The sequence below is a fragment of the Phyllobates terribilis genome, unplaced genomic scaffold (assembly GCF_046119375.1).
Source record: "Phyllobates terribilis strain yellow unplaced genomic scaffold, ASM4611937v1 Scaffold_5__5_contigs__length_657084704, whole genome shotgun sequence".
Classification (NCBI taxonomy): Eukaryota; Metazoa; Chordata; class Amphibia; order Anura; family Dendrobatidae; genus Phyllobates; species Phyllobates terribilis.
Window position 1 is genome coordinate 31886678 of NW_027362765.1, and position 128867 is coordinate 32015544.

Genomic DNA, 128867 nt, shown 5'->3' on the forward strand with positions numbered 1-128867 from the left:
CACACAGGAGGGAATTATCACCAGTCACCGGACGTCTGCTATATGGCAGCATTAATATATAGATAATACTGAGCTCACCACACTGGAGGGAATTATCACCAGTCACCGGACGTCTGCTATATGGGGCATTAATATATAGATAATACTGAGCTCACCACACAGGAGGGAATTATCACCAGTCACCGGGCGTCTGCTATATGGCGGCATTAATATATAGATAATACTGAGCTCACCACACAGGAGGGAATTATCACCAGTCACCGGACGTCTGCTATATGGGGCATTAATATATAGATAATACTGAGCTCACCACACAGGAGGGAATTATCACCAGTCACCAGACGGCTGCTATATGGGGCATTAATATATAGATAATACTGAGCTCACCACACAGGAGGGAATTATCACCAGTCACCGGACGGCTGCTATATGGGGCATTAATATATAGATAATACTGAGCTCACCACACAGGAGGGAATTATCACCAGTCACCGGACGTCTGCTATATGGCGGCATTAAAATATAAATAATACTGAGCTCACCACACAGGAGGGAATTATCACCAGTCACCGGACGTCTGCTATATGGCAGCATTAATATATAGATAATACTGAGCTCACCACACAGGAGGGAATTATCACCAGTCACCGGACGTCTGCTATATGGCGGCATTAATATATAGATAATACTGAGCTCACCACAGAGGAGGGAATTATCACCAGTCACCGGACGTCTGCTATATGGCGGCATTAATATATAGATAATACTGAGCTCACCACACAGGAGGGAATTATCACCAGTCACCGGACGTCTGCTATATGGCAGCATTAATATATAGATAATACTGAGCTCACCACACAGGAGGGAATCATCACCAGTCACCGGACGTCTGCTATATGGCGGCATTAATATATAGATAATACTGAGCTCACCACACAGGAGGGAATTATCACCAGTCACCGGACGTCTGCTATATGGGGCATTAATATATAGATAATACTGAGCTCACCACACAGGAGGGAATTATCACCAGTCACCGGACGGCTGCTATATGGGGCATTAATATATAGATAATACTGAGCTCACCACACAGGAGGGAATCATCACCAGTCACCGGACGTCTGCTATATGGCAGCATTAATATATAGATAATACTGAGCTCACCACACAGGAGGGAATTATCACCAGTCACCGGACGTCTGCTATATGGCGGCATTAATATATAGATAATACTGAGCTCACCACACAGGAGGGAATTATCACCAGTCACCGGACGGCTGCTATATGGGGCATTAATATATAGATAATACTGAGCTCACCACACAGGAGGGAATTATCACCAGTCACCGGATGTCTGCTATATGGCAGCATTAATATATAGATAATACTGAGCTCACCACACAGGAGGGAATTATCATCAGTCACCGGACGTCTGCTATATGGGGCATTAATATATAGATAATACTGAGCTCACCACACAGGAGGGAATTATCACCAGTCACCGGACGTCTGCTATATGGGGCATTAATATATAGATAATACTGAGCTCACCACACAGGAGGGAATTATCACCAGTCACCGGACAGCTGCTATATGGGGCATTAATATATAGATAATACTGAGCTCACCACACAGGAGGGAATTATCACCAGTCACCGGACAGCTGCTATATGGGGCATTAATATATAGATAATACTGAGCTCACCACACAGGAGGGAATTATCACCAGTCACCGGACGGCTGCTATATGGCAGCATTAATATATAGATAATACTGAGCTCACCACACAGGAGGGAATTATCATCAGTCACCGGACGTCTGCTATATGGGGCATTAATATATAGATAATACTGAGCTCACCACACAGGAGGGAATTATCACCAGTCACCGGACGGCTGCTATATGGGGCATTAATATATAGATAATACTGAGCTCACCACACAGGAGAAAATTATCACCAGTCACCGGACGGCTGCTATATGGGGCATTAATATATAGATAATACTGAGCTCACCACACAGGAGGGAATTATCACCAGTCACCGGACGGCTGCTATATGGCAGCATTAATATATAGATAATACTGAGCTCACCACACAGGAGGGAATTATCACCAGTCACCGGACGGCTGCTATATGGGGCATTAATATATAGATAATACTGAGCTCACCACACAGGAGGGAATTATCACCAGTCACCGGACGGCTGCTATATGGAGCATTAATATATAGATAATACTGAGCTCACCACACAGGAGGGAATTATCACCAGTCACCGGACGGCTGCTATATGGGGCATTAATATATAGATAATACTGAGCTCACCACACAGGAGGGAATTATCACCAGTCACCGGACGTCTGCTATATGGGGCATTAATATATAGATAATACTGAGCTCACCACACAGGAGGGAATTATCACCAGTCACCGGACGGCTGCTATATGGGGCATTAATATATAGATAATACTGAGCTCACCACACAGGAGGGAATTATCACCAGTCACCGGACGTCTGCTATATGGCAGCATTAATATATAGATAATACTGAGCTCACCACACAGGAGGGAATCATCACCAGTCACCGGACGTCTGCTATATGGGGCATTAATATATAGATAATACTGAGCTCACCACACAGGAGGGAATTATCACCAGTCACCGGACGTCTGCTATATGGGGCATTAATATATGGATAATACTGAGCTCACCACACAGGAGGGAATTATCACCAGTCACCGGACGGCTGCTATATGGGGCATTAATATATAGATAATACTGAGCTCACCACACAGGAGGGAATTATCACCAGTCACCGGACGTCTGCTATATGGAGCATTAATATATAGATAATACTGAGCTCACCACACAGGAGGGAATTATCACCAGTCACCGGACGGCTGCTATATGGCGGCATTAGATTTCTGAATGTCCTTTTATTCTTTAGGACATCAGAAGTATTATAGATTAGCCTCAGGTTTCCAATATTGATCTTTCTTTTGTGGAGACAAATTCATTTCTCAAGTGGATTCGAGAGGCCCAAACTTTATCCTTTATCCTGTATGAAACGCTTCAGTTCTGGAACCTGCTGATCATTCACACATGGTGGCCGGTGTGAGGGGACGAAACGGCTCTGCAACGCTGATCTCAACTGTGGAAGTGATCAGGATCAGAATACCCCTTACATGCTTTAGGTCTTTCATTGGAGTAGAGATGTAGTTGTACCTAACATTGTCACGGTCATCGTCCTCCACCACAGAGACGATGTCATATCTTTCAGGAGAATTTTTCAGTTTTCAGTATAACTTTGCAAATCCAGCTCACGACATGTGATGTACCTGTACGTCATGGTCAGTTAGGGGTTTCCGATCGATCATGTATAGGTACGTCATGACAATCGAGTGCTGCGCAGGAGCTGTGCCCTCGTGATTCCCGCCGGGAGCTCAGCTTACATGATACCCAAGCCACGGCTCTCACAACGAGGAGCGCACTCTAACCCCCTAAATGCCACAATCAATATAGTTCACAACATTTCGGAGGCTGAGAGAAGGAGCGGGCTCCCTCTCCTGTTCAATCAGCACCCCCGCGATACCCATAAATACGTATTTTATGTGAAAACAAAAAAAGTACACATATTTGGAATCGCCACATGCGGAACAACCCTACCTATAAAGCTGTCAAATTAAACCCGTAAGTAAACACCATAAAAAAAAAAATCAAATAAAAACAAGGCAAAAAACTATGCTTTTTCATCATACTGCCGAACAAAATGTGCGATCAAAAAGATGAATGTAAATAAAAATGGTACCGCTGAAAACGCCATCTTGTCCCGCAAAAAACAAGCTGCCATACAGCTCCATCAGTGGAAAAATAAATAAGCTATAGCTCTTATTAGATTATAGTGATGCAAAAATAATTATTTTTTTCTATAAAATAGTTTTTATTGTGGAAAAGTGGCAAAACATTAAAAAAAAATTATATAAATGTGGTATCGCTGTAATGGTACTGACCCGAAGAATAAAGCTGACTTATCACTTGTACCACACGGGGAATGGCAAAAAAAGCCCCATAAAAACACTTGCTGGGTTTTGTTAATTCTGCCTCCTAAAAATCAGAATAGAAATCGATCTAAAAATCTTATGTGCCTGAAAATGGTACCAAAACATCAACTCGTCTCACACAAAAAAAGCCCTCACATGACTCTGTTGGCAGAAGTATAGAAAAATTATAGCTCTCAAAATATGGCGATGCAAAAACTTGTTGTTATAAACATCAGCCAAACCTAAAAAAGCTATATAAATCTGGGAATGCTGTAATCGCGCCGACCTGAAGAATAAAGCTGTGTAATCACTTATACCGCACAAGGAACAGTGTGAAAAATAGAACACATTCTTGACGTACTATTGATTTGTTCATTCTGCCTCCCAAAGATCGCAGAAACTCTTGGCGCACATTTATCCTGCACCCTGCGCTGAGCACTTACACCAGGGTTTCCATTGTACTGTAAATCTGTGAAATATGTGATTCTGATAGAGGCACTGTGGACGCCATATGGCCTATGATCCTGCGCTGTCCGTTCTTTTTAAGCGTGCATAAAAGCGCGGTCGACTACAGGTTTGTTCCATTCTGAAAAGGACACTGCTGAACAGAGGCCCGACGAAGTCTAGAGTAACTCTGCTGCCTCATTATAGTGATTGGATCCATGGGGGTTTCTTCTGAATCGCTCCATTCAGAAATTTAGATGGAAACCACGATATACAGTGGCGACCAAAAGTTTTGCATTTTTTTAAAAGTGTGATTACTTCTGTCTGGTTGTTGTGATGCCAGTTCCCTGGTGATGAATTGAAAGTGCATGAAGTTATTATGCAAGACCCTTAATTTTAACCAAAATGCTTTTGAGTATAGGTATGGTCATTTAATTAAAGAAAACTGATTGTCAAAAGTTTTGCGTATACTATTTATTGATCACAACATAGAGAGTAATTCATTGTTTACATTGCCATAACTTTTTTTTGTAGCATAACCTCTTGCTTTAATTACTGCACCACACCAACAGGGCATTGAAGCCACTAGGGTATTCGAGACATCTTGAGGGATCTTGCCCCATTCCATTTGCAAATCTGCAAACAATTCATCTTTATTGCTATGGGTACGGGCCGCAACTTGTTGCCCTAACTCATCCCAAAGGTGCTCTATAGGGTTTAAATCAGTTTGACTAAATTGGATGTGTGCTTAGGATCATTGTCTTGCTGGAATTTCCATCCTCTGCCTACTCTTGTCTTACCATATGGCAGCATTACATTCTCCAGTATGTCCATGTACATTCATATTTCCATCCATTCTATGCAGAGGGCCAATGGCAGATGCAGAAAAGCAGCCCCATATCATGACATTGCCACCACCATGTTTCAGTGTAGGTGTTTGGTACCTTACATCATTACGTTTTCCAATTGGGCGGTATATATAGCACTTGTCATCACTACCAAACAGATTGAATTTGGATTCATCCGACCACAACACCTTAGACCAATTTGTCTCTTTCCATTGGCTGTGTTGTTTGGCAAAACTCAAATTGGACCTTCCGGATCTTTGCACAGCTGAAAGGCTTTTTGACTGGAACTCGTGCAGTCACACACACACCTGATGTATCATGTGACATGTCACATGATCCCCTTTGATAGATCATGTGATAGTTCACGTGAAATAAATTTTGCACAATATTAATATATTATATTTTTTTTACATTAATTGTATGACTTAATATTGAGCACAATTCAGTATGCTGACATCCCCTATATACAGTATGAGACCCTACACACAATATGAGCTGCCACATAATCCTCCTATACACAGCAGGAGGCCGCACGTAGCCATCTATACACAGCGGGAGGCCGCGCGTAGCCATCTATACACAGCGGGAGGCCGCACGTAGCCATCTATACACAGCGGGAGGCCGCACGTAGCCATCTATACACAGCGGGAGGCTGCACGTAGCCATCTATACACAGCGGGAGGCCGCACGTAGCCATCTATACACAGCAGGAGGCCGCACGTAGCCATCTATACACAGCGGGAGGCCGCACGTAGCCATCTATACACAGCGTGAAGCCGCACGTAGCCATCTATACACAGCGGGAGGCCGCACGTAGCCATCTATACACGGCGGGAGGCCGCACGTAGCCATCTATACACAGCAGGGGGCCGCACGTAGCCATCTATACACAGCAGGAGGCCACATGCAGCCATCTATACAGAGCAGGGGGCCGCACGTAGCCATCAATACACAGCAGGGGGCCACACGTAGCCATCTATATACAGCGGGAGGCCGCACATAGCCATCTATATACAGCATGAGGTCGCACGTAGCCATCTAAACACAGCGGAAGGCCGCACGGCGCCCCCCAGATACAGTGGGAGGAGGCCGCATGGCGCCCCCTAGATACAGCCAGAGGAGGCCGCACGGCGCCCCCCAGATACAGCGGGAGGAGTCCGCAAGGCGCCCCCCAGATACAGCGGGAGGAGGCCGCATGACGCCCCCTAGATACAGCCGGAGGAGGCCGCACGGTGCCCCCCAGATATAGCGGGAGGAGTCCGCAAGGCGCCCCACAGATACAGCGGGAGGAGTCCACATGGCGCCCCCCAGATACAGCGGGAGGAGTCCGCACGGCGCCCCCCAGATACAGCGGGAGGAGGCCGCACGCAGTCGCGCACACACACTCAAGCATATACAAACATATACATACACGCATAAACACATTTGAAAGACAAAAATACATATAAACAGACATCACACAATGATATCTGCACACACACACACACTGTGACGCACACGTGTAGAACGAGCTAAAAAGCTTGTAACAGAACTTCAACATGACGTTTCAAGGATGGAGCGAGACTGCCATCTACTGGCCAGAGACAGTCAAGCGGAACCAAAATACACAAAGGAAGTTGCAGGCAGGGGAGATTCAGAGGCTGGACCCGATCAGGTGACTTCCAGGAAGGAGTTCAGAGAGATAAGAGGCCAGCGCGCCAAACCTGAGGGGTCTTTGGCACCAAGCAGCAGAGAGGAGCAGACGTGCTCCCTGCGTCCTGAGAAACCCCGTGTGACAGGCCAAATCCAGAGGCCTGAGAGGTGCTCCAGCCGGGCACCGGTAAAAGAGCTCCGGATCCCTCACAGTTGTGACTCGAGTGCTGTGCCTGCTGAGGATACTAGGAACCTGATCGCTGTGCTGAGTGAGTTCGCGGAACCTGACGTCGCCCGCCGAGAGACTGCCCCCAACAGCCAAGCAGAGAGGAGCTGCATACGTGAGCAGGGCTGTCACTTCCACTGCTCACCCACGGTACCGGGGACAATTGGGTTTAAGTACTCAGGTTGGGAGGGGGACGGTTGGGGCTAAAGTAGCACAACGTGATTTAATTGAATTCATCCGGAAAGAGACTCACGGCCTAGCGGGAATAACCGGTGACCCCCGCTAGGGCCAAATTCACGGTTAAAGAACTTGTGTGGTGCTTCTCATGCTTGAGGGCATCACCTTACTTTAAGAGACTGCGCCTTACTTTAAGAGACTGCGCCTTATTTTAAGAGACTGCGCCTTATTTTGAGAAATTTCGTATTTTTCTGATATTTCAAACCACTGTTCATTACCCTTGTTGCTAATCCCTTGTTTCAGTATACCTGTTGTATAAAACTGTTTACAAACATTTCTGACTGTTCTCGCCTTGTGTCTCTGTGCGTTGCATTCCGGCACCTGCATTACATTTGGCGTAGTCGGCAGGATGCAACATTCAGACGCAGAGATGGCGGATCAGTCTATGGCTGGGTCCGGCCGGAGCCATATACCCCTGGGGGCTATGCTCAGCCATCTTCCCAAGTTTACAGGGGATGGCATGTCACTTTGGGACTGGGCAGAAAGACTGAGAAGTATGCTACGTATGTATCCCCTTGACCCTCTAGCCCAGGCGGAGTTGGCCCTCCTAACCCTTGATGGAGAGGCCCGACAGACTGTGATGTACCGCCCACCTGGGGACCGTGACACCGTGGATAAAGTGATAAAAATTCTAGAGGACATGCACGGTGACACTACAGATTTGGGACACTTGCGCTTACGGTTGTTTCAGCGGGTCCAAGGGGAAAATGAGACAGTAAATCAGTATGTTAATGCATTACAGGAAGTGACGGCCCATATCACTAAGAAAACTCGAGATGGGAACCGAGGACTGGGACCATTGGATGAGGTGTTGCGTGACCAACTGATTGCTGGCTTGAAAGACCCTTCCCTGAGGCAGATCCTGAAGGAGCGGCTGCGACTGAGCCCTGATATGGGCTTCCTGGAGGTAGGGGCTGAAGCTAGAGTCCTGGAGAGAGAAGTTCCTGTTCTCAAAGCCACAGTTAGAAGTCATGAGGCAATTGCTCCTGGATTCACCAACCAAGAGCCTGATTGGGTACGGGAAATACGTCAGGAAATTCGAGACATTCGGGGTGAGCTGAATTCTATTAGGAAGACTCCTACTGCCCCCTTGCCGACGGACCGTACTGCTCAACGCGGACGGAGACCAGAACGAGAAAGACGTTCCTATCCGGCCCCAGCACGACATGTACCCGACCTATTGGCAGAACGAGGACCGGAGTGCTGGACCTGCGGAGGTAGGGGGCATATCTCCAAAGACTGTCCCAACCGAGAAAGGAGGAGGAGGGGACAGCCGTTAAACTAAAATGCCCCACGGTTGTGGAGCATACCGTGGGGTCTCGAGCTTCAGAGAGTAGAAGAGGGAGCTCTGAAGACATTGTCTCCGAGAGGCCCATTATCTGGGCTGAATTCAATGGGCAGCGGATCCGTTGTTTGATGGACACCGGGTCTCAAGTGACCACTATGCCTGAGACGTACTTCCAAAGTCACTTTCCTGAAGTCGCTCGTTCCTGCCGGGAACCCACTGTCAAACTGGTGGCGGCTAATCAACTACCTATCCCAGTAGCGGGAGTAGTATGGATGTCTGTGCGGGCATGTGGAAAGGACCTCGGTCGAAAAGGGATTGTACTGACCACCGGGCCCGGAGGCGATGGGCCCATTGTAACCCTGGGCATGAATGTGCTGAAAGAAGTCGGACAGTTCCTGGCTGAGGGCTGTAGCAAAAACAACTGGACCCGCGCCACTCGAGACCCAGCTAACAAGAGAGTGTTCCAGCACCTCGTGCGGGTCAGTCAGATTCAAAAGTTGCCCACTACCTCCCAGTACCTTGGTAAGGTATCGATACCGCCCGAAGCCACAATAACACTGCCGGTGGGACAGACTGTACTCACTTTGCCGGTGCTGGCACATGTGTCCTTAGAGGGCGTGGACATTCAAGTTGAACCAATGGAGGGAGAAGAAGCGCCCTCTGGACTCCTGATTGCTCGAACTCTGGCCACCGTGCGGCACGGTCGAGTACCCGTGCGCTGCATCAATTTAAGTGGCACCAGTTTACAGTTGTTGCCCCGACAAGAGGTGGCGCGAGTGTGCGTAATGCCGGAGGCCCTTACTAGAGCTGACGCTATAGGGCTGGCACCTGTGGAAGGAAAACCATGGACCCTAGAGGTGTCCCTCAATAGCCAGGAACATGGAAGAGAACCGTTGGCTGGACGCCACCTCCTGGAAGAAATGGAAGCTAACCTGACTGAGTTTTCTGCTGGACAAGTGAGGCAGATCGAACAACTTCTACAGCGATATCAGGGAGTGTTTGCACAGCATGAAGATGATTTCGGGTGCACTCGGGACATTCAGCACGAAATACCCACCGGAAATACTGCTCCCATCCGAGAGAGATATCGGCAGATCCCGCCTCAAATGTACCAGGAGGTGAAAGAGCTATTGGCCCACATGTTGCGGAACGGTGTGATCCGTGAAAGCCAGAGCCCCTGGGCAGCTCCGATCGTGCTGGTCCGAAAGAAGGACGGTACCCTGAGATTCTGCGTAGACTATCGGAAGCTGAATGCCTGTACAGTACGGGACTCCTATCCACTCCCCCGAATCGAAGAGTCTCTATCTGCACTAGGGAGCGCCAAATTCTTCTCCTCCCTCGACCTGGCCAGTGGCTATTGGCAGGTCCCAGTAGCTGAGAAGGATCGTCCGAAGACAGCTTTTGTTCTCCCTATGGGCCTGTTTGAGTTCAATCGAATGCCGTTCGGACTAACAAATGCGCCAGGAACCTTCCAACGGCTGATGGAGAGATGCTTGGGGGACCTCAACTTTGAAGCCACTTTAATATATCTGGACGATATAATTATCTATTCCGCAACGTTTGAGGATCATCTCTGCCAATTGGAACAAGTGTTAGAACGGCTACAAAGGCACGGCCTGAAAATTAAGCCTCGTAAGTGTCGTCTCTTCAAACGAGAAATTGAATATCTGGGGCACACTGTGTCCAGTGCAGGGGTGCACCCCACTGCGGAGAAAGTAGCTGCCGTGCAGAAGTGGCCCACGCCCGCCAATCTAAGGGAACTAAGGGCATTCCTGGGGCTCGCTGGATACTACCGCAGATTCATTAAAGACTTCGCTAAGATTGCGAACCCGCTCAATGAATTGCTGAGAGGAACAGCCGGGGGAGCCAAGCGGCAGCCCATTCAGTGGGGCCCACGACAAGAAGAGGCATTCCGAGCATTGAAAATGGCGCTAACAGATGCCCCGATTCTGGCCTACGCTGACTTTTCGCAGCCGTTCATGTTGTACACTGATGGAAGCTTGCATGGGCTGGGAGCAGTGCTGGCTCAAGTACAAGGAGGGAAAGAGCGAGTGATCGCGTATGCCAGCAGGTCACTCCGAGATACGGAGAAGAATCCGGACAACTACAGTTCGTTTAAGCTGGAGCTACTAGCACAGGTGTGGGCCATGACCGAGAAGTTTGCTGAGTACCTGTCAGGGTCAGAAGTGCAAGTGCGGACAGATAACAACCCTTTGGCCCACTTGGAGAACGCCAAACTGGGCGCGTTAGAACAGCGGTGGGTCGCAAGGATGTCCAAATTCCAGTATAAAATCGCCTATCGGCCCAAGGCCCTGAACACACATGCAGATGCCCTGTCCCGGGTCACTCAGGCGGGGCCGAAGAAGGACAGAGATGAGGAGCTCGAAGGCGACGAGATCCCGGATTTCAGCCAGTTCGCCGCTGCTGTGGTCGACGCCCAAGAGACCAGAGGGGAGCCGAGGCCCACTCAGATTCTGGGACGTTCAAGAGACGAATGGATACATCTGCAGCAATCCGACCCGGAGCTAGCAAAGTTGAGAGAATGGGTCGCCCTTAATCAGAGACCCGACCAGGAAACCAGAGCCGCTTCACTTCCAACTACCCTACAAATCCTAGGCCAGTGGGAGAGGCTCCTCCTGAAGGATGGCTTGCTATGCCGAAGAATCCAGCTGCCTCGAGAGTTTGATGTTACCTGGCAAGTGGTAGTTCCAGGAGCACTAGTAACACAGCTAGCCCAAGAAGCTCATAGAAGAGGTGCTCACTTCGGAGTAGAAAAGACCTTCCGGTGGTTGCAACGGCTGGTGTATTGGCCTCAACTGCGACAAGAAGTCGAGGGGGTCTGCCGAACATGTCGCCAGTGTGAGTTGAACAAGCCCCCGGAGCAAAGAGCTCCCATTCAGACCATCCGAACTTCTGCCCCCTTGGAAGTCTTGATGATTGACTACTTGATGGTAGGAACTTCATACAACGGTTATGGACACTGTTTAGTCATGACTGATCACTTCACCAAGTTTGCAGTAGTGACGCCCACTAAAGATCAGACGGCAGAAGCCGCAGCCAAGGCCATCTGTCAAGATTTCATCCGGATTTATGGGTGCCCGAAGCGAATACATTCTGACCAGGGGGCCTGCTTCCAAGGACGAGTGATGGATGAGCTATACCGCATCTATGGGATCGACCGTTCCCGGACAACGCCCTACCACCCGCAAGGGAACGGGGCTTGCGAGCGCTTTAACCGAACCCTGTTGCAAATGTTGCGAACACTGGAAGCGGACAAAAAGATGAAGTGGCCCGAATTCGTGTCCGAGCTGGTGTGGGTGTATAATAATCGAGTTCATGCAACCACCGGCTACACCCCCTACATGTTGCTGTTTGGAAGAAGTGGCCGAGAAATCACCGAACTGGAGCTAGACTCAGAAGACCCCGGTCCGGGCAGTAGCCCAAGTACCTGGATTCGAGAACACCAGCGTCGACTCCATACCGTGAGAAGACTGGTTGCTCAGAAGTTTCAGGAAGTAGAGCATGCAGTTCGGCCCCCGACCACAGGTGGATCGCTTCAGCCAGGAGACCGAGTGCTGGTGAGGGCTAAACGATTTGGGAGTAAGCTGGACCATCGTTGGGAGGCAATACCATATCGGGTGGTGAAGAAGGTTCACCCAGACAACCCCGTCTACGAGGTTAGGCCCGAAGGGGATGACACCGCGACATCCAGGGTGTTGCACCGTAATATGTTGCGACCTTGCTCCTCTGAAGCAGAAGTCTGTAACAGGGCTGGGCCCTCAGACGTGTTGGCTGAAGTGCCACATACAGGAACCTTGGGGGATGAAGAAGGGTGGGCCACAATGCAGTTGGGCCCGTCAGAACCGTTGGTGCCACTCCCGAGTGGAAGTCAGAATGAGTCAGGAAATGATTTGCAATCCCCAGTAGTTGATTCCTCGGATCTCCCGGAGTCTCCTCCGCAAGAAGAGCCCCGCAGAACTGAGCGGGCTAATGCCGGAATTCCTCCTAACCGGTATGCTCAGGAAGAGTTTATCTGGTCTCGAATCCAACAGAAAACGCAGGAGTGTGCCCAACTCCTGTCTGAGCTTGCACTGCCTGGAAGGAGACATCAATTCTGCGAGGAGTCCACTCGCCCGAGGACTGGCGAGCAAAAAGGAGGGAGGAATGTAGAACGAGCTAAAAAGCTTGTAACAGAACTTCAACATGACGTTTCAAGGATGGAGCGAGACTGCCATCTACTGGCCAGAGACAGTCAAGCGGAACCAAAATACACAAAGGAAGTTGCAGGCAGGGGAGATTCAGAGGCTGGACCCGATCAGGTGACTTCCAGGAAGGAGTTCAGAGAGATAAGAGGCCAGCGCGCCAAACCTGAGGGGTCTTTGGCACCAAGCAGCAGAGAGGAGCAGACGTGCTCCCTGCGTCCTGAGAAACCCCGTGTGACAGGCCAAATCCAGAGGCCTGAGAGGTGCTCCAGCCGGGCACCGGTAAAAGAGCTCCGGATCCCTCACAGTTGTGACTCGAGTGCTGTGCCTGCTGAGGATACTAGGAACCTGATCGCTGTGCTGAGTGAGTTCGCGGAACCTGACGTCGCCCGCCGACAGACGAGGCCTGGACCCCCCTATCCAAGGCTCGAGAGACTGCCCCCAACAGCCAAGCAGAGAGGAGCTGCATACGTGAGCAGGGCCGTCACTTCCACTGCTCACCCACAGTACCGGGGACAATTGGGTTTAAGTACTCAGGTTGGGAGGGGGACGGTTGGGGCTAAAGTAGCACAACGTGATTTAATTGAATTCATCCGGAAAGAGACTCACGGCCTAGCGGGAATAACCGGTGACCCCCGCTAGGGCCAAATTCACGGTTAAACAACTTGTGTGGTGCTTCTCATGCTTGAGGGCATCACCTTACTTTAAGAGACTGCGCCTTATTTTAAGAGACTGCGCCTTACTTTAAGAGACTGCGCCTTATTTTAAGAGACTGCGCCTTATTTTGAGAAATTTCGTATTTTTCTGATATTTCAAACCACTGTTCATTACCCTTGTTGCTAATCCCTTGTTTCAGTATACCTGTTGTATAAAACTGTTTACAAACATTTCTGACTGTTCTCGCCTTGTGTCTCTGTGCATTGCATTCCGGCACCTGCATTACACACGCACGCACGCACACACACACGTCACTCACCATCCAGACGTCGTCTAGCTCCTCTCCGGTGCAGCAGAACAGGGCGCACACTGCGTGACGTCACACTAGCAGACACGGCCACGCACACAGCTGTGACGCGGCCGGGCGAGCACAAGTACACAGGGAAGTTAACAGGTGCAGTGCTGGCCCAGCTGAAGAAGAAGCAGCGTCCCTGCGCCTCTGCTGGGGGAGCGGTCCGGGGAACCCCCCGCGTCTGCCTGCTGGTATGTGCCGCATTGGCGCCGCCGCACATATTATAATGAGGGCAATCCTGCCATGGACCCTCCAGGCCCCGGGCGGTAGCCCCGATTACCCTCCTCATAATCCGCCTATGGCTGTTCCACAACCTTATTTTTCTTTCTTTAATATAAATGACACTTGACTCTGAGAACAGTTGAATTCCATAGCTACCTCTTTTTGGCTTTTGCTTGACTTCACCGTATGAATAATAAGTTTCTCCATATCTGGTGATAAATTTGGTTTTGTCCTTGCCATGTTTTAACCTAGAAACAAAGCATAAAAAAACTGTAGGCAAAATTCGACTACCCATGACAAAATATGCAAAACATTTGGCCAAGCAAATGTTGAATCCTAACACATAAAGGAATAAAATAATATCAAGCACAATTTTCTTCCTTATAGCTGCCAACTATTTGCTTCCAGTTTACTAAAATCACCAAGAAAATGTCATCACAACAACCAGACAGAAGTAAGCACACTTTAAAAAAAATGCAAAACTTTTGGTCGCCACTATAAGTGCTAGGTATAGAGCACAGGATAAATGTGATCCAAAATGTTATGTAAAATAAAAGCTTCAACTCCATCCACAAAAAGCAGGCCCCTCTCAGGTCCGTCATCTGTTAACGTAAATATTGGGGACTTCCAAGTTACTGGTAACACAAAGGCTGTAGAAAAGTGAAATAGCTCCTCGCCCCCCAAAAGAAATTCAGCGAATTCTACACGCCCCAAATCCAAATGTCCTCCTCCCTGCTGAGCCCCAGTGTGCTTAAACCACATTTAGTGTCCACATGTTTTTCTGTAGCGGTGAGAGCCCGCCTAATTTACTGGTGCATGTCTCCAGAAGCATGAGCTGGGCATAATGCACAGGTCACTACAATGTAAATTTGCAATTTTCACTCAGCAACATCTACTGCTGCTTGTTTCCGGAAAAGACCCATGGAGTCAAATCGTCTCTACACCTGTAGATAAACTTTCAAAAGGGTATATTTTCCAAAATGGGGTCGCTTGAGGGGGATTCTGCTTTTCTAGCACATAGGGGCTCTGTATATGGAGTCCGCAAACTATTCTAGGAAAATTTAGCTCCAGGAGTTAAATTGTACTCCTTCCCTCCCGAGTCTCGCCGTGTGGCTAAGCAGGACTGTACATCCACATATGGGGTATTTACAGGTTCATCAGAAATTGTGTGACAAATTTTGGTGCCATTTGTACCCATTTCCTTGTGTAAAAATGTAAAATCTAGGGCTAAAACAATTTTTTGTGGTAAAAATATACTTATTTTTTCTTCACTACCCAATGGTATAAAATTCTGTGACCCACCTGTGGTGTCAATATGATAACTGCAACCTTAGATGAATTCATTGAGCAGTGTCGTTGGGGTCAGTTATGGGGGGTTCTGCTACCTCAGGGGCTCTTCCAGTGTCTCAGGGCACGTTCAAACCATAGCAGTAAAATCTGCAGTTCGCCCCTAGCAATTCGCCCCCGGGTACATTTCGTCCCCAGTATTTGGCCCCCAGGATGTTTTGCCCCCTCACATTTCACCCTCGCACATATCGCCCCCAGTTTGCGAAACGTCCGGGGGCGAAATGTGTGGGGGCGAAATGTACCTGGGGGGCGAATTGATGAGGGTGAACTGCTGGGGGCGAAACTTCCTATAACCAAATAACATTTTTTTCAAAAGTGACGCTGTTGTAAAGTAGACATATGGTAAATGTTATTGATTAACTATTTTGTGTGATATAACTATATGGTTTAAGGGCATAAAAATTAGAAGTTTGAAAATTGCAAATTTTTTGTCAAAATTCTGATATTTTCACAAATAAACGCAAAAAATATCGACCTAAGTCTACCACTACCGTAAGGTACAATGTGTCATGAAAAAAACAGTCTCAGAATCAATGTGATATGTTGAAGCATTCCAGAGATGTTACCTCATAAAGTGACACTGGTCAGAATTGATGCTTTGTTGTTCCATCCAAGTTCGGAAGACAGGGTGTGGAAATGGACGGCATACTGGCCTACAGTCAGACCTCCCTTACGCAGTCTGAGAAGGGAAGATGCAGCAGAAGACCCACGACTTGGCTCATCAAAGATCTTACAGAAGGCCTGCAGATCTGAGATCACATTGTCCCCTCTCGCCCACAAGGGGTTGAGCCATGTTAGGGCCTCGCCTGCTAGGTAACACATTAGGAATCCCACTTTAGCCCAATCAGAGGGAAACGGATGGGCTAATAGTTCATAGTGCAGCATGCACTGGTTTAGAAACTCACGGAACTGCTTAGGATCCCTGTTGTAACGTGGAGGAGCAAACAGATGAGGATTAACAAGCTAAGTAGTCTCGGACGTGGTTGCTGCATCTTGGCCTGGAGTGGATGAAGCAGCCAACGTCAGGGCTTCCAATCAAGTTTTCACTGTCCGCTGATATACAGAATTTTTTCCTGCTGATCTTGCTGATGGAGCATCTCTTGATACAGCTCAGGTTGCCGCCAGGTACCACTCCTTGGCAAGTCCCCGGTACTGCAGCAGCTCAGGATGGCAGTCACAAATGCGGAGTCACCGGCAGGACAGAATTCAGAACCTCTTCAGACAACAGGGATTTTGGGTCACCAGACAGGTCGGACACTGGTCTTGGTTCAGACAGTGCGGAGTGGTTACAGGTTCTGGTACCGCTGGTGCGGTTTCAGGTAGAGGTACCGCCGGTGTGAATTCAGGCTCAAATACCGCCAGAGCGGTTTCAGGTTCAGGTACCACCAGAGCGGTTTCAGGTTCAGATACCGACGGAGCGATTTCAGGTTCAGGTACCACTGGAGCAGCTTCAGGTTCAGGCATTGCCGAAGTGGTCTCAGGTTCAAGTACCACTGAAGTGGTTTTAGGCAACACGGGTAACAGACACAGGTTCTGGTTTAGACAACACAGTTAACAAGAACAGGGACCTGGCAACTGACTAGTTGCACTAACACTAACTAACAAAAGGGAAAGGTTTGCTCAGACATCTCCCTACTGGGGAAGGTGCCTTATACAGTTCATTCCTCCCAGCTATTAGCTGGGGGCATTTCCAAAATGCACGTGCTGCCCTTTTAAGAATCGGGGAGGGTGCATCAGGTGCGCCGCCGGGAAACCTGTGTTCCAAAGACACAGGAACAATAGTAGGGAACAGGGATACCTCCGCGTTGCCGGGGCGGGGATATGTCGACTTCCCAGCTTGGGGGAGGGAGAGGGATCACGCAGGGACGCCGGCGTTACATTCCCTTTAAAAAAAAACGTACTAGAAAATATCTGATTTAAAAAAAAAAAAAGTGGTTAATTTTCCCACCATTTTGTGCCGTCAATTATTACAATTTGGGTACCAAAGAAAAAGCATTTAAAGTAATAGAAAATGTGTTCAAGGAACTTATGTGGTGGTAAAAAGCCTAGGCTGAAGATGCTTTATCTCCAAAAGAAAAAATAACAGAGAAAAGCACTTCATGTGTAGATCAATTACTAGGATGAGATTAGACCGATGTGAACGGTGCTCACCTTAGGTGGTTATGCTGACCATGCACAAAACTGGACAAGGCATAAGAACTTCCCTGGACTGCTGCTGCACCAATCCGCGGACACACAATGCTCAATGCACAGAGCTGGACCATACGAGAAAAGGAAAGGCCGAATCCTACAGGTGCTGCATGGAGGAGACAAGCCGATTTCCAGGTCAAATGCAAAACTTTAATGGACTACGCGTTTCAAGTACAGTCCGTCCCCTTCATCAGATATATACAAACAGGAAGTCACCCTTTACTTTTATAGAAGCAAGTGGTGACATCACAATATATACGTAAAATCAATTAATTACTTACAACTTACCAAATAAAAGCTGTGTATAAAAGCTATACATTATTCACAAACTATTATAAATAAATTATGAATATTTGTTATCTCAGCAATACCTCACCAATACCACATGATTTATAAAATGAGATATTTACATGATATATCCCATGAAAAAAAAGGAAAAGAAAACCAACAAAGAAATCAATAGTAATGGTGAAAAATGGTGAAAAATAAATCAAAAGTTTATTGATCAAGAATTTGGTGTACAAGGGTAGGGAAAACAACCAGGAAAAAAGCAGGGTGCTAATTCAAGTGAAGAGCAAGTATTATGCAATCTGAAATCATGAATAATAAATAGGTATAGAAAAGATTGTTGCTAAGTATCAGAAAAACATTCATATGGTTATACAAAATTCTCCTGTAGTACTGATGATGCCATATATAAAAGAATATTATGGAATATATTTGAGTAAGTACAATGACATGATACATATACTGTATATTGGTGTTAGCCCATATAAAAATATTTACCAGCGTTTAATTGTGTCTGCAAGAGGCCAGTAAAGTGATATAGTGCATAGATACCTAGGACAGAAAGCTCCCAGTATATGAAGTTGTGACAGAAAATAATCATGTAGGTAACTATATATTGATAAGGGTAAGGGTATATCTGTATTGAAGCAAGCAAGGGTTACCACAAGGATGCTCTCACCCCGACGTGCGTTTTGGCGTCTGGCTTCATCAGGGACCTCTCCAACGTACCAGACGGTATGGAATGTGTGCATTTACCCATTCAGGTCAGTTACAACGACGAACTGCAGTCAAATGGAGACCCTGATGAGGATTATGAGCATGCAGATGAGCTTTCCTGAGATGAGTTTGCCCAGAAATTCTTTGGTTATGCAAACCAATTGTTGCTGCAGATGTCCAGGTGGCTGGTCACAGATAATCTTGGAGGTGAACATGATGGATGTAGAGGTCCTGAGCTGCTGTGGCTACACGTGGTCTATGGTTGTGAGGCCAGTTGGATGTACTGCCAAATTCTTTGAAACGCCTTTGGAGATGGCTCATGGTAGAGAAATGAACATTCAATTCATGGGCAACAGCTCTGGTGGACATTCCTGCAATCAGCATCCCAATTGCATGCTCTCTCAAAACTTACCACATCTGTGGCATTGTGCTGTGTGATAAAACTGTACATTTTAGGGTGGCCTATTATTGTGGCCAGCCTAGGCCACACCTGCGCAATGATCATGCTGTCTAATCAGCATCTTGAGATGCCACACCTGTGAGGTGGATAGATTATTTCGGCAAAGGAGAAGTGCTCACTTACACAGATTTGGAACAATTTATGAACAATATTTGAGAGATAAAGGCTTTTGTGTACATAGAAAAGTATTAGTTCTTTGAGTTCAGCTCATGAAAAATGGCAGCAAAAACAAAAGCGTTACATTTATATTTTTGTTCAATGTATATGGGAAAGAGTTTCCTTTTCCCTGGTCGGTGTACTTTATAGTTTACCTCTCCCACCTTTTCTACCACATTAAAGGTAACTTTGGTACCTTGTTCTCCCCTGTGGGCACTAACACAAGTACCCGATCCCCAGGCTTAAATTGTCTCATTCGAGATGACCGATTATACCACTTGTGCCTTGAGGAGTCACTATTTTAACTGTCCCTTCACTGTGTTCTCATGACAAATCATTATGCCTAGACTATCGGCTCCCGGCTCCTGGAGAACCAAATTTACATTTTCTCAGAGTACTTTTTACTGTTAAGTCTCTGAGCTGGGCAGTCCCAAAGTTGTCCTGGGACACCTCCGGGTCAGGGACACTGGCTTTAGGGGATGTTTCCTCATCCTGCTTTCTAGCCAGTACAGTGACATCTTGTGACTTTGTTACCATAGCCAACTCCTGGCGTCATACTAGACTACTAGGTGCTAAAGCTTTAGCCCACAATTCCCAGAACAAAGAAAAATCTCAACCAATATCAATAGCATGCAACACATCCTTGATCACTCCCACTTGGTGGGACACAGATCCACAGTCTGTGCATATGTCGAACCTGGGTCATGGGATAATTCTTGGCATCCCCATGGACACACCTTACCCACCCACTTCCCAGGGACTAGCACATGCAGAAGTGTGGCCCTTGCCAGGGTCACCAAACTCCCCGAGTCTAGAAGACCCATCACTTGGACACCGCTCACAGTCACCTGGCATTCCTGAGGATCAAACAAAACAGCTATCGTCCATAACAACCACTGATACTTGAGGTTCTCTGTACACGATCTGTGCAGTCTCCTCTCAGAGAGGGATTCTGGCTTGTCTCTCTCAAAGACACATCCAGTCTGGTCAGCTTCCCTGAGATGACTGCCTTATATGAACACCCCTAGCCTGTTTATATGCAGAGCTATCCAGCAGCACCTAATCAAAGCCTACAGAGCTAGGATTTAACCCTAGCCTACCTGGCATTGCTACACCCACTAAAATAATTTCTAAAAGGATTATAACAGCCAAGTATCTCCTAAATCAGGGGTATCAAACATGCGAGCCACATGTGGCCCCTAAGGCTCTGTTGTGCATCTCTCAGGCCCCTGAGATTATCGTATCCAGAGAGTTAGGGGCCGCCGATATCAGCACTTGTTTTCAACTAAATGGGCATCCTCAGATGCCAATTCAATTGAAATGTATTGAGGCTAAGAGACCAGATCTCTGCACAGCAATAGCAATACCTGCCGCCGACCAATTAGAGGCCTGCCGCTGACGTCGGTGCCTCCCTTGTGGCTATGACGTCATTGCTAAGTGCCCCGGCGCTGTTCACCAAGGGAGTGAGGAGTGAGTAGAATTTTTTTATCTGTATGTAAAGAGCAGCAGAATAGGGGACATTTTTACAAGAAAGGGACAAGGATGGAGACATTACTCTAAGATGGGACCAGGCTGGGAACATAACTACAGGATAGGGAACCATTATTACTAGTTGAGGGACATTATTACAGAATGAAAGACATTAGTTCCTTCTCCTTCTGGCAGACATAGGTTCCTTACATGATGCAGAAGCTGCTGCCTTTTTAACACCACAGCAGCTGCAGCTCTCGAATCGGTCGCCCCCCTCACACTTACCAAAGCTCGCACAATGAACAGGCAACCCTGACACACCAGCCTAACTAAAGAACTAAGGTGGGTTTCCAGGGTTGTTGAGCGGAGATGGAAAAGATCCCATTCCAACGAACACACTGCAAACAGTCCCTCACCAACTTCAAGTCTACACTCACTGCTGCAAAACAAGCCTACTTCTCATCTCTCATATCCTCCCTGTCTCACAACCCTAAACAGCTATTCAACACTTTCAATTCTCTCCTGCGTCCCCCAGCACTCCCTCCCTCTCCACTCAGCTGAAGACTTTGCTTCACTCTTCAAGCAGAAGATTGACAACATCAGAGAAAGCTTTGGCTTACAATCCCCACAGTCCTCATAACTACTCAGCCCTCTTCCTCCAAAACCAGCTTCTCTGCCATTAGGGAAGATAAACGTTCCTCTCTACTCTCCAGATCACCATCTGTGCAGTTAACCCGATCCCGTCCCACCTCATTCCAAACCTCACCAGTCTTCATCCAAACCCTAACCCATGTCTCAATTTCTTCAACCTATCACTAACAACTGGGTTTTCCTCTCAAGCTTTAAACATGCCTCAATCACACCCATTCTCAAAAAGCCCTCCCTTTTTCCCATCCTCTGTGTCTAGCTATTGCCGAATATCACTTCACCCTATGCCTCAAAACCACTGGAACAGAATGTCCATCTTAAACTGTCCTCTTACCTCTCCTCCAGCTCCTTCTTTGACAGGTTACAATCTGGTTTCCGACCGCATCATTCAACCGAAACTGCCCTAAAGTCACCAATGATCTACTAAACGCCAAAGCTAAGCAATACTACTCTGTCCTCCTCTTGGATCTCTCCTCTGCTTTTGACACAGTGGACCATTCCTTTTTACTTTCAAAACAAGTTTTATTGAACAGTTTTCTTAGCAGTTTAGAATATAAACTTTCTTCAGCAAGTTAGTTTTTTTCCACGCAGGGAAAATATTATTCATATCAGTTTACATTCAGTCAGAAAGCATAGTAAAGCAGAGTAACAACTTATACGAAATTTTAGGTGATAAAAACTAGGGAATAGGGATGGGGTTGGGGGAAGAAGGGAGAAGTTAGGGACAGTCTCAGTTGGGAACTTCCTCTTTAAAATTATAGTCTTATTACTAATTTATGTATCTAACTTAAGGTTTATTCAGACCTGTAATAAAAGATATTAGATGGCTTATACTGTACATATAATGTGATATACAGCATGTCACAACATAAAAAATCTTTATATAAGAGTATCAGACAGAGGTCAATGACCTACTTCTTATTCCTCTCCTTTCTATACCAGACACTCATGGGGATACTCTGGTGGAGCGAGATAGGGATTTGACCTCTTGCCAAAAAGTTATCAATAGGGGGCAGGACCACCAGATATGCTTCATATCTCCTGGGGCATTACATCCTCTGAAGCATCTGTCAGAGACGTTGGGATATATTTTATGTAGTTTTGATGGAACGTAATAGGCTCTTTGTAAGAGTTTCAATGAAGTTTCAGTAAGTGAAGTCTGATGGCTTCCTTTTGATAAAACATCCTAACAACGACTCCATCTCTCATTAAAACCAAGGTCGTTTTCCCACTGCACTACACATTGCAACTTCTTCTCCACTGAGGGGAGATTGAGTATAGAATACAGTAGTGAAATAACTCCTTGACCAAAAGGATTGTAAATGCATTTTTGTTCGAATACTGTAGGTAGAGTAGCTCTTTTATTAGTAGAAATTTTTTTAGCGACGTGTAAGACTTGGTTAATACGAATCATTTCACTTACTGGAGGGTTATATTTCTTTATAAATTCCTGTCTAGAGATGACAGATCTATTGGATGTCCAGAGGTGTCTTAAACTGGTAATTCCTTTTAATTTACACCAATTAAAAGAGTTAGGTTCAAGTCCAGGGGAGAACATAGGATTATTGTGTATCGAAAGTAAGGGGGGAGCTTTGGATTGCAGTTTAAATTGAAATCTGTGTTTTCTCCATAGTGTGAGAGAGTGATGGGTATACGAAGAGACAGCAGGACCATTCCTTTTTACTACAGATTCTCTCATCTCTTGGCATCAGACTTAGCCCTATATTGGAGCTTTTCATACCCAACAGACCGGACATTCAGAGTCTCCTACTCACTCACACGCCACCTCATCTCACCCCCTATCTGTCGATGTCCCCCAAGGTTCAGCTTTAAAACTCCTGATCTTCTCCATCTACACCTTTGGCCTGGGGTAGCTCATAGAGTCCAATGGCTTTCAGTATCATCTCTATGCTGATAACAAACAAATCTACTTCTGTGGACCCGATATCTCTTCCTTACTAACCAAAACCCCACAATGTCTGTCCACTAGTCATCCTCCTTCTCTAGTTGATTTCTAAAACTTAACATAGACAAAAGAGAATTCATAATCTTTCCCCCATCTCACTCAATCGTCCCAATAGACCTATCCATCAAAGTCAATGGCTGATCACTCTCCCCAGTTCCGCAAGGTCGCTGTCTCGGGTTAACCCTTGACTCTGCTCTCTCCTTCAAACGACATATCCAATCTATTTCCACCTCCTGCCGACTTCAACTTAAAAATATTTCTTAACCAAGAATCTTCAAAAAACACTAGTGCATGCCCTCATCATCGCCCACCTTGACTACCGCAACCTCTTGCTCTGTGGCCTCCCTTCTAACACTCTTGCACCCCACCAATCTGTCCTAAACTCTGCTGCCCGACTAATCCATTTGTCCCCCTGCTATTCCCTGGACTCTCATTGGCTCCCCATTGCCCAGAGACTCCAGGTTAAAACCCTAAGCATGACATACAAAGCCATACCGAGAACTAGTTTCCCAGTACTTACCTACACGTAACCTCCGATCCTCACAAGATCACCTACAACCTGCAGTAACCATCGTTCCACTATACCACTGCACAACCAGCTCTATCCCCACCTACTGTATCTTCACACATCCCTTGTAGTCTGTGAGTCTTCTCCCCTCCTGTACCAGTCGGTGACTTATATTGTTCATGATTATTGTACTTGTTTTTAATTATGTATACCCCTTTTCACACGTAAAGCGCCATGGAATAAATGGTGCTATAATAATAAATAGTAATTATTACAGGAAAGGTGATATTAATACAGGATTGGGGACCATTAGTACTGGATGGGGACCATTATTTTAGGTTGAGGGACAATATTACAGGACAAGAACCATTATTACAGGCTGAGTTACCTTATTACAAGACAGGAAATTATTACAGGCTGAGGTACATTATTACAGGACAGGGGACATTACTACAAGCTTGGGGATATTATTACAGGACAGGGGACACTATTACAGGACAAGGGATATTACAGAATTGGGGACATTATTACAGGATTGGGGACTATTACAGGCTTGGGGATAATATTACAGGATTGGGGACATTATTACAGAACAGGGGGCTATGATTACAGGATTGGGGATATTATTACAGGATTGGGAACATTATTACAGGATTGGAGATATTATTACAGGCTGAGGGACATTATTACAGGCTTGGGGACTATAACAGGATTGGGGACATTATTACAGGATGAGGTGCATTATTACAGGACAGGGGACATTATTACAGGATGAAGGACATTAGTACAGGACAGGGGACATTTTTACAGGCTTGGATACATTATTACTGGACAGGCGTCATTATTACAGGATTGGAGACATTATTACAGGATGGGGGCCAGAATTACTATATGGGGCAAATTGTAAAACAATATTAGTGTATGGGGATTAATTAGGGGTCAAAGAAAAATTAAAATAAAGAATGAAAATATAATGGAATAATATTTGACCACTAAAAATGCTGTTTTATGTAAAAATTTAAGTAAAAGAGAAGACCTTTACCATAACCCATATGATAAACGCCGTTAAAAAGTATCAAAAACGTGCCAAAAAAAATTATCAACAAGTCATCTAGAAAAATAATGGTATCACTGAAAAAGTCACCTTCTCCTGCAAAGAACGCGGCCCTTCATATCCAAATTTTCTTAGGTACGGCCCATGTACCCGGCAAAGTTTGAGACTCCTGCCCTAAATAATTATTCCCAGTCTCAATATAGAAGTATGCATTAGCACAATTTTACATCAACGAGTATACTCAATATTTTCTTTAAGACCCTCTGGGCTGAGTGTAGCTAAATTAAAATTCCAACAGGACTCCCAGGATTAGCCTCTGCAATCGGTCAGGAAACCTGTCAGATATACAGTCATGGCCAAAAGTGGTGGCACCCTTGAAATTGTTCCAGAAAATTAAGTATTTCTCCCAGAAAATTATTGCAATTACACATGTTTATTTCCTTTGTATGTATTGGAACAACACAAAAAAAAACGGGAAAAAGAGGCAAATGGAACATAATTTCACAAAAAAAAAAAACAGAACAAAAATGGGCAGGGCAAAATTGTTGGCACCCTCAACTTAATATTTGGTTGCACACACTTTATAATAAAGAACTGCAATCAATCGCTTCCTATAACCATCAGCAAGCTTCTTACACCTCTCAACTGGAATTTTGGACCACTCTTCTTTTGCAAACTGCTCCACGTCTCTCATATTTGAAGGGTGCTTTCTCCCAACAGCAATTTTACGATCTCTCCACAGGTATTCAATGGAATTTAGATCCAGACCCATTGCTGGCCACTTCAAAACTATCCAGCGCTTTGTTTCCATACATTTCTGAGGGCTTCTTGAAGTATGTTTGGGGTCATTGTCCTGCTTGAAGAACCATGAAGACCTAGGACGCAAACCCAGATTTCTTACACTGGGCACTCCATTGCGACCCAAAATCCTTTGGTAATCTTCAAATTTCATGATGCCTTGCAAACAGTCAAGGCACACAGTGCCTGAACCAGCTAAACAACCCTGAAACATTTTTGTTCCTCCACCATATTTGAGTGTAGGTACTGTGTTCTTTTCTTTGTAGGCCTCATTCCAGTTTCGGTAAACAGTAGTATGATGTGCTTTACCTAAAAGCTCTGTCTTGGTCTCAGCTGTTCACAAGATGCTTTTCCAGAAAAATTTTGGCTTACTCACATATATCTTGGCAAACTGCAGTCTAGTTTTTTTTTATATGTTTGTGTCTTCAGTAGGGTCCTCCTGGGTCCTGGGTTTCCTGCCATAGCGTTTCTGTCACAACTCTGTTGTATCCTTGGGCCAGGGGCTCTTACCCTGTCCCTAATGCTAGGGGCGCCCTAGCTGGCCCTGTTCCCCAGATTACTTTTGAAGGTGAAGACGCTGGGACCACGTACCTTGTCTGAGCTCCTCAATTTGCTGTTGGTCTGTTCCCTCCCTCCCCCCCAGGGAAGAGAGGAGTAGTAGTGTATGGCAGTACACAAACCAGACTAACAAGGTAATACAAACAGGGCTAAAGGAAAATACCAATCATACAAACATATGCACACAAACAATGGAGGTTAACAACGGGAAGTGGAGGATGGGAAACAAACCAAAATAGGAAAATAGGATTAACACGCAATAGGATTAACACGCATTATTTGGTGGATAAGATGAAATCCACCAAACGCCTTCTCAAATAACCACTCTCCACCACACTACTAGAACCATGCAGCATAAGCTAGCTCTGGCAATGATAGCCTGCCAAAGCCCAGTATATATAAGAGCGGGAAGTGGCTAACACTGGACAGCTGAGATCCTAAATGAAGTTAAGCTTCCAGGAGCTCACAACTGAGCAGATTAACCCCTGCGCTGCTAAAAGAAACCTGCACCATTTAATATGAAGGCGAAAGGCTTCTAATGAGTGCAGGAGTGGGAGGAATCAGATGCTGCGGTCTTCTGGCTCCTTTCTGTCACGGTAAACCCGTGACAGTTTCATGTTGTTCAAATGTCAATGGATAGATCACGGTGAAACTGATGCACCCTTAGCCTGCAGGATAGGTTGAATTTCTTTGGAACTTGATTGGGGCTGCTTATCCACCATCCGGACTATCCTACTTGCAACCTTTCATCAATTTTCTATGCCATCCACGTCCAGGGAGATTAGCTACAGTGCCATGGGTTATAAACTTCTTGATTATGTTGCTCAACGTGGACAAAGCAACATCAAGATCTCTGAAGATGGACTTGTAACCTTGAGATTGTTGATATTATTCAACTATTTTGGTTCTCAAGTCCTCCGACAGCTCTCTTCTCTTTCTGTTCTCCATGCTTAGTGTGGCATACACAGAAACATTCAAAGATTGAGCCAACTTCTCCCCTTTTGATCTGTTTGCAGGTGTGATTTTCATATTGCCCACACCCTTAACTTGCCACATGTGAGTCTGAACAAGCATCACATGCTTGAAACAAAGTTTTTAACCCACAATTTTGGAAAGGTGCCAATATTTTTGTCCGGCCCATTATTGGGGTTTTGTGTGAAATGATGGCCTTTTTTTCTTTGTTTTTTTTGTGTTGCTCCAAAGTAAATTAACATATGTATAACAAAACATGTTTAATTCCAATAATTTTCTGGGAGAAATACTTCATTTTCTGGAACAACTTGAAGGGTGTAACATTTTCGGCCATGACTGTATGTTCCAATATTATTAGGTGTAAACAGTCTGGATTTTTCTGATGGTCAATAAGAAAATGAATAGAGAGGCCATGGTTTAGTACTCCACCCCTAATCTGTTGCGACCAACATATTGAAGCTTACAGCTGCACTCTAACAAATAAACAACAAACGATGTGTCACAATTTAGAAATTGGCTGATAGGGAAAATCTCCCCAGTGGTCTTAGATTGAAAGCTCTTGCACTCATGTACAGTGCCTTGCGAAAGTATTCACCCCTTGGCATTTTTTGTGTTTTGCTGCTCTCAACCTGGAATTTCACTGTTTTTTTTAGGGTTTGCATCAGTTTATGTAAAGAACATGCCTACAGCTGGAGACATTTGATTTTCTTTTCTTGTGAAGCAAACAACAAATATGACAAAATAACTGAAAACCTCAGTGTGCATAACTCTTCACCCCTCTAAAGTCAGTACATTGTAGAGCCTCCTTTTGCAGCAATTACAGCTGCAAGTGGCTTTGGATAAGTCTCTAAGAGCTTTCCACATCTTGCCACTGGGATTTTTGCCCATTCCTCAAGACAAAACTGTTCCAACTCCTTCTAGTTAGATAGTTTCCTCTGGTGAAGAGCAATTGTCAAGTCTGACCAAAGATTCTCAATTAGATTAAGGTCTAGGCCACTCCAAAACATTTACACCTTTCCCCTTAAATCACTCGAGTGTTGCTTTAGCAGTATGCTGTGGGTCATTGTCTTGTTGGAAGGTGAACCTCCGTCCCAGTCTCAAATCACTGACAAACAGATTTTGCTCAACAATATCCCTGTATTTCGCCTTATCCATCTTCCACTCGACTCGGACCATTTTCCCTATCCCTGCTACCGAAAAACATTACCACAGCATTATGCTGCCACCACTATATTTTACTCTGTGGATGGTGTTCTTGGTGTGATGAGATGTGTTGGTTTGACACCAGACATAGCCTTTACCTTTGTGGCCAAAAAGTTTAATTTTGGCCTCATCTGACCACATTTTCCTCCATACAATTGGGGAGTCTTCCACATGTCTTTTGGCAAACTCAAAAAGAGCCTTACAATTTTTGTGTATAAGTAAAGGCAGTTTCTGCCCACTTTTCCATAAAGACCACTTCTATGGAGTGTGCGGCTTATTGTGGTCGTATGGACAGATAATCCAGTCTCTGCTTGGGAACTCAGCAGCTCTTTCAGGGTTACCTTTGGTCTCTGCGCTGCCTTTCTGATTAACACCCTCATTGCCTGGGCTTAGAGTTTTGGTGGGCGGCCCTCTCTTGGCAGGTTTGTTGCAGTACCATGTTTTTTCCATTTGATGATAATGGATTTGATGGTGCCTTGGGGGGATTATCAGAGATTATGATATTTTTTCATAACCCAACCCTGGCTTGTACTTCTCAACAACTTTGTCAGTGACTTGTTTGGAGATCTCCTTGGTCATCATGGCGTTTTTTGGTTAATGGTGCCTCTTGCATAATGGTGTTGCAGCCTCTGTGGCTTTTCAGAAGAGGTGTGTATATACTGACAGACCATGTGACACTTAGATTGCACCCAGGTGGACTTCCTTTCACTAAGCATGTGATTTATGAAGGTAATTGCATGCACCAGAAATTTTTAGGGGCTTCATAGCAAAAGGTTCAATACATATGCACATGTCAATTTTTAGTTATTTGATGCCATATATTTAATTTCTGCCTATATTTTTCTCACTTCACTTCACAAACTTAGACTATTTAGTGCTAATGCATCACACACAAATCGGAGTACAAAAATATTTAAACACTGGTTGTAATGTAACATAATAGGTAAAAAGCCAAGGGGGTGAATACTTTTGCATGACAGCAACATAATGACTTAGAATCATAGAATCATAGAATGGTAGAGTTGGAAGGGACCTCCTGGGTCATCTGGTCCAACCCCCTGCTCAAAGCAGGATTCACTAGATCATCTCAGACAGATGTCTGTCCAGCCTCTGTTTGAAGACGTCCATTGAAGGGGAACTCACCACCTCTCGTGGCAGCCTGTTCCACTCATTAATCACCCTGTCAAAAAGTTTTTTCTAATATCTAATCTGTGTCTCCTCCCATTTAGTTTCATCCCATTGCTTCTAGTCTTTCCTTGTGCAAATGAGAATAAAGATGATCCTTCTACAATGTGACAGCCCTTGACATATTTGTAGACAGCTATTAAGTCTCCTCTCAGTCTTCTTTTTTGCAAGCTAAACATTCCCAAATCCTGCAACCGTTCCTCATAGGACATGGTTTGCAGACCAGTCACCATTCTGGTCGCTCTTCTCTGAACTTGCTCCAGTTTGTCTGTCTTTTTTAAAATGTGGTGCCCAAAACTGTACACAGTATTCCAGATGAGGTCTGACCAAAGAGGAGTAAAGACCGATAATGACTTCACGTGATCTAGACTGTATGCTTCTGTTAATACATCCCAGAATTGTATTTGCCTTTTTTGCTGCTGCATCACACTGTTGACTCATGTTCAGTCTATGATCTATTAGTATACCTAAGTCTTTTTCACATGTACTGTTGCTTAGCTCTATTCCTCCCATTCTGTATATGCTTTTTTCATTTTTATTGCCCAGATGTAGTACTTTGCATTTTTCCCTGTTAAAAACCATTCTGTTGGTTGCTGCCCACTGCTCCAGTTTATTTAGGTCTTTTTGAATCCTCTCTCTCTCTTCTCTAGTATTAGCTATCCCTCCTAGCTTTGTGTCATCAGCAAATTTAATCAGTTTACCCTCAATTCCTTCATCTAAATCATTGATAAAGATGTTGAACAATACAGGTCCCAGGACGGAGCCCTGTGGTACCCCACTTGAGACATTCATCCAGCTGGATGTGAAGCCATTTACAACCACCCTTTGAGTCCGATCACTAAGCCAGTTATGAATCCACCTAACAGTTGCCTGGTCCATTGCATACTTGGTCATTTTTTCAATAAGGATGGTGTGAGATACTTTGTCAAATGCTTTGCTGAAGTCAAGATATACTATATCTACAGCATTTCCCTGATCCACCCAGTCAGTGATTCTGTCATAGAAGGAAATTAAGTTAGTCTGACATGACTTGTTAGTTACAAACCCATGCTGACTCTGGTTAATCACTTCATTCTTATCCATGTACTTACATACATGTTGTTTAATAATTTGTTCAAAGATCTTTCCTGGTATAGAAGTCAGACTCACCGGCCTATAGTTCCCTGGGTCCACCTTCTTCCCCTTTTTGAAGATAGGAACAACATTTGCTCTTCTCCAGTCTTCTGGGACTTCTCCTGTTCTCCAAGAATTTTCAAAGATTATGGAGAGTGGTTCTAAAATTTCTTCTACGATCTCCTTCAGTACTCTGGGGTGTAATTCATCTGGACCTGGAGACTTGAACTCATTTATGTTAGCTAAATATTCCCTCACAATCTTTCTGTTTACAGATAACTTGGATTCCTCTATTCCTTTAAAAGGACAGTGAAGATCAGTTGATGTTACATTTTCTTTCTGAGAGAAAACAGATGCAAAATAGGAATTAAAAAGTTCGGCCTTCTCAACATCCTCTCTTACCATTTCTCCATTTTCATCCTGTAAAAATCCTATAGCATCTTTGACTTTTCTTTTACTTTTGACATACCCCCAAAATCCTTTTTTATTGCTTTTGACATCTCTTGCAAGCCTTAATTCATTGTCAGCTTTAGCTAACCTGATACGTGCCCTGCAGGATCTGCAGACTGCATTATAATCTTCTTTAGATATGCCTCCCTCTTTCCATTTAATAAACATTTCTTTCTTTCTTTTTAGCATGTGTTTAAGTTCTGTGTTCATCCATCCTGGTTTCCTTAAATGCTTCCCATTCTTCCTACTTTTCGGGATTGTTAACGATTGTGCTTTGAGAATATCATTTTTAAAAATTTCCCATCCTTCCTGGACATTTTTGTCCTTAAGGACATCCAGCCATTGGATCCCTCCTATTCTCTTTCTGAGTCTCTTAAAATCTGCCTTTCTAAAATCTAACCTTGAAGTCTGAGTCTTCACATGTCTTCCTCCTCTAGTTATCCAAAATTCTATAATAGCATGATCGCTGCCTCCTAGGGTCCCAGCCACCTTTACCTCCTCAACCATTTCCTCCCTGTTTATAAGGATTAGATCCAAAGTAGCAGATCCCCTTGTTTTCTCCCCTACCTTTTGGAAGATAAAGTTGTCAGCAAGAGAGGATAAGAATTTGCTTGACCTGTTAGTTTTACTTGAGAGAGATTCCCAACAAATGTCTGGATAGTTGAAATCTCCCATGACCACTACGTCATATTTTTTGGAGAACTTGGTCATTTGATACATAAAGAGTTCATCCATATCTTCAGCTTGCCCAGGTGGCCTGTAGTAAATGCCTACAATGGTGTCCTTTTCGTTGTTCTCTCCTTGTATTCTTACCCAAACAGTTTCCACAGAACTCCCAGTCTCTGAAGCTTCAATCTCTGTGCAGATATACGCTTTTCTAACATACAATGCGACACCTCCTCCTCGTTTATCAAGTCTGTTTCTTGCAAATAAGTTGTATCCTTTTAGCCTTTTATTCCAATCATGTGTATCGTCCCACCAAGTTTCAGTGATTCCAATGACATCATATTCCTTTTCCTGCATTAGTAGTTCCAATTCTCCTTGTTTGTTGCCCATGCTTTGTGCATTTGTATAAAAACATTTTAGTTTGTGATTGGTTTCTCTTCCTCCCATATTTTTATTATTTAAATTGTTTTGTCTTTGTTCTTCCTTTCCACTTCCAGTAGCAGAGATCTCAATAGTATTTGTCAGCTGTATGGCTTTTTCTGGCCTTTTGCTTCCCTTCCCACATTGTTCTAGTTTAAAGCTCTTCTGATGAGTGTAGCAAGGCGACTTCCAAATACATGTTTTCCAGTCTTCGTAAGGTGCACCCCATCTCTAGCAAGTAGTCCATCGTATAGGTAATTCATTCCGTGATCCAGAAATCCAAATCCTTGTTGACGGCACCATCGACGTAGCCAGTTGTTCACCTGTAGAATCTTATTCCACCTCATTGTTCCATGGCCATCCACTGGGAGGATGGATGAGAAGACCACCTGCGCTCCCAATTCTTTCACTTTCTTGCCTAAGTCTTCAAAGTCACTGCAGATGGTTTCCAGGTCCTTTCTTGCGGTGTCATTTGTCCCCACATGTATTAGCAGGAATGGGTAGTGATCTGTAGGTCTGAAGAGTCTTGATATCCTGTCAGACACATCTTTAATTTTTGCTCCTGGAAGACAGCACATTTCTCTTGAGGTTATGTCTGGTCTGCAGATAGCGGCCTCTGTTCCTCTTAACAGGGAATCCCCCATGACCACCACTCTCCGTTTTTTCTTCACAACATTCTTCTTTCTCCATCCAGGAGGATTCTGAGGGCTTACAAGGTTATTCATTGCTGGCAAAGTCTTATTTTGCTGTATTTCTTCATGGTTCTCCTGCGTGAGAGCCTGGTACTGGTTCCTGAGCAGTATGGGTGCTGACTGCCTCTCGATCCTCCTGCTTCTGTGGGTCACATGCTTCCATTCCTCTGTTTCGTCAGGTGCAGTTCGAATTTCTTCTCTTTCTGAATCATGAAGAGATAATTCTGCTCTGTGTAAGAACTCTTCACCTTCCTTAATGATTTTCAAGGTAGTTAACCTCTCTTCTAGATTTCGCAACTTTTCCTCCAACAGGGACACAAGCTTGCATTTCTGGCATGTGAAGTTTGGCTTTTCCACTGGCAAGTCTGTGAACATGTAGCAGGATATGCAGCTCACCAAATGGCTCCTGGACTCTTCCATGTTCTTATTGTTAATGTTCTGAAAACAGTGAAAAAAGCTTAAAAAAAAAGCTTCAAAATGCGCGCGCCGGCCGGCGCGCGGTTTACCGATGTCCTCTTTTCAGCTCCAACAGCCAAAATCCAGTGTTCTTTGAGCTCGCGGAGACTCTTCACTTACCCCAAAATGCAGTGGGAATATGCAAATTATCTCCTCAGGACTCCTCCCCTGGTTTACCGATGTCCTCTTTTCAGTTCCAACAGCCAAAATCCAGTGTTCTTTGAGCTCGCGGAGACTCTTCACTTACCCCAAAATGCAGTGGGAATATGCAAATTATCTCCTCAGGACTCCTCCCCTGGTTTACCGATGTCCTCTTTTCAGTTCCAACAGCCAAAATCCAGTGTTCTTTGAGCTCGCGGAGACTCTTCACTTACCCCAAAATGCAGTGGGAATATGCAAATTATCTCCTCAGGACTCCTCCCCTGGTTTACCGATGTCCTCTTTTCAGCTCCAACAGCCAAAATCCAGTGTTCTTTGAGCTCGCGGAGACTCTTCACTTACCCCAAAATGCAGTGGAAATATGCAAATTATCTCCTCAGGACTCCTCCCCTGGTTTTTTTGGGGCCACCACAACGATAAACCCCTCCTAATTCTGGAAACAAGGAGGGGTGACTGGATTCTGCCAAACAGCAGAAATAAATATTTTTAGTTGGTTTGGATGGCAATGAATTTGTGCGCAAATTGTCTCTCAATAAACACTTTATTTTCAAAGATAAAAAGGCTGCTATAGGTGGTCACCCTGGGAAGGATAAGGATGGAACTCCCACGAGTGGATTGTGTACTGATCACAATCTAGAAAATGGTTTTAGACATATTGACGTGAAGAGACAGTTGAATTTGTACCCCATACATCATCGGGGCAGTCACCTAGATACCTTCTACCATCTTCTGTTAAAGGAACTTAGATCTTTCCCCTATGATAAAAAAACAGGATAATCTAACCCCGGCACTGCTACAGGCCCTAAAGTCCTTGAGATCCACTAATCAGATAGTGAGATTTGTGATGTCTAAGAAGGTGCCATTTCTGGATAAAACATTTCCCACATTCTGAACATGAAAATGGCTTCTCGCCTGTGTGAAGTCTCTGGTGCTTAACAAGAATCGATTTCTGGTTAAAATTTCTCCCACATTCTGAACAGGAAAATGGCTTCTCCCCTGTGTGAATTCTCTGGTGTTTAACAAGGTGCGATTTCCGGACAAAATATTTCCCACATTCTGAACAGAAAAAAGGCTTCTCCCCTGTGTGAATTCTCTGATGCTTAACAAGATGCGATTTCTGGTTAAAATATTTCCCACATTCTGAACATAAATATTGTTTTTCCCCTGTGTGATATCTCTGATGTGAGATAAGATTTGATTTCTGTGTAAAACTTCTCCCGCATTCTGAACAGGAAAAAGGCTTCTCCCCTGTGTGACTTCTCTGGTGTATAACAAGATGCGATTTCCGGATAAAATATTTCCCACATTCTGAACAGGAAAGAGGCTTCTCTTCTGTGTGAATTCTCAGGTGTTTAACAAGATACGATTTCCGGATAAAATATTTCCCACAATCTGAACAGGAAAAAGGCTTCTCCCCTGTGTGAATTCTCTGGTGCTTAACAAGAGTCGATTTCCGGTTAAAATATTTCCCACATTCTGAACATAAATATAGTTTCTCCCCTGTGTGAGTATTCTGATGTGCGATAAGATTTGATTTCTGTGTAAAACTTTTCCCACATTCTGAACAGGAAAAAGGCTTCTCCCCTGTGTGAGTTCTCTGGTGACTAGCAAGATGAAATTTCAGGTTAAAACATTTCCCACATTCGGAACATGAATATGGCTTCTCTCCAGTATGAATTCTTTCATGCCTAATAAGATCTGATTTCCGGTTAAAATATCTCCCACAGTTGGAACAAGAAAATCTCTTCTCCTTTGTGTGAATTTTTTGATGTTTAACAAAAGACGTTTCGAGGGAAAAACTATTTCCATATTCTGAATGTGAAAATGTCTTCTTTGCTTTAAGAGCAGTTTGTTTTGTAATGCCTCTTTTGTGACTTTTATTTTTATTAGTAGTCTGTAATGAACCAGAAGATAGGACCTCTTTCAAAGATTCAGATGATAGATCTTGGCTGTGAAGGGATGATGGTATATCTGGAGTAATGGCATTCACTTCAATTGTATCCTGTGTGATCTCAAGGTCATCTGATTTAAAAATTGAAGCTGTCATTTGTCCCACTGATCTTCTGTCACCGTCATCTGCAAATAATTAAACCAATTATTATTTTTGAATAAAATATCCTTAAAATATAAATTTTTGAACATTACTACTTAAAATGTCCATAGAAATGGGAAGTTATGTAGCAAAACTGAATTACTCACTAAGACAATGACAGATCACAGTCTAATAGAAGACCTCATGGCAAGAACCAGTAGAGAGCATGGTGTTCAACTGTTTGTTCATTTGGCCTCCTAAATATTCACTGCACATTTAACCCCTTTACCCCTGAGGGTGGTTTGCACTTTAATGACCAGGCCAATTTTTACAATTCTGACCACTGTCACTTTATGAGGTTAATAACACTGGAACACTTCAACGGATCCCCCTGATTCTGAGATTGTTATTTTGTGACGTATTGTACTTCATGATTGTGGAAAAATTTCTTCAATATGACTTGAATTTTCATACCCTTAATTCAGAGAGATATGTCACACAAAATAGTTAATAAATAACATATCCCACATGTCTACTTTACATCAGCACAATTTTGGAATCAAATTTTTTTTTGTTAGGAAGTTATAAGGGTTAAAAGTTGACCAGCGATTTCTAATTTTTCCAACAAAATTTACAAAACCATTTTTTGGGACCACATCACATTTGAAGTGACTTTGAGGGGCCTTTATGACAGAAAATACCCAAAAGTGAAACCATTCTAAAAACTGCACCCCCAAGGTACTCAAAACCACATTCAAGAAATTTATTAACTCTTCACATGCTTCACAGGAATTTTTGGAATGTGGAAGAAAAAAATGAACATTTAACTTTTTTCACAAAAATGTTACTTTAGACCCCATTTTTTTTATTTTCGCAAGGGTATCAGGAAAAAATAGACCCCAAAATTTGTTGTGCAATTCCTCCTAAGCACTCCGATACCCCATATGTGGGGAAAATACAATGTTTGGGCACATGGCAGGGTTCGGAAGGGAAGGAGTACTATTTGACTTTTTGAATGTAAAATTTGCTTGAATAATTAGTGGACTCCATGTTGCATTTGGGGAGCCCCTGATGTGCCTAAACAGTGGAAACCAACCACAAGTGACACTATTTTGGAAACTAGACCCCTCAAAGAATTTCTCTAGATGTGTATTGAGCACCCTGAACCCCCCTGTGTGTTTCACAGAAGTTTATAACGTAGAGCCGTGAAAATAAAGAAATCAAACTTTTTCCACAAAAATGATCGTTTAGCCTCAAATTTTTTATTTTCACAAAGGTAAGAGGAGAAAATGGACCCCAAAAACTGTTGTGCAATTTCTCCTGAGTACACCAATACCCCATATGTGGGGAAAATACACTGTTTGGGCACTCAGCAGGGTTCAGAAGGGAATGAGCAGTGCGTGACTTTTTGAATACAAAATTGGCTGGAATCGAGAGCGGACGCCATGTCGCGTTTGGAGAGCACCTGATGCGCCTAAACAGTGGAAGCCCCCCACAAGTGACCCCATTTTGGAAACTACACCCCTCAAGGATTTTATCAAGGGGTATAGTGAACATTTTGAATCAAGATGTACGACACAGAATTTGATAACATTAGGTCATCATATTGAATAAGTTGTCATTAGTCTTGAGCGCAAGTGCTCGCTACTTGAGTTTGCATCGGGTACTCAGGTATGTACCAAGTATTGCAGGTGCTCAAGTGACATGCTCGAGTCCCCGCCCCGCATGTTTCACAGTTATTAGACACCCAAAAAAAAAAAAAAGGGGGGATCGCTCGTGCATGGCAGGCAATCCCCGCAAGTTTTTTTTGGCTGTATAACAGCTGCAAAACATATGGGGCAGACACTCGAGCACGTCACTCGAGCACCCGTGATACTCGGTGCATTCCTGAGCACCCGATGCAAACTCAAGTAGAGAGCACTTGCACTCAACACTAGTCACCATATCGTCATCATTTTTTTTTCTTTACTGTTGAAAAAATCCCGACCCCAACACAACCCTAACCCCAACCCTAATACAACCCCAACCCTAGCACAACCCTAACCGTAACCCTAACACAACCCTAACCCAACCCTAATGTTAGCCCATCCTTAACCCTAGCCCAACCCTAACCCTATCATAACCTTTATCCCAGCACAACCCTAACCCTAGCAAACCCTAACCCTAGCACAACCCTAATCCTAGAGTTTATTTTTTACACCGTTCCTCGTGCGGTATAAGTGATTAGATGACTCTATTCTTTGGGTCGGTGCGATTACAGCGATACCAGATTCATATCAGATTCATATCAGGTTTTTATGATTGACAGCTTTCACACACTAAAAAACCCTTTTTTTTTGCAAAGAATAGTTTTTGCATCACCATATTTTGAGAGCTATAATTTTTCAATATTTCGGCCGACAGAGTTATTTGATGGCTTCTTTTTTGCGGGACAAGTTGAAGTTTTTATTGGTACCATTTTGGGGCACGTGACATTTTTTGATCGCTTTCTATTCCGATTTTTGGGAGGCAGAACAAACAAAAACCAACAATTCAGGAATTGTTTTTTTTTTTTTTTTTTATGTCGTTCCACATGTCTTAAAATTGATAAGGTACGTTTACAGCGGTACCACATTTATATCGTTTTTTATGTTTTGGCGCTTTTACACGATAAAACTATTTTATTTAAAAAAAATTTTTTTTGCATCGCTTTATTCTGAGAGCTATAACTTTTTTTATTTTTTTTTTGGCTGATAGAGCTGTATGGCTGCTTGTTTTTTTTTGTGGGACAAGATGACGTTTTCAGTGGTACCATTTTTATTTACATTCGTTTATTCCATTTTTTTTTCGGCGGTATGATAAAGCATCATTTTTTGTTTTGTTTTTTATTTTTTTTTACCTTGTTTACTTAAGGGGTTAACTACTGGGACAGTTTTGTAGGTTTTATTTATGGGTACAGTATATTTTCATGGATTATTTTTTTATTTTTTTAAATTATTATTATTTTTTTTTTTTCATTTTCACTTTCTGAGACTTTTTTTTTAACTTTTACACTTTGTCCCACTATGGGACTTTCATTTGTTGAAGTCTAATCACTTGCACAGCATAAGGATGAAGCATCATCCCCTATGCTGTGCAGGCTGTCAGCCCCTGCACACACAAGCTAGGTAGATTGTGCACTGAGCATGACCTACCTATCTTGCTGATGCGACTTTGATTGCAGCATTTCGGGGATTAATGTCCTAGCACATAGTACCGAGTGTCAGCTGTGACAATCAGCTAACACTCGGCGGCGATCTCGCCTGCACGGCCTCTGTGCAGGTGCGATCGCCAGGGCGTATTAATACGTATCTGGTCCAATAGGCCCGGGCGCAGATACGTATTAATACACACCAAGTCAGAAAGGGGATAATGTTGTCGATCATAAAAGCAAAGTTTGGCCAGAAAGACTGGACCTGGTTTTGTAGGGACCATTTGAGCAGATTCAGCAGCCCAGAATGGCGAGAATGTAGATTCATCCAATAATATGCCAGGATTCTAGGAAGGTAACAGCATCATTACCTTTTTCTTAGAGGCCCACCATAATTTTTTTCTTCAATTGATTTTCTAACTTGTCAGCACATTCTACGTACGCTGCCATTTGGCTTTGTAGCTTACAGATCTGGGCAGATAGGGGACAGCCTCTTCTAATTCCATGGGGTTCGTGGATCCTCCAGCATTAAAGTTCTAGAGGAGAAGGCCTTTAAATGCCCAAAGAAATGTGAACAGTTTTGGGTGTAGGAGAATGTTGTCGTCTAGCGACAAAATGGTGATCACATGATTGTGATAATCTGGACTACATCACCAATAAAGCAGCCACAGCCGGTGACTGAGAAGAATCTGTACATTTTCTGCATTTAGTGGTTACTTCTCACCTGGGTAGTCATATGTAGGAATTTCCTCTTTACACCGCTCATCATCCCTCATATATGGCTCTGTAGTATTAATATGGGTCAGATCTTTACCCTGAAAGAAATATTGTAAAAGTCACATCTATGATCAGCTCTAATCCTGACATCTCCACTGTTCTCATTACACAAGTATAAAACATATAATACTGGTGGATAAAACAAGACTGAACACAAGACCTTCACAGCCGTCTACACATCATAGGGAAGATCTCATGACACCTTCTCTCCATCTACCTGATGATCCTGAGGAGCATTGGGATCTTCTTGTTTACAGTCCTGTGGAAGAAGAGGACGGGGACATCTCTCTGGTGTTTTCCTCTTAATGGATAGAACTGGAGGAAACACATACAGAGGCTGAATTCATTCTTTACATACAGATAATTATAGGCCGTGTGTATTTAGTCCTATTACCTGGTACTGTAAAGGGCTGGGAAACCTCCATCATGGCGTCCTTGTACAGATCGTTGTGTGCTTCTAAATACTCCCACTCCTCCATGGAGAAATAGACGGTGACATCCTGACACCTTATAGGAACCTGACACATACAATGATACCGTCATCCCCCGATCCCTTCATAGCATTACTGTATAATGTCCCAGCATTCCCAGCAGTGTCACCTCTCCAGTCAGCAGCTCAATCATCTTGTAGGTGAGTTCTAGGATCTTCTGGTCATTGATGTCCTCATGTATCAGGGGGTGAGGTGGAGGCCTCGTGATTGGGCTCAGGGGTCTTCCCCATCCATCAGACACAGGGTCCTGACAGCATTCACTAGAGGTCTTCTTCACTACTGTGTAATCCTGGTTATGGAGAGACACATTAATAAATCTCACTACAGACATTTCCAGAGTCCTCACCTCTCCAGTTCTGTCCATCTATTATACCCATAGATAACAATGATGTAATGTGACGTCATCAGAATCTCTCACCTCTCCAGTAAGACGGAAGAGGATCTCTAGGGTGAGGTGTAATATCCTCTCCGCCATCTTGTCCCTGTCCATATCCATCCTTTATGGATCAATCAGGTAAGTTCTCTTATATAGAAGATCTCCACTGGGAGAATCCGATATTGTAGGGACCTGAAAATGGAGAACATGAACCAAGTTAACATCATAAAGAATCCTGTGTAACAAGGGCAGGCAATTAATTTCCCCAAGGACCCACATCAAAGACCATGACTGTTGTGGAGGTCTGATCCAACAGGCCAAACTTAATTCTGCTCATTTTTTTTTTATCAATTTTTATCACTTAATCTTGAGCAGAATTATATCTGCTGACTCAATGTTAATACACTGTGTTCCAAATTATTATGCAAATAATATTTTCTCAGATTTTCCCAAATTACCTATATGAATTGCAGTCATTGTAATTTTCCAGTCAAATAACTATTAGAGTACAATTGAAAGGTTTTTGTACAAACTGCCTATGATAACAGTATATTTTTAAAAAAATAAAAAACTCAAACTGCACTCAAAATGCATGTTCCAAATTATTATGCACAGCAGAGTTTTCAACCTTTTCATTTTAATAAAGAACAAAAAAATGGTCATTTTTGAAATTATAAGCATTAGCAGGTTATTACAAACTGAAATCAAACAGTTTTCAACTCAAAACTTTATTCTAGGTGATGTTACATTTGCACATAGGACCGCTTGTTCGAAAGGAGCTTCTGAACTCTCTCGTCCATTGAATTTGTCAGGTTTTGGATGGTTTCTGCTTGAATTGTTTTGCATGAGGACAGAATACCCTCCCAGAGCTGTTGCTTAGATGTGAACTGCCTCCCGCCATCATAGACACTCCTTTTGATGATGCTCCAGAGGTTCTCAATGGGGTTGAGGTCAGAGGAGCATGGGTGCCACACCATAAGTTTGTCCCCTTTTATGCCCATAGCAGCCAGAGATGCAGATGTGTTATGTGCAGCATGAGACGGTGCATTATCATGCATGAAATGATCTCGATGGTCCAGATGGATGGAGTGGAGGATGGCTGGTTGATGGACACCCCATGCAAACACGGCTACGGCGCCAACAAGGAGGAGGTGGAGTAATGTTTTGGGCTGGAATCATGGGGAGAGAGATTGTTGGCCCTTTTAGGATCCCTGAAGGGGTAAAGATGAACTCCATAATGTATGTTGAGTTTCTCAAACAGCTCTTCCTTCCATGGTTCAAGAAGAAGAACCGTGCATTCCGCAGCAAGATCATTTTCATGCATGATAATGCCCTGTCTCATGCTGCACATAACACATCTGCATCTCTGGGACGGGGCATTATCATGCATGAAAATGATCTTGCTGCGGAATGCACGGTTCTTCTTCTTGAACCATGGAAGGAAGAGCTGTTTGAGAAACTCAACATACATTATGGAGTTCATCTTTACCCCTTCAGGGATCCTAAAAGGGCCAACAATCTCTCTCCCCATGATTCCAGCCCAAAACATTACTCCACCTCCTCCTTGTTGGCGCCGTAGCCGTGTTTGCATGGGGTGTCCATCAACCAGCCATCCTCCACTCCATCCATCTGGACCATCGAGATCATTTCATGCATGATAATGCACCGTCTCATGCTGCACATAACACATCTGCATCTCTGGCTGCTATGGGCATAAAAGGGGACAAACTTATGGTGTGGCACCCATGCTCCTCTGACCTCAACCCCATTGAGAACCTCTGGAGCATCATCAAAAGGAGTGTCTATGATGGCGGGAGGCAGTTCAAATCTAAGCAACAGCTCTGGGAGGGTATTCTGTCCTCATGCAAAACAATTCAAGCAGAAACCATCCAAAACCTGACAAATTCAATGGACGAGAGAGTTCAGAAGCTCCTTTCGAACAAGGGGTCCTATGTGCAAATGTAACATCACCTAGAATAAAGTTTTGAGTTGAAAACTGTTTGATTTCAGTTTGTAATAACCTGCTAATGCTTATAATTTCAAAAATGACCATTTTTTTGTTCTTTATTAAAATGAAAAGGTTGAAAACTCTGCTGTGCATAATAATTTGGAACATGCATTTTGAGTGCAGTTTGAGGTTTTTATTTTTTTAAAATATACTGTTATCATAGGCAGTTTGTACAGAAACCTTTCAATTGTACTCTAATAGTTATTTGACTGGAAAATTACAATGACTGCAATTCATATAGGTAATTTGTGAAAATCTGAGAAAATATTATTTGCATAATAATTTGGAACACAGTGTACATGTAAAGTGTTCTTCCCTCTAGCTGCTAATAAAAAACATAATTTACTGCTTTTATACAGTTTATATAAAACAGTAAATTATTCTGCTCCTCTTATTCAGTCTTTGTACCTTAATCAATAACCTACAACAAAATATGATGTCCCCACAAACCCTCTCACGCAGTTGTCTCTAATACTGCAATATCGTCCTCTGTGGCTTCCCTGCTAATACTCTCGCACCTCCCCAGTCTGTCCTTAACTCTGCTGACCGATTAATCCACCACTCTCTTTGCTATTCCTTCACTTTTCCCCTTTGCAAATCCTTCTCCCAACAGCAATTTTAAGATCTCTCTAAAGGTGTTCAATGGGATTTAGATCTGGACTCATTGCTGCCACTTCAGAACTCTGCAGTGCTCTGTTTCCATCCATTTCTGGGTGCTTCTTGAAGTATGTTTTGGGTCATTGCCCTGCAGGAACCCATAACCTAAGATGCAAACTCAGCTTTCTGACACTGGGCACTGCATTGCGACACAAAATCCTTTGGTAATCTTCAGATTTCATGATGCCTTCAACAAAATCAAGGCACCCAGTGTCAGAGGCAGCAAATCAGCCCCAAAGCATCTCTGAACCGCCACCATATTTGACTGTAGGTACTGTGTTTCTTTGTAGGCCTCATTTCCTTTTTGGTAAACAATAGAATGATGAGCTTTACCAAAAAGCTCTTGGTCTCATCTGTGTACAAGACACTGTCCCAGAAGGATTTTGTCTTACTCACGTACATTTTGGCAAACTGCAGTCTAGCTTTTTTATGTCTCTGTGTCAGCAGTGGGGTCCTGCTAGGTCCCCTGCCATATCATTTAATTTCATTCTAATGGCGATGGATAGTTCGCACTGACACTGATGCAATCTTAGCATGCAGGACAGCTTGAATTTCTTTTGAACTTGATTGGGACTGCTTATCCACCATCTGGACTATCTTGCTTTGCAACCTTTCATCAATTTTTCTCTGCCATCTATGTCCAGGTATATTAGCTATAGTGTTGTATAGTTGTAAACTTCTTGATAATGTTGCGCACTGTGGACAAAGCAACATCACACTTGATGCTCCCACACAATATGATGTCCCCCACAGCCCACTTACATAATATAATATTCCCATACAATCCCCCATGCATAATGATGCCCCCACACATGCCTCTTAGGGCACAGCATCATGTCTCTAGACATGCCCTTCAGTGCACAACATAATGTCCTCAAACATGCCATACGGCAGATTTTTTTCATTCTATAAAATTACTAAAAAATAATAATGAAAAACACTTGATAATGAAAAAAAATATTGTAATTTTAATGCGTTTTTTTTTTTAAATAATAAACATCACAAATCAGCAAATAACATAAACATATTTGGTGTCCCCGCACAAAACAGCGATCAGGTTATTTACAGAGATCAGTAAATTACGTAAAAAAATGGCATGATTGGTATTTTTTCTCTCTTAAACCCATAAAAATGTAATAAAACGGTAATGCTGAAGCAGTGTTGACATGTAGCATTAATGCTGCGTTCTTTCTGCTGGTTTTCTGCAGGTGTCCGCACCACACGATGCAGTAACAATCTTCTCTGATTATTGTGTGTTTACTGCATTTTTTGTATGCGTTTTCCCGCTGATTTGATGCGATTTTGGGGCAGATATGGAGCATAGTTTTTAACGCTTTTTTAATAGTACAGAAAAGCTTTGATTCTGCTCTTAAAAATGCAACGTCGTTTTTTTTCTTCATGAGTTTTTTTCAGAAGAAGCCTATAGAGAAAAAATGCACCAAAACCGCAGAGTTCAGCAGCGTCTTCAGACCACAGGGGTGAAGATTTCATGGAATCACATCCACTTTGCTTAGAAATATAGACCTTGTTCACATGTAGGGCAAATGCTGCGTATTTTATGCTGCCTTTTATGCACAAAAATTCTGCTGTTTTTTACTGTCCGAGCAAAGTGGATGTGATTTCATGAGAACTGCACCCGCTATTAGAATTCAACAAACAGTATTTTACATTATTTAGATGTTAATATTTATCTATCTGCTTGTCTCTCCAGCTGTTTTAAATGTGTCTTTCCTTTCCTTGCCTTTCCCATTCCTTTTCTTCCCCTCCTACCTTAAATGTTTTATATATATAAGGTATCTTATATGTATCGTAACTCCTTTCCCTCGCCTATCCTGTACATACCAACCTTTTTCATTCTTCTTCTATGCCTTTAATTTTTTCTTTTTCCGATTTTCCTTAATATACCATATTTTTTCTTTCCCCTTCTCATCCTTAACCCTTTACACCCCTTATTTTACCTACATCTTTCATCTCTTTAAATTTTGCTTTTTTGCTTTTACTTTATTCTTTTTTGCTTTTATATTACTGTGTATTTATAATATGTCTCCCCCTTTTTCTATATTACTATGTACTTATAATGTCTCCCCCCTTTTTCTAGATTACTGTGTATTTATAATATGTCTCCCCCTTCTATATTACTGTGTATTTATAATATGTCTCCCCCTTTTTCTATATTACTATGTACTTATAATGTCTCCCCCCTTTTTCTAGATTACTGTGTATTTATAATGTCTCCCCCCTTTTTCTATATTACTGTGTATTTATAATATGTCTCCCCCTTTTTCTGTATTACTGTGTATTTATAATATGTCTCCCCCTTCTATATTACTGTGTATTTATAATATGTCTCCCCCTTTTTCTATATTACTATGTACTTATAATGTCTCCCCCCTTTTTCTAGATTACTGTGTATTTATAATGTCTCCCCCCTTTTTCTATATTACTGTGTATTTATAATATGTTTCCCCCCTTTTTCTATAGTACTGTGTATTTATAATATGTCTCCCCCTTTTTCTATATTACTATGTACTTATAATGTCTCCCCCCTTTTTCTATGTTACTGTGTATTTAAAATATGTCTCCCCCTTTTTCTATATTACTGTGTATTTATAATATGTCTCCCCCTTTTTCTATATTACTGTGTATTTATAATATGTCTCCCCCTTTTTCTATATTACTGTGTATGTATAATATGTCTCCCCCTTTTTCTATATTACTATGTATTTATAATGTCTTCCCCCTTTTTCTATATTAATGTGTATTTATAATATGTCTCCCCCTTTTTCTATAGTACTGTGTATTTATAATATGTCTCCCCCTTTTTCTATATTACTGTGTATTTATAATGTTTCTCTCTTTTTTCTATATTACTGCGTATTTATAACATGTCTCCCCCCCTTTTTCTTTACTTCATTTATGTAAAAAATCCTTAATAAGAACTACTTTAACAAAAAAGGCGCCCGCTGTGTGCCCAAGGACGCTGCTGAACTCTGCGGTTTTGGTGCTTTTTTTTTTTCTAGATGCTTCTCTAGTCCCAACTGTCCCGGATACAGCGGACAGTATTGGATTTGGGTCTACATCCTGCAGTCTCGAGCGTCTGCTGAATTTCCCTCACTGCCAGCACCCCTCTCACATCTCCTCCTGCCAGGGTAGAAAGAAATGGTAAATGCTCATATATTGAGATGTGGCCAGGGACGTGGCCAAAACTTGCCGCATCACGCTGTGCGCTGCATAATCTGACCCTCTTTCTGTTCTTCTAAAGAGTGCAGGAACAGTACAACATTTTTTTTATTTCCCCAGAGTACCCCTTTAAGTGAGGACATGTACAGACCATAAATACAATATAAAGTAATGCACAGCTCAGCAGTTACAGGAGGTTCCTGCTCACAAGCTACAACCTATAATGGAAATAGGGGGAGACAATAGGCAGAACGTGCTGTCGTGTACGGTCCGGCCATATAATATATAGAGGTTATGATATAAAGCCGCATGATCTGGTCATCAGCCGGTATCTGTGCATGGAGGATGTGGAGACAGATGAGTAGGAGGGAACAGATTCTGAGGAAAATATAGAAAGGGGGAACAGGTAAGAGGTAGATTAGTGAGTTGAGGTGATAAGCCTGTCTAAAGAGATGTGTCTTTAAAGCACACTTAAAAACATGAGGGATAGATATTAGTCCGATAATTTTTTTTTTTACAGGGGGTGAATACATTCATAGTAATTATTTCAATCTAAGATTTATACGTTTTTTATCTGACACGAGCATTAACTACCTAAATATCACATGAATAGGAGACGCCGATACATGAGACGGAAATACACTCTATGCTCCAACTCTAAAAACAAAAAAAAACATTCCTTTAGGTGAATTAATTAGAACTAAAAAAAAAATGTTCCATTATTAACACAAATGACAATGGAATTTATTAATACCAGACTGAAGCTGGCTATACACCAGGACTGAGGAGTCTGTAAGCCAAACCTCCAACTCCAACACTGACTGCAACTCCACGACTCCGACACCACAGCCCTGCCTCACTACTGAGCATGTACATAAAGTGCAGCACAGATTCATCTCACTGCCTCACTACTGAGCATGTACATAAAGTGCAGCACAGATTCATCTCACTGCCTCACTACTGAGCATGTACATAAAGTGCAGCACAGATTCATCTCACTGACTCACTACTGAGCATGTACATAAAGTGCAGCACAGATTCATCTCACTGCCTCACTACTGAGCATGTACATAAAGTGCAGCACAGATTCATCTCACTGCCTCACTACTGAGCATGTACATAAAGTGCAGCACAGATTCATCTCACTGCCTCACTACTGAGCGTGTACATAAAGTGCAGCACAGATTCATCTCACTGCCTCACTACTGAGCGTGTACATAAAGTGCAGCACAGATTCATCTCACTGCCTCACTACTGATCATGTACATAAAGTGCAGCACAGATTCATCTCACTGCCTCACTACTGAGCGTGTACATAAAGTGCAGCACAGATTCATCTCACGGCCTCACTACTGAGCGTGTACATAAAGTGCAGCACAGATTCATCTCACTGCCTCACTACTGATCATGTACATAAAGTGCAGCACAGATTCATCTCACTGCCTCACTACTGAGTATGTACATAAAGTGCAGCACAGATTCATCTCACTGCCTCACTACTGAGTATGTACATAAAGTGCAGCACAGATTCATCTCACTGCCTCACTACTCAGCATGTACATAAAGTGCAGCACAGATTCATCTCACTACTGAGCATGTACATAAAGTGCAGCACAGATTCATCTCACTACTGAGCGTGTACATAAAGTGCAGCACAGATTCATCTCACTGCCTCACTACTGAGCATGTACATAAAGTGCAGCACAGATTCATCTCACTGCCTCACTACTGAGCATGTACATAAAGTGCAGCAAAGATTCATCTCACTGCCTCACTACTGATCATGTACATAAAGTGCAGCACAGATTCATCTCACTGCCTCACTACTGAGCGTGTACATAAAGTGCAGCACAGATTCATCTCACTGCCTCACTACTGAGCATGTACATAAAGTGCAGCACGGATTCATCTCACTGCCTCACTAAAGAGCGTGTACATAAAGTGCAGCACAGATTCATCTCACTGCCTCACTACTGATCATGTACATAAAGTGCAGCACAGATTCATCTCACTGCCTCACTACTGAGCATGTACATAAAGTGCAGTACAGATTCATCTCACTGCCTCACTACTGAGCGTGTACATAAAGTGCAGCACAGATTCATCTCACTGCCTCACTACTGAGCATGTACATAAAGTGCAGCACAGATTCATCTCACTGCCTCACTACTGAGCATGTACATAAAGTGCAGCACAGATTCATCTCACTGCCTCACTACTGAGCATGTACATAAAGTGCAGCACAGATTCATCTCACTGCCTCACTACTGAGCATGTACATAAAGTGCAGCACAGATTCATCTCACTGCCTCACTACTGATCATGTACATAAAGTGCAGCACAGATTCATCTCACTGCCTCACTACTGAGCATGTACATAAAGTACAGCACAGATTCATCTCACTGCCTCACTACTGAGCATGTACATAAAGTGCAGCACAGATTCATCTCACTGCCTCACTACTGAGCATGTACATAAAGTGCAGCACAGATTCATCTCACTGCCTCACTACTGAGCATGTACATAAAGTGCAGCACAGATTCATCTCACTGACTCACTACTGAGCATGTACATAAAGTGCAGCACAGATTCATCTCACTGCCTCACTACTGAGCATGTACATAAAGTGCAGCACAGATTCATCTCACTGCCTCACTACTGAGCATGTACATAAAGTGCAGCACAGATTCATCTCACTGCCTCACTACTGAGCGTGTACATAAAGTGCAGCACAGATTCATCTCACTGCCTCACTACTGAGCGTGTACATAAAGTGCAGCACAGATTCATCTCACTGCCTCACTACTGATCATGTACATAAAGTGCAGCACAGATTCATCTCACTGCCTCACTACTGAGCGTGTACATAAAGTGCAGCACAGATTCATCTCACGGCCTCACTACTGAGCGTGTACATAAAGTGCAGCACAGATTCATCTCACTGCCTCACTACTGATCATGTACATAAAGTGCAGCACAGATTCATCTCACTGCCTCACTACTGAGTATGTACATAAAGTGCAGCACAGATTCATCTCACTGCCTCACTACTGAGTATGTACATAAAGTGCAGCACAGATTCATCTCACTGCCTCACTACTCAGCATGTACATAAAGTGCAGCACAGATTCATCTCACTACTGAGCATGTACATAAAGTGCAGCACAGATTCATCTCACTACTGAGCGTGTACATAAAGTGCAGCACAGATTCATCTCACTGCCTCACTACTGAGCATGTACATAAAGTGCAGCACAGATTCATCTCACTGCCTCACTACTGAGCATGTACATAAAGTGCAGCAAAGATTCATCTCACTGCCTCACTACTGATCATGTACATAAAGTGCAGCACAGATTCATCTCACTGCCTCACTACTGAGCGTGTACATAAAGTGCAGCACAGATTCATCTCACTGCCTCACTACTGAGCATGTACATAAAGTGCAGCACGGATTCATCTCACTGCCTCACTAAAGAGCGTGTACATAAAGTGCAGCACAGATTCATCTCACTGCCTCACTACTGATCATGTACATAAAGTGCAGCACAGATTCATCTCACTGCCTCACTACTGAGCATGTACATAAAGTGCAGTACAGATTCATCTCACTGCCTCACTACTGAGCGTGTACATAAAGTGCAGCACAGATTCATCTCACTGCCTCACTACTGAGCATGTACATAAAGTGCAGCACAGATTCATCTCACTGCCTCACTACTGAGCATGTACATAAAGTGCAGCACAGATTCATCTCACTGCCTCACTACTGAGCATGTACATAAAGTGCAGCACAGATTCATCTCACTGCCTCACTACTGAGCATGTACATAAAGTGCAGCACAGATTCATCTCACTGCCTCACTACTGATCATGTACATAAAGTGCAGCACAGATTCATCTCACTGCCTCACTACTGAGCGTGTACATAAAGTGCAGCACAGATTCATCTCACTGCCTCATTACTGAGCATGTACATAAAGTGCAGCACAGATTCATCTCACTGCCTCACTAAAGAGCGTGTACATAAAGTGCAGCACAGATTCATCTCACTGCCTCACTACTGATCATGTACATAAAGTGCAGCACAGATTCATCTCACTACTGAGCATGTACATAAAGTGCAGCACAGATTCATCTCACTGCCTCACTACTGAGCGTGTACATAAAGTGCAGCACAGATTCATCTCACTGCCTCACTACTGAGCATGTACATAAAGTGCAGCACAGATTCATCTCACTGCCTCACTACTGAGCGTGTACATAAAGTGCAGCACAGATTCATCTCACTGCCTCACTACTGAGCGTGTACATAAAGTGCAGCACAGATTCATCTCACTGCCTCACTACTGAGCATGTACATAAAGTGCAGCACAGATTCATCTTACTGCCTCACTACTGAGCGTGTACATAAAGTGCAGCACAGATTCATCTCACTGCCTCACTACTGATCATGTACATAAAGTGCAGCACAGATTCATCTCACTGCCTCACTAAAGAGCGTGTACATAAAGTGCAGCACAGATTCATCTCACTGCCTCACTACTGAGCATGTACATAAAGTGCAGCACAGATTCATCTCAATGCCTCACTACTGAGCGTGTACATAAAGTGCAGCACAGATTCATCTCACTGCCTCACTACTGAGCGTGTACATAAAGTGCAGCACAGATTCATCTCACTGCCTCACTACTGATCATGTACATAAAGTGCAGCACAGATTCATCTCACTGCCTCACTACTGAGCATGTACATAAAGTGCAGCACAGATTCATCTCACTGCCTCACTACTGAGCATGTACATAAAGTGCAGCACAGATTCATCTCACTGCCTCACTACTGAGCGTGTACATAAAGTGCAGCACAGATTCATCTCACTGCCTCACTACTGATCATGTACATAAAGTGCAGCACAGATTCATCTCACTGCCTCACTACTAAGCGTGTACATAAAGTGCAGCACAGATTCATCTCACTGCCTCACTACTGAGCATGTACATAAAGTGCAGCACAGATTCATCTCACTGCCTCACTAAAGAGCGTGTACATAAAGTGCAGCACAGATTCATCTCACTGCCTCACTACTGAGCATGTACATAAAGTGCAGCACAGATTCATCTCACTGCCTCACTACTGAGCGTGTACATAAAGTGCAGCACAGATTCATCTCACTGCCTCACTACTGAGCATGTACATAAAGTGCAGCACAGATTCATCTCACTGCCTCACTACTGAGCGTGTACATAAAGTGCAGCACAGATTCATCTCACTGCCTCACTACTGAGCGTGTACATAAAGTGCAGCACAGATTCATCTCACTGCCTCACTACTGAGCGTGTACATAAAGTGCAGCACAGATTCATCTCACTGCCTCACTACTGAGCGTGTACATAAAGTGCAGCACAGATTCATCTCACTGCCTCACTACTGAGCATGTACATAAAGTGCAGCACAGATTCATCTCACTGCCTCACTACTGAGCATGTACATAAAGTGCAGCACAGATTCATCTCACTGCCTCACTACTGAGCATGTACATAAAGTGCAGCACAGATTCATCTCACTGACTCACTACTGAGCATGTACATAAAGTGCAGCACAGATTCATCTCACTACTGAGCGTGTACATAAAGTGCAGCACAGATTCATCTCACTGCCTCACTACTGAGCATGTACATAAAGTGCAGCACAGATTCATCTCACTGCCTCACTACTGAGCATGTACATAAAGTGCAGCAAAGATTCATCTCACTGCCTCACTACTAAGCGTGTACATAAAGTGCTGCACAGATTCATCTCACTGCCTCACTACTGAGCGTGTACATAAAGTGCAGCACAGATTCATCTCACTGCCTCACTACTGAGCATGTACATAAAGTGCAGCACAGATTCATCTCACTGCCTCACTACTGAGCATGAACATAAAGTGCAGCACAGATTCATCTCAATGCCTCACTACTGAGCATGAACATAAAGTGCAGCACAGATTCATCTCACTGCCTCACTACTGAGCATGTACATAAAGTGCAGCACAGATTCATCTCACTGCCTCACTACTGAGCGTGTACATAAAGTGCAGCACAGATTCATCTCACTGCCTCACTACTGAGCATGTACATAAAGTGCAGCACAGATTCATCTCACTGCCTCACTACTGAGCATGTACATAAAGTGCAGCACAGATTCATCTCACTGCCTCACTACTGAGCATGTACATAAAGTGCAGCACAGATTCATCTCACTGACTCACTACTGAGCATGTACATAAAGTGCAGCACAGATTCATCTCACTACTGAACGTGTACATAAAGTGCAGCACAGATTCATCTCACTGCCTCACTACTGAGCATGTACATAAAGTGCAGCACAGATTCATCTCACTACTGAGCGTGTACATAAAGTGCTGCACAGATTCATCTCACTGCCTCACTACTGAGCGTGTACATAAAGTGCAGCACAGATTCATCTCACTGCCTCACTACTGAGCATGTACATAAAGTGCAGCACAGATTAATCTCACTGCCTCACTACTGAGCATGAACATAAAGTGCAGCACAGATTCATCTCAATGCCTCACTACTGAGCGTGTACATAAAGTGCAGCACAGATTCATCTCACTGCCTCACTACTGAGCATGTACATAAAGTGCAGCACAGATTCATCTCACTGCCTCACTACTGATCATGAACATAAAGTGCAGCACAGATTCATCTCAATGCCTCACTACTGAGCATGAACATAAAGTGCAGCACAGATTCATCTCACTGCCTCACTACTGAGCATGTACATAAAGTGCAGCACAGATTCATCTCACTGCCTCACTACTGAGCGTGTACATAAAGTGCAGCACAGATTCATCTCACTGCCTCACTACTGAGCATGTACATAAAGTGCAGCACAGATTCATCTCACTGCCTCACTACTGAGTATGTACATAAAGTGCAGCACAGATTCATCTCACTGCCTCACTACTGAGTATGTACATAAAGTGCAGCACAGATTCATCTCACTGCTTCACTACTGAGCATGTACATAAAGTGCAGCACAGATTCATCTGACTGCCTCACTACTGAGCATGTACATAAAGTGCAGCACAGATTCATCTCAATGCCTCACTACTGAGCGTGTACATAAAGTGCAGCACAGATTCATCTCACTGCCTCACTACTGAGCGTGTACATAAAGTGCAGCACAGATTCATCTCACTGCCTCACTACTGAGTGTGTACATAAAGTGCAGCACAGATTCATCTCACTGCCTCACTACTGAGTATGTACATAAAGTGCAGCACAGATTCATCTCACTGCCTCACTACTGAGCATGTACATAAAGTGCAGCACAGATTCATCTCACTGCCTCACTACTGAGCATGTACATAAAGTGCAGCACAGATTCATCTCAATGCCTCACTACTGAGCGTGTACATAAAGTGCAGCACAGATTCATCTCACTGCCTCACTACTGAGCGTGTACATAAAGTGCAGCACAGATTCATCTCACTGCCTCACTACTGAGTATGTACATAAAGTGCAGCACAGATTCATCTCACTGCCTCACTACTGAGTATGTACATAAAGTGCAGCACAGATTCATCTCACTGCCTCACTACTGAGCATGTACATAAAGTGTAGCACAGATTCATCTCTCTGCCTCACTACTGAGCATGTACATAAAGTGCAGCACAGATTCATCTCACTGCCTCACTACTGAGCATGTACATAAAGTGCTGCACAGATTCATCTCACTACTGAGCATGTACATAAAGTGCAGCACAGATTCATCTCACTGCCTCACTACTGAGCGTGTACATAAAGTGCAGCACAGATTCATCTCACTGCCTCACTACTGAGCGTGTACATAAAGTGCAGCACAGATTCATCTCACTGCCTCACTACTGAGCGTGTACATAAAGTGCAGCACAGATTCATCTCACTGCCTCACTACTGAGCATGTACATAAAGTGCAGCACAGATTCATCTCACTGCCTCACTACTGAGCATGTACATAAAGTGCAGCAGATTCATCTCACTGCCTCACTACTGAGCATGTACATAAATTGCAGCAGATTCATCTCACTGCCTCACTACTGAGCGTGTACATAAAGTGCAGCACAGATTCATCTCACTGCCTCACTACTGAGCATGTACATAAAGTGCAGCACAGATTCATCTCGCTGCCTCACTACTGAGCATGTACATAAAGTGCAGCAGATTCATCTCACTGCCTCACTACTGAGCGTGTACATAAAGTGCAGCAGATTCATCTCACTGCCTCACTACTGAGCGTGTACATAAAGTGCAGCACAGATTCATCTCACTGCCTCACTACTGAGCGTGTACATAAAGTGCAGCACAGATTCATCTCACTGCCTCACTACTGAGCATGTACATAAAGTGCAGCACAGATTCATCTCACTGCCTCACTACTGAGCATGTACATAAAGTGCTGCACAGATTCATCTCACTGCCTCACTACTGAGCATGTACATAAAGTGCTGCACAGATTCATCTCACTGCCTCACTACTGAGCGTGTACATAAAGTGCAGCACAGATTCATCTCACTGCCTCACTACTGAGCGTGTACATAAAGTGCAGCACAGATTCATCTCACTGCCTCACTACTGAGCGTGTACATAAAGTGCAGCACAGATTCATCTCACGGCCTCACTACTGAGCATGTACATAAAGTGCAGCACAGATTCATCTCACTGCCTCACTACTGAGCGTGTACATAAAGTGCAGCACAGATTCATCTCACTGCCTCACTACTGAGCGTGTACATAAAGTGCAGCACAGATTCATCTCACTGCCTCACTACTGAGCATGTACATAAAGTGCAGCACAGATTCATCTCACTGCCTCACTACTGAGCATGTACATAAAGTGCAGCAGATTCATCTCACTGCCTCACTACTGAGCATGTACATAAAGTGCAGCAGATTCATCTCACTGCCTCACTACTGAGCATGTACATAAAGTGCAGCAGATTCATCTCACTGCCTCACTACTGAGCGTGTACATAAAGTGCAGCACAGATTCATCTCACTGCCTCACTACTGAGCGTGTACATAAAGTGCAGCACAGATTCATCTCACTGCCTCACTACTGAGCGTGTACATAAAGTGCAGCACAGATTCATCTCACTGCCTCACTACTGAGTATGTACATAAAGTGCAGCACAGATTCATCTCACTGCCTCACTACTGAGCATGTACATAAAGTGCAGCACAGATTCATCTCGCTGCCTCACTACTGAGCATGTACATAAAGTGCAGCAGATTCATCTCACTGCCTCACTACTGAGCGTGTACATAAAGTGCAGCACAGATTCATCTCACTGCCTCACTACTGAGCGTGTACATAAAGTGCAGCACAGATTCATCTCACTGCCTCACTACTGAGTATGTACATAAAGTGCAGCACAGATTCATCTCACTGCCTCACTACTGAGCATGTACATAAAGTGCAGCACAGATTCATCTCACTGCCTCACTACTGAGCGTGTACATAAAGTGCAGCACAGATTCATCTCACTGCCTCACTACTGAGCGTGTACATAAAGTGCAGCACAGATTCATCTCACTGCCTCACTACTGAGCGTGTACATAAAGTGCAGCACAGATTCATCTCACTGCCTCACTACTGAGTATGTACATAAAGTGCAGCACAGATTCATCTCACTGCCTCATCACTGAGCATGAACATAAAGTGCAGCACAGATTCATCTCACTGCCTCACTACTGAGCGTGTACATAAAGTGCAGCACAGATTCATCTCACTGCCTCACTACTGAGCGTGTACATAAAGTGCAGCACAGATTCATCTCACTGCCTCACTACTGAGCGTGTACATAAAGTGCAGCACAGATTCATCTCACTGCCTCACTACTGAGTATGTACATAAAGTGCAGCAGAGATTCATCTCACTGCCTCACTACTGAGCATGTACATAAAGTGCAGCACAGATTCATCTCAACTAAAAGCCGAGATCCTTAGATCAGGAACAGAACAGACATTTATAGGACATTTTATAAGTTTCCCAAATTCTTATGGAAACATTTAAAGCACAAACTGCACTGAACTACTGAACCCAACTTATTATATATTGTTGGAGTCGGTTCATTTTATACCGACTCTACCAAAATGGCCACAGACTCCGACTCCACAGCCCTGTTATACACATAAGACTTATGTCGGACGAACCTGCCAATATTGACGTGTTCGGCTGCCAGCCTTGTGTGTATGGTGGTGGCGGCTGACTGATGATAGTGAGAGATTTTGATCTCGCATGTCTGATTGTGGACTGCCAATCACATTGCTCTCCGAGATATAGACTACCAGCCGACGTGTCGGTCAGCAGCTGTCACATAGAGAACATAAGAGAGCTCGGCCGAATGAGTGCTCCTGTGTTCACGGGAGTCTGATGAGATGGCTGTTGTCCGAATGATCTGTCGACCGACATCCATCTGATGGCTATCTAATGTGTATGGCCAGCTTTAGAGAACGTGGATATGCTAATTATTGGTTTATAGAAGGCGCCAACAAAAAAGTAACAATGAACAGACAAGTACTATACGATGAAAACAGACATAACAATAAAAAAGATAAATGTGGAACCTTAACAACTAATTAAAGCTTAGCATACAATGCAATAATATCTATTATAAAAAAAATAGCTAGCCATGTTGTACCAGGATCCTGGTCTGAACAAGATCTTGCAATATAATATCTGATTTGTTCCCAGCAGAGCTCCTACCATTGCTGACATTCTCTCTCCGAGTATGTTTTCCTGTATACAAAATCATACAGCGAACTATCTATGTCAGGCTTTTTTGCTTGTGGTCAGACTATCTGCAAAACATGTGGTTTGTAGACCTGACAGACACTTTTCAATCTTACCAAAATGACAAATATATAAAATTCTAGATTGTGTTACTAGTTTTGAAGAATATTTATCAAGTGTACTCATTGTAAAGTTCAGTTTGGGGGATTTACCTTGATAGCTCTGAAAATTCGAATCAGAAGTATGTCATATAGATTGAATCTCAAGGCAGTCAATGTTTCTGTTGAGTCCAGACATTTTATACAAGAACATAATCGGGATCTAAAAGGTTTGAAATGTAAATGTATTAAGGGCAGTCTATCTGCCCAGAATGACTGTTGGAACCAAGTGCAGGCACTTGATGCATCATGGCACAGCCAAACATTTAAAATACCACTCTAGCGGGGTTTTTTATTGCACCGCTGGACTGGTGCTTTAAATGTAATTACCCTGCCCCTTGTCTGATACTCACCTGTTGCCGCTTTCATCATTTTCCAGCGTTGCTACCGAAAAAAAGTGACCTGCCGGCAGCTCCCATGTATCATGGAGCGCTGTGGAGGTCACTTTACAATAAAAGTCTATGAGATCCTGATTCTGGCTCTCATAGACTTGCATTAAGCTCTTGTGATGTAACTTCTGACTTCCGGCCAGTCAGAAGTTACGAGCACAAGATGGTGCCGCAGGACCATAGCGGCATCGGTAAAAGGTGAAGCCGCCGGTGAGTATATGACTGGGGGCAGGGAGCTTACATTTAAAGTGCCACTCCAGCACTGAGAGAGAAAAAAACCCTACTGGAATGGTGCTGTAAGTGCACCGTCACACCTACTTGTTTTCTATCCATCTCCGCCCTTCTCTGACTCTATACCGTGTGTGGAGGGGATGATGGCGCTGTGGGATGATTACCCTGTGTGAGAGAATGGCAGTACTGTGAGAACATTATACTGTGTGTGTGGGGGGGTGGCAGTACTGTGAGAACAGTAATTTGTGGGGGGGGGTGGCGGTAATGTGAGAAATGTAGTACGTTGGTTCACTCGGCTGCATATAGAGGTAGACACAGGAACGCTTTCTCTTTAAATCTTCTGTTGTAGTTTATTAAGAATGCTGCATAAACCACGGCAATGTTAGCAAAAACAAACACGGCCTTTCCAGACTAACAGGAAAAACAAAACATAACGTATGGCACAGTCCTTGTTGCTATGTGTAACTGCCCGCTTCAGGAACAAACAACCCAAGATTCACCTTTTCCTTTACATGACAACACAGCTCCAGAACTCGTGCCTCCAGATCCACCCCACTCCAAATGCTCTAAAAGGCTGGGAATTTATCCTCTGACCTCCTCCCACTGCACAGGTGTTTAATCACCCTAGCAATATACATAGTTATCTAACCCCTCATCACTTCGGGTGCTGAAACATTTTCTCTGTCTATATCACTAGAGCTAATAACCTCTGTCCTACATCTCCCCTGCAGTACTTTTGCCAGTGACTTTGTCACAGAACATTATACAGTGTGTGGGGGATGGCGGTACTGTGAGGACATTATACTGTGTGTGGGAGAGGATGGCGGTACTGTGAGAACATTATACTGTGTGTGGGAGAGGATGGCGGTACTGTGAGAACATTATACTGTGTGTGGGGCAGGGCAGACAGTGGGGACATTATACTGTATACGCCAAGAAAGGGGCACTCTACTATGTGAGTAATACTTGTTCAGAGGAAAAAGAACAAAAAAAAAATAGAATTTGACTTACCGGTAATTTGGTTTCTAAGAACCCTCCACGATAGCACCACAGGAGGATGTCACCCCACCCTAATAGGGACAGGAAAAACAAAGAGGTCAAATAGTCTCTTCCACACCCTCTTCTCCAGTGTTTTTCTAAAGGACCACCAAAGTATGAATGCTTCAAATATTTATTCATCACCATATTTAAAGCAATACAAAAAAGAACAAAGAAAGGGTTTGAATTATCGTGGAGGGTTCTTAGACACCGAATTACCGGTAAGTCTAATTCTATTTTCTCTAATACACCTCAATGACAGCCCACAGGAGAAATACCAACGGTTAATGTTAGGGAAGGACAATAGCCTGGAGGACTTTTCTAACAAAATCTAAATCTTTCACAGACATTAAGTCTAATCTATAATGTTTAGAGAAGGTATGGACCAATGACCTGGTAGGAGCTCTGCAGATCTGTTCGATGGAAGCGCTTGCTTTCTCAGCCCAAGAGGCAGACACAGCTCTAGTGGAGTGAGCTGTAAATTTTTACGAGAGATTCTTTTTTCAATATGCTTCACAAATTGCCCTCTTAATCCAGTTGGCGATGGTAGATTTTAATGTCTTCTCCCTTTGTTTTTGCAGTAGAGCTGGACAAAAAGGTTCTGATCATTCCTCCAGAGCTGGACAAAAAGGTTCTGATCATTCCTCCAGGATTCCAATCGTTGAAGGTCGTGTCAAACCACTCTTCGTACATCTAAGGAATCAGATTCCTCCTCTCTGGCATTTGCTGGATTCTGACAAAAGGAAGGAAGAATCATTTCGTGAGACCTGTGGAATTCGAAGACCACTTTGGGCAAGAAAGATGGGTCCAGATGGAGAACAAGTCTGTCTTCCAGAATCCTCAAATAGGGTTCTCTGATTTAGAGGGCTTGAAGTCCGCCGACTCTCCTGGCTGTTGTAATTGCTATCCAGGAAGGCTGTTTTCCAGGATAGTCTGTTTATGTCTATCAAGGATATGGGTTCCAACTGAGGTAATATTAGGACGATATTTAGATCCCAAGATGGAATTTTATTGGTCAATCTTGGACATCCACTTGAAGCTGCAGTCATAAACCTCCTTACCCAACAGTGATCTGCTAAACTTTGGTCAAATAATGAGCTTAATGCTAGAACTTGAACCTCAAGGGTGCTAGGTCTGAGGCCCTTTTCCAGGCCATCTTGTTGGAAGTCTAAGATCTGGGTGATGTTCATATAATGGGAGTCTGGAGGACTAGTGCCATACCAAGATACGAATGTCTTACATATTTTGCCATAAGTGGCATTTGTTATTGGTTTCCTACTTTTTGAAGAGTATGTATGACCTTGTCTGAAAGGTCTCTATGTTTTAAGATTGTGAACCCAGAAGCCAAGCAGCCAGACACAGATTTCCGGGGTCCGGGTGGTAGATCAGATCTTGGCGAAGAAGGTTGCTATTAGTGGAAGAATCAGGGGACCTTCTAACTTTAGGTTGTTTAAGGTGGCAAACCAGCTCCTATTTGGCCAGAGAGGTGCTACTAAGATTGTTCTGACCATCTCGGTTCTTATTTTTTGTAGTGTCCTTGGCTAGACCGGCATTGGTGGAAAAGCATATGCCAGATTGAATCTTCAGGGTTGGCCAAACGAACCCACCTCTATTCATACATCATCTGGGTTCAGGGAAAAGTATTGATCTACTTTTGCATTTTGATGACTTGCAAAGAGGTCTACTTCTGGATGGCCCCATCTTCTTTTGTAGAGAGCAAATAGAGAGAGATGTTCCTCTGCCCAAGAAAAAATTATTGTTGAGACTGCTTTTAGATCTTCGTACTTTGTGCTTCACTGATGACGAAGGTGAGCAACCGTTGTCATATTGCCTGAATAAACCCTCTTGGGTGCCTTGAACTATGGATGCCGCTGATCGATCTGAGAGCCTCCTCTACTACATTCAGTTCTCTGAAATTGGAGGATCGCTGGCTGATTTCCTGTGTCCAGATCATCTGAAGGGAAGTCTGGGAGATCATAGCTCCTGATCCTCTTCTGCTGGCATCCAATGTGATTGTTGATAGGGGATTCTGAATCGAGGGGACCTCTTTCCTTATATTCCCTGGAATGAGCCACCATGCCTGAGAGGACTTTTCCTGATCAAGTACTGGAATTTTCTTGCTCAGGGATCCTGGGGATCTGTCCTAATTTGAAAGGATGTAGTTTTCTAAAATTCTGGTATGGGCCTGTGTAGCGCCCCGAGGGTTCGGCCGCTACAGGGGTATTGCACCTCAGACCAGAGGTGTGATATTCCACTCCCAGGTAAGGATGGAGTATGGACCAGGGCTCAGTTAGCTGCATACAGCACACACACCCCATTTCCGAGGGACAGCTCAACGGTGCTCCCACTAGACATAAGTGCAGGCACGACCGACTATGTCCCTGCCTGGAGTGTGGGGGGGGGGGGGTGTGGAACACCCAGTGCTGTAGGGGCAGAAAGGGGTTGGTTCCTGAGCGCAGGAAGGAGCTCATTGGTTGCTGGTCACCTGGGCTCATGGCTAGAGGGAGGTATAAAAGGTGGGCACCATCTTAGATCTAGGTTCTGTCTAGAGAGGAGAAGACAGGGAGTAGAGGCTCTGCAGGAGCTCTACTCCAGAAGGGCCTAGTGAGAGGCCGAGGAGGAGGTGAAGGGGAGCTGAGATTTTGGCTCATCTCAGCTCCAAGAGAAAGGAACAGAAAGGAACAGAAACAGAAAGGAACTGCAAAGAAAGAGAGAGAGAAACAGAAGAGCTCAGGAACAAGAAGGTGGAAGGGACCCTAAGAACCCACGAGAATCCAGGGTGAAGGGTCAGGCAGATTAAGGGTACCGGATCCCAAGTTGGTGGAGGAGAAACTACCCTCAGCCAAAGACCGGTCGTCGTGATCATCTATTGGTGCGACACCTCATCAAACCTGCTAGGAAGGCACCATATAGGACAGCGGAGGACGGGGCCCACGTTTAACCGCACTCTTCCCGTGGGGAGTCACACTACTCTAGCTGCACACCTCATCAGCCCCAGCGGTCTGCATGCAGCGGCGGTTCCTAATAACCGCAATCCACGGGTGGCGTAGTCGGACATTATCTGAAGCACGTAGCAGACTACCATTGGCCTGACCACCCTGAGCCGCGGGACCGGGCCGCCACTACTACTACCCCCATCGTTCCCCTATCGCCCGGATCCGCGTGCCCCACGGCCCAGGGGGCGAGTCAGCTTTGGCGTAGTCGGCAGGATCTCGTGCCCGCTAACAACGGGTACTGCGCGCCTGAAAAGAGACTGTTTCATTGTACCAAAGATGGCGCCCGCCCCAGAAGAACGAGCGTCATAATGTGCGCGCCAAAAGACCACAGGAGGCCGCCTCCCATCGTGGGCCGGGTCCCAGAATGGCGCCAAAGAGGAAGCCCGCCCCCGACAACCATGAGCACGGCGGTAGAAATGTCCGTCAACGTGGGGGGGCTGCCCCTGAGAGTGATTGTCAGCAGAACGCCCCAGGACCACCCCCCATGGGGGCGGAAAGAGAAGAAAACTGCGGGGCAGGGGGTGGTCTGGATCAGTTTGGCCAGGCCGCACCCGGAGATGGAGAAAGAAATCAGCTCCAGTACTTTGGCGAGGGGCCTGCTGCAAGCTACACCACCATGCAGCCTCACCGAGCTGCTAGCCCATCTCCCCAAGGAGGACCCCGAGTATACGCGGGCGGCATTGGAGGAGCTGGACCGGAGGATGGTCCGAGCGCAGCAGGACGTGATCGCCGGGTGGAAGGAGGAAGTAGCCCGGCGGGCTGTGACCCTGCAGCAGGAGGCGCCATCGACGTCCAGCAGCACACCAGCCACCGAGGGCAGTGAAGGCATAGCGGAGGCTAAAGACGATGCCGCGGAGGAGGCCGCGACAGCAGAGGCAGGTAACGGAGACGCCCCTGCCCCGAACCCTAGGGCCGCCGACCTGCCCCTGCACCCTGTTGCGGAGCCCAACGCACCTGGACCCGCCGTCGACACCGTGCCTCCACCGCCATCAACCAGCCCCCAGGCTGTCGACGCTGCCAGTGAGCCCCGCCCCACGCCGTGCCCTCTGACCCCGGGCGTGCTCAGCCAACCGCCATCGCAGGCCCGGCCGCAAGGCCCAGCGCCCCCGGGCGCCGCTGCCCCGACCGAACCCCCTGCACCTGCTGTACCACCCTTGGGAGCAACAAGGAAACGACCAGCACGGGCCTGGTCGCAAGGCCACGTGCCCCCGGGCGCCGCCAACTCGCTTGCGCCCCCTGCTGCTGCAGTACCACCGCTGGGAGCAGATCTCTTCGCCCAACACACCAGTCCGGATGGGCTTCCATTCATCTGGCCCCCCCGAATTTGTCAACCCCCGCTTTCAGAGGAGCCCGCCCGCGGAGGTTGAAGTACCATCTGAGCCCCTCATACCTGCTCCGGCGCCTCAGGAAATCCCCCAGCTGCTATTGGAGGACGCCCAGTTTGAATGGGACCCCACAGGGGAGGACCTGATGAGGTTCATGAAGGAAACACGAGCGGGCGCAGCCGAGCGGCGGGAGGCCTGCCGCCAACAGCTGGAAATGTTTGAGAAAGAGCAGCGAGAGCGGCGGGTGAAGCAAGAGAAGCTGCAGGTCCAGAGCTCGGAGCAGAAAATGAAGGCTCGGCGAGATCCCCGAACTGCCCGCAGTCCCCGAGTCACCGGGACTGTTGTGAAGTTCCAGATGGAGCGCGGCTGGGGTTTCATCCGAGACCCTGAGACCATCAGAGATATATTCGTGACAAGGAGAGATGTGGAGAGTCACCTGCCGGAAGGCCATCGTGGGCGGGATCTATTTCCAGGTGATGTGGTGTCTTACACCCGACACCAAGGCGTGAAGGGATGGTACGCCCTCCACGTCCACAGAGTAGTAGAGGAGGAGGAACAACACTACTCGGACGCTGAGTATCAAGAGGACCCGGATGGGCCTGAAGATTATGAGGAGCAAGGAGCGGCTGGAGGGTATCGCTACCAGTAAACAGTAGCATACCGGTGTAAATAGTTACCCGTCAGGGTACAGAGAACTGTGTGGGACTGTTTCAAATTGAGTGTGGTCCCCGTTGGGACTGATATAGGACTGTTTGATTGTTGCCCTATCCCCTAAGTAACCTGGCTGAGGACTGTGAGCAGCCATCCCTCTTCCCCTAACAGGCTGAGGACTGTGAGCAGCCATTCCTCTCCCTAAAACCGGCCGAGGACTGGGAACGGCCAATCCCTTGTACATAGTTGAGCTTCCTAAAGCGCCCTCTACTGGTTTTATACAAAAACCGCAACGTCTACCTCAAGATTTACTGGACTGTTGCACCTTTACCTGGTCGAGATCCAAGAATCCAAGAATGTGCTTTACTTAAAAATGTTTTACATGAGAAAGTTTTATATGCTGCTAGGTAATAATGCAAATGTTTTACAAGATGTTTTATATGACAAAAGAGTTCCAGAGGCATTAGCAAAGTGTTTTATAATAGTGACAAGAAAAGAAAAGTGTTTCCCATAAAGGGAATTGAACCGTATTGCCTGTTTTCTGATGTGGAAAGTTATTGAAAAAGTTTTGCATGTCCTGTAATTATCTGTTTTTTCTCTTTTCCAGCCCGAGGACGTGCTGTGCTTTACCAGGGGGGAATGTAGTGCCCCGAGGGTTCGGCCACTACAGGGGTATTGCACCTCAGACCAGAGGTGTGATATTCCACTCCCAGGTAAGGATGAAGTATGGACCAGGGCTCAGTTAGCTGCATACAGCACACACACCCCATTTCCGAGGGACAGCTCAACGGTGCTCCCACTAGACATAAGTGCAGGCACGACCGACTATGTCCCTGCCTGGAGTGGGGAGGGGGGGGTGGAACACCCAGTGCTGTAGGGGCAGAAAGGGGTTGGTTTCTGAGCGTAGGAAGGAGCTCATTGGTTGCTGGTCACCTGGGCTCATGGCTAGAGGGAGGTATAAAAGGTGGGCACCATCTTAGATCTAGGTTCTGTCCAGAGAGGAGAAGACAGGGACTAGAGGCTCTGCAGGAGCTCTACTCCAGAAGGGCCTAGTGAGAGGCCGAGGAGGAGGTGAAGGGGAGCTGAGATTTTGGCTCATCTCAGCTCCAAGAGCAAGGAACAGAAAGGAACAGAAACAGAAAGGAACTGCAAAGAAAGAGAGAGAGAAACAGAAGGGCTCAGGAACAAGAAGGTGGAAGGGACCCTAAGAACCCACGAGAATCCAGGGTGAAGGGTCAGGCAGATTAAGGGTACCGGATCCCAAGTTGGTGGAGGAGAAACTACCCTCAGCCAAAGACCGGTCGTCGTGATCATCTATTGGTGCGACACCTCATCAAACCTGCTAGGAAGGCACCATATAGGACAGCGGAGGACGGGGCCCATGTTTAACCGCACAAGTCCGCGGCAGCTGGACAAAAGTGGGTCACTGGTGAGGCAGGCCAGAGAAAGGATTAAAGGCGGTCCTGTGCCATGCTCCTGAACTGCCTGGGAGTTGACCGAGCCCCTCACCTGGTGGACGCGGCACGGCTCGGGCGGTCACTGCCGACGGAAGTGACCCGGAACAAACGAACTGTGAGTAAAGACCCTGGACTGTAACTTGTTGTCCGTGTGCTCCTTCGCTCCTCCGGCACTACCGGTACTGGGACCTTCACCACCATCACTCCCACCATCCACTACACTGCCCTGGGGCCGCACTCTTCCCGTGGGGAGTCACACTACTCTAGCTGCACACCTCATCAGCCCCAGCGGTCTGCATGCAGCGGCGGTTCCTAATAACCGCAATCCACGGGTGGCGTAGTCGGACATTATCTGAAGCACGTAGCAGACTACCATTGGCCTGACCACCCTGAGCCGCGGGACCGGGCCGCCACTACTACTACCCCCATCGTTCCCCTATCGCCCGGATCCGCGTGCCCCACGGCCCAGGGGGCGAGTCACCTGGACTGGTATAGCGAATCTTAAGGACACTGACCTCTGGCTCCATAGGAAAGTTGACTGCTTCTCCTTTGGTATGAAGGATGTCTGTTTCCGGGAATCCATTAAAATACCTAGGAAGGTTTTTGTAGTGAAAGGGGCTACGTCTGATTTTTCAGGGTTCACCAGCCACCCTAGGGATGTCAGAATCTGAATTGTTCTCTGTAGGCGTTCCCTAAGCAGTAGTACCGACGGGGCCACGAGTAGGAAATCGTCGTGATAAGGAATTACACTGTGTGCAGAATTATTAGGCAAGTTGTATTTTAGAGGATTATTTTTATTATTGATCAACAACTATGTTCTCAATCAACCCAAAAGACTCATAAATATCCAAGCTTAATATTTTTGGAAGTTGGAGTGTTTTTTTTTTTAGATTTGCCTATCTTAGGAAGATATCTGTTTGTGCTGGTAACTATTACTGTGCAGAATTATTAGGCAATTTAATAAAAACCAAATATAATCCCATCTCACTTGTTTATTTTCACCAGGTAAACCAATATCAGTGCACAAAATTTAGAAATAAACATTTCTGACATGCAAAAACAAAAAAATTAGTGATCAATATAGCCACCTTTCTTTATGATGACACTCAACAGCCCTCCATCCATAGATTCTGTCAGTTGCTTGATCTGTTTTCTATTAACATTGCATGCAGCAGCCACCACAGCCTCCCAGACACTGTTCCGAGAAGTGTACTGTTTTCCCTCCCTGTAGATCTCACATTTTATGATGGACCACAGGTTCTCTATGGGGTTCAGATCAGGTGAACAAGGGGGCCATGTCATTATTTTTTCTTTTAGACCTTTACTGGCCAGCCACGCTGTGGAGTAGTTGGATGCATGTGATGGAGCATTGTCCGGTGTTACGCTCGCGCCCGGACTGACTGGCGTGAGCGTGATTAGTGATCCCACTGTACAATGAACCGAGGAGTGCCTGGAGGGGTGTAACTAAGTATCAACCCAATCCGACCAAGGTCACACGGCAGCTCAGTCGACTCCGTGAACCAGGGAGGAACCGAGCAGAGGGACCAGGTGCTAGTCCAGGTCAGACCCCTGTCACAGCTGTTGACCCACACCGGGGAATGCAGGAACAGGCAGGTTAGCTGGTATGAAGGCAGGTGGGTACTAGCAGGCACGGCTGGTATGAAGGCAGGTGGGCACTGGCAGGCACGGCTGGTATGAAGGCAGGTGGGTGCTGACAAGCACGGCTGGAATGCAGACAGGCAGATATTGGCAGGTATGAACGCAGGCTGGATAGGGACCAGTACAGACTGGGATACAGGAACAGAGCCGCAGGTGCGGTGGACTAGCAGAGCAAAACCGCAGGAGCGGTGATCAAGCAGAGTGGAGCAAAACCGCAGGTGCAGTGAACAAGCAGAGAGGAGCAAAACCGCAGGTGCAGTGAACAAGCAGAGCGGAGCAAAACCACAGGTGCGGTGAACAAGCAGAGCGGAGCAAAACCGCAGGTGTGGTGAACAAGCAGAGCGGAGCAAAGCCACAGGTGCGGTGAACAAGCAGAGCAGAGCGGAACCGCAGGTGCGGTGAACAAGCAGAGCAGAGCGGAACCGCAGGCGCGGTAAACAAGCGGAGCAGAGTGGAACCGCCGGAGCGGTGAACAAGCAGAGCGGAACCGCAGGGGCGCTAAACAAGAGGAGCAGAGCGGTGAACAAGCAGAGCAGAGCAGAACCGCAGGTGCGGTAAACAAGCAGAGCAGAGCGGAACCGCAGGTGCGGTAAACAAGAGGAGCAGAGCGGAACCGCCGGAGCGGTGAACAAGCAGAGCAGAGCGGAACCACAGGTGTGGTAAACAAGCAGAGCAGAGCGGAACCGCCGGAGCGGTGAACAAGCAGAGCAGAGCGGAACCGCAGGTGCGGTAAACAAGCAGAGCAGAGCGGAACCGCAGGTGCGGTAAACAAGCGGAGCAGAGCGGAACCGCCGGAGCGGTGAGCAAGCAGAGCAGAATAGAGCAGAAGGTGAAGGCAGACAGGACAGGGCTCTGTTCACATGGAACAGACTGGAAGATGCAGGAAGATAGCTAGAACACAGGAGGTAAATATGGAGGCAGGGAAACAGAACGAGCAGAACCAGATACACACAAGGTGTTAAGAGGGCGGTTGCAAACAACTTTAATAAATGGAACGCAACCGACCCCGGGGTCCGCAATGCAGCCTGGACTGCTGCCGAACACTTTCCGGGTGGAAAGGAAAGCGACAAACTTAAATGTTAAACCCTTCCATGTTTCTGCACACAGGAACAGGTATAGCGGTTCGCTCTATCTCCGTTAACTGCACGGGAGAAGAGCGTCCGGGAAAGCACCTACTTAACTGATAAACCACTCCGTGTTAAAGCACACGGAGCGGGTTACAGCGGTTCACACAAGAACCGCAGGGAGACGTGTGACCTGGGGAAAAGCAGTAGCCCTGTCTTCGATACAGGCGCTACGCAATAGGAGTTGGCGCTAAGATGCATGTGTGACTCACGCCGACGGGTACGTGCCCTCTGCCGGCGTGCTACCGGACAGAGGAGTATTTCTCCACATGGTCCACAGGTGTCTACAGGGAGTGGGACGCCTGCAGGCTGCTCGGGGTGTAAGGTGACACCCTCTGACAGAGCCAGACTGCAACACGAAGCTACCTGCCTCTATGGAGCTAACCTGCCTAGCGGAAACTACACGTGGAGCACAGACGTCCACACAACAGCATCATGCTCAATGATCTGAGCGCGCCGCCATGTTTGTGGGTGGGCGTTTTAAAGACTAAGCCCTGCCCACCGACGCGCCATTGGTGACGTTACCCGTGGACCATTCAGGCGGTGCCAGGTCACCGGGTCAGGTGGGTGCCAAACCACCAATCACGATCCGCAAGGTCACGGGCATGCTCAGTACGGCGAATCCTGGACTTAAAACTCCAAGCACCCTGTCTCCCTCAGCAATCTATGCTTAACCTTGCTAGGTGCCAATACATGGGAGACAATCTGTATGTCTCGTGGATCAGCTAGGCGTTGGGGCTGATGATGATGCTGAGCAGCATCAGCCCTGGCTAGACTAAAATGGGAGACCACAGAAGGTCTTGTACGCATTTCGAATCCAGAACCAGACCGACGTCTAACACAAGGTACTTACAATGAAGTAATGAAGTAGCGAGTGGACACAAACAGAAGTACAGAGACAACGAGTTGTAGTTAGGTGCAGGTTCAGACACTGCAGGAAAAGGGAAGGTACGGACATAGAGAGAAACAAGTAACGGGCTAGGACACTGTTCAGACAGGAACTGAACCGGGAACAAGATACAGGAACGAGCCTGGGAACTCAGCCCCCAGGGTGGCGGAAACAGACTAGAAGTCAGAGATACAGGTAGCGGCCGTGGGTACTCAGCCCCCAGGGTGGCAGAACAGACTAGATACAGGACAGGACCCGGCAACTCAGTTTCAAAAGACAAACTGAGTGAAAGTGTTGCTCAGGCACCTCCTACTGGGTGGAGGGGGTTTAAGTATCCAGTGACTCACAGCAATAGGCTGGGGACGCATTAGGACTGTGCACACAGTAGCTATAAGAAACAAGCAGAAAGCCGCGCCGACGCCCTAAGCAATCAGACAAGAGACATGGACAGAGCAGATACTGGAGCAAAGAGTTCTGCATGGACTGACAGGTAAGATTGCGGTCTTGCATGGTGGGAGGTGGTGCACCATGCAAGCACGCCGCCAGGGATGTTACAGTACCCCCCCTCCTTTACGCCCCCTCTTCCTCCAGCCAGCAAGGATTTTCTGCAAAGAATTTGGAGACCGATCCTTCTCCTCAAGAAGATTTCCTCTTCTGTCCACTAGAGGGAACAAAGCTGGTTTCATCATCTTTGTAACTAGGATGCTTCCTTCCATCGGGCCATCCTCGGCAACCGATGAAGTGGGCGAGGTACCAGGAACAGGACACAGGAAAGTCTCTCTCCACTTATTAATATTGGGTAGCACCCCAAAGGATTCACAGGACAACTGGAGATCACCGGGTTGGAGGGGTGAAGAGACTCTGGGGAAACCACCGCCTTGACGTGCACTTTGCCAAGCTTACTGGATGAAGTGGGCGAAGTACCAGATACAGGGTGCAGAAAAGTCTCTCTCCATTTGTTATCAGGTAGCACCCCGGAGGATTCAGGAGACAACTGGAAGTTCTCTGCCTGGTTGGAGGGGTGCAGAGACTTGGAGGTAGCCACCGCCTTGATGGACTTATTGCCAGATTTGTTAGAGATGGAGGATCCTTGCTTAGGGACCAACCTCAGTCTGGTTTCTGAGATGACACGTCTGCGAGGCGAGGCGGTGCCTAAAGCCAGATCATTGATACAATCGTCGGGACTGTGTGGGGACAATGCCTCTGCTTCCCTTCCTTCGGAGACTTCAGCGCACAGCGAGTCAGCGACTAGCAGATCTGGTGAAGAAGAAGAAGAAACTGCTGACTGTCCTGAAGATATGGGGACTGGACACCCCTTACACCTCAGCAGTCCCCCAGGAAACACCATGCAGGATCTCCAGACCTGAGCGGGCACTAATTCTCTCGGCTCTGGGACGACCTGTGGGTAAACCAGACAGCACCTGGAATGTGAACTTCTTCATGTGTAATGCTCCAATCTGGAGCTTAATTTGTACAGACATATTTTGACTGTTTCTGAGTAGGGCTCGTCCTTCTGCTGACAATGCCCAAACCGGCTTCTGGAGTTGTTGGACAGGAAAAAGACACCGACTCTTCAAGGCTTTAAGCCCGAAACTTCCGGTTAATCCGAGGCCTTCACTTGCCACGGAGACAGTCCTGGTCATCTGTGGAGAGGAAACACTAACGCCAAGGGCAACCTCTCCTACAGGCCTAATGTCTTGGGATTCTCCAACCTTCGCTGGACAAATACCGCAGTAGGACCGCCATCCGATTTTGTGACTGAGTTCTGGCTTCTGCTTTGCCTGACGAACATAGTCATCCTTCATGGATTCTATACGGAAAGCTGCCTCTACAGGCTGGGGAACAGGAGGTCTTTGGGAGGACAGAACCTGGCGAGACGGTTTACCTCTACGCCTTGCACGTCTGGACTGCCTCTTGAGGTTGGGAAGAGAAGTATTCTGTGGAGCATTGTCATCCTGTGTGGATTCAGTGTGGGCAACAGTCTCTTCAGGCTGGAGAACTGGTAGGCTACCTACACACATTACCCATCGGGGCTGCTCCGGGGTACTGGGAAGGGAAGATTTAGCAGAAGCCTCAGGGTTAGGGTCATCGAAGACCATTAGAAAGGCCACCAGGAAGGCCTGCAGGTCAAAGACGATAGGATACCATGCTTCCCATAGGGGGGTGATCCAATTCAAGGCATCGCTAAATAGGACATCATGAATGCTACTTTCACCCGATCAGTGGGAAAATAGTGAGCATAGAATTTGAAATGCTGCATACATTACTCCACAAATGCACGGCTTTGTTTTGGATCCCCATAGTACCGTGGTGGATCCGCAGGAACGAGTGCTGATAGCTCGATCCGGGTTAAGGGTAATTCTCCCTCCTCCAGCAATTCTTCCAGAACAGACATGCGACCTTCCTGAGAGTCTGAGTCTAATTCCTCTTCTAGACTAATTTTTCACTTCTTAGCCTTTGAAGGAGTTCCGGATGTGGATTGGGAAAAAGAGTCCAGGGAAGATTGGGATCTCTTGTCAAACCACCCCTCTAATTTCTTCCATTAAGGAAACCTGTTCCTCTCTAATAACCTTATCTATGCACCCCTGGCATAGTAGTTTTCTATGGGAGGATGGAACATATTACGTCTTGCCACTTTAGTATTGCTTTTTGGTGCAGGATCCCTGTCCTCTGAAAGAGAAGGGAGAAGGGGAAATAAAACCAAGATATATATAACCTGCACCAAGGAGAAGGACCTACCAATGTCAGGAACACTTACTAGGACTGGATTCATGCTGGGCTCTGCAGATGCTGAGCAGGAGGAACATGAACCCTCCATAATTCAAATGATCAGTCCTATTCATTGAGATGGAGAAAACGAGGTAGGGTTCCTTGCCTGTCGCTGAATCCCCTCCTCGTGTACCAGCTAAGAAAACACACATGCGTTCCAGCATGGAACGCAACTGGAAATTACACTGTGTGGGAGAACCCAGCGTCTGACGTCACTTCCAGTAATGGCACACGTCAGCACACAGGGGAGGGAGAGGAGTGAGGCTGGGGAGCTCAGGGAGGTCCCCAGCCTAGGACCATCCAACTTTACACTAAAGTGAAGAAAGTATGGGACAATCCTGAGTCCGAGGAGACAGGAGCAGCCTGGAGAGGAAAGCACCGTGATCAGTCTCCGCTGCCCGGCTCTATCCAGGCATCTAGCAGTCTCTGCCGTCGGCCACAGAGCACCGCAGGTGTTATTATTATTATAGCGCCATTCATTCCATGGTGCTTTACATGTGAAAGGGGTATACATAGCACAAACAATTACAGTAAATTTTGAACAATACAACTCGGCGACTGGTATAGGAGGAGCAAGGACCCTGCCCGCGAAGGCTCACAATGTACAGGGGATGGGTGAGGATACAGTAGGTGAGGGTAGAGCTGGTTGTGCAGCGAATGGTGGAGCTAGGGTTACTGCAGGTTGTAGGCTTGTCGGAAGAGGTGGATCTTCAGGTTCCTTTTGAAGGTTTCCATGGTAGGCGAGAGTCTGATGTGTTGGGGTAGAAAGTTCCAGAGTAGGGGGGTTGTACGGGAGAAATCTTGTATATGATTGTGGGGAGAATAGATAAGAGGGGAGTAGAGAAGGAGATCTTGTGAGGATCGGAGGTGGCGTGTAGGTAAGTACTTGGAGACTAGGTCACAGATATATGGGGGAGACAGGTTGTGGATGGCTTTGTATGCCATGGTTCGGGTTTTGAACTGGAGTCTCTGAGCAATGGGGAGCCAGAGAAGGGATTGACATAGAGGTGAGGTCGGGGAATAGCGGGGGGACAGGTGGATTAGTCAGACAGCAGAGTTTAGGATAGATTGGAGGGGTGCGAGAGTGGTAGAAGGGAGGCCACAGAGCAAGAGTTTGCAGTAGTCGAGGCGGGAGATGATGAGGGCGTGCACTAGTGTTTTTGCAGATTCGTGGTTGAGGAATGTGCGGATCTGGGAGATATTTTTGAGTTGGAGTCGGCAGGAAGTGGAAAGTGCTTAGATATGTGGTTTAAAGGAGAGGTTCGAGTCCCGGGTTACCCCGAGGCAGCGGGCTTGGGGGACTGGGGAGAGTGGGCAGCCATTGACTTTGATGGATAGGTCAGTTGGGGGAGTTGAGTGAGACGGTGGAAAGATGATGAATTCAGTTTTGTCCATGTTAAGTTTTAGAAATCTATCAGAGAAGAAGGATGAGATAGCAGACAGACATTGTGGGATTTTGGTTAGTAAGGAGGAGATATCGGGTCCAGAGAGGTAGATCTGTGTGTCATCAGCATAGAGGTGATACTGAAAGCAATGGGAGTCTATGAGCTGTCCCAGGTCGAAGGTATAGATGGAGAATAGCAGGGGTCCTAGGACTGAACCTTGGGGGACACCGACAGATAGGGGGCGAGATGAAGAGGTGATGTGTGAGTGGGAGACAATGAATGTCCTGTCTGTTAAGTATGAGGAGATCCAAGAAAGAGCCAAGTCTTTGATGCCAAGAGAAGAGAGAGTCTGCAGTAAGAGGGAATGGTCCACTGTGTCAAAGGCAGATGACAGGTCCAGGAGGAGAAGGACAGAGTAGTGTCGCTTGGATTTGGCAGTAAGTCGGTTGTTGGTGACTTTGGTCAGGGCAGTTTCAGTGGAGTGATGCAGTCGGAAGCCAGATTGGAGGTGGTCAAAGAGGGAGCAGGAGGAGAGGTGGGAGGACAGTTCAGAATGGACGTGTTGTTCCAGTAGTTTTGAGGCATAGGGGAGAAGTGATATGGGCCGATAGCTAGACAGAGAGGATGGGTCAAGGGAGGGCTTTTTGAGGATGGGTGTGATCGAGGCAAGTTTGAAGCATGAGGGGAAGACACCAGTTGTTAGTGACAGGTTGAAAAGGTGGAATAGGGTTGGGATGAAGACTGTGGTGAGGTTAGGGATGAGGTGGGACGGGATTGGGTCAAGTTCGCATGTGGGGAGGTGTGATTTGGAGAGTAAAGAGGAAAGTTGATCGTCCGTAATGGTGAAGAAGCTTGTTTTGGAGGATGGTTGAGTAGTTATGAGGAGGGGTTGTGGGGACTTTAGGCAAAAGCTTTGTCTGATGGTGTCAGGTATGATTTCTTCATCCCAATAGGGACAAGAAAAACACTGGAGAGAGGGTGGGGGAGGGTCTATTTGACCTCTTTGTGTTTCTTGTCCCTATTAGAGTGGGATGACATCCTCCCTTGGTGTTGTCATGGAGGGTTATTAGAGAAAGTTATGATTCTTCGAAGGAGACAAGGCAAAGATACCTAATTAATTTCAGTGCTGCAGTGGTTAATGCCCCCTACCCCCAGTAATGGGGGATCTCCACATACCTCCACCTGCAGAGCCGCACATCGGATATATGGCTGTTCTGTGCGCACAGGACCTGTGATGAGGTCACGGAAGGGGAGGAGTCAGGGGTCACATGATCAGGGGCCTCAGTGACTGCACAGTTCTTTACACTGATATCCAAGAAGCTACAAGGAAACTTCTCAGTCGGTCACATTTCCAGCATTATTTGCTCTGCACTACGGGCACAATTACCCCGCGCCCCTTTTCTACAGTTTTATGTGTGAAATGTAACGTGGGATTTCTCTGCTTGGAGACAAATAGACGACACACAGGAGGGAATTATCACCAGTAGTGATGAGCGAGCCTGCTCGCAACTGCTCGGTGCCCGCCAAGTATTTCCGGGGTTGCTCGGCGGGAGCTCGGGTCTCCTCCCTGCATGTTTGGCGCTCTTTACAGAGCCAATGAACATGCAGGGATTGCCTGCCACTCACTGTAATGCCGTAGCCATGTTGGTTGTGGGCATTACAGTGATTGGCTGGCCGCACAGCGTTATCAAGTCTATGTCAGACCTGGCGCCGCCATGCTCGTCATGGTCACTCCGGAATCAGACAGTGTAGGGAGAGCTGCTGCTGTGTCAGGGAGAGATTTGCATGTTTCTAGTTAGTGTAGATATACCAAACTATATTAGAGACACATATCCATCTCATCAAACAGTCCTTCTGAGGACTAATTCATCTGCAGAGATATCAGGCAGGCAGTGTATATAGGCAGGCAGGGTATATAGCAGACTGCAGTGCACATAGGACAAGATTCTCCATTCCAGTTTTTTCTGCTGCTGCTGTTAGATATTTCCAGAAATAGGCCCCCCAGGTCTCAGGGGCCAGGAATAATTTTTTTTTGGATCTTAATCCTCATTATTTGCTTAAAAAGCAATCCAGAGAACACCGTTGTTCTGCGCCATTTGCTTGTTGGCACTGCATGTCCTTTCCATATTACAGCGCTAAAAATCCAGCTATTTAAAACTGTGGTTTGTCTGTCACACGGATGACATATAATTGCGCTGAAAATACTGCCATTTCTGGCATCCATTAAAAATTTGTTTCAGTGTGTCCGTGAAGCAATTGACACCAGTTTGCTGTTCAAAATAGTTACCTACAGGCCAGGTATTTAAAACTGTGGTTTCTCCGTCACACGGATTACATATAACTTCGCTCCAAATTCAGCCATTTCTAATGAACGTGGAAGATATTGTCCTCCATTTAAAATGGGCAAGGCGTGTGGCAAGGGATAGGGAACTGGACGTGATGGTGATGGTGCATGCAGAGGCCGAGGCCGTGGGCAAGCTGAAATTGTGCCACAACAAACACCCACATCTTCTCACCTGACCTTCCTGTCCCAATTCCTAGGGGACTGCAGCACACCACTATTGAACCCAGAGCAGTGTCAAAAGGTTGTTGGTTGGATAGCAGATAATGCTTCCAGTCACTTTGCCACCACCAACACCACGACCCTGTTTTCCACACGGTCAAGTCTCAGTAGCCGTGAGTCTGGACTGCATATTCCTCACCCTTATCCTCCTTCCTCCCACCATGCCGAGTGCCCGGAGACAACTGATCGCACCCTTGGACACTCCAAGAGCTGTTCACTTTTCCATTTATAGATTCAGGCCTCTCGTCCGGACCACTTGAAGCAGGGCAAGAGGAGATCGCATGTAGCGATGCCCAAATATTTGAGCAGCCACGGTCACACGAAGGCGACAGTGGGAAAGTGTCACAAGAGGTGGACGATTATGAGACACAATTGCCAGAAAGTCAGGAGGAGGACCAAGGTGCAGAAGTGGAAGACGAGGTGGTGGATGAAATAGTAACTGACCCAACCTGGCAGGAGGACATGCAGAGCGAGCACCACTGCTTCTTCCACTGTTGTGCATGCCAGCCAATCCCCTGTCCATGGTACATGATGCGAAGATGCCTCCTGCCCTGCACCTGTCGTTGCACACTCTCAAGTAGCAGCATCAGGAAGCACGTCCACGGCCTTGTCCCAGCGCAGCGTTCAGTTGTCCATACCCCAGTCCTTGGAGCGTAAGCGCAAATACGCAGCCCCACAGGCCACACTACTAAATTCCCACATTTCACGACTGCTTGTGCTCGAAATGTTGCCTTTTAGGCTCGTGGAGACGGAAGCATTCCGCAACCTGATGGCGGCGGCCGTCCCTCAGTACTCGGTCCCCAGCCGCCACTATTTCTCCTGGTGGGCCATGTCCGCATTACACAAGCACGTGTCCCAAAACATTAGCCGTGCCCTCAACAACGCAGTTACAGGGAAAGTCCACCTAACCACAGACACGTGAACAAGTGCTTGTGGGCAGGGATGGTACATCTCTCTGACGGCACACTGGGTTAACATAGTGGAAGCCGGGACCCAGTCAGACCTTGGGACGGAACACGTCCTCCCGACGCCAAGGATTGCGGGCCCTAGGTCAATCAGGGTTGCCCCCACAGTCTACAGCTCCTGCACCTCAGCCTCCTCCTCTTCAGCCCCCATCTCCGAAATGACCACATCAGTCACAAGCTGGAAGCACTGCAGCACTGCCTCGGCCAAGAGGCAACAGGCTGTGCTGAAGCTAAAATGCTTAGGTGACAAACCACACAATGCTGAAGAGTTGTGGACAGCTCTGAAAGAGCAGGCAGATCTGTGGCTCACACCGCTGAACCTACAGCCAGGCATGGTTGTGTGTGACAATGGCTGGAACCTGGTGGCGGCTCTGAGGCGAGGCAAACTCACACACGTACCATGCCTGGCCCATGTGCTTAACCTCGTGGTTCAGCGATTTCTCAAATCCTACCCGGAGCTGCCGGATCTGCTTGTTAAAGTACGCCGCCTGTGTGCCCATTTTAGAAAGTCACCTACAGCTTCCGCCGCCCTTGCCGTGTTTCAGCAGTGTTTGCAGCTTCCGGCTCACAGACTGGTGTGTGATGTCCCCACACGTTGGAACTCTACACTGCAGATGTTGGGAAGGATTTGTGAGCAGAAGAGGGCAGTTGTTGAGTACCAGCATCAACAAAGCCGTCGGTATTCGGTTCAGACTCCAAACATAAGAACTCAGGAGTGGACATGGATGTCAGACATATGTACCCTCCTCCAAAACTTTGAGGACTCCACCAAGATGGTGAGCGGCGATGACGCCATAATTAGCGTCACCATCCCGCTTCTCTGTCTTTTGAAACCCTCTCTGCTCACAATCAAAAGGATGCATTGCAGGCGGAGCATGATGAGATGGAGCAAGGAACCATACAGGGTGATTACACACAGCCCAGCCTCATCTCATCCCAACATGAATTGGGAGACAATGAGGAAGAGGAGGAGGAGGAGGAAGAACAGGAGCTAGTTTCATGCGCTATAGATGGTGCTACCTGCACAACTGTCATACCGTCTGTTCAGCGTGGATGGCCTGAGGACAGAGAGGAGGAGGAGGAGAGCATGGTCAGTCGTCCTCTTGGTGAGGACACGGAAGTAGTGCCTTTTAAACTCAGCCATGCGTGCCAAACTGCTATGTTACACTGCCTTTCCCATGACCCTCGCGTTCTCAGAATTTTGGGCGACAGTCATTACTGGTTGGTCACACTTCTAGACCCACGCTACAAGGAGAACTTTATATCTCTTATTGCTGAGGCAGACAGGTCTACAAAAATGGGGCAGTACCAGAAGGCCCTTGTTGCGGAACTATTAAAAAAATTCCCATCTGAAAACCCTGGCGGCAGAGGTCACAGTTCGTTGGACAACTAAGGAGTACAGACGAGAGAGACACAACTTCAATCCAGCAGAGGCAGGGGAACACTGTCAAAGTTCTGGGAGAATTTTCTCAGCCCCTCCCATCGCACAGGCTCTGAGGTGCAGGGTACTCTCACAAAAAGTGCAAAGTTTGGGAAGATGCTGAGGGAGTACCTTTGCCGACCGTACCAACGTCCTCCGTGATTCCTCTGTGCCTTATAATTATTGGGTATCCAAGTTGGATATGTGGAATGAACTGGCTCTCTATGCCTTGGAGGTTCTGGCTTCCCTGCCACTAGCGTTTTATCAGAGCGGGTTTTTAGTGCCGCTGGTGGAATTATAACTGATAAGCTCATCCGCCTGTCAACTGAAAATGCTGACAAGCTGACTCTTATAAAAATGAACAAGGGCTGGATTGGGCCAGACTTCTCAACACCACCGAGTGATAGCAGCGTAACATAAACTCAAATCCAGTGTCTTTTTTGGGGGGGGTGTATTCCCATGCACCTCTTCACACCCACACATGGGTATACGCTTCCTGATTTTGGCTATTTGCTCTTGTCCTCCTCCTTCTCCTCATCCTCCATCACCATATCACCAGGGTGACCGTGGTCTGTGTTGCAACACCCACATAATTTTTTTAAAGGGTGTTTATGATGCCCGTAAAAAAAAAAAAATTATACAGTATGTTCATATATATCCACCAGGGGTAAATGTTTGTCAGCCCATACACTTAGTGCATGGGCATTACAAGTATAGGAGACCCGCTCCTTTCTAATGGGAACATTTTTTATGAGGCCCTCTTCCACGTCTCTTCCAAGGGGCATTGCAGTGCTTCCCAATTTTTGGCAGCCCTTGCATTCACTGCATAGGCCAACACTATGGGAGACCCACTTCCTAATAATGGGAACATTTTTTTTCAGGAGGCCCTCCTCTACGTCTCTTCCAAGGGGCATTGGAGTGCCTCCAAATTTTTGGCAACCCTTGCATTCACTGCATAGGCAAACACAATGGGAGACCCACTTCCTAATAATGGGAACATTGTTTTCAGGAGGCCCTCTGACCTCTACGCCTCTTCCAAGGGGCATTGGAGTGCCTCCAAATTTTTGGCAACCCTTGCATTCACTGCATAGGCAAACACAATGGGAGACCCACTTCCTAATAATGGGAACATTGTTTTCAGGAGGCCCTCTGACCTCTACGCCTCTTCCAAGGGGCATTGGAGTGCCTCCAAATTTTTGGCAACACTTGCATTCACTGCATAGGCAAACACAATGGGAGACCCACTTCCTAATAATGGGAACATTGTTTTCAGGAGGCCCTCTGACCTCCACGTCTCTTCCAAGGGGCATTGGAGTGCCTCCAAATTTTTGGCAACACTTGCATTCACTGCATAGGCAAACACAATGGGAGACCCACTTCCTAATAATGGGAACATTGTTTTCAAGAGGCCCTCTGACCTCCACGTCTCTTCCAAGGGGCATTGGAGTGTCTCCGAATTTTTGGCAACCCTTGCATTCACTGCATAGGCAAACACAGTATTGGGGTGCGTCCAAATTTTCTAAGTGGTATTAGGGTGTGTCCAAATTTTGGGCAGCCCTGCCACTCACTGCATACGCAATAACAGTATAGGAGACCCACTCTTTAGTAATGGGAACAATAAAACATAGCTGGCTGATGGCTCTCTAAGAATAGTGAGGGACGACTGCCGGCCCTTTAAAAATAGTAAACGCCGCCTGATGGCCCTATAAAAATAGGCTTCATGACTTTCAGAGTCACTCCTTCATAAATGAAACACGATGTGTCTGATGATGTGTCACACACCACATGGCCAGGTAAGGTTGTAAAATGTTAAAATGACATTTCCTGGTGAATGCATTTGTCACGGTTGAAAGCAATGCAAAAGTGCAAAAATGCACAAAAACGCTAAGTGTGAACATAGCCCAAGGTGTGGAGGAGTATTTTTGTTTTTGGTTATTTATTTTGCTTTATATACAAGTCATTACCCTGGAAAGGATGTTCCTTAACATATTTCCCAGGAAAATCCATTTTAGTTTTGTTTTGGTATGTTTTATTGTGAGTCTGTAAAAGTGGCGTAATACCTCTGATAACGTTGTTGACAGCAGTGACCTGGGAATCAGAGATGCTTCCAGGGGTTTTCCCCATACTGTTCCCATGTCATTTGAGCACTGTCCCAATCGATTTGGGCAATTTTTAGGCCCTCTGCAGACCGCCGGGGGGAGCCGCCGGAAAAATGCTCGAGTTTCCCATAGACTTACATTGGGCTCGTTGCTCGGGTCGAGCACCCGAGTATTCCAATTTGCTCGACCCGAGCAATGAGTACCCGAGCATTTTAGTGCTCGCTCATCACTAGTGATGAGCGAGTATGTTCTGTTAACCCTTTCGTCGAGTATGCTTGGGCGAGCACCGAGTATTTACATCTGCTCGGTGTTATGTTTGAATCACTCCCGTATGCATGATTTGCGACTGTTTGACAGCTTTAATACATGTGAGGAATGTGTAAGAAATAGATGCAAAAACTTGTTTTTGTAAAATAAAAGCGTCTTTTGGTGTGTGATAGCAGCTAAACATAAAAAATATATAAAAAATAAAGTCGTCTAATCACTTATACCGCATGAGGAATGGCGTAAAAATAAATAGAACAAATTCTTCACCTGCTGCTGATTTATTCATTCTGCCTCCCAAAGATTGTAGTGAGGCTCGGCTCACATTTATTCTGCTCCCTACACTGAGTGCTTACATTGGGGTTTCTGCGTAAATCTCTGAAATACATGATTCAGACAGAACCCATGGCAAAAGATTGTCTATAATAAAGCAGATGGAAACACAGCTCTCTTCAGGTCTTTGACCAGGTTCTCCTGTATAGTTCTCGGTTGATTCATGACCTTTCTCAGAATCATCCTTACCCCACAAGGCGAGATCTTGCTCGGACCCCCAGAACGAGTTAGATTGACAGTCATCTTATGTTTCTTCCACTTTCTAATAATAGTGCCAACAGTTGCCTTCTTACAAAGCTGCTTGCCTATTGTCCTGTAGCCCATCTCAGCCTTGTGCAGGTCTACAATTTTGTCCCTTGTGTTTTTAGACTTTGGCCTTGGCGATGGTGGAGAGGTTGGAGTGTGAATGATTTAGTGTGTGGACAGGTGTCTTTTATATAGGTAACGAGTTCAAACAGGTGCAATTAATACAGGTAATGAGTGCAGAGTAGGAGGGCTACTTAAAGAAAAACTAACAGGTCTGTGAGAGCCAGAATTCTTGCTGGTTGGTAGGTGATCAAACACTTATTTCATGCAATAAAATGCAATTTAATTATTTAAAAATAATACAATATGATTTTCTGTTTTGTTTTTTTTAAGATTCTGTCTCTCACAGTTGAGGTGTACCTACGATAAAAATTACAGACCTCTCCATTCGTTGTAGGTGGGAAAACTTGCAAAATCGGCAGTGTATCAAATACTTATTTTCCCCACTGTATATGTGTGACAAAGGGCTAAAGATGACTCAGGACTGGCATTTCCAAATCTGTGGCTCTATTTTCTTGCAGCACAAAGACAGCATATAAGTGGTTGGTAAGAGGGACAAAGAATAAATGTTAGTGGTGATATCTAAGTATATCATCTCAAGTATAAGAATGTTTTAGCCGCTTTGGAAAATGAGTGAAGGTCCAGACCGCTGACTGTTGGGGTGATCCATAAATTGTGGTCTAAAGTAAAACAATATTTAGGCATTGAAGGCCTTACTTTGTATACAACTGTGTGGAACAACCGGACTCAACCTGAAGTCCTACATCTAGATGGGTTTGAAAATTGGATTTCATCCGGTATTATAAGACTCACCTGTCTATTATCCAATGATGCTTTTTGTTCATCTCAGCAATTGCAGGAGGAATTTATCCTTCCTCATAGATGATTTTATCAATTTAATCAGGTACGACACCTTTTCTACACAAAACAGGATGAAAAAACTTGAGCTGCGGTCACACATGATGCTGAGTACAATAGAGTTTTTAGGGAGAACATGTGGTAAGATTTCTGGAGTTTATAAAATGCCGCGATCTAAATGTGGAAAATGAACCCCTTAATAGCATGGAAAAATGGTAAATGGACATTTGGATCATTCACGGATGACCAATGGACAAGGATCCTTAAAGCCTACATCTATATCCCTAGCTGAACATGTAGACTGTTATAACTATAAATCATCCACAGGGGATATATCACCCCTCTGTTTCTCCACAAGGTTGGCATACGTACAGAGTCCAAAGGTCTGAAGCGGAATCTGCTGATGATCTTACACACATGCTGCGGGATTATAAATACTTTTTTTGGAGTAAAGTTATTACAGTTGTATAATCATAAATCACCGGGATTAGTTGGAGACACCAAGGGTTTTTATTAGGAAATATAGAAGAAAAGAATTGCGACATTAAAACTCATCAAGGAAAATTAAGACTTCCTGGACAGAACAGAAGCGTCACTACTGGTCACGGAAAGTGAAGGAAGCGTCAGAGAACCTCCAGAGGCAGACAAGTGGAGGCAAGTGACCAAAAGAAGCAAGAAGACCATGGAGACACCACCAACCACACAACTGAGAAACAGATTCCAAGGACTTGTGGAGGATGAAGATGGCACACCTAAGGATGAGGCACTACCAGCAAGCAAAAAAGAAAAGAGCACCCAGAAACACCCAGAAGCGACAAGAAAAAGGGCAGCCAAGAAGGGAAGAAGAGTGGTGGTGGTGGGAGACTCACTACTGAGAGGGACAGAAGCAGCTATCTGCAGACCGGACATAACCGCAAGAGAAGTATGCTGCCTCCCAGGGGCGAAGATCAAGGATGTTACCGATAGGATACCGAAGCTCATCAGTTCCAAGGATGTCCACCCATTTCTTCTGATACATGTTGGCACCAATGACACGGCAAAGAAGGACCTACCGACAATCTGCAAGGACTTTGAAGCATTGGGGAAGAAAGTAAAAGAACTGGATGCGCAGGTAGTTTTTTCTTCTATCCTTCCAGTAGACGGGCATGGCGTCAGGAGATGGAACAGGATCCTTGATGTGAACAACTGGTTGAGACGATGGTGCAGACAACAAGGATTTGGATTCCTGGACCACGGTGTGAATTACCTCTATGACTGACTCCTTGCCAGAGACGGACTACACCTCAACAAACCCGGGAAACACACATTCGCCAGGAGACTCGCAACACTCATCAGGAGGGCGTTAAACTAGAAGAAGAGGGGATGGGAAGAAAAACGCCGGACACGAACATGAAACCAGAGAACATACTAATGAAAGATATGAAGTGCGACAAAGAAGGTCCAAGACAAGATACTTGGAAGGGAGGTAAGAAAATTTCTAATACAATCCACAGGGAGATGATTGGAACAAAACAAAATCGTGTAAACTGCGTGCTAGCAAATGCCAGAAGTCTGACAAACAAGATGGATGAACTGGAAGCAGAAATATCTACAGGTAACTATGACATAGTGGGAATAACCGAGACATGGTTAGATGAAAGCTATGACTGGGCAGTTAACTTACAGGGTTACAGTCTGTTTAGAAGGGATCGAAGAAGTCGGAAAGGGGGTGGAGTCTATCTATATGTAAAGATGTGTCTAAAGCCTACAATACGGGAGGATGTATGGGAGGGAGGTCGAGTCCTTATGGGTGGAGATACATGGGGCAAAAAACAATAATAAAATTATCATAGGAGTCTGTTATAAACCACCAAATATAGCAGAAACCACGGAAAGTCTATTAATGAGACAAATAGACGAAGTAGCAAAAAATAACGAGGTGATTATTATGGGGGACTTCAACTACCCCGATATAGACTGGGAAACCGAAAGCTGTAGATCTCAGAAAGGAAACAGGTTTCTGTCAATTATCAAAGACAATAATTTGTCACAACTTGTGCAGGAACCAACTAGAGGGACGGCCCTTTTAGACTTAATATTAACTAACAGGCCAGACAGAATAACTGAGGTGCTGGTCGGGGGGCACCTGGGAAATAGTAACCACAACATTATACAATTCCACATGTGCTTCAGTAGGGTGCCCAGCAAGGGAGTCACAAAAACACTGAACTTCAGGAGGGCAAAGTTTGATCAGCTAAGAGATGCCCTTCACCTTATAGACTGGGATAGTATCTTCAGTAATAGGAGCACGGATCGAAAATGGGAAATTTTCAAAACAGTCCTACATAGTCACTGTAGAAGGTACATACCTTATTGGAATAAAAGGGCTAGGAATAGGAGGAAGCCAATGTGGCTAAATAAGGAAGTCAAGAGGGCAATGAAAAACAAAAAAAGGGCTTTCGGTAAACTTAAACAAGAAGGCAGCGAGGAAGCGCTAATATCTTATAGGGAAAAAAACAAAATCTGTAAGAAACAAATAAGAATAGCAAAAGAGGAGACAGAGAGACTAATTGCCAAGGAAAGTAAAACGAATCCCAAACTGTTCTTTAACTATATAAACAGTAAAAGGATTAAAACTGATGGCGTTGGGCCATTGAAAAATAACCTGGGTAAAGTCATAGAGGGCGATGAGGGTAAAGCAAACCTACTCAATAGCTTTTTCTCCACTGTTTTCACAAAAGAAAACAATTTATCGGAGGAAATGCAGAGTGATAAAGTAAACCCTCCGCTAAATATCACCCACCTAACCCAGGAGGAAGTTCAGAAACGCCTAAATAATATCAAAATAGACAAGTCACCAGGCCCAGATGGCATACACCCCCGGGTACTAAAAGAATTAAGTAATGTGATAGACAGGCCGCTGTATCTTATATTCAAGCACTCTTTATGGACAGGGACTGTCCCACTAGACTAGCGCCAAGCAAATGTGGTACCAATATTCAAAAAGGGGTCTAAAAGTGACCCTGGGAACTATAGACCAGTCAGCTTAACGTCTGTTGTGGGTAAATTGTTTGAAGGATTTCTTAGAGATGCTATTGTAGAATATCTTAATGATAATAACTGTCTAACTCCATATCAACATGGATTCATGAGGGATCGCTCCTGCCAAACAAACCTGATCGCCTTCTACGAGGAGGTGAGCTCACAGCTGGACCGGGGAGAGTCAGTGGATGTTGTATACCTTGACTTCTCCAAAGCGTTTGATACCGTGCCACACAAAAGGTTGGTATATAAAATGAGAATGCTTGGTCTGGGGGACAATGTGTGCAAATGGGTAAATAGCTGGCTGAGTGATAGAAAGCAGAGGGTGGTTATCAATGGAGTAAGCTCAGGGGGTGTCAGGGTTACTAGCGGGGTGCCTCAAGGGTCTGTCTTGGGCCCTATATTATTTAATATATTTATTAATGATCTAGTGGAAGGGTTGCATAGTAAAATAGCAATATTTGCAGATGATACTAAACTTTGTAAAGTAGTTAATACAGATGAGGATAGGGCACAGCTACAGGAGGATTTAGATAAATTGGGGAGTTGGGCCAAAAAATGGCAAATGGGGTTCAATGCCGATAAATGTAAGGTCATGCACATGGGAAAGAAAAACAGCAGTCACCCATACATATTAAATGGGAAACCGTTGGGGAAATCTGACATGGAGAAGGACCAGGGCGTCTTGGTTAATAGCAAATTAAATTGGAGTGCCCAGTGTCAGGCAGCAGCTGCGAACTCAAATAGAGTCATGGCATGCATCAGAAGAGGAATAGGGGCATATGATGAGAACATTGTTCTTCCTCTGTATAAAGCGCTGGTAAGGCCGCACTTAGAATATTGTGCACAGTTCTGGGCTCCGGTGCTCAGGAAAGACATATTGGAGCTAGAGAGGGTACAAAGGAGGGCGACTAAGGTAATAAAGGGAATGGAGGGACTAGAATACCCAGAGAGGTTGTCAAAATTAGGCCTATTTACATTGGAAAAGAGAAGGCTTAGGGGAGACCTCATAAACATGTATAAATACATCAGGGGGCAGTACAGAGATCTCTCCCATGACCTGTTTATACCAAGGATGGTGACAAAGACGAGGGGGCACACTATGCGTCTGGAGGAAAGGAGGTTCCTGCACCAGCATAGAAGGGGATTCTTTACGGTCAGAGCTGTGAGACTCTGGAACTCTCTGGGAGAGGAAGTGGTGATGTCCAACTCACTTAATGAGTTCAAGAGAGGCCTGGACGCCTTTCTTGAGAACAATAAAATTACATCTTATGCTTAGTGATAGTTAATTAATCCAGTGATTTAATCTGACTGCCAGATTGGTGTCGGGAAGTGAATTTTTCCTCAATTATGTAAATTGGCCTATACCGCATGTTTTTTTTTTTTTTGCCTTCCCCTGGATCAACGCTGCGGAATAGCTGCAGTGCACAAGAAATAGGCTGAACTGGATGGACGCTTGTCTTTTTTCGGCCTTATAAACTATGTAACTATGTAACTGACACTGGACATACATGGTAAAACTGCGGTAGGACGTTTATGGTTTCTTGCATATAAATTAATAACATTTATATGGTTTCAGGTTTAATTCTTTGGTCATGCAAACCAATTGTTGCAGCAGCTGTCTGGGTGGCTGGCCTCCGACGATCTTGGAGGTGAAGATGCTGGATGTTGAGGTCCTGAGCTGGTGTGGTTACACGTGGTCTGCGGTTGTAAGGCCGGTTGGATGTACTGCCAAATTCTCTGAAACGTCTTTGGAGACGGCTTATGGTAGAGAAATGAACATTCAATTCACTGCACATTTTCGAGTGGCCTTTTATTGTGGCCAGCCTAGGCCACACCTGCGCAATGATCATGCTGTCTAATCAGCATCTTGATATACCAAACCTGTGAGGTGGATGTATTATCTTGGCAAAGGAGAAGTGCTCACTTAAACAGATTTAGAAAAAATTGTGAACAATATTTGAGGAAAAAAAGGCCTTTTGTGTACATAAAAAAGTCTTGTTTGAGTTCAGCTCATGAAAGATGGGAGCCAAAACAAAAGTGTTGCGTTTATATTTTTGTTCAGTGTATATGGGAAAGAGTTTCCTTTTCCCTGGTCTGTGTACTTTATAGTTTACCTCTCCCACCTTTTCTGCCACCTTATAGGACCCCTTGGTTAAGGAACTTGTTCTCCCTTTGAGCACCAACACAATCGATTCCCCAGGCTTAAATTGTCTCACTCGAGTAGACCAATTATACCCCGTGGATTGTGCCCCTTGTGCTTTGAGGAAGCACTATTTTACCTATCCCTTCACTTTATTCCCATGACACAACAAATCATTATGCCTGGTTCTTTGCGGAAACAGACTATCGGTTCCCGGTCGTGGGGAACCGCATTTCCATTTTCCAGAGTACCTTCCTTAAACTCCTTTCTAGCCAGTACAATGATTGGAAATTCAATGTTTACATCTTGTGACTTTGTTACCATAGCCAACTCCTGGCAGCATACTGGACTACTAGGTGCTAAAGCTTTAGCCCACAATTCCCAGAACAAAGGAAAATCTTGACCGATAACAATAGCATGCAACACGTCCTTGACCACTACCACTTGCTAGGACACTGATCCACAGTGTGTGCGTATTAAATAAAAATCAGAAGTTGGCCTCCTGAGGCAGAGGAGGCGTTACAAGAATGCTTTGATCTTACAGACTGGGACTTGATGCTTGGAACTGGGGGGAGAGGATGTTAATGAAGCCGATGTAAATGAGGTGGTTGGTAGAATTACTGATTACATTAACTTTTGTACTGATATGTTGGTGGGTGTAAAGGAGATTAGGTGTTTTGCAAATAACAAGCCCTGGATAACAAAATAATTAAACACTTATTAAACAGGAAAAAATGGCATTTAAAGTGAGGGACAAAGAAAAAGTTAAAATGATACAACGAGACTTAAAGAATAGAATAAAAGATGCTCTTGAGGCTTTCAGAATATAACTAGAAAATAAACTGTCACATAATAACCACAGGTAGTGTGGTCAGGAATGAAACTTATAACTGGGTTCAAGGTGAGACCAGATCAGGGGGATGAGGGACTGGACAGGGCTAACGAAATGAATAAGCTTTTTAACAGATTCAGCAATACGTGTGCAGACCCAACAGGGAGGGGGGATGAAGCTAGGAAATGATCAGCAACATTGATATTGGGGGATGAACGGACGGATTTTAGAGTCTCCCAAAATGATGTGAGGAGACAGTTTAGGAAACTAAACATAGGCAAAGCAGCAGAGCCACATGGACTCAGTCCAATTGTCCTTAAAGTGTGTTTAAACCACCTGTGTACTCTCTTTCAGTACCTGTTTAACTTTAGCCTACAATCACAGAGGATACCGGTGTTATGGAAGATGTCCTGCCTCGTTCTAGTTCCCAAGACTACTTTCCCAGCATCCCTAAATGATTATTGCCCTGTAGCCTTAATATTGCATGAAGTCCTTAGAAAGATTAGTGCTTGATTACTTGAGGCTGAGGTTGAGGGTTTTTGGTGAACCCCTATAGTATGCTTACCAGCATAGATTGAGGGTGGACGATGCTGTTATGTCTGTCACATACAATACATTCATTTTTGGACAATGATGGAATCAATGTACGGGCAATGTTCTTTGACTTCTCCAGTGCGATCAATACCTTACAGCCAATCTTACCATGCAAAAAGATGACTGATATGAAGGTGGAGAAGGAAATGACTACCTGTCGGCCAGGCCACAGTTTGTACAGATGGGAGTGGTTGTGTCTGGCAGATTGTTGAGCAATTTAGGTGCCCCTCATGGAACGGTGCTATCGCCCTTTCTTTTCACTTTGTATACAGTAAATTTTCAGTATAAATCAGATTTTTGCCACCTTCAAAAATTCTCGGATGACTAAGTTGTAGTTGGTTGCATTAGAGGACCCGCGGTGAGGAGTAATATAACATGTTGGTGTCAGATTTTGTGGATTGGTGCCAGGCTAACTATTTACAGTACAACTAAACATAAAGAAAACTAAGGAGCTGGTGGTGAACTATAGCAGGAGAAAGATGGACTGTTCACCTGTCACAATTGCTGGTCAGGAAGTGGAGCATGTTGAGAGTCATAAATATTTGGGTGTCCACTTGGACAGCAAACTGGACTGGAGGTGCCGTATGGAGAAGATTTACTAGAAGGGGATGAGCAAACTGTGAAAAACACAATGAAGCAAACATCATCTCACCCGGTTGAGAAATTCCTGGAATAAGGCTATGTGCCCACGTTGCATTTATGAAGCAGAAAATTTCTGCTTCATTTCTGCAAGTCCTCTCCCGGAAAAACGCATGCGGAATTCCGCACGCGTTTATCGCGCATTTTTCGCGCGTTTATCACGCGTTTTTCACATGCGGAATTGCCTTGCGTTTTTTATGCATTGGACAAAGGCAATTCTGCTTGCGGAAACGCAAAATTAATTGACATGCTGCGGATTTTTGAACGCAGCATGTGCATAGAACTTGCGGAATCCCATTGGGGACCATGGGGTGCGGGTTACCAAGCGTTTCACAAGCGTTTCCGCTGCGGAAATTCCGCATCAAAAACGCTTGAAAAACGCTACGTGGGCACACAGCCTAAGGGTGCTGTGCACAGAGACTTCAGGCTGGTTTCCTGAGCAATTGAACGGTGGAAAAAAAAAAAAAAAGGGAAGTCCAGCAACCGCAAAAATCATAAAAACATCACACTTATTAGTAGATTAAAACATGAAAAAGGAAAATTTAAAAACCATGATAGTGCAACGGTCGACGCGTTTCGAGCTACACTAGCTCTTAATCATGGTCATTCTGGTCATGATTAAGAGCTGGTGCTCGAAACGTGTCGACCGATGCACTATCATGGTGTTTAACCACGTCGCGCCAGAGCCTGTTTTTGCCTTCGTGACCAGGCCAATTTTTTCAATTCTGACCACTGTCACTTTATGAAGTAATTACTAGAGATGAGTGGTGTTCGACTAGAACTGTTCGCCAATCTCAAATTCGAGCTGTTTTGGGCGGTGTTCGAGTTGTTCGACGAACCCGAACGATTTGCAAAAAATTCGGCTGTTCGAGGTTATGTTCGATAATTGTTCGTGCACCAAAAGCGTGTCCTGCATGTCTGGTGCTATTTAGAGCACCAATCATGCAGGGATTGTCTGACACTCACTGTAATGCCACAGCCATGGAGGTTGTGGCATTACAGTGATTGCCCAAATCGATGGGAACAGTGCCAACAGTGAAACATGAAAAGCCGGCAATTCAGCAGCGGCATACACCGGTACCCGACAATTTAGAACCGAAAGAATAGAGCTTCACACATAGATTAGATAGATATAAACATGTCAGCCACATATATACGAAGTACAGTGAAAGTGCTGCTTACTGTACTTGTCATTTAGCGTAAAGGATTTATCAAAAAAAATAATAGTGTTTTCATGCACCGTCTCTTTAAAAAAGTCGGCCGGCAATTCAGCATCTGTACCCGACAATTTATAACAGACAGAATAGAGCTTCACACATAGATTAGATAGATAGAAACATGTCAGTCACATATATATGAAGTACAGTGACAGTGTTGCTTACTGTACTTGTCATTTAGTGTAAAGGATTTATTAAAAAAAATAATAGTGTTTTCATGCACCATCTCTTTAAGAAAGCCGGCCGGCAATTCAGCATCTGTACCCGACAATTTATAACAGACAGAATAGAGCTTCACACATAGATTAGATAGATAGAAACATGTCAGTCACATATATATGAAGTACAGTGATAGTGTTGGTTACTGTACTTGTCATTTAGTATTAAAATAAAGGATTTATTATTAAAAAAATTGGCGTGGGGTTCCCCTTAATTTTAGTCTCTAGCGGAGGTTAAGCAGACAGCTGGGGCAGATGTTTGAAGCCTGGGAAGGGGGTAATACCCACGGAGCTTCCCAGGCTACTAATATCAGCCCCCAGCTGAATACATAGCCTTTACTAGCTATTAAAATGGGGGACCCCCCCAAAAAAATGACGTGGGGTCCCCCCTAATTTAATAGCTAGCAAAGGCTAGGCAGACAGCTGGGGGCTGATATTAATAGCCCAGGAAGGGAGCCATGAATATTGGCCCCCTCCCAGGCTAGAAACACCAGCCGTCAGCCGCCCCAGAAATGGCGCATTCATAGGATGCGCCAATTCTGGCACTTAGCCTCGCTCTTCCACGCTGCCCTGTAGCGGTGGCAGGGGGTAATAGGGCTGGGGTTGATGTCAGCTTATAATGCCAGCTGACATCAAGCCCAGGTTAGTAATGGAGAGGCGTCTATAAGACACCCCCATTACTAACCCCATAGTCAAAGTTAAAAAAAACACAAACACCCAGAATAAAGTCCTTTAATTGAAATAAAGACACAATTCTTTATTGTTCTAAATTAAACCATACTTACAATCACGCCCATTCCAGCTGAAGCCAACGATCTCCTGCAATAAAAGAAAAATAATAAAGCAACCTCATCCTTACCTTTCCATGGTTCCCACGACAGCTTCAGCTCTGCTACATCGAGATGACAGGCTGGACCGCAGCAGAACGCCGCCATCCAGCCTGTCATCCCGCAGACACTGAGAAGAGCAGGCTTGCTTGCGCTCCACATTGTCTCTCTGTGACGGCATAAAGATGAGCCGAGGTCATGTCCAATGAACTCGGCTCACCTCATGCACGTCACTTACAGCGTGGGAGAATTCTCACGCTGAAGCGCTGAGTGCAGGAGAATTTTCCCACGCTGTCAGTGAGGTGCATGAGGTGAGCTGAGTTCATTGGACATGACCTCGGCTCATCTGGATGCCGTCACAGCGAGACACTGAGGAGCGCAAGCAAGCCTGCTCTTCTCAGTGTCTGCGGCATGACAGGCTGGATGGCGGCGTTCTGCTGCGGTCCAGCCTGTCATCTCGATGTAGCAGAGCTGAAGCTGTCGTGGGAACCATGGAAAGGTAAGGATGAGGTTGGTTTATTATTTTTCTTTTATTGCAGGAGATCGTTGGCTTCAGCTGGAATGGGCGTGATGGTAAGTATGGTTTAATTTAGAACAATAAAGAATTGTGTGTTTATTTCAATTAAAGGACTTTATTCTGGGTGTTGTGTTTTTTTTAAATACTTTACTAGAAATTCATGGTGGTCATGTCTAATACTGGCGTGACCCCATGAATTTTGGGCTTGGGGCCAGCTGATAATACCAAGCTGGCCCTAACCCCTTTATTACCCAGTGAGCCACCGCACCAGGGCCCTGGATGAGTTGGGTACAGCGCCAGAAGATGGCGCTTCTATGAACGCGTCATTTTCCGGGGTGGCTGCGGACTGCAATTTGCAGCGGGGGGGGGGCCCAGAAAGCTTGGGCTTCCCTGCGCTGCGGATTCCAGCCCCCAGCTGCCTAGTTGTACCTGGCTGGACACAAAAATAGGGCGAAGCCCCACGTATTTTTTTTTTAATTATTTCATGAAATTCATGAAATAATTAAGAAAAAAAGGCCTTCCCTATATTGTTGTGTCCGGCCAGGTACAAATAGTCAGCTGGTGGTTGGGGGCAGCCCGTTCCTGCCTGCTGTACCTGGCTGGACACAAATATAGTGCGAAGCCCCACTTCAATTTTTTTTAATTATTTCATGAAATTCATGAAATAATTAAGAAAAAAATTGACGTGGGGCTTCGCACTATATTTGTGTCCAGTCAGGTGCAGCAGGCAGGAACGGGCTGCCCCCAACCACCAGCTGCCTATTTGTACCTGGCCGGACACAACAATATAGGGAAGCCCTTTTTTCTTAATTATTTCATGAAATAATTTAAAGAAAATTGACGTGGGGCTTCGCCCTGTTTTTGTGTCCAGCCAGGTACAACTAGGCAGCTGGGGGCTGGAATCCGCAGCGCAGGGAGGCCCAAGCTTTCTGGGCCACCCCCGCTGCAAATTGCAGTCCGCAGCCACCCCGGAAAATGGCGCGTTCATAGAAGCGCCATCTTCTGGCGCTGTACCCAACTCATCCAGGGCCCTGATGCGGTGGCTCACTGGGTAATAAAGGGGTTAGGGCCAGCTTGGCATTATCAGCTGGCCCTAAGCCCGAAATTCATGGGGTCACGCCAATATTAGACATGACCACCATGAATTTCTAGTAAAGTATTTAAAAAAAACACAACACCCAGAAAAAAGTCCTTTAATTGAAATAAACACACAATTCTTTATTGTTCTAAATTAAACCATACTTACCATCACGCCCATTCCAGCTGAAGCCAACGATCTCCTGAAATAAAAGAAAAATAATAAAGCAACATCATCCTTACCTTTCCATGGTTCCCACGACAGCTTCAGCTCTGCTACATCGAGATGACAGGCTGGACCGCAGCAGAACGCTGCCATCCAGCCTGTCATCCCGCAGACACTGAGAAGCGCAGGCTTGCTTGCGCTCCACAGTGTCTCTCTGTGAGGGCATCCAGATGAGCCGAGTTAATGTCCAATGAACTCGGCTCACCTCATGCACGTCACTGACAGCGTGGGAAAATTCTCCTGCACTCAGCGCTTCAGCGTGGGAGAATTCTCACACTGAAGCGCTGAGTGCAGGAGAATTCTCCCACGCTGTCAGTGACGTGCAGGAGGTGAGCTGAGTTCATTGGACATGAGCTCACCTTATGCACGTCACTGACAGCGTGGGAAAATTCTCCTGCACTCAGCGCTTCAGCGTGGGAGAATTCTCACGCTGAAGCGCTGAGTGCAGGAGAATTCTCCCACGCTGTCAGTGACGTGCAGGAGGTGAGCTGAGTTCATTGGACATGAGCTCACCTTATGCACGTCACTGACAGCGTGGGAAAATTCTCCTGCACTCAGCGCTTCAGCGTGGGAGAATTCTCACGCTGAAGCGCTGAGTGCAGGAGAATTCTCCCACGCTGTCAGTGACGTGCAGGAGGTGAGCTGAGTTCATTGGACATGAGCTCACCTTATGCACGTCACTGACAGCGTGGGAGAATTCTCCTGCACTCAGCGCTTCAGCGTGAGAATTTTCCCACGCTGTCAGTGACGTGCATGAGGTGCGCCGAGTTCATTGGACATGAACTCGTCTCATCTTTATGCCGTCACAGCCAGACACTGCAGAGCGCAAGCATGCCTGCGCTTCTCAGTGTCTGCGGGATGACAGGCTGGATGGCAGCGTTCTGCTGCGGTCCAGCCAGTCATCTCGATGTAGCAGAGCTGAAGCTGTCGTGGGAACCATGGAAAGGTAAGGATGAGGTTGCTTTATTATTTTTCTTTTATTGCAGGAGATCGTTGGCTTCAGCTGGAATGGGCGTGATGGTAAGTATGGTTTAATTTAGAACAATAAAGGATTGTGTCTTTATTTCAATTAAAGGACTTTATTCTGTGTGTTTGTGTTTTCTTTTAACTTTGACTATGGGGTTAGTAATGGGGGTGTCTTATAGACGCCTCTCCATTACTAACCTGGGCTTGATGTCAGCTGGCATTATAAGCTGACATCAACCCCAGCCCTATTACCCCCTGCCACCGCTACAGGGCAGCGTGGAAGAGCGAGGCTAAGTGCCAGAATTGGCGCATCCTATGAATGCGCCATTTCTGGGGCGGCTGACGGCTGGTGTTTCTAGCCTGGGAGGGGGCCAATATTCATGGCACCCTTCCTGGGCTATTAATATCAGCCCCCAGCTGTCTGCCTAGCCTTTGCTAGCTATTAAATTAGGGGGGACCCACGTCATTTTTTTTGGGGGGTCCCCCATTTTAATAGCTAGTAAAGGCTATGTATTCAGCTGGGGGCTCATATTAGTAGCCTGGGAAGCTCCGTGGGTATTACCCCCTTCCCAGGCTTCAAACATCTGCCCCAGCTGTCTGCTTAACCTCCGCTAGAGACTAAAATTAAGGGGAACCCCACGCCAATTTTTTTTAATAATAAATCCTTTATTTTAATACTAAATGACAAGTACAGTAACCAACACTATCACTGTACTTCATATATATGTGACTGACATGTTTCTATCTATCTAATCTATGTGTGAAGCTCTATTCTGTCTGTTATAAATTGTCGGGTACAGATGCTGAATTGCCGGCCGGCTTTTTTAAAGAGACAGTGCATGAAAACACTATTATATTTTTTAATAAATCCTTTACACTAAATGACAAGTACAGTAAGCAACACTGTCACTGTACTTCATATATATGTGACTGACATGTTTCTATCTATCTAATCTATGTGTGAGGCTCTATTCCTTCTTGTCTAAATTGTCGGGTACCGGTGTATGCCGCTGCTGAATTGCCGGCCGGCTTTTTTAAAGAAAGCGTCTTCTGAGCAGTTTGTCAGCTTTTGGACACCTTTGAAGGTGTTTTCTATGTGTTTCTATGTGTTTTTGTTTGCCTGCCATTGGTTTTAACGGTGTTCGACGGTGTTCTAAGGTGTTCGACGAACAGTTCCTCGAACATCCCGGTGTTCGACGAACCGAACCGAACCCGAACACTACGGGGGTGGCTCAACACTAGTAATTACTCTGGAACGCTTCAACGGATTCCCCTGATTCTGAGAATGTTTTTCGTGACATATTGTACTTCATGATAGTGTTAAAATTTCTTCGATATCACTTGCGTTTATTTGTGAAAAAATCGGAAATTTGGCGAAAATTTTGAAATTTTCAAATTTTGAATTTTCATGCCCTTAAATCAGAGAGATATGTCACACAAAATAGTTAATAAATAACATTTCCCACTTGTCTACTTTACATCAGCACAATTTTGGAACCAAAATTTTTTTTTGTTAGGAAGCTATAAGGGTTAAAATTTGACCAGCGATTTCTCATTTTTCCAACAAAATTTACAAAAGCATTTTTTTAGGGACCACATCACATTTGAAGTCACTTTGAGGGGTCTTTATGACAGAAAATACCCAAAAGTGACACCATTCTAAAAACTGCACCCCTCAAGGTGCTCAAAACCACATTCAAGAAGATTATTAACCCTTCAGGTGTTTCACGGGAATTTTTGGAATGTGGAAGAAAACAATGAACATTTAACTTTTTTTCACAAAAATGTTACTTTAGACCCAATTTTTTTATTTTCACAAGGGTAACAGGAAAAAATGGAATACACAATTTGTAGTGCAATTTCTCATTAGCGCGCTGATACCCCATATGTGGGGGAAAACCACTGTTTGGGCGCACTGCAGGGTTCAGAAGGGAAGGAGCGCCATTAGACTTTTTGAATGTAAAATTTGTTTGAATAATTAGCAGACTCCATGTTGCGTTTGGAGAGCTCCTGATGTGCCTAAACAGTGGAAACCCCCCACAAGTGACACCATTTTGTAAACTAGACCCCTTAGGGGACTTATCTAGATGTGTGGTGAGCACCTTGAACCCCAAGGTGCTTCACAGAAGTTTATAATATTGAGCTGTAAAAATAAAATTTTCACATTTTTCCCACAAAAACGTTTTTCATCTCTTAATTTTGCATTATCATAAGGGTAATAGGATAAATTGCACCATGAAATTTGTTGTGCAATTTCTCCTGAACATGCCGATACCTGATATGTGGAGGAAAACCACTGTTTGGGCGCACGGCAGGGTTTGGAAGGGAAGGAGCGCCATTTGACTTTTTGAATGTAAAATTTGCTTGAATAATTAGCAGATGCCATGTTGCATTTGGGGAGCCCCTGATGTGCCTAAACAGTGGAAAACCCCCACAAGTGACACCATTTTGGAAAATAGACCCCTTAGGGAACTTGTCTAGATGTGTGGTGAGCACCTTGCACCCCCAGGTGCTTCACAGAAGTTTATAATGTTGAGCCGTAAGAATAACATTTTCACATTTTTGCCATAAAAAATGTTTTTCATCCCCTAATTTTGCATTATCATAAGGGTAACAGGATAAATTACACCATGAAATTTGTTGTGCAATTTCTCCCGAGTACGCTGATACCCCATATGTGGGGGAAAACCACTGCTTTGGTGTACGGCAGGGTTGGTTGGGATAGGTTGCAGACACCATGTCACATTTGAACAGTCGCTGACATGCCGAAACAGCAGAAACCCCCACAAGTGACCCCATTTTGTAAACTACACCTCTCAAGGAATTCATCTAGGGAAGTAGTGAGTATTTTTTAATTTTTTTAATTTATACCATTGGGCAGTGAAGAAAACATAATTGTATTTTTACCCCCAAAAAATGTTTTACTCTCAGATTTTACATTTTCACACAGGGCAATGGGTAAAAATGGTGCCGAAAAGTCACACAATTTCTTCTAAAAGTGTCAATACCCCATATGTGGCTGTATCGTACCGCTTAGCCATACGGCGAGATTTGGGAGGGGCGGAGCGCTATTTGACAATTGAAGAACAAATTATTGTAGATTAGGCATTTGGATTTGGGAGCACAAAATTTTCTGAATTTCTTTTGGGGGGCAAGGGCCATTTCGCTTTTCCAGAGCCTTTCTTCTACCAGTAACTTGGAAGTCCCTTATATTTTTAACAGATGATGGCCCTAAGTGGGGACTAGCTTTTTTTGAGGACTGAGTTGAAGCTTTTATTGGGAACATTTTACGTAACATTTATTCGGCGCTCGAGGCTGAGCACTTACATCGGTGTTTCCATCTAAATTTCCAAGTGATGTAATTCAGATGAAACCCCTGCAGGATCCATTCACTATAATGAGGCAGCAGAGATACTCTGGACTCCGTCTGGCCTCTGTTTAGCGGTGTCCTTTTTTTCAGAAGTGCACAAAACTGTGGCCAACCGCACTTTTATACATGCCTAAAAAAAATGACACCGTGGGATCACAGGCCAGATGGCATCCACAGTGGCCTATATCTGCCTCATTACAGGGAATCTTCCGTCATGGGTTACGTCTGAATCACATATTTCAGAGATTTACATGGAAACTCTGGTGTAAGTGCTCAGCGCAGAGCGCAGGATAAGTGTGAGCAGAGCCTTACTGCGATCTTTGGGAGACATAATAAACAAATTTTTACGCCGTTCCTCGTGCGGTATAAGTGAGGAGATTACTTTATTCTTCGGGTCGGTGCAATTACAGAGATACCAGATTTATATCGGGTTTTTATAACTGACAGCTGTCACACACTAAGAGACGCTTTTTTTTGCAAAATCTAGTTTTTGCATCGCAATATTTTGAGAGCTATAATTTTTCCATATTCGGCCGACAGAGTCATGTGACAGCTTGTTTTTTGCGGGATGAGTTGACATTTTTATTGGCACCATTTTTGGGTACGTGACATTTTTTGATCGCTTTCTATTCCATTTTTTGTTAGGTAAAATTAACAAAAACCAACAATTCAGGAATTGTTTTTTGAGGTTTTTTTTATGCTGTTCTGCGTGTGGTAAAAGTGATAAGGCAGCATTAATCTTTGGGTCAATACGTTTACAGCGATACTACACTTACTGTATATTTTTTTATGTTTTGGCGCTTTTACACAATAAAACAATTTTATAGAAAAAATATTTTTTTTGCATCGCTTTATTCTGAGAGCTATAACTTTTTTATTTTTTGGCTGATGGAGCTGTATAGCAGCTTTTTTTTTGCGGAACAAGATGACGTTTTCAGCGGTACCATTTTTATTTCCATTTTGCTTTTTGATCGCATTTTTTTTCAATTTTTGTTTGGCGATATGATGAAAAAGCATAGTTTTCTGCTCCGTTTTTTATTTATTTTTATTACGGTGTGCACAGAAGGAGTTAATTAGTGTGACAGTTTTATAGATCGGGTTATTTCGGATGCGGCGATACCAAATATGTGTACTCTTTTTGTTTTTGCATAAATATACGGATTTATTGTTTTAATATTTTATTTATTTATTTTTATTTATTTTGTGATTTTTTTTAAACAGTTTGAAAACATTTTTTAGACTTTTTTTTTACATGTTTACTTAGTCCCTGTATGGGACATTAATTTTTATTTTTCTAATCACTGTTCTCATGCAATGCAATAGACATGTATTGCAATGCATGAGAACTTTGCTGACAGTTTCACACTGTCTGTCTCCTGCTGGACTCAGCTGCAGCTTGAGCTCAGCAGGACACCATATATGGCAGATCTGGAGGCGGTCATGTGACCTCCAGCTGCCATAACAACAGCAGGTCCTGGAAGGCATCAGGGCAGGGAGCCGTCGGAGAGGTAAGTGGACGACCCCCTCTGCTCTCACTATCTTCTATATGCCACGATCACTATAGATCGCGGCATATGGAATATAGCAAAGAGTTAACATCATTGGGACCTGATCCAATCAGGTCCCGATGATGTCCCCTGTCAGAGCTGTCGCTCTGAACCGCAACCGCAGAACTTGCAGGACCCTGGGGGTCCTGAGGGCTGCGGGACCACCGACCATTCATAAACGTTGGTGCTGCACAGAGCCCAGGCAGCGCCGACGTTTATGTACAGTGAGCGGTCGGGAAGCGGTTAAATTTTCCTTTTTCATGTTTTAATCTACTAATAAATGTGATGTTTTTATGATTTTTGCGGTTGCTAGACTTTCCTTTTTTTTTTTCCTATGGAAAATAAGGTCGTTCAATGTGTGCATAATGCAAAATGTTAGAAATGTTCTACCAGGCTGTAATGGCAATCATATGCTGGGAAAATAGTTTGCGGGTGTCTGATGCTAATAAGCTAAATAAGCTTATCAAGAAGGCAAGCTCCGCTGTTGGCCGCCATCTTGACACTTTTGAGATGGCAGTGGAGAAAAGAAGTCAGAAGAAGTGTTGGGCGATGATGAACAATAACGCACACCCATTATATAAGCTGTTCATGAGGCAGAGGAGCACCTTCAGCAACCGTCTAATCCTACTAAGGTGTAAGAAGGAAAGATACAGGAAATGCCAACTGCTATGGGAATGTACAACAACTACCTAAGTTTGAAATTCTCCAAGTGACTCATGTATTATTGGCGCTCTAGTTGTATATTGCACTGATCAGTCATGAATAGGAATTTATGAGATTATTCCTGCAAAATTCTACTGTTGTGTTGTAATTCATGTCCATGTTCTGCTGCGATACACTTTATTGATACCGAGGTAAATTACAGTATCTTATTGTATCAAATGTCGACCTTGGTCATGGGAAAGTTCTTGGCATCTCCATGACACACCTTACCACCAACCACTTCCCAAGGACTAGCACATGTGGAAGTGTGGCCCTTGCCAGGGTCACCAAACTCAAGAAAACCCGTCACTTGGACACTGTTCAGTCACCTGGCATTCCTAAGGCCCCTTGCCAGGATGAGGAACAGCACTGCAGGAAGGGTAGGTGAAGTAGGAGTAGCGCTGGTCTATGCTGCAGTCCATCGGCTCTGAGGTCAAGGAACAAACGGCTGATATATGATCTGGGAATCAGCACTTCCAACAGATAATGGTAGGAGTTGCAACCTTTGAACCCGCTTCTGACTCTTCCTGGGTCTTTGTGGCCTTGGGCCCCTTCTTTTGGGTCTCCCAGAAATGTGACCTCGGGTTTGATTGCTCAGGGAGTTCTCCATGGCAAAATATCTTTCCATGAGGCTCACAAGGTCATGTCCATTCTGGGAATCTCCTTTGGCAACCCAGCTTTGCACAGATTTCGATAGTGAGTGGATAAATCAGTCCACTACCACTCATTCCTCCATCTGTTCTGGAGAGCAGGTTTCGGGCTGCAGTCATTTTTTTCACCAGGTATAAAAGGTTGAATATCTTGGACCGGGGAAGTTTGTCCCTTTAACAGCGCCAGAGGTGTACCTATTGTGCTCGAACTGCCAGGGTGACGTCCAAACATGCAATTTCCACTTTCAGCTTGTTGTACTCAGTAGCATCCTGCAGGGTAAAGTCGTAGTATGCTTTCTATGTTTCCCCATAAGGTATGGAGCAAGGACCTCTGCCCAATGCTCTGAGAACAGTTTTTCTCTGTCAGCCAACCACTCAAATACAGTCATGAAAGCCTCAAGGTCATCCTCCAGAGTCTTCTTCTGTAAAGCCCCCGTCTCACATAGCGAGATCACTGCTGAGTCACGGTTTTGGTGACGCAACAGCGACCTCACCAGCGATGTCGCTATGTGTGACACTTTGCAGCGATCAGGCCCTTGCTGTGAGGTCGCTGATCGCTGCAAAATGTCCTAGACCATTTTTTGGTCTTTGCCCTCCCGCTGGTCAGCACACATCGCTGTGTGTGACCAGCGATCAGGCTGGTAACCAAGATAAACAGCGGGTTACTAGGGGCAAACGCGCACTTAGTAACCCGCTGTTTATCATGGTTACCACTCCGCTACGGTGAGCGGGAGCCGCTCACCATAGCAGAGTGGTAACCATGATAAACAGCGGGTTACTAAGTGCGCGTGTGCCCCTAGTAACCCGCTGTTTATCATGGTTACCAGCCTGCTCCTGCTTCAGCAGGCTGGTAACCAGGAGCAGGACATCGTGGAAATATTCTTTCCACGATGTCGCTGCTCCCCTGATCGCTGGTGAGCCTGCCTGTTTGACAGCTCACCAGCGATCACATAGCAACGCAGCAACGATCCCTGACAGGTCGTATCGTTGTCGGGATCGCTGTAGCGTCGCTAAGTGTGATGGGGCCTTTAGGCCTTGCATACTGTTTACCTCACCCGGCTACTTTGGCTGGCGGGTGGTGTTTCTGCCAAGGGAGCCATCTGCTGCTGATATGCTGATACTGCTGCTGAACCTGAAGTAACTGCTGCTAATGCTGGATCAAGAGTTTGTTAGTCTTCTGTTTGGTCTGCTGCTGGACTAATTGCTTAACAACCTCCTCCATGCTTTCAGACTGTGTTTGCAATGCTGTAGTGGTCCTTACCCAGGACATTCAATTTTTACACTGCAATTGCCTGTGCTCTCTGGGACTTCATGCCTGCATTACATCAGGGTAAATAAACATAGGGTTTATTGCTCTCTGGTAGGCATTATGTAGCGTTCACACAGGCAATTTAATTTTGGTCCAAACACATGCAGTTTTCATTGCTTTTCACGGGTTGCACAGCACCAAAACAAACTTATAAACATAAATACCTTGCCTTTTCCAGGCACTAACTAAACAAAACAGAACCTGGCTACTCATACATGGCCGAGCTAGCCCCAGCTCGGTCAAACAAAGCAGCTATCGTTCATAGCAACAATCACTGATACTTGCGGTTCTCTGCACATGGCCTGTGCAGACTCTTCTCAAAAAGGGATTTCTGGCCTGTCACTTTTTTCAGCATCAAGACACATCCAGCCTGGTCAGCTTCCTTAAGCTGACTGCCTTAGATGAACACCTAGCCTGTTTATACGCAGAGCTAGCCAGCTGCACCTAATCAAAGCCTGCTGAGCTTGAATTTAATCCTAGCCTTCCTAGCTACACCCACTAAAAGAATTTCTAAAAGGATTATAACAGATTGTAGCATCGGCATCTCTGCCCCCTGCCAGGCAGAGACGACGTCCCCCTTAACGCCGCGGTCCTGCTCCAGTGTCTTCCGGCCTCCCTGCTGCTGCTGCTGGTGCACGCAGATTCCCTGGCACTGTGCTTAGGGCGCGCATTCCCGTCCTCTTGAAGGGGCCGCGCGCCCCGTCCTAAAAAGTCCCCGGCCAATGGCCAGAGGACTTTCTCTATAATAGGCACCTCCTCCAATATGGAGGTGCCCGTGCAAGGTTGTTGCTCAGTTATACTTACTTTGCTTCAGCCCTCAGGTCCTCTGCAAGTCAGTCCTGTCCGCCAGTCTGTTCTTCAGTCCAGTCCGCCAGTCTGAATACTATCCAGTCCGACAGTCTGCCTACAGTCCAGTCCGCCAGTCTGTCTATGGGCTCTGCCCACCCGCTTACCTGGAAGCACCTGCCTGTTACCTGCCGTGCCCGCCAGCCTGCTTACCTGGAAGCACCTGCCTGTTACCTGCCGTGCCCGCCTGCCTGCTTACCTGGAAGAACCCGCCAGTTACCTGTTGTGCTCGCCAGCTTGCCTACCCAGAGCACTCGTCTGGCTATCAGCCTGCTTGTCTACCGGGACCACCCGTCAGCGTGCCTGCCGTGCTCATCCACTGTACCGGTCAGTTCCTGCCTTCTGACCCGTGGGAGTCACCTGCTCTCATACAAGGTCGGTCCCAGAGTGGCACCTGGTCCCTCTGCTCGGTCCCTCCCTGGTTCACGGAGTCAACTGAGCCGCCATGTGACCTTGGTCAGGCCGAGTAGATTAGTCACGCCCCTCTGGTCCCTCCTTGCACCGCAGCACAGAGGTTCCACCACCCGGATCCGTAACAGTTTGCACGGGCCATGGAACCCGGTGGCCCCCAGGCTCCGTCACTCTCTGACTTGTACCAGGAGGTCTCACGTCAGAGATCCCAACAGGAGACTATTGTAGCATCGGCATCTTTGCCCCCTGCCAGGCAGAGACGCAGTCCCTCTCACCTCCTCGATCCTCCAGCGCTCCTCCTCCTGCTGTCGGCGCGCGGTGCTTCCCGGGCACTGTGCTTAGGGCGCGCGCGCTCCCTCTCTCTTAAAGGGGCCGCGCGCACCGTCCTAAGGAGTCCCCGGCCAATGGCCGGAGGACCTCCCATATATAAGGCACTTCCTCCAAAATGGAGGTGCCTGAGCAATAGTTGTTGCACAGTATACTTACCTCTGCTTCAGCCCTCAGGTCCAGTTGCCAGCCTGACTACTGTTCCAGTCCGCCAGCCTGACTACTCTCCAGCCCGACAGTCTGTCTTCTGTTCTACCCACCAGTCTGTCTATGGGCAAGTCCGCCTGCTTACCAGGAAGCACCTGCCAGTTACCTGCCTGCTACCTGCCGAGCCTGCTAAGCCCGCTCACCTGGGAGCACTCGCCTGTTACCTGCCTGCTACCTGCCGTGCCTGCTAGCCCGCTCACCTGGGAGCACTCGCCTGTTACCTGCTTATTACCTGGCATCCTACCTGGAGGCTCCTGCTGTCACTTGCCATGACCACCTGTCTGCTAACCTAGAGACTTCTGCCTGCTCTGCTGTCACTTGCCGTGATCACCTGTCTGCTAACCTAGAGACTTCTGCCTGCTCTGCTGTCACTTGCCGTGACCACCTGTCTGCTAGCCTAGAGACTTCTGCCTGCTCTGCCGTCACGTGCGGTGACCACCTGTCAGCTAACCCAGAGACTTCTGCCTGCTTGTTGTGCCCATCCGCTATACCGGTCAGTCCCAGTCATCTGACCTGTGGGAGCCACCTGCTCTCTTACAAGGTCGTCCCCAGAGTAGCACCTGGTCCCTCTGCTCGGTCCCTCCCTGGTCACGGAGTCGTTAGCCGCTGTACGACCAGGGTCGGTCTGAGTTGATACTTAGTCACGCCCCTCTGGGTCCCTCCTTGCTCCGTGACACAGAGGTTCCACCATCCGGATCCGTAACAGTTTGCTCGGGCCATGGAACCCGGTGGCCCCCAAGCCCCCTCGCTTACGGACCTGTACCAGGAGGTTTCCCATCAAAGATCCCAACAGGAAACTATTCTGATCTACCTGCGGAATGTCAACTCCCGACTGGACACACTGTCTGTCCCACCTATACCCACCTCGAGTCATGTGACTTCCGTTCCGGCAGCACCACTGCCCACCTATACCACGGCATTCAGCCCTGGACCCCGGCTCTCGGCACCTCCACGTTTTGCAGACAACCCCACCTTAGCTCGAGGTTTCATAAGCCAGTGCACCCTGCACTTCGAACTCTTGGCACATCAGTTCATCTCCGACCGGGCCAAGGTGGCATTCATCATGTCCCATCTCACTGGGGAAGCACTGGCATGGCTAAGGCTGAGTGCCCACGTAGCGTTTTTCAAGCGTTTATGCTGCGGAATTTCCGCAGCATAAACGCTTGTGAAACGCTAGGTAATCCGCACCCCATGGTCCCCAAGGGGATTCCGCATGTTCTATGCACATGCTGCGGATTTTTCCGCAGCGTTTATGCTGCGTACAAAAATCCGCAGCATGTCATATTAATTTTGCGGAAGTGCAGCGGAACTCCCGCCATTGACTTGCATTGAGACGCACAGAAACCGCGACTGTACATTTTTACAAGTGGCTTCTATGCGTCTCTATGTGCGGATGGTACCCAGTTCTGGAGGAGAGGAGACTCTCATCCAGACCTGGGTACCATTAAGAATAAAATAACAAATAAAGTTTATATTCACCTGTCCGGCGTCTTCTCTCTGAATGCCAGCAGCGCTGAAGGACCTTCGGTGACGTCACAGTCATGTGACCGCAGGCCCTTCACCGCTCTGTCTCGCGATATGCCGGCAGCCGGGAACCAGCCAGGAAGCAGCGCTGCAGCCACGCCGGGGCCTCGGGGGTGAGTATAGCTTTATTTGTTTTAATTTTTACGGTTCACACTGTATAAATCCATGCTGTTTGCATGGATTTATACAGTGTGACCTAGTTGTCAAGCACTTTCCAAGTGATGCTATCGCCTGGAAAGTGCTTGTCAATCTGCATGCGGAAACGCATGTGAACCCGCATGTGGATCCGCATGTGGATCCACATGTATTCTGCAGGAAAAACGCATGCACAATCTGCATGCGTTTTTTTCTGCCAGGGAGATGCAGAAATGCTGCAGAAATTTTCTGCTTCATTTCTGCATCGTGGGCACATAGCCTTAATCCCTTGTGGGAGAGAGGGGATCCCCTGGTGTCCGACCTATCGTCTTTCCTCGCTGCTTTCCGGAAAGTCTTCGATGAACCAGGTCGAAAATCCTCTTCAGTCTCCTCTCTGCTACGTCTCCGCCAAGAGTAAGTACCCTATATTTATTATGCAACTTTGCTTTACATTTATATATAATGATGGTAGGGTATGAGATATATTTTTGTCTTTTGTAGGTTTTGCTTCTTTTTGCTAGTGTGAACATGCTCCTATTTCTTGCATTCTGTGCAATTTAAGGGTGTGGCATCCCCTTTGTTGAGCTGATTGGTATATATGTAGCTTACCACGGGCCTAGGTGGTCTGGAGTTGGGACCCGGTCCTATTTGTCTACCCTTTTATATGCATTACTTCAACTTTGATATACAGTAAGGTTTTTAATATAGGCAGTATAGGTACCGTCCCAATTTAGGGTCACCTTGCCGCTGGTGGGACGGCTTGTATACTTTTTTTGATCAAAAATAGTTCACTAAGTACCCTATATTTATTATGCAACTTTGCTTTACATTTATATATAATGATGGTAGGGTATGAGATATATTTTTGTCTTTTGTAGGTTTTGCTTCTTTTTGCTAGTGTGAACATGCTCCTATTTCTTGCATGTCTACCATCTTAGACCTCAGTTCACATTGCTTGGTTTTCTGTCTTGTTTGCATTCTGTGCAATTTAAGGGTGTGGCATCCCCTTTGTTGAGCTGATTGGTATATATGTAGCTTACCACGGGCCTAGGTGGTCTGGAGTTGGGACCCGGTCCTATTTGTCTACCCTTTTATATGCATTACTTCAACTTTGATATACAGTAAGGTTTTTAATATAGGCAGTATAGGTACCGTCCCAATTTAGGGTCACCTTGCCGCTGGTGGGACGGCTTGTATACTTTTTTTGATCAAAAATAGTTCACTAAGTACCCTATATTTATTATGCAACTTTGCTTTACATTTATATATAATGATGGTAGGGTATGAGATATATTTTTGTCTTTTGTAGGTTTTGCTTCTTTTTGCTAGTGTGAACATGCTCCTATTTCTTGCATGTCTACCATCTTAGACCTCAGTTCACATTGCTTGGTCTCCGCCAAGAGAGTCTCACCGTGGGCCAATATGCCATATGGTTCCGTACCCTCGCTTCTGAGCTTGCCTGGGACAACGAGGCTCTGGTGTCCGTCTTCTGGGAGGGTCTTTCCAGTCGGATTAAGGACGAGTTAGCCGGTCAGGACATTGCTTCCACCCTGGATGACCTAGTGTCACTAGCTACTCGGATTGACATCCATTTCCAAGAACGTACCAAAGAGACTACCCGGGAGAGAAAGTTTCCTCGCCTTGCTTCTACTTTCCAGAGACCTGTCTCTCAACAAGTCACTCCCCGGGCGCACTCGCCCGAACCTATGCAGATCGACCAGGCCAAGATGGTCAAATCTCACCAAGAGTCATGTGGCAGTAAGGAGCACTTCATCCGTTCCTGCACGGAGAGGCCGGGAAACTCCAGTGTCTAGGACCGCTTGGAGAGGTCGTCCTAGGCAAAAGTAAGCCCTCTCCAACCCTGACTTTGTCCGTCTCTATCTCCTGGGGAGAGAACCGTCACTTTGAAATTGCTCACCTGGATTCTGGAGATGCTGGAAACCTCATTTCCCAGTCCCTGGTAGAGAGATACCGGATTCCCACCAAACCTCTGGCTGAACCATTGTCTGTCGCCTCCGTGGATGGAAGACTCCTTTCGATGACCATCCTGCTCGTCACTGAACCCATAACCCTGCAGGTGGGAATGCTGCACTCTGAGAAAATCTCCTTCCATGTGCTACCCGGACTCTCCCACTCCCTATTGCTAGGTCTACCCTGGCTCCAGACACATGAACCCGTGCTGAACTGGCAATCCGGTGAAGTACTCCGGTGGGGTCAGGACTGCCACAGGACCTGCCTGGTTCCGGTTCGCCCGGTTCGTCCACCACCTACCCCAGCTAATTTACCTGGTCTTCCGGTTCCTTACTGGTCCTATGTGGATGTCTTCGGTAAAAAGGAAGCAGAGACACTGCCACCCCATAGGCCATATGATTGCCCGATCGACCTGGTACCTGGCGCCACTCCACCCCGTGGGCATATTTATCCATTGTCGGCGGCCGAAACCCGGGCCATGTCCGAATACATGGAGGAGAATCTGGCTAGGAGATTCATCCGGAAATCTCCCTCCCCGGCTGGGGCCGGATTCTTCTTTGTCAAGAAGAAGGATGGCTCGCTACACCCCTGTATTGATTATAGAGGACTCAATCAGATCACGGTAAAAAACAAATACCCCCTGCCGCTCATCTCCGAGTTATTTGATCGCCTTAAGGGCGCCAGGATCTTTTCCAAGTTGGATCTATGTGGAGCATATAACCTGGTCCGTATCCATCAAGGAGACGAGTGGAAGACGGCATTCAATACCCGGGACGGTCACTATGAATACCGTGTGATGCCCTTCGGTCTCTGCAATGCTCCCGCCGTCTTCCAAGAATTGGTCAATGACATCTTCCGTGATCTTCTCTACTCCTGCGTGGTGGTATACCTGGACGATATCTTGGTCTTCTCTCCGGATCTTCCCACACACCGGAGGGATGCTCATCAGGTCCTGCTTAGGCTCAGGCAGAACCACCTCTATGCAAAATACGAGAAGTTCCTCTTCGAGTAGACCTCTCTTCCATTTCTGGGCTATGTCATCTCCCAGACAGGCTTACGAATGGATCCTCAGAAGCTCTCTGCTGTCCTAAAGTGGCCCCATCCGGAGGGGTTGAAGGCGATTCAGCGATTCCTTGGCTTCGCCAACTACTATCGTCTCTTCATTCCGCACTTCTCTTCCCGGACTGCTCCCATATCTGCGCTCACCCGTAAGGGAGCAAATCCCAAGGTATGGTTGCCTGAAGCTGAGGAGTCCTTCCTTTCCTTAAAGCAAGCCTTCTCTTCTGCCCCAGTACTGCACCGTCCGGACTGCAACAAACAGTTCTTCCTGGAAGTTGATGCCTCCTCCTCCGGAGCAGTGCTCACCCAAAAATCTTCATCCGGGAGAATGGTAACCTGCGGCTTCTTCTCCAAACTCTTCTCCTCGTCTGAGCACAACTACTCCATTGGAGACCGAGAATTGTTAGCCATCAAGTTGGCTCTAGAGGAGTGGCGTTACCTGCTTTGAAGGGGCTCTATACCCGGTGATCATCTATACAGATTACAAAAATCTGGCATATCTCCAAAATGCCCAAAGACTCAATCCGTCGTCAGGCCCGGTGGTCTTTGTTCTTTGCCCGCTTCGCCTTTGTCCTACATTTCCGCCCGGCGGACAAAAATGTCAAAGCCGATGCCTTGTCCCGATCCTTCCTGTCCTCCGACCAAGAGGAGGAGCCTATGCACATCATCGATCCCTCCAAGGTTATGAATGTGACCCCCTTGGATCTGACTTGTCTTCCACCCGGTAAGACGTTTGTAGCAGTACCAGATCGGAAGAAGGTTCTTCACTGGGGTCATTCATCTAAACTAGCCGGCCATGCTGGCCAGAAAAAGACCTTCCTGCTCATTACCCGACATTACTGGTGGCCTACCCTGCACAAGGATGTGGTAGACTTCGTCTCAGCCTGTTCGTCTTGTGCCCGCAACAAAGTTCCCAGACATCTACCAGCCGGTCATCTCTTACCTCTTCCTGTACCTAATGCCCCGTGGCAACACATTGCTATGGACTTTATTACAGACCTCCCTGTCTCTGCCGGTTGTACAGTAATTTGGGTGGTCGTCGACCGCTTTTCTAAAATGGCCCACTTCATTCCTCTGCCTGGTCTCCCTGCATCAGAGCTAGCTAAGGACTTCTTCCTTCATATCTTCCGTCTCCATGGTCTACCCCTCCACATCGTGTCGGATCGAGGGGTTCAGTTCACCTCACGTTTCTGGAGAGCTACGTGTAAGCTTCTGGATGTCACCCTGGATTTCTCCTCCGCTTACCATCCACAGTCCAATGGTCAAGTGGAGCGGATCAACCAGATCCTTACCGGCTACCTCCGGCACTTTGTTAATGCTCACCATACTGATTGGGTGGACCTCCTACCATGGGCCGAATTCTCCTACAACAACCATGAGAGCGAATCGACTTCAAAGTCCCCATTCTTTATAGTCTTTGGTCAACATCCCCGGATTCCGTTTCCCGTCTCCGCTTCTGTGGACAACTCTGCCGCGGAGTCTCTGGTCAGCGAATTTTCCACCATTTGGGAGAATACTAGGTCCGCACTTCTTCAGTCCACCGAGCGGATGAAGAGATTTGCTGACAAAAGACGTCTGGATCCGCCTCAATTCCGTCCGGGAGACAAGGTTTGGCTCTCCTCCAAACATGTTCGGCTCAAAATACCCTCCTACAAGTTGGGTCCTCCGTTCATCGGTCCATTTGAGGTCCTTAAACAAATCAATCCAGTGGCCTATAAGTTAAAGCTTCCAGCCACCTTACGGATTCCCAACTCCTTCCACGTATCTCTCCTCAAACCAGTTGTCTTTAATTCTTTTTCCAGTAATCCAGGTACTTCTCCTGCCCCGGTTTCCGCTGAGGACGTTTTTGAGGTAGAGAATATTCTGGCCACCAAGAGGGTAAGAGGAAAAACCTTTTTTCTGGTGGATTGGAAGTGGTTTGGCCCAGAGGAGAGAACTTGGGAACCCAGGGAGAACATTTATGCCCGGCTTCTCCTTGAAAAATTTCTTTCTGGCCTAAGAAAGAGGGGGCGTAAGGGGGGGGGGGGGTACTGTAGCATCGGCGTCTCTGCCCCCTGCCAGGCAGAGACGCCGTCCCTCTCACCTCCTCGCTCCCCGCGCGGCTTCCTCCAGCGCTCCTCCTCCTGCTGCTGCTGTCGGTGCGCGCTGCTTCCCGGGTACTGTGCTTAGGGTGCGCGCGCGCTCCCTCTCTCTTAAAGGGGCCGCGCGCGCCGTCTTAAGGAGTCCCCGGACAATGGCCGGAGGACCTCCCATATATAAGGCACCTCCTCCAAAATGGAGGTGCCCGAGCAATAGTTGTTGCACAGTATACTTACCTCTGCTTCAGCCCTCAGGTCCAGTTGCCAGCCTGACTACTGTTCCAGTCCGCCAGCCTGACTACTCTCCAGCCCGACAGTCTGTCTTCTGTTCTACCCACCAGTCTGTCTATGGGCAAGTCCGCCTGCTTACCAGGAAGCACCTGCCAGTTACCTGCCTGCTACCTGCCGAGCCTGCTAAGCCCGCTCACCTGGGAGCACTCGCCTGTTACCTGCCTGCTACCTGCCGTGCCTGCTAGCCCGCTCACCTGGGAGCACTCGCCTGTTACCTGCTTATTACCTGACAGCCTACCTGGAGGCTCCTGCTGTCACTTGCTGTGACCACCTGTCTGCTAACCTAGAGACTTCTGCCTGCTCTGCTGTCACTTGCCGTGACCACCTGTCTGCTAGCCTAGAGACTTCTGCCTGCTCTGCCGTCACATGCCGTGACCACCTGTCAGCTAGCCCAGAGACTTCTGCCTGCTTGTTGTGCCCATCCGCTATACCGGTCAGTCCCAGTCATCTGACCCGTGGGAGCCACCTGCTCTTTTACAAGGTCGTCCCCAGAGTAGCACCTGGTCCCTCTGCTCGGTCCCTCCCTGGTCACGGAGTCGTTAGCCGCCGTACGACCAGGGTCGGTCTGAGTTGATACTTAGTCACGCCCCTCTGGGTCCCTCCTTGCACCGTGGCACAGAGGTTCTACCATCCGGATCCGTAACAACTATCCTGTCCTTTCTGCGGATTGTCAATTCCTGCCTGGACACGCTGTCCACTCCGTCTGTATCCGTGTCTAGCCGAGCGGCACCTCAACCTACTGGTGCCATGGCAACCGGCTCTGGACCCCGGCTTTCTGCGCCTCCACGTTTTGGTGGTGACCCCGTCTTATGTCAGGGTTTTCTAAACCAGTGCACGCTGCACTTTGAACTCCTGGCACATCAGTTTCCCTCCGACCGGGCCAAGGTGGCATTCATCATGTCTCACCTCACCAGGGAAGCATTGGCATGGCTAAACCCTCTATGGGAGAGAGGGAATCCCCTGGTGTCCGATCTTCCGGCTTTCCTCACTGCCTTCCGGAAGGTCTTCGATGAGCACGGACGAAACACTTCTACTGCCTCCTCTCTTCTCCGTCTCCGCCAAGGGAATCTCACCATGGGCCAGTATGCCATACATTTCCGCACTCTCGCATCTGAGCTTGCCTGGAACAACGAGGTCCTGGTGTCCACCTTCTGGGAGGGTCTTTCTGGACAGATCAAGGACGAGCTAGCCGGTCGGGACATTCCTTCCACCCTGGACGACCTGGGGTCAATAGCTACCTGGATTGACATCCATTTCTTGGAACGAGCTAAGGAGACTACCCGGGAGAGAAGATTTCCTCGTCTCGCTCCTGTATTCCAAAAATCTCCCTCCCAACCAGCAATTCCCCGGGCATGCTCGCCCGAACCCATGCAAATTGACCAGACCAAGATGGTCAAGTCTCGCCAAGAGACGCGCTGAGCCGAGGGGAGCTGCTTCTACTGTGGCAGTAAGGCGCATCTGATCCGTTCCTGCCCGGTCAGGAAACTCCAGTGTCTAGAACTGCTCGGAAAGGTCGTCGTAGGCAAGAGTAAATCCTCTCCGTCCTTGACTCTATCCGTTTCTATTTCCAGTGGTGAGACCCGCTTCTTTGAGACCGCCCATCTGGATTCCGGAGCCGCTGGGAATCTCATTTCTCAGGCCCTTGTGGAGCGGTATCAGATTCCTACCAAACGTCTGGCCCAACCATTGGCAGTTGCTTCCGTGGATGGGAGACTCCTTCCGGAGACCATCTTGCTCGTCACAGAGCCTGTAACCCTACAGGTGGGAATGCTGCACTCGGAGTGGATCTCCTTTCATGTGCTATCCGGTCTCTCTCACTCCCTTTTGCTAAGTCTACCCTGGCTACAGAGACATGAACCCGTCCTGAATTGGCGATCTGGTGAGGTGCTCCGTTGGGGGCAGGATTGCCATGAGACCTGCCTGGTTCTGGTTCGTCCGGCTCAAACCCCGTCTACTCCGGCTAATCTACCTGGTCTGCCGGCACCCTAATGGTCCTATGTGGACGTCTTCGACAAGAAGGAAGCTGAGACACTACCACCTCATAGGCCGTATGATTACCCAATCGACCTGGTACCCGGTGCTTCTCCTCCCCGCGGGCGTATCTACCCCTTGTCGCTGGCTGAGACCCGGGCCATGTCTGAGTACATTGAGGAGAATCTTGCTAGGGGATTCATTCAGAAATCTACTTCCCCGGCTGGAGCAGGATTCTTCTTCGTTAAAAAGAAAGACGTCTCGCTACGGCCGTGTATCGACTACAGGGGTCTTAACCAGATTACCATAAAGATTAAGTACCCCCTGCCTCTCATCTCGGAGCTGTTCGACCGCCTTAAGGGCGCGAGGATCTTCACTAAGCTCGATCTTCGTGGGGCGTACAATTTAGTCCGGATCTGCCAGGGAGACGAGTGGAAGACGGCATTCAACACCCGGGACGGTCACTATGAATACCGCGTGATGCCCCTTGGTCTCTGTAATACCCCAGCTGTCTTCCAGGAGCTGGTTAATGACATCTTCCGTGATCTCTTGTATTCTTGCATGGTGGTGTACCTGGACGATATCTTGGTCTTCTCTCCGGATCTGCCCACACACTGGAGGAATGTTCGTCAGGTTCTGCTAAGGCTCCGGCAGAATCGTCTCTACGCAAAATTTGAGAAATGTCTCTTCGAGCAGACTTCCGTTCCATTCCTGGGATATATTATCTCCGAGACTGGTCTTCGGATGGACCCCGAGAAGGTTTCTGCCGTCTTAAAATGGCCCCGACCGGAGGGGTTGAAGGCGATTCAGCAATTCCTGGACTTCGCAAATTATTACCGCCTCTTCATCCCTCATTTCTCCTCCCGGACCACTCCCATCTCCGCGCTCACCCGTAAGGGAGAAAATCCCAAGCAATGGACTACCGAAGTGGAGGAGGCCTTCGTCTCCCTAAAACAAGCTTTCTCCTCCGCCCCTGTGCTGCACCGTCCGGATTGCAACAAGTAGTTCTTCCTGGAGGTTAATGCTTCCTCCCCTGTAGCTGGAGCCGTGCTCACCCAGAAATCCTCGTCTGGGAGAATGGTAACCTATGGCTTCTTCTCCAAGCTCTTCTCCTCGTCCGAGCGCAACTACTCCATAGGAGACCATGAGCTGCTTGCCATCATATTGGCGCTGGAGGAGTGGCGCTACCTGCTAGAAGGGGCTCTGCACATGGTGATCATCTACACAAACCACAAAAACCTGGCCAATTTACAAAACGCCCAAAGACTCAATCCGCGTCAGGCCCGGTGGTCTCTGTTCTTTGCCCGATTCTGCTTTACTCTACATTACCGCCCTGCGGAAAAGAACATTAAAGTCGGCACTCTAACTCGCTCATTCCTGTCCTCCGACCAAGAGGAGGAGCCTCTGCATATCATCGACCCCTCCATAGTAATGACTGTGGCCCCATTTGACCTGTCTCGTCTTCCACCCGGTAAGACTTTTGTAGCTGTTCCAGATCGTAAGAAGGTTCTTCTCTGGGGTCATTCGTCTAAACTAGCCGGCCATGCAGGCCAGAGGAAGACCTTCCTGCTCATCGCCCGGCATTACTGGTGGCCTTATCTATGCAAGGATGTTGCAGATTTCATCACGACTTGTTCCTCCTGTGCCCGTAACAAAGTTCCCAGGCATCTTCCCGCCGGCCGTCTCCTGCCTCTACCCGTACCTTCCGCTCCGTGGCAACACATTGCTATGGACTTTATTATGGATCTCCCTGTTTCTGCCGGTTGTACAGTCATTTGGGTGGTCGCTGACCGCTTTTCTAAAATGGCCCACTTCATCCCTCTGCCTGGTCTTCCGTCCGCATCTGTGCTGGCTAAGGACTTCATCCATCACATCTTTTGTCTCCATGGCCTACCCTTCCACATTGTGTCTGTGATCGCGGGGTCCAGGTCACTTCGCGCTTCTGGAGAGCTACGTGTAAGCTGCTGGATGTCACCCTGGATTTCTCCTCTGCTAATCATCCTCAGTCCAATGGTCAAGTGGAACGTATCAACCAGGTCCTTACCAGCTTTCTCCGGCATTTTGTCAATGCTCACCATAACGATTGGGTTAAGCTCCTACCATGGGCCGAGTTCTCCTATAACAACCATGAGAGTGAGTCTTCTTCCAAATCCCCGTTCTTTGTGGTCTAAGGTCAACACCCCCGGATTCCGTTTCACGTCTCCGCTTCTGTGGACAATCCTGCCGCGGAGTCTCTGGTCAGCGAATTTTCTACTATTTGGGAAGACACTAGATCCGCACTTCTTCAGTCCTCTGAGTAGATGAAGAAACAATGCCGATAAGAGACGTCTGGATCCGCCTCAATTCTGTCTGGGAGACAGGGTCTGGCTCTCCTCCACACATGTTCGGCTCAAAATACCATCGTATAAGTTGGGTCTGCGGTTCATCGGCCCGTTTAAGGTTCTCAATCAAATCAATCCCGTGGCTTACAAGCTAAAACTCCCGGCCACTTTACGGATTCCCAACTCCTTCCACGTATCTCTCCTCAAACCAGTTGTTCTTAATTCTTTTTCTGACGATTAGAGATGAGCGGTGTTCGACTAGAACTGTTCGCCAATCTCAAATTCGAGCTGTTTTGGGCGGTGTTCGAGTTGTTCGACGAACCCGAACGATTTGCAAAAAATTCGGCTGTTCGAGGTTATGTTCGATAACTGTTCGTGCACCAAAAGCGTGTCCTGCATGTCTGGCGCTATTTAGAGCACCAATCATGCAGGGATTGTCTGCCACTCACTGTAATGCCACAGCCATGGTGGTTGTGGCATTACAGTGATTGCCCAAATCGATGGGAACAGTGCCAACAGTGAAACATGAAAAGCCGGCAATTCAGCAGCGGCATACACCTGTACCCGACAATTTAGAACCGAAAGAATAGAGCTTCACACATAGATTAGATAGATATAAACATGTCAGCCACATATATACGAAGTACAGTGAAAGTGCTGCTTACTGTACTTGTCATTTAGCGTAAAGGATTTAACAAAAAAAATAATAGTGTTTTCATGCACCGTCTCTTTAAAAAAGCCGGCCGGCAATTCAGCAGCGGTACCCGACAATTTATAACAGACAGAATAGAGCTTCACACATAGATTAGATAGATAGAAACATGTCAGTCACATATATATGAAGTACAGTGATAGTGTTGGTTACTGTACTTGTCATTTAGTATTAAAATAAAGGATTTATTATTAAAAAAATTGGCGTGGGGTTACCCTTAATTTTAGGCTCTAGCGGAGGTTAAGCAGACGGCTGGGGCAGATGTTTGAAGCCTGGGAAGGGGGTAATACCCACGGAGCTTCCCAGGCTACTAATATCAGCCCCCAGCTGAATACATAGCCTTTACTAGCTATTAAAATGGGGGACCCCCCAAAAAAAATGACGTGGGGTCCCCCCTAATTTAATAGCTAGCAAAGGCTAGGCAGACAGCTGGGGGCTGATATTAATAGCCCAGGAAGGGAGCCATGAATATTGGCCCCCTCCCAGGCTAGAAACACCAGCCGTCAGCCGCCCCAGAAATGGCGCATTCATAGGATGCGCCAATTCTGGCACTTAGCCTCGCTCTTCCACGCTGCCCTGGTGCGGTGGCAGGGGGTAATAGGGTTGGGGTTGATGTCAGCTTATAATGCCAGCTGACATCAAGCCCAGGTTAGTAATGGAGAGGCGTCTATAAGACACCCCCATTACTAACCCCATAGTCAAAGTTAAAAAAAACACAAACACCCAGAATAAAGTCCTTTAATTGAAATAAAGACACAATCCTTTATTGTTCTAAATTAAACCATACTTACCATCACGCCCATTCCAGCTGAAGCCAACGATCTCCTGCAATAAAAGAAAAATAATAAAGCAACCTCATCCTTACCTTTCCATGGTTCCCACGACAGCTTCAGCTCTGCTACATCGAGATGACAGGCTGGACCGCAGCAGAACGCTGCCATCCAGCCTCTCATCCCGCAGACACTGAGAAGCGCAGGCTTGCTTGCGCTGCTCAGCGTCTCTCTGTGACGACATCCAGATGAGCCGAGTTCATGTCCAATGAACTCGGCTCACCTCATGCACGTCACTGACAGCGTGGGAAAATTCTCACGCTGAAGCGGTGAGTGCAGGAGAATTCTCCCACGCTGTCAGTGACGTGCATAAGGTGAGCTCATGTCCAATGAACTCAGCTCACCTCCTGCACGTCACTGACAGCGTGGGAGAATTCTCCTGCACTCAGCGCTTCAGCGTGAGAATTCTCCCACGCTGAAGTGCTGAGTGCAGGAGAATTTTCCCACGCTGTCAGTGACGTGCATAAGGTGAGCTCATGTCCAATGAACTCAGCTCACCTCCTGCACGTCACTGACAGCGTGGGAGAATTCTCCTGCACTCAGCGCTTCAGTGTGAGAATTCTCCCACGCTGAAGCGCTGAGTGCAGGAGAATTTTCCCACGCTGTCAGTGACGTGCATGAGGTGAGCCGAGTTCATTGGACATTAACTCGGCTCATCTGGATGCCCTCACAGAGAGACACTGTGGAGCGCAAGCAAGCCTGCGCTTCTCAGTGTCTGCGGGATGACAGGCTGGATGGCAGCGTTCTGCTGCGGTCCAGCCTGTCATCTCGATGTAGCAGAGCTGAAGCTGTCGTGGGAACCATGGAAAGGTAAGGATGATGTTGCTTTATTATTTTTCTTTTATTTCAGGAGATCGTTGGCTTCAGCTGGAATGGGCGTGATGGTAAGTATGGTTTAATTTAGAACAATAAAGAATTGTGTGTTTATTTCAATTAAAGGACTTTTTTCTGGGTGTTGTGTTTTTTTTAAATACTTTACTAGAAATTCATGGTGGTCATGTCTAATATTGGCGTGACCCCATGAATTTCGGGCTTAGGGCCAGCTGATAATGCCAAGCTGGCCCTAACCCCTTTATTACCCAGTGAGCCACCGCATCAGGGCCCTGGATGAGTTGGGTACAGCGCCAGAAGATGGCGCTTCTATGAACGCGCCATTTTCCGGGGTGGCTGCGGACTGCAATTTGCAGCGGGGGTGGCCCAGAAAGCTTGGGCCTCCCTGCGCTGCGGATTCCAGCCCCCAGCTGCCTAGTTGTACCTGGCTGGACACAAAAACAGGGCGAAGCCCCACGTCAATTTTCTTTAAATTATTTCATGAAATAATTAAGAAAAAAAGGGCTTCCCTATATTGTTGTGTCCGGCCAGGTACAAATAGGCAGCTGGTGGTTGGGGGCAGCCCGTTCCTGCCTGCTGTACCTGGCTGGACACAAATATAGTGCGAAGCCCCACGTCAATTTTTTTTAAATTATTTCATGAATTTCCTGAAATAATTTAAAAAAATTGAAGTGGGGCTTCGCACTATATTTGTGTCCAGCCAGGTACAGCAGGCAGGAACGGGCTGCCCCCATCCACCAGCTGCCTATTTGTACCTGGCCGGACACAACAATATAGGGAAGCCCTTTTTTTCTTAATTATTTCATGAAATAATTAAAAAAAATTGAAGTGGGGCTTCGCACTATATTTGTGTCCAGCCAGGTACAGCAGGCAGGAACGGGCTGCCCCCAATCACCAGCTGCCTATTTGTACCTGGCCGGACACAACAATATAGGGAAGGCCTTTTTTTCTTAATTATTTCATGAATTTCATGAAATAATTAAAAAAAAAGTACGTGGGGCTTCGCCCTATTTTTGTGTCCAGCCAGGTACAACTAGGCAGCTGGGGGCTGGAATCTGCAGCGCAGGGAGGCCCAAGCTTTCTGGGCCCCCCCCGCTACAAATTGCAGTCCGCAGCCACCCCGGAAAATGGCGCGTTCATAGAAGCGCCATCTTCTGGCGCTGTACCCAACTCATCCAGGGCCCTGGTGCGGTGGCTCACTGGGTAATAAAGGGGTTAGGGCCAGCTTGGTATTATCAGCTGGCCCCAAGCCCAAAATTCATGGGGTCGCGCCAATATTAGACATGATCGCCATGAATTTCTAGTAAAGTATTTAAAAAAAACACAACACCCAGAATAAAGTCCTTTAATTGAAATAAAGACACAATTCTTTATTGTTCTAAATTAAACCATACTTACCATCACAACCATTCCAGCTGAAGCCAACGATCTCCTGCAATAAAAGAAAAATAATAAACCAACCTCATCCTTACCTTTCCATGGTTCCCACGACAGCTTCAGCTCTGCTACATCGAGATGACTGGCTGGACCGCAGCAGAACGCTGCCATCCAGTCTGTCATCCCGCAGACACTGAGAAGCGCAGGCATGCTTGCGCTCCGCACTGTCTCGCTGTGACGGCATCCAGATGAGCCGAGGTCATGTCCAATGAACTCGGCTCACCTCATGCACGTCACTGACAGCGTGGGAAAATTCTCCTGCAATCAGCGCTTCAGCGTGAGAATTTTCCCACGCTGTCAGTGACGTGCATGAGGTGAGCCGAGTTCATTGGACATGAACTCGGCTCCTCTGGATGTCGTCACAGAGAGACGCTGAGCAGCGCAAGCAAGCCTGCGCTTCTCAGTGTCTGCGGGATGACAGGCTGGATGGCAGCGTTCTGCTGCGGTCCAGCCTGTCATCTCGATGTAGCAGAGCTGAAGCTGTCGTGGGAACCATGGAAAGGTAAGGATGAGGTTGCTTTATTATTTTTCTTTTATTGCAGGAGATCGTTGGCTTCAGCTGGAATGGGCGTGACGGTAAGTATGGTTTAATTTAGAACAATAAAGGATTGTGTCTGTATTTCAATTAAAGGACTTTATTCTGGGTGTTTGTGTTTTTTTTAACTTTGACTATGGGGTTAGTAATGGGGGTGTCTTATAGACGCCTCTCCATTACTAACCTGGGCTTGATGTCAGCTGGCATTATAAGCTGACATCAACCCCAACCCTATTACCCCCTGCCACCGCACCAGGGCAGCGTGGAAGAGCGAGGCTAAGTGCCAGAATTGGCGCATCCTATGAATGCGCCATTTCTGGGGCGGCTGACGGCTGGTGTTTCTAGCCTGGGAGGGGGCCAATATTCATGGCTCCCTTCCTGGGCTATTAATATCAGCCCCCAGCTGTCTGCCTAGCCTTTGCTAGCTATTAAATTAGGGGGGACCCCACGTCATTTTTTTTGGGGGGTCCCCCATTTTAATAGCTAGTAAAGGCTATGTATTCAGCTGGGGGCTGATATTAGTAGCCTGGGAAGCTCCGTGGGTATTACCCCCTTCCCAGGCTTCAAACATCTGCCCCAGCCGTCTGCTTAACCTCCGCTAGAGCCTAAAATTAAGGGGAACCCCATGCCAATTTTTTTAATAATAAATCCTTTATTTTAATACTAAATGACAAGTACAGTAACCAACACTATCACTGTACTTCATATATATGTGACTGACATGTTTCTATCTATCTAATCTATGTGTGATGCTCTATCTTTCTGTTCTAAATTGTCGGGTACCGCTGCTGAATTGCCGGCCGGCTTTTTTAAAGAGACAGTGCATGAAAACACTATTATTTTTTTAAATAAATCCTTTACACTAAATGACAAGTACAGTAAGCAACACTATCACTGTACTTATTATATATGTGACTGACATGTTTCTATCTATCTAATCTATGTGTGAAGCTCTATTCTTTCTGTTCTAAATTGTCGGGTACAGATGCTGAATTGCCGGCCGGCTTTTTTAAAGAGACGGTGCATGAAAACACTAATATTTTTTTTAATAAATCCTTTACACTAAATGACAAGTGCAGTAACCAACACTGTCACTGTGCTTCTTATATGTGTGACTGACATGTTTCTATCTATCTAATCTATGTGTGATGCTCTATTTCTTCTTGTCTAAATTGTCGGGTACCGGTGTATGCCGCTGCTGAATTTGCCGGCCGGCTTTTTTAAAGAGAGTGTCTTCTGAGCAGTTTGTCAGCTTTTGGACACCTTTGCAGGTGTTTTCTATGTGTTTCTATGTGTTTTTGTTTGCCTGCCATTGGTTTTAACGGTGTTCGACGGTGTTCTAAGGTGTTCGACGAACAGTTCGACGAACAGTTCCTCGAACATCCCGGTGTTCGACGAACCGAACCGAACCCGAACACTACGGGGGTGGCTCAACACTACTGACGATCCAAGTACAACTCCAGTTCCAGTCTCCGCTGAGGACGTCTATGAGGTAGAGAACATTTTGGCCACCAAAAGGGTAAGAGGAAAAACTTTTTTCTGGTGGATTGGAAGGGGTTTGGCCTGGAAGAGAGGTCTAGGGAACACAGGGAGAACATCCATGCCCCTCTTCTTCTTAAAGAATTTCTTGCAGGCCTAAAAAAGAGGGGGTGTAAAGGGGGAGGGGTACTGTAGCATCGGCGTCTCTGCCCCCTGCCAGGGTGAGACGCCGTCCCCCTTACCGCCGTGGTCCTGCTCTGGTGTCTTCCGGCCTCCCTGCTGCTGCTGCTGGTGCACGCAACTTCCCTGGCTCTGTGCTTCGGGCGCGCACTCCCTTCTTCTTAAAGGGGCCGCGCGCGCCATCCTAAAAAGTCCCCAACCAATGGCCGGAGGACTTTCTCTATAATAGGCACCTCCTCCAATATGGAGGTGCCCGTGTAAGGTTGTTGCTCTGTTATACTTACTTTGCTACAGCCCTCAGATCCTCTGCAAGTCAGTCCTGTCCGCCAGTCTGACTACTATCCAGCCCGACAGTCTGCCTACAGTCCAGACCGCCAGGCTGTCTATGGGCTCTGCCCGCCCGCTTACCTGGAAGCACCTGCCTGTTACCTGCCGTGCCCGCCAGCCTGTTACCTGCCGTGCCCGCCTGCCTGCTTACCTGGAAGCACCTGCCAGTTACCTGTTGTGCTCACCAGCTTGCCTACCCGGAGCACCCATCCGGCTATCAGCCGAATCAGTCTGCTTGTCTACCCGGACCACCCGTAAGCCTGCCTGCCGTGCTCATCCGCTGTACCGGTCAGTTCCTGCCTTCTGACCCATGGGAGTCACCTGCTCTCATACAAGGTCGGTCCCAGAGTGGCACCTGGTCCCTCTGCTCGGTACCTCCCTGGTTCACGGAGTCGACTGAGCCGCCGTGCGACCTTGGTCAGGCCGAGTAGATACTTAGTCACGCCCCTCTGGTCCCTCCTTGCACCGCAGCACAGAGGTTCCACCACTCGGATCCGTAACACAGATATTGCCTAAATCAGGGGTTTCAAACACATGGGCCGCATGCAGCCTGTAAGGCTTTGGTGTGCGGCCCTGAGGGAGTTAGGGGCCGCCCACGTCAGCACTTATTTTCAACTGAATGGCGTCTTGACACCCATTCAAGTGAAAAGAATTGTGACGCAGAGGCCAGCTGATGTCGGCGTCTAAGTCACGGCTGTGCATGATGTCAGTGCTAAGCACCTCAGATGTGTAGGAGGAAGAGGGTACTGTTTGTCGAGGGAGCGAGGTCAGGTGAGAAGAATTTTTTTATCTGTATGTAAAGAGCAACAGAAAGGGGGACATTGTTACAAGAAGGGGGCATTACTATAAGAGGTGACCAGGAAGGACACATTACTACAGGATAGGGAATTATTATTACAGGTTGAGGGACATTATTACAGAATGAGGGACATTATTATGGGATTGGGGACATTATTACAGGATTGGAAATATCATTACATGATTTGGGTATAGCATTACAAGATTGGAGACATTATTACTTAGGGATATTATTACAGGATTTTTAAAAATTATTACAGAACAGGGGAAATTATTACATGATTAAGGACTATTACAGATTTGGGGATAATATTACAGGATTAGGGACATTATTACAGAACAGGTGACATTATTATAGGATTGGGGACATTATTGCAGGCTCGAGGATATTATTACAGAATTGGGAACATCATTACAAGCTTGGGGATATTTTTACAGGATTGGAGACATTATCACAGGCTGAGGGACATTATTACAGAACATGATTATAAGATTGGGGATATTATTACAGGACAGGGGGATCATATTTCAGAATTGCGAACCTTAATACAGGACGGGGGACATTGCTACAGGATTGGAAACATTATTACTGGATGGGGGTCAGAATTACTATATGGTGCTAATTGTAAAACAATATTACTGCATGGGTTAATTGAGGGTTAAAAAAAAAGTTAAATATTTTTTTTTTTTTATTTAAATAAAGAATGAAAAAATAATGGAATAATATTTGGCAGCTAAAAATGCTGTTTTATGTGAAAATTGAAGCAAAAAAGCAGACTTGCACCATAATCCATATGATAAACACCATTAAAAAGAAAAAACTTATGATCAAAAAGTCATATAGAAAAAAAAATGGTATAATTGAAAATGTCACCTTCTCCCGCAAAGAACATGGCCCTTTATATCCAAGTTTTTTCTATGTGTGGCCCATTTACTGGTTAGTTTAAGACCCATGCCCTAAATGATTATCCCCGGTCTCAAGATAGAAGTATGCATTAACTCAATTTTACCTCATCGAGTATACTCAATTTTTCCATTCAGTGCCTCTGGGGTGAGTGTAGCTAATTTAAGAATCCAAAACAACTCCCTATTGATTACCCTCTGCAATCAATCAGGATACTTGTTAGGTATATATTTCTTTTCAAAATTCTTTTTATTAACTTATACAAAGTCGAACAAGATGAATATAATATCAAGACATGCTGTTTAAATACAGTAAATCTGTTCATCTTTAAAATGAATGCAAAAACCTTTTTTTTTAATTTTTTTTTATAAAACAGTATGGAAAGGAGGGAGTAAAGAAAATCAGAAGTAGAGAAGGAAAAAAAAAGGGGGGAATAGTGATCTTAGATTAGAGACTAGAAGGGGAAAGGTAGAGGGAAGGGACGGAAGAGGAAGGGGGAATGGAAGGCACCTTTAGTCTGGAGAATCCTCAGGGTTAAATTAATGCTTCTTATGGATACTCTGTCGGCCTAGTGGACTGGTAATCCAGCCAGGGTCGCCAAGTATTTATGAGGGTAGTCTTGGAATGATTCACTAAAGCTGCTAGTTCGGCTACATGATATAGTGAGTGAATTTTCTCTTTCAGTTGTGTTTGTGTAGGAAGAGTGGAGGACTTCCAATACAACGGAACAAGCAACTTCGCTGCGCTTAAGATATGTTGAGCTAGTAGCGACTCCTTCTTGTGGCCAGGCCAGGTCGGAAAGTGCAATAGCGCCATTTCTGGGCTTAAAGTAAGGTCTCTACGTAAAACTTTCTGGATGAGGGTTCCTACCTGTTTCCAGTACGGAACTAAAAGTGGGCATAGCCACCATAGATGGAAGTAATCGGCTGAGGTTGCTCCACACCTCCAGCAAACTGACGAGTGACTAATATCCCAAGTCTGAGTCTGGGTAGGCGTGATGTACCATCTCGTTACGATCTTAAATGAGTTTTCTTGTGCTCTCACGCACTGGGACGGGCCGTGCGAGTAATTATAGATATGTTGGATTTGTGCAGGTGTGAAGTGATATCCCAAGTCTTTTTCCCTTCGCATGATGTATGCTCTCTTGAGGCTAGTGCCTGTGGTTAATATGGACCGGTAAATTGTAGCGACAATTTTTTTTGGTCTCGTAGATGCTGCACAGAGAGACTCAAATGTAGTCAAATCTCTGGAGAAGTCTGAAGTTTTTAGGAGTAGACGGAGAATATCCCTGATGGAATTGTATTGTACAAAATGTAATGCTGAGAGGTCGGGTAATTTCCGGAGTTCCGCTAGAGGGAGTAGTGCTCCATCTCGTAAAAGTTGGTCTATAGAGTAGGAAGAGAATTTATTAGTCGCCTGTAGGCTTGAGCCAGGTATATTTACTAGATGCGCCAGGAGGTCAGAGAGGGTAACCAGCGGGGAAAGAGTTGGTGCCAGTGATTGTAACGCTCCCTGCCAGATTTTCAAAGTGGTTTTAGTGTAGGGATTCGTTAAGGGTAATTTCTGCGTCAATTGGGAATGTATTAGGAAAATTGATCTGAGGCTGTGGGGTGCAAGGGACTCCTCCACCTTTAACCATTGCTTGTCTTCTGACCGCCTAAAAACATCCACTATCCTAGAGAGCTGCGCCGCTCTATAGTATAACTTGATATCTGGTGCTCCCATTCCTCCAAGAGACTTAGGAAGAGACAGAGTGCTGTGTGATATACGAGTTTTTTTTAGAGTTCCACATATATTTTGAGAATAAAGAGTTTACTTTGGAAAGAAAAGAAGAAGGAATCGATATAGGTAGCATCTGAAATAAATAGTTGAACTTGGGCAGGATCAGGCTTTTCAGAATATTCTTTCTCCCCATCCACGAAAGATATTTGTCCCTCCAAGTCTTTATAATAGCTGAGGTGGACGCTAGTAAGGGGTGAATGTTTAGTTTAAATAAGTCGGCGTAATTCCTGCCCAATTTCACTCCTAGGTAAGTTATGTAAAGTTTGGGCCAGGCAAGAGAGTATAGATTTTTTAATTTTTGGAGGGTGAGCGGAGGGATCTGTATCCCCAGGGCTTCTGATTTGGATATATTAATTTTAAAATTGGATAGAGTGCCGTATTGATCCATGAGGTCCATGAGGGCAGGTAGTCCTCTCAAAGCGTTTGTCAAAAGAACCAAGAGGTCATCTGCAAAGGCCACTGTCTTAAAGTGGCATTTGTTTATTTTGATGCCCTCTATACTTTGATCATGTTGAATTGCCACTAGGAGAGGCTCCATTGCCAACACGAACAGCAATGGGGACAATGGTCAGCCCTGCCTAGTTCCATTTTTAATGGTGAATGCGTCCGTTATAGAATCATTTATTTTAATACGCGCCGTGGGTTCAAGGTACATTGCCATGATAGATTAAATTATTGCAGGGGGTATCTGAAATCTAAAGAGCGTTTCTTCTAAGTAGGTCCAGTCCACCCTGTCGAATGCTTTTTCGGCGTCCGTACCCAAGAGTACCAAAGGTAGTTTGCGGGATTTGGCGTATTGGATGAGGTGTAATACTTTATATGCATTGTCTCTACCCTCTCTGCCACTCACAAAGCCCGTTTGGTTCGTTGAAATCAAGCTTGGCAAAAACTCTGCTAGTCTGCGAGCAATCATACCGGCTAGTAATTTCAAGTCTACATTCAATAAGGAGATAGGTCGGTAGTTGCTACATAGACTTGAGTCCTTACCTTCCTTGTGAATCAACGAGATTCTAGCTTCAAGCATTTGACGTGGCAATGGTTGACCAGCAAGTGTAGCATTGCACAGAGTCAGGAGGTGTGGTAGTAGCAGAGGGGAGAAAGTCTTATAGTAGAGGGCTGAAAAACCATAGGGACCGGGAGCCTTCCCCTTAGGGCATCGCGACAAGGTGGACTGGAGCTCCTGAAGTGTGAAGGGTTTAAGTAACTTCTGTTGGTTATCTTCCGATAGGGTTGGGAGCTGAAGTTTTTGTAGAAAGCCTTTTGCTTCCAGACGTCGTTGAAGCATATCTCTCTCTGTGTCATCTGGGCGTAAATTGTAGAGTTGGGAGTAATATTCAAGGAAGGCCATTTCAATATGTGCCTGATTTTGTGAAGCCACCCCACTTTTGTTTTTTTTAATCGAGTGAATTTGGGTGCGGGTTTGCCGTTTGCGTAAATATGAAAGTAAAAATTTTGACGCCTTATCTCCGTGCGCATACATTTTAGTTTTCCATATTGCATAATGCTTCGCAGAATTAGAGTTAAGTAGATCCTTAAGTTGGAGTCTTTTAGTTGTAAGGTCGGCAAGTGTTGTAGGGTCTAGATTTTTTTTGTGTTGAAGCTCCAAGCCCGCTATCTCATCATATAATTGCTGGGTTTCTGTGTGTCTCTTCTTATTGAAAAAAGACGCAACAGAAATTAATTCCCCTCTGATTACAGACTTGTGAGCATCCCACAAAGATTGTATGGGCATTCCATCTGTTTGGTTATGATGGAAATAGTGCTGTAACTTCTCAGAGAGACGCTTTTTAATGTCAGGGAAATCTAGAAGTGAATCATTTATTTGCCAGGATCTACGAAGTGGGCGCTGTTTAGAAGTGGAAAGCGTCATTAGGACTGTTGAGTGATCTGAATAGATACTAGGAACAATGGTAGATGTTTTTAGATCAGGGAGCACTCTCCTCGACACCAGTATGTAGTCTAATCTATGATATGACTTATGTGGATTGGAGTAATAGGTATAGTCTCTTACTGAAGGGTTCATGTATCTCCAGGAATCCACCAGTTGCATGGACCGCAAACACGTGTGAACCCTAGCCAGGTCTCTATATGAAACAGCACTTTTTTGTTTGGTGGTGTCGAGGAGAGGCTCCAATGCCAGATTCAGATCGCCGCCTATTATGATCACTCCTTCGCTGAACCTCTCTAGCTTTTTCATAGTAGCGGTTATCCACTTCAATAGTTTTTTGTTTGGGGCATAAAGACTGCCCAGTGTCGTCAAGGTGCCATTCAGCATACCTTTGACCAATATATATCTACCAAGTGGGTCTATAAGGGTCTCTCGGTGCTGAAACTGGACGCTTTTCTTGAAAGCTATGGATACACCTCTTGACCCTGATTGAGTAGTAGTGGAATGGAACCATTTATCATAAATAGATCTATCGAAGTTAGAGATTTTGTTTAGTTTAAAGTGGGTTTCTTGTATTAGGAGAATATCTGTCCCTCGTTTTTTAAAGGCATGTAGAGTCAGATGCCTAGTGCGTAGTGAATTAAGACCGTGTGCATTTAATGATGCTATATTAAGTACCTTGTTGTTATCCATAGTTGGTTAAAGTGCAGGGAGGCTGGAAGCTGCGGACGTAGAGCATTCGGTAGTGCCTGTTGAGGAGGGGGGTGGATGGGGAGAGGATAGGTGGAGGAGAAGGGAGGGTAGACAGGAGGGTAGCGAAAGAGGAAATATAAAAAGTTAGTAAAACTATCAAAGTAATATAGAAAACATTTCCAGTATTAGAAAATTGCATCAACAAAAGCAATTTAACATTAATTGTCAGCTCAGGAAGCAACAGTTTTATAACACATGTGTAGAAGATCGCCATGGCACCTGTGCTCAAGAAAAAAAAAAACCCAAGTGGAAGTTTAAGAGGTTGTGAAAAAGAGGGAGATTACTGGGAGAACCCGGAACAAGGGTTGGAAGTTAGGTAAGGAGAGGAGGAATGGAGTGGGGGGGGGGGTAGGTAGCAAAGGCTTAGGAATAGAGGGGGGGGAGGGGAGCGGTGGAAAGGGTTCAGGGTTCCCCACCTAATCACACCCTCGTAGAAATAATGTGATTAGAGTGCTCGATCCTACAGGAGCCATGTATAGGTGGTCAAGAATCTGTCAAGAGGTTTGAACAATATAGGGAATCAAGCATAAACATATTTAATGCATAGGTTTCGGATTCATCCCCTTCTCCTGTTTGTGGGGTTAATGAGTAGATAATAATAATTCAATATAGGCTGAGTCAGGTAGCGTCCTCAGGGCCCCTGGGAGAAGTAGATTTCGTTGTTTTCCGCCTGGAACGTTGTGATTTGGGGGTCAGTGCCTGTTGCCACGGTGGTGGAATCGGGATTGAGTGGATCAGGGTTGCTGAGTGAAAAGATTCCAAATCCGGGTATGAGTCCAAAACGATATCCATTGAGGAGCATGCTGCTTCGATATCTGCGGAGTTCCTGGCTATAATCGATCTGTCACCGGCAGTAATATGTATTCCAAATGGGAAAAGCCAGCGAAATTTGTGTCAATTTTTGAGGATTAACTCTGTGAGAGGCTTTAGTAGTCGCCTTTTCCTCAGGGTTACAGCCGAGAGATCTTGAAAGAGGAGTATTTTCGTGCCCTCATATACGATTTCCCGTTGCTCTCTGGCTCTGCGTAAAATTAAGTCTTTTATCCGGTAGTCGAGGAAATTACATAGAACATCACGGGGAGTTTCTCCCTGCGCCGGTCTGGGACGAAGTGTCCTGTGTACCCGGATTAGTTCAATATTATGTGGATCGTCATCTCCCAGTAAAGCAGTAAAGACCTCTAACACCACCCTGCCCAGGGCTTCAAATGCAACCGTCTCAGGGAGGCCTTTGATTCGAATGTTATTGCGGCGTTCCCCGTTCTCGTGATCTTCGAGTGTGGTATGAATCCGGTGAAGCTGTTGCTCATGAGAATTTAGGCAATCTAATAGAGAGTTGGATTGTTGTACTATTGACATTTGAGTATTTTCTAAAGATTCTATCCTATGCCCCTGGGAGGAAAGATCCTGCTTAATTTCAGCCAAGTCTCTCCCTATGGGTTCC

At 46.0% G+C, this 128867-nt stretch overlaps 1 protein-coding gene across 2 annotated transcripts; it reads right to left on the bottom strand.

Annotated features, from left to right (window-relative positions):
* Window positions 1-33883: 33883 nt before the first annotated feature.
* LOC141271834 (uncharacterized) lies at window positions 33884-74417 on the bottom strand. Of its 2 annotated transcripts, XM_073682007.1 has the most exons (8): window positions 74343-74417; window positions 58885-58943; window positions 40510-40659; window positions 40201-40380; window positions 39995-40118; window positions 39818-39915; window positions 39548-39638; window positions 33884-35698 (listed from the first exon to the last, which is right to left on the bottom strand). In XM_073682007.1, exons 3-8 carry the CDS (start codon window positions 40585-40587, stop codon window positions 34425-34427), a joined length of 1845 nt encoding a protein of 614 aa, XP_073538108.1. In that variant the 5' UTR covers window positions 40588-40659; window positions 58885-58943; window positions 74343-74417; the 3' UTR covers window positions 33884-34424. The 2 variants fall into 2 exon arrangements, with proteins under 2 accessions (XP_073538108.1, XP_073538109.1); XM_073682008.1 differs by lacking the exon at window positions 58885-58943 and having other exon boundaries at window positions 33885-35698; window positions 74343-74393.
* Between the last annotated feature and the right edge of the window lie 54450 nt (window positions 74418-128867).

Bases quoted from the DNA above. Each gene is read 5' to 3' on its own strand.
- LOC141271834 (XM_073682007.1), bottom strand. From the start codon at position 40,587: ATGGATATGGACAGGGACAAGATGGCGGAGAGGATATTACACCTCACC. The intron at 40,381-40,509 runs GTGAGAGATTCT...CTCCATAACCAG, and splicing joins TCTTCCGTCTTACTGGAGAG to GATTACACAGTAGTGAAGAA. The intron at 39,639-39,817 runs GTAGATGGAGAG...TATTTCTTTCAG, and splicing joins ATGCTCCTCAGGATCATCAG to GGTAAAGATCTGACCCATAT.